The following is a 144,179-nucleotide window of genomic DNA, read 5'->3' on the forward strand; positions in this document are numbered from 1 at the left end:
ATAATTTGCTTCCACGTCTACTCTTCATTTTCTTAACACTTTTTTGCATTTTTATAATATTATGTTTTACAACTGTTTATCAAAATATCGCATCATCATATCGAGCTCTTCGATTCCACTAATTCACATGGATATAAATGAAGCATAATCCTTCAGAAATCAAATATTCGTACTTCCATATGCATATAATAATTATACAAGTGGCTTAAAAACAATATTTCATACTCATGTTATGATCCTCAACCATTAATTATTATTTCCTTCAATAATTCCCAATTATATTATAGTCATAAATATTATATGATAATTATCTAATCGGATCATTTTATATTTAAATTTGACTTCTTTTTTTATCTATCATATGCTTTTTATTATTTCTTTACTCACTGCATGTACCTTTTTTTAAGGCATGGACACTTCATTTTAAGAAAGTACGATTTGTTTTTGTAACTGCACAGATATAACCTCTTCTTGTTGTACGGTTTCTTACAAATAAAATTTATTATTTCATTTATGCATTGGATACAAAATAAGTGTTTGTGCATGTTGACTACAAAAGAAAACTATAATTAACCATCATATCCCAATTTTTTGTTTAATAGTAACTATTTTTAAAAATACATATAAATAATATAATTACTGGGTGTTACATTAACAGAATGAAGGGGACAAAATGAGACATTATTATACAATCTATTAAAAACCAAACAAATAATTCAAGGTAGATTTCATAATGTGAGAGATGCTTTTGGGTTGTTTTAAGCCACTCTTCCATTAACGTGGTCCTATGTAACACTGCAAAGTTGTCTTAAAAATTTCTCAATTTCTTTTCCAATCAACTTCAAGCAACTCATTTTAAATATATATATATATATATATATATATATATATATATATATATATATATATATATATATATATATGGGGTTTGCTAACGCGCGTACGTTTGTTTTTCAGTTGGTACATTTTAGCAATGTGTACCGGATTTTAGTAGACAAAAATACCCTTATATATCATAAATTCTAAGTTTTAAGGTTAAGGGTATTTTAATAATTTTCATTCTCAAAACTTAAAAAAAAAAAAAAGAAACCCCCCAAACCCTTACTCACCTCTCTCATTCCTCTCAATCCTTTCTCTTACATCTCTCCACTCCAACATTTTCTCTGTCATCCCTACTAAGAGTTGAGTCATTGACATATTCACCTTTAGGCAAATGTTCATTCAAGATCTCTTCAATTTTACCATCTTCAATAATCTCTCTAATTTCATCATCTGCATATGTTGAATCATCATCTCTAAAAAAACCATCCAGGCCAATTACCAATTCTTTCAGATGTCATTATGCTTGTGAAAATTAGATAAAATTATATACGACAAAAATTATAAAATGAAAACTCATTATAAAGTCATTTTTTTGTAAGAAATTGTTTAACAACGAGTGTTTCTGATTTTTTCCAGGACAATTACCAATTCTTTTGATGTCATTATGCTTGTGAAAATTAGATAAGACAAAAATTATAAAATAAAAACTCATTATAAAATCATTTTTTGTAAGAAATTGTTTAGGTCAATTACCAATTCTTTTATGCTTGTGAAAATTGGATAAAATTAGATAAGACAAAAATTATAAGATGAAAACTCATTATAAAATCATTCTTTTGTAAGATTGTTTAAAGGCAAGTGTTTCTGATTTTTTCAATTGGGGCTATAGTAGGGATGACAGAGAAAAGATTGGAGTGAGAAAGATGAAAGAGAAAGGGTTGAGAGGAATGAGAGAGGTGAGTAAGGGTTTGGGACTTTTTTTTTTAATTTTGAGAATGAAAATTATTAAAATACCCTTAACTTTAAAACTTATAATCCATGGTATATAAGGATATTTTTGTCTATTAAAATTCGGTACACATTACTAAAATATACCAACTGAAAAACAGATGTACGCGCGTTAGCAAACCCATATATATATATATATCATAATCATTGGAACAATAAATTTTATTATAATTAAGTCTGAATTAAAAATATAAAATTTCGAATTGTTTAAGAAATTTTAGAATTTCTTTTACTAGAGTAAAATTAGTGTAAAATATTTAATAACGATGTGACACTATAAAATTTTATATTACATGTATGAATTGCTTCTGTGGAAGATACCTAAAATGATTAAAAAACATATATTAAAAACTAAAAGTAATAGGAACATTGAAAATAACCTTGATCCTTTTTCTGTCTTTCTTTCTCAATATAAATGCATAACTCTTATTATTTATCTAATTATTAATTCTCCTAATAAGTGTAAAAGTTTTTTCTTCCTATGTGTGTGGGGCTACCTATGTTATTGCAATGATACGTCGTCATACGTGAGTAGAGCTTCGCTAATATAACTAAATTGTTGAGGCAACGTTTATCAATTGGATTAAAAAAAATTCGTCGGATATTAAAGGGTTGTTTATAATAAATATATGTTAATAGTAAGTATATATATTTTTTTATTCTTTATTCGTTAAGAAAACGGATACATATAGTTATTGTGTTATTGATTGTTATTAATTTTTATTTATTTATTTTTGAATAAATTTATTCAAATAAAGATATGGATGAAAATAATTTAACATTGAAACTTTTTTATTTTATGGATTTAGATTCTTGTTTGAACCTATGAAATCAAACTTATTTTATGACAAATTAACTTTATTTAGATTTATAGTGTATTGTACAAGTTATTAAGTTTGATTTTATGAAAACTAATTCCATAATATAATTTTATTTAAATTACACTTTAAGAATATTTTTTTATTTAGCGTCAAGGCTTCTTGTCATCTCTATTAATTATGCCATACAAACTCTACTTAAACCTAGGATTTGCTTGATTTAGAGAAAAGTAATACAAATAATAAAAAAATAGAAAAAATAAGAAATAAAATAAAATATTTAATTGTTTGATAAAATAAAATAGAAAAAAGATGAAGAGGTGTGATTTAATTGATTTCATAAAATTATAAAATAAATTTCAGCGATAAATTTTTTCCTTCTTTTCTAAATTAAATAATTAATTATCTTGCATCCTCTTTATCAAAGAGACTAAAGTCAACCTCATTCATCCACTTAAGATAATTGCGCATGAATTGCGGTACAGCTTCCCAAGTTCACCATTTCCAGCTTCATGTCGTGTTATAGATATTGTTTTGGATATGTATGCCTCAAATTATTTCTATTTCACCCGTTGTCCGTCGTTATCGAACTTTTCCATTAATTTTTACTCTCACGCATGAGATGTCTATACTTCGATGTGAAGAAATGTGTTGGAAGTCTCACATCGACTATAGAAAAGATCAATTTATAATATTTATAATATATATAAGTGATGTGCAAACCTCACCACACAAGTCGGTTTTGTGAAGTTGAATTAGGCTTAAAATCCACTTTTTAATATGGTATCAAAGCCATGGTTGGGGCCTATTTTAACAATATTTTTTTTTTGCCATTTCTATTTCACCCGTTGTCGGGCCATCATCGGACTACCTAATTTCTACAATCACGCTCGAGATGTATATACATGGGCTTGAAGGGGATGTGTTGGAAGTCCCACATCGACTAGAGATAAGGCCAAACTATAATATACAAGTGAGGTGCAAACCTCACCTTACAAGTTGGTTTTGTGGGTTGAGTTAGGCTTAAAACTCACTTTCTAATATGGTATCAAAATCATGGTTAAAGCCTATCATAACGAGTTCTATGTAAGCATTTCTGTTTCCACCATTATCGGGCCTCTATTGGATCATCCCATTAATTTCTACTATCACGCTCGATATGTCTATATCTCGACGTGAAGGGGGAGTGTGTTGAAAGTTCCACATAAGAGTTGAGTTAGGCTTTAAACCCACTTTTTAACATATGTATACCTCAAATTATTTTTATATTAATAAAATATTTATAATTATTAAAAATAATATATATAAAAGATATGTTAGTTTATGTAATCTCTTAAAATATAACCTATATATTCCAAACATAATCAATTACATCATAAACATTTTATTAATTCTAACAATGTAATTCATAAAGTCTTATGATATAACGGATCATCAATTTTTTCCATAAGTTTTCTCTTGTTTTGCATCAAAATTTAACACGATTTCATTTTTTTTCATGTTTATTAAATTTTTGTTCTTTGTTTTTTCATTTTTTTAATCTTTTTTGTTCTCAACTTTCAGCATCTTGAAAGAAAAAGGTGTAAAAGATTGTTTAGTAGGTACAAAAGTTAAACTTTTCAAAAGTATTATGTTCAGATGTTAAATTAATGTATACATTTGACATAAATTACAAAACTAACTTTAGGAATATTTGTAAATAAGGAATTTGATATTTTCTTGAAAGAGAAAGATTTGTACCTAAATGACACATTCATAACATGTTGATCACTTTGATGGAAGGAATTATTCTGATTTATTTACAATAATAAAATAAGTAAAATTGAAAAATTTATTGTTGAAAAGCTTCTAATCCTATGTTTTATAATTTCCAAATCAACCGTTTCCTACTTGAAACTGAATTGATAGAGGAATAGAGGATAAGTCTTGGATGAAAAAGATCATAGACGAAGCTAATCAAGACCCATCACATATATAGTACCACTTAATTAAAATCTTAATTCTTACTTGCTTTTCAAGTTAAATTATCACTTTATGTTGTTTAAAACATATATGCAATTATTTGTGGGTAAAAAAATTGAGTGAGAAACTAGTTTCTGTGGGTACGTGTTAGAATATAATCTGTGGGAGATGATTAAGCATTGAACTATCATTGTTGTCACATGATGATGATAACAAAGCTTTAATTTTGTTTTCCACCTTTGTTTTGGTAGACAGAATACTTTTTTTCTGTTTTAATGTTATTTTTATATCTTTGAAGGATTAAATCACTAAGATAATTAATTACCGAACAAATAAGCAGTAGTATGATGGCTAAAGCATGATTATATGAATGAGAAAAACAGAAAAATGGTGTATTTTTGTTGCATGGATAATGTTTTTTTATTAAAATTAATCACATTAAAGTGGGGTGATTAAGCATGGTGGTGTCTTTTTTGAAGTTGTTTCCGACAAACAATTAGACAAATTGAAATATTCATTATAAGATCCACGTATTAATTATTTTAATCAGGACTTTAAAGCTCCATCAGAATTGAAATATTTAAATCAACCAAATGAAAAGATGTTAGAAAAATAAAGTTTAAGAATAATTCTAAACCACTGTATAAGTTTCTGTTCTTATATAACGACTGAAAGGATTTTATAAGCACCACAGACAATAATTGATAGATTAAATATTAGGCGAATATGGCTACCAGTATTTCAATTTAACAGTCACGTGTGTTTTTTTTCTCTTTTTCTTTTTCCATGTTTGTCATTTCTCAAATGCTTTTTTGTTCTGTTCTTAAGCCAGATATTGACATTTATCAGTGTTTTTTTTTTCAGATTTCAAAAGTTCTGATATCGAGGAAACCCAGAAAGTCTTTCCAAGAGAAAAGAATTTCTCCCAGTTCAAACGGAATTACAAAATATAAATATTGTATTGTTAATAGATCTCATTTTTTAATTTTTAGTATTATATCAAATACTAATAAAATTGTGAACACATGATGTAAACAAAGTAACTAAATTTTCACATATGTTAAGACATAACATAGGAAATTCGACATCTTCTTTCTTATCAAAGTACATTGTTACTCATTTTATTACTTGCAAAATTAAAAGTGGATTTTAAGTCTAACTCAACCCCATAAAACCAACTTATAAGATGAGGTTTGCACCCACTTATAAACTAAGAATTAGCCTTATCTCTAGTCAATGTGACACTTCCAACACACCCCTTTCAGGCCGAAGTATAGACATCTCGTACGTGATAGTAGAAATTGGGTGGTCCGATAACGGTCCGATTGCAGGTAGAATAGAAGAATAGAATGTGATTACTAGAGATAAGACCAATTCATAGTTTATAATTTGGTGCAAACCTCACCCTACAAGCCGGTTTTATGGGTTGAGTTAGGCTTAAAACTCACCTTCTAACATGGAATCAGAGCCATATAGTCTATCCTAGCGAGTTCTAAGTGGGCATTCTACTTTTCTATTTCACCCGCTATCGGACTGTTATCGGACCACCCAATTTCTACTATCACGCACGAGATGTCTATACCTTAGCGTGAAGGGGGTGTGTTGGAAGTCCTACATCGACTAGAGATAATGCCAATTCTTAATTTATAAGTGGGTGCAAACCTCACCCTACAAGCCGGTTTTGTGGGGTTGAGTTAAGCTTAAAAATTCAGTATTCCAAAATCCTCCAGAGAAAAAGAGCAACAATATTAAACTTTGAGAACATTCTTCCCTCTCCTTATTTCCAACGAAGGTTACAAGATTCTTTTCCTTAACCCACATAAATGTTTCTTCCGAACCAGTGGTTGGAGATATTAAAACCCATTTAATATCAAAGATTGAAGCATGATCCACTTACCCTGTTTTCTAAAGTCTATGCAATTTAAAAAAGATTTGGTTTGTTGTCATGTCCATAACATAAATTACAAGTTGAGATGATGTTGATCGTGATGGTAGCTGGCAAATGGAGAATCACGTGGTTACGCTTTCTATTTTCTAATTAGGGACTATTTTATAAGGCACCAGCACCACGTGTATCATATAATTTTCTTTCATAGATTTTATATGATCAATTTTCTTCGTTTAGAAGAATGGATTACCAAATCAATTAACATAAAATAATGCACATGGAACCAAAACTATCACTTAAATCTTAAACTAAAGGATAACAATATTGGACAGTGAATAGTCATCGATGTTGACCCTTCCACATGTGGTCCTCCTAACTATTTATTAATGGAACTGTGGGGGCAGACCAACATGTTAAATTTTCCTTTTGATTTTCTAACACATGTAATTAACACCAGCATTGAACTCAAACATCAATAGTGTCCCTTAAGTCAAAAGATCCTTTTCATGCTTTATCGCACTCCTTTTATAAGGTAAAAGAGCTGTGTCCAACAAAACATAAACTTTTTCAAACCACAACACAATCTATTTGCATTCTCTAATGATGATTATGTCTCCTTAATGAAATCTAAGAACACCGTCTCTAGCTATGTCCATGGAATTGGCATCTACATATTAACCAAATCATGACTAATGCGTTTAATCACCGGAAGCAAATGTGAAAGAACTGTTCTTGTCATGCTATTACAATACCACTAACCCATCAACCGGTAACTTTCCCATATTTCAAAGTTTGATGGATTTTGACAAAATCTATCTGTTTCTTTTCAAGTTTGGACAATTAGTTTTGATAAACTTAATATAAAATTAGAATTTTTGTCTAAATTAATGTCAACAAAATATTTTATATCGAAACATGTGTACAAGAAGAATTGATTATTTGTGTAAAACAAGTTGGTCGTACATGTATCATTGCATCCTTTTCATAATTAAGTTCAGCCAAATTACTTAATATTTGAACTATCGATTTTTTTTTCCTGATAGCATCCCTGAAATGCATATCCAAATAGAAAATCCTCAGAAATAACTATTTTTGAAGGTACGGTTACCTGCATTTAGGGAATATAAATGAGAAAATAAGAATCAGGCTAGAAACACGACTCTGGTTTTCCGGAAAATAAACGCATATTTCTCTCAAATTTGATAGATTGTTTCATAAATTAAGGTTATAGACTACTGTTCAAGTAATTGGAAAAAGCTTTCTGATATAATTCTTATTATTTGTTTATTTGACAAGGAGACTGTCTTTAGAAAAATTAATTTATCTTTATTCTTCTAAAATTCTTTTGATAGGAGAGTTTATGAAAAAAAGTTTATCCGAACATGTATCAGTACTATTTTGTTAACTTCCACTTAGGTGATACCTGTTTCTTAGAAAAAATCAAATGAATCAAAATATGACAGCAATATCAACTGTTCGCACACGTTGGCTTTTGTTCATTTTCAAACCACAAAAAGAAAATAGTGTAAACACAGTAGCATAATGCATGTTAGTAGACTTCATTGGTTAATTGTCATCTCAAGCAATAATAAACAAAAACATCAACAAAACCTCGACGGTTTGGTAATACTAAAAATGCGCCGTTTTCAAAACTGACAGCATTCCTCTACAATAAATTTGAGCATTGCTTCTTAAACATCGTGTGGCTTTTGTTTATGAGAATGCATTTTCTTTAATTAATAGAAGAATGCATGTATACGGAGATGCACATTAAATTCGAACTCAACCAATAAAAGCCAAACAAACATAAATCAGAATATATCATTTTGGTTGCTATTAATTATTAGCTATCGGGTCATAATATGTAATTAGTCGTAGTCATTGAAAGATTGGAATAGCTTATACGAAAAACATATTCTTCAAAATTTAATTGTATTAAGCATGTATCTTCAATTTGTTTCTTTGAAAATTGCGTCCATAAAAATTTTACGAAAAGGATTTGGAAGAAAAAGGACTCAACTTAAATAAACAGTTAATTGCAGCATGTTTCTAACAATAAATATCTGGATTCAGAAGCAATGTTATCCTCTAAAACCTGTAATATTGCTCCAACCTTTGAAGTATCATTCTTTCACCAGCTTGATGCTTTTATTCTACCTCTGGGCCAACGACCTATTCTTCCATGATCTTCATTTCTGTGTCTTAAAATTTATTTCAGGAATCTTTATCCTCAATAAATAATATCTAGCTCTGTTCGTATACAGAAGACAAAGGGTATGGCTGAATTCCTCAAAACTGAAATTAAGATAATTGTGACATTTTGTTATACCTTTATCCTACCCTGTATACAATTCTGTCACTGGGAAAAGATATTTTTGCAGTTGACTTATCACAATGACTTTGTGGGTGAAGAGGTTCAAGGCCATGCATGACACAGTAATTAAATATATAAAAAGAAATTAAATCGTATACTAAAACGCCAACAATTACAATGTAAGTTTATTGTTTTCGTAAATATTGAAAAAAAAATGTTCATAAAATGTGAAAGAAATCGATAAACCCCTTAAGTTCAGACTTTTGTGAGCATGATAGCTGTTGCAATGTTGCCTGGCAGTAGGCATTTGCTTTGACTAAGATGTTTCAACATTTGTCACGTGTATCTTCATGGGTTGTCTTCAGTTTTAAACAACTCACTCATTATGATTACTCGATGAACTATTTTAATATTTAGTTAATATTTAAAATGTTTGTGCCAACATGCATGATCCAACCGTTGTCAACAGCACCGACGGTGCACGACCACCTTACATAACCCTTGTCTTTATTCCATTTTCACATAAAAATAGTCATACTTTAACCATCCACTTGTAGAAGACGGAATATGCATCTGTGTGAAGTTAATCATCATGAATTCAAGTTTTAGAATTAGTTTATGTATATTCTGAAGCTAAATTTAAGCTATAGTTTGAGATGTGTTAACCTGCTATTGTATTATATATTCTTTATAAATTCATTTTAAAATAATTACATACTAATAATATTTCTTAATCTAATTTATGTTTACATAATAAGATATTATAGTTAATATTATTTCTTTACAATATAATTTAATTTTAATTTAGATAGCTTAAATTATTTCATTTAGTTATATGCAATGCTATAAATAATATACTGGGACAACAAATTATATTAATTCGATCTTATGTTGCATATAATCGAAATTTTGATGAGATTATGTTCATGGATAAATAAATAAAAAATATTCTTAAAAAGTGCATTAAATAGGAATTGAGATGAATTCGTCCCAATCCATCAGCCCCGTGTGGGGAGTAACATCACACCATCGGTTCTGTTATAAAAAAATTAAGCCGAACACTAATGTTTTGTTTGCCTAATACCATTGTTACGAAGGTTTCTCTTTACACCTCCAATCATTTCTCCTTCCATCTCTAACTTTCTAAAATATTTATTAGTAATTTATAAAAAAAAATATAAACAAGGCTAAAAACTTCAAATAATTTCAAAACCTACTTAAAAACAAAAATAAAATTTCAAAATCCAAAAACAAATTTTGAAATCTAAAACAAATTTCAAAATTCATTTAATACCTCAACGTCACTAACTTGTCACGCAAGAACAAGAAACAATGGTGATGTGTGAGATGGAACAACCAAGAAACAACGTCCACATATATGAAACAACATCCACATATATGAGAGAGATGAAAATGAGTTCTGGAGAGATGCAAAATCAAGATGAGTGCAAAAGATTGAGAGAGATGGAGAGATGCAGGAGAGTTTGAGAGAGATGAAGGAAAGACAACAACACAAGAGAAGAGAAGAGATTAGGTGCAGGGTTAGGATTTTTAATTTGTGCAGAGAGAGAAAAAAGGTAAAAAAGTTGGAGGTGCAGGGAAAAATGATTGGAGATGCAAGAGAAATCTCCCATTGTTATTTCTGATTCAGGGCATAGTCCATAATAACGGCCCAAAAGCCCAAAATCCTCTGCAAAATAAAATACATCAGTTGTTGGTTTCTACCCCAACTACATTTCATCATTTGCTTTCTATACTAAATTTAATATTCTGTTAGAATATTACTGTTTTAGCCTTTAAGAAAAGTAAACTCTTTCCTCCACATTTGTCTGTTACTTCGGATTATATAGGTGTTAATGGAAATATCCAAATCCACACAACCTAATCGTTCTAGTAGTAGATTAGACAAACATTGTTCCGTTTTATCAACCAAGCAACACTATAACACAACTGTCCCTTGTACAAGTTAGAACTAAGCTTAAAAGCACAAACAGCAGGAACCCAGAAACTAATACATCTTTATAAGCATAACCAAGTTTTTTAAGGTGGGGGGATCCTAGATCAGTATCAACTATCAAACTTGTGAAATCAAATATAACAGTTACGAGGGCACAAAATCTATTCTATGTTACTCCTCTCCACGCATGTCAGTTGAACCATTAATCACCACCTACTTGCCTCTTCCAGGAGTCTTCCACGATCAGTTCATCAACTCCCCAATCCTCGTAGCTGCAGAAATTGTGAAAAACAATAATAGTAAGTATGGCATAAATGGGACTACCTAACTTGTATAATGGACAGTATCTACCTTCCATCAGGCAAGTAACGCCGGATTGTAAAGGGTATTTTTCGCTCACGGAGTTCCTTCATAGCAATCTAACATATTGGAGAACACGATGTTACATGTTATATAACAGAGCTTACAAACAAAACATGTATAGCGCATGAATCAAACATTTGGGATAATTGGCATGAAAAGAAAAAGCTCAATGTATATTGATGGTAAGTAAATTGCCCAATAAGTAATCAACTTATTTCTAGAATGGTGTGCACAGTGCACTCTTCACTATGTAAGACTGATTCAAAAAAAACTTGAGAATAAAAAACTTCACTGCCACAGTACACTATCGTCTAAAGGAGACTATGTAAAATCCTAAATGAACATATGACTGATTCAATATTGTAAGACTGAATCAGTTCGTATTACTAGTCAGTTTAGGTTAATAGTTTAGCGCCGGAAGTAGATATTGTGCAGGCAGAGACTTAATAAATACTTAAACTAAATAACCAAATACTAAAAAGGGTATGTTGTTGTCAAACTAAATAACAAACCAATCTCAGTTATGCCCAGCACCGATAACTTTTTCTTAAAGGGAGCTAGAGGCAAAGAAAGGCAAGCTATAATGGGGGAAAGTAATCAACAAGCAGATTAAAAAGTTATAACTATAATACTTCCCATGTAAATTGTTCTTCCCAGGTTAGGAATATCTATTAAATATAAATTAAAAAGAATATATTACAACTTCAAAGGGCATAATTTATTCTGTTATTCATGCAGCACATCTGTGCAACTGCAGGGTTCCGTATAAACCAAATTTCAAGAACACCATTCAATCAAGGATCCAGATATTTGGTAAGAAAATAAGGTCAAACTGACGTACATTTGAAAATTCAAAACTACAAGTTCAGCAATGAAATAATCAGTGAGCTGAAAAACAATAACTTAACCAAAACAAGTTATCAAATTGCAAAGGAAAAAAGAAGATACCTCAAGTGGATCAGTTTCCCCCTCCAATTCGACCATGACAGGTGCATTCATACTGTTCAGCCAGAAGAATTGTAACATGTTAGAAATAATTAATAAGCATAATCTTAAGCTAACAAAGTCCTGAACCAAACCTGATTTGAAGAGCTCGGGTGCCCAAAATCCTAGCACGCTCGTACTTAGTCATATATTTCGAGGTCTTTCGAGGGCGGTCCACTTGTTCCTCTTCCTTATCCTCAGTGTCAATAGGATCTCCAGTTAATTCGTCATTTTTGTTTTCCAAATCCTCCTCCGCACCTTCCTGCAAATCAATCATCCCACCAGTCAATAATTCCATTAATTCATCCCAGAGCATATATCAGTTGAATAATACAACAAGGACACAAGACAGAATTATTTACCTCAATCTCAGGCTCTGGTGGCTCATCCTCGTACCTGTATGAGCACACTTTAATCAATGAAAAATCATTCAATAGAAATATATAGATTACAAAACAAACTCTATGTCTGCAATCGAAGCACGAAACATAATTTCTTGGCAGAGTCTTGGAAGAAAAAGACAAATGTGATCATCAAACACCACAGATGAGCATTTGAAAAGCTTTTATGTCGCTTGAATATTAAAAAAAAAAAAAAACTACTACAGTTTACCATAAACCCTAATTTCAATACACAAATTGATTTGGTAAAACCCTAGTTAGTCCGTGAGTGCAGATGAGTGAGACAGTAAAGTAGAGAGAAAGAAAGAGAACCCCATGTCCATGTCATCATAGTCTTCGTCGGCCATGGTGGGCAGAGAATGAAAGATACCCTTTTCTCTAAGCTTAAACCTGTGTTTGTGCCTAAAACCCTCACAGGAAGTAACTGATGTACTAGAAATTTCAACTATCAGTCTCAATATGTAATAAAATAATTTACACGTATATTCCTATCTTACCCTTACGTTATAAAGATATAATTATTTTTTTGTTTTGGGCGTTTTGAATTTTAAGATCAATTCCATAATTCATGATAAATTTACTTTTTTGAAACTTTATTTTCACGAGTTACTTAAAGTTTGTTTTTATTTTCAATTTGAAATCCTTACATCTTTAAGTATACTTTTTTATAATATTATTTTTAATTTTTAATATTTCAATAATTATTATTCTGCATGTGTAATTTTTACCCTAGTGCCATTTTGTTCTTCAGATTGTAGTATTACTTTATACTTTATTAGAATTAATTATATTTATTATTACTGTTATCTTTATTTGTTTTGAAAAAATGTTATAAATATATGATGTATACATTTTATAGTAAATATTCATCAACATTTTATTAATATTGTAGTATTATCAGTATGACAATTAGTTCACATATTGTGAGACCCCTTAAAATTTACTCAAAACCTTATCTTAGTGGATTACATGTGTCAAGGCAAGAGATCCGAAAATCATATAATAAAAGACAGGTATGTGATGCAGATTGGACGTTCGGTTTTGACGGTAGAAGCAAAACTCAAAGTTTTCAAAAATGCAAGCCACTTCTGCATGCATCCTTCTTTCCCAAAAGTTCTGAACTTTCATTTTCTCTTCCTTCTCTCTAAAACCCCCCTACTTCTCTCTAAGAAATCTTAATCTTTTCTTCTTCTGATCACCACTCAGACATCGTCTGAACACTCTCAGCGTTGAGGGCGTTCGTTTGAACCGATCAGTTTCGGATTCTGGACTGGTAAGTTAATCTCTCTCAGCCGAGTGGTTTTTCTGTACATGCAAACTCAGTTTTCGGTTATATGAGTTCCTTAACCCATTTCTGAACGTTTTTCTGGTCTTTCATTTGGTTAGTTTCGTAAATCGTGATCGTAGTCTTTTAAGAAATTGGTGGTGAGCTACTCTGTTCAAATTGTGAACGTTCGGTCACGCTTAGAGGTAAGGGAAGCTTATATAATTTGATTTTATGTTCGTTTTGAATGGATACATGTTCGTTGATTTGCTGAATGAATATGAAATATGATTGTTGCTATGTTTTGACTGTATAAAGTATGAATATTTACTATGATATGGATGTATGAAATTATGAAGATAGATGTTGAGAAATGAATTGATATAAAGAATTCTAAGTATGTGATTCCATATGAAAATTGATGTTCGTCACTGAAGGTCTTTGACCGTTCGGTTTTCTTGTGGACTCGGTTGGAACTGGATTCTTTCATTTGATGGAATTCCAGTTGAGGACCGAGCGTTTTCGTTTAGTAATATTTGTATATAAGCGTTCAACCAAGGATATTCGTTCCTTGGTATTCTGTTATAAACTTAAGTATATCTATATGTATTTGTATATATATTGTTTGTCTTGAACACTACTTAAAAGATATCTTATATTTATCAAGCCTTTATTCTATAATACTAAGTAGTGCTCGGTCTTATACCAAGCGCTTGTACTAAGTAAGTATTAGGTCTTACACCAGGCACTCGTTCTCCTTTCCGTAATCTATCTTGATAATAAGAGCGTTCGTCCAAACTCAACAGTGTTCGCTCTCTACAGTGCTCGGTCTTCGACTAGCATTCGGTTTTCTTGATGTTTAACTCATTAAGAAGCTAAGTATTTATTAACGTTCGGTTTCTTCATATGATTCCGTCAAGTACTATTATTTGATGTCCTACAGTGTCTGTCTCCATTGGTTTCGGCCTAGAGTCTTAGTACTTGGCCTAGGCTTTACGGTGTTCGGTTTGGACTCTCAAGAGTCAGTTCATTAAATTGGCTCACTTGGTAAATAACGTTCGATTATATTAGTCTCTGAAAAGTATTATTGTATTCGGTTCCTTTCACAACCAGTGAGTAACTCTCTTGATTTGATTTGTTTTGAATCAGAGACATCTCGGTCTCACTCCAAGTGTTCGGTCTTGTTCTGGATTAAAAACTAACGTTCGGTATTTGGTATCCTAAGGGATCTTTATTCAAATTGGTTTAGTTGAGGTTTTAATAATGAAAGATGATGGAATATGATATGGATGAAATGACTTTGGTTATGAACGAGCATTCCGGGAAGGAATATCTCATGAATGTATATTTGAATTGGTAAAGTATGAATGTGGGCATGCTAAGCTAGCGGTTCATCCTGATATTCCGTGATTACTTGTTTCTCACGTAGAGAAGGGTAAGTCATGTGTGGGAATGGTAGGAGGTTCTAGTCCTTATGGTTAATTTGGACGAAACGGACTAACCTCGGGTGGCAGCTGTTGAGGGTATCCCAGTTACTACATCACCCGGGTGCACGAACGTCGTAGCTACACAGAATTCATACAGTCCGGACAGTCAGAGTCTAGTATTAGGCTTTGCATGAAAGAGTTAATGAGTTATCTTGTTTAAATTGATTGAGTGAGATATATGTTGATAATTAAATTAAATTACATAAGCTTACCATATTTACTGTCTTGTCCGTTTTGTACGTTCGGTGGTTGTCCTTCTGTTGCAATGATCATCCGTGTGGATGTGAGCAGAAGGAGAAGCTTTGCTGGAAGAGACGCTGGAAGAAGAAAGTTTGGTGGAGGTAGAAGTTAAGACCGAAAAGTAGAGTCGTTCGGTCAGAAGTTAGTTTTTTTTGTGTGATAACCATTCGGTCATATGTTGTTTTCTTTTTTTTTTGTATGACCGTTTGGTACATCTTCTGTAAACTGTTCGGTCTAGATTGCATATTTATACAGTTTTAATTTCCCCGTTATCTTGTAAGGTCGTTCAGCCATGAGCGTACGTCTCATCTTTTGTAAGACTGATCTGGAATATTATTAATATGTGATTATTCCCTTATATAGTTTTTATACTGTATTTTTGGCATTTTACACATACCTTTTAAACAAGTATTTGATGGATAACATGCAAGTAATGGATTAAATTTTTATTACAAATCAAATAATGAATAAACACTCATAGTTTCTAATCTAATCCATTGTCATCCTTATTCATTACCCCTCAAATAATCTTAAAAAAACAAAGTCTTTATGCTTTATTTGTTTCTAAGATATGCAAAGATAAAAGACTACAAAATACTATAAAATTGATAATTTTAAAGCTGAAAACACAAACGCGAATGTAATTCTTATTTAACTTTCACTGCAAAGATGCAAAGATTTGCGAAGAAAGTGTCAATCTTTAACCGTAACAAGTGATATAATAATTTTAATTGATTAAAACAATTAATACTAAAATATTATATATAATAAAATTAGTTTATTTTTATAAAAAAAGTTTTAATGTTCACATTTTAAAATTTTTTTTTATATATTTAATTTAATTTTAAACTTAGTTTATATTTAGTTTAATTTTTGTTATCATTTACAAACGCAGACCTTTTTCTTGTTTTCAACGTCTGTGACTCCCCTCTGAACCACCGTTTCACAACTCAGGTAAAACTGAGCCAGTCGTGTGATGCTTGGTACTAATGAGAGGATTGATACAAATTAAACTTATTAAGTCTTTGTTCTTTCGAGTGGATTTGAGGGAATTTGAGAGGATTTGAAGATAAATTTTTTTGTCGTTTATTTATGTGAATTTAAAGGTAAATAAGAGTGAATTTGAAAATAAAATTTGTAAGAATTAGTATAGAATTGTATTGACGTGACAAATTAAAAAAAATTATTTCTAAATTCACTCTCATTTACTTCCAAATTCACTAAAATAAACAATAAAAAATTTATCTTCAAATCCTTTTAAATTCACTCCCTCAAATTCACATGAGTCTAATTTTTCATAAATAATGCCATTGACGCGTTAGATATGAAACTCTTGAATTTAATTGGACTTCCATGAGATTCTGTGATTCCAGTGCCAGTACCAAAGCATCCATTTCCCTCTGTCTCAAAATGTCAGGTTTACTTTAATGACCAAAAAATATAATACCTTTTATTTTTTACTTTAATAAAATCTTATAAAATTTTTATTTTTTATTTTCACACCGATGTTACAATAAATATATAGATATAAAGTAATTAATTAAAAATTAGCACATGGTAAATGTTTTGGGTTTAAAATTAAAGTTAACTATTTGATTCTTGTTGTCTCATTTCAATTTTTTAACCGTTGAGAACTTTTTTATGTGTCTAAATTGTTTAGATGGTACTAAGATACATGCCAAAATAAGATTAATTAAAACAAATAACAATGTTATAATTAATATGTAATTTATATTCTTACCTCAAATATATATTTATAAATATTGTAGTTGATCTTTCATTAGGATAGCTAATTATGAGCCAATTATGAATATACGTTTTAATCGTTAACTGGTTTTATAGTTGATTCGATCGGTATTGTTCAAACCGATCGGTCTGTTGTATGATCTGTTAGGTGACCATTTAAACTCAACAACTTGTCATTTTAGGTGATTTGATTAAATTTAATTTATTGTAAGATCAGATGATATGTTAGGTGATTGTCCAAACTCAACGACTTGTCATTTGGATGGTTTGGTTGATCATTCAGTTTGATGTATCACCAAACGATTTGTTTAAGATCAACAACTTGTCATCCAAAAGGTGTAGTTGATCATCCAATCTCATGTATGACTGAATGATCTATTGGGTGATCATCTATATGTGATCATTGTCTAATTTATAATTGATTGATGATATAATAAATATATAATTAATAAAAAACAATTAATATCATTTTTAACTTAAAAAATTATATACTTTTTTAATAAACACAATATTTAAAAAGCAATCAAACAAAAGTGGGTGAACTAAATTTATATTTGTGGAGTAATAAATATTTCTCTTTAACATAATTTGGATTCATGTTTAACAAAATTATTGAAAGTAGTGAAACATTTTATTTCATAAGAGTTTGCATTAATAATTTTCATTTTCTTGTGTAATAAATGTATTTACATTTTCAGTTTGCATTTAAGATAGATGTTACACAATATTTTATTTATGCTAAAATAATTAGTTACATTCAATATATACAATTTTAATAAATAAAAACTTTCCAAACAAAAAATATATTACGCTTAAAGTTATAAAAATCTCATATTTTATAAACAAACATTTTTTTTACTAGAATAATCTAGATAATAAAATTTTTCCTAAGAATATTTTTTACTCAGTTATTAACCATTTACTTTACCAAACAAGAGTTATTAAATAAACGCTTTTCGGTAAATATTTTATTTACTATTATTTCAAATATCAATTGAAAAATATATATTAAATTTAATTTTAATTTCCTTTGAACTCTGATACGGTGATTCCGATCCTTATATTTTAATATTTGAAAATTCATTATTTTAATATACTATTGATTATGTTTTATTTTAGTTCAATTAACCATATAAATCTTATGTATACAGTTAAAGTATGAATAAACAAGTAGTTCGAAGTAAAAAATATTGCCAAAGTGTTCGTTAAAAAATATTTTGTAACATTTTACACGTGTATTTTTTACTATTTTATTATTTATTTATTATTGTATTGATGTATTATAAAAGAATAACATATATTCTGTGAATATTGTAAAAAGAAAAATCTGTGTATCATTACCCATTCAAAAATCTCTAAAAGTATTAGTGATTTCTTTTAGTATTTAACAAAATAATTTAATCAGTTAAAAGATGAAAATTGAAAAGTAAACTTTATAAAACTAAAAATTGGATCAAAATATAGATTTTCTTTTTTTCTTTTTGAGAGGTATATTGTGAATAAAAAAATTAAAAATTGTAGATTTTGAAAGAGTATATATTTTAGTCAAGAAGATATGAAAAAAACTCATAATAAATATTACTAATTATTCTTTATAAGGAGAAAATAATTTTAATAACTGAGGAGATGAGCTGACCTGAGTTGTCTGTCAGAAAGAAAGATACATACAAAGAGTGAATGAAATAGTTTTTAACTGTGCTTGCTTGCATATATAAATGCACATCATTACCATCTTCTCCATTACAAGAATCCAAATAGCGATGGCCAATACTGATTCTTCTTCCCCCACCATTTTCAACGTAAGAAAAACGCCAACCTTCATCCTCCTTCTTCTTCTCTGCATCGCCTCCTACTTCCTCGCCGCGTACCACCAAGGAGCGCCCCTCCTCACCACCGCCTCCCTCTACCTCTCCGCATCGTGCAACCACCTCACTGCCCAGACTTCTAGAACGTTCCCACGCTGCAGCGCCAACTTCAGTGAGTACACGCCCTGCCAGGATCCTCATCGGTCTCTAGGGTACAAGCGGCACAGAATGATATACCGAGAGAGGCACTGCCCCGAGGAGCCCTTGAAATGTAGGGTTCCTGCCCCTCATGGATATCGAAATCCCTTTCCCTGGCCCGCGAGTAGAGACCGTGCGTGGTTCGCTAACGTCCCCCACCGTGAGCTCACCGTGGAGAAGGCCGTGCAGAACTGGATCCGCTTCGAGGGCGAGCGCTTCGTTTTTCCCGGTGGCGGAACCACCTTCCCCAACGGCGCCGATGCCTACATTGAGGACATCGGAAAGTTGATTAATCTCAGAGACGGCTCCATTAGAACTGCTCTGGACACTGGTTGTGGGGTAATTAACCTTCTCTCACTGTTTTCTCCCTAAAATTATTTTCTTTCAATTTTAATAAATCAATTAAAACAAACCCTACTTATATTTTTCAAAGTAATTATTATACAAATGAATGACTATTAGCCATCTTTTTTTTTTGGACAATAGATTCATCAATATTGTAAAAAGTTACACATATTCACACAGGTTACATTTGTTAGTGGAAATCTGGCAATTCAGATCTTTAACACCTATTTTAAATTTGATTTATGTTCATGGTAGATACATTTCAACCTTTTTTTTATGCTGATTAAGGTTTACGTAATGAATAAATTAGTTAATGAATAGAATAATTCATTAGGATATTTTTATACTGTTGTTTATTTTATCCTTCATAATTATTGCATGTTTAAATAGATAATAATTATTTTTTTCTACAAAGACACTTAATAATAAATATTTCTATAAATATTTGATGAACTCATAATAATTTTTTTGTGTAATAGCTTTACAGTACGTGATGCATCATGTATTTAATAGTAAAAGGATTTATTTTGTGTGAGTATTTATTTAGAATAATATTAATATGGTTATCATTATTATACTAAAAAAGTAAAGGTTTAATCCTTTTCGACATGTACGAATTTTTCAGATGGGTCCTCGTTTTCTAAAGTGTATCAAAATGGTCCTTAATTTTCAAAATTGATATCAATTGAGTCCTTTCCGTTAAGTTGGCTAGACGGCGTTAAAAAAATTGATGAGTGGATGCTGAGATGACGAACGAACGCTCGTCCACAAGCGAACGAACGCTCGTCCACCAGCGAACGAACGCTCGTCCACCAGCGAACGAACGCTCGTCGACCCCCGAACGAACGGTTGTCCAGTGTGGAACGAACGGTCGTCCAGCAGTAAGAGGTCGACGAGCGTTCGTTCGCTGGTGGACGAGCGTCCGTTCGCTGGTGGACGAGCGTCCGTTCGCTGGTGGACGAGCGTTCGTTCGCTCGTTCGCTGGTGGACGAGCGTTCGTTGGTCATCTCAGCATCCACTCATAATTTTTTTAACGCCGTCCAGCCAACTTAACGGAAAGGACTCAATTGATATCAATTTTGAAAATTAAGGACCATTTTGATACACTTTAGAAAACGAGACCCATATCAAACATTCGTACATAAATAGTGATGTCGAAAAGGATTAAACCAAAAATAAATTAGAGATTGTTTGGAAAGTTAAAAAAGTTTAAGCGTGTACGTGAGTTGGTTCCGAAATAAGAAATAAGGAAGTGAGAAGGCATTTGCTTCCAATGTTTATATGCGGAGTACGCGTTGGATCACACGTCACGTTTTTATGATTTTCGACAAAGGAGTCAACTCAAACCAATTCTAACCGCTATTCTTTTACCTTAACTGTTTATATTTAATATTAAATTTCTGACCACACTTTCCATACTTGGGTTTTTTAAGCTGTATCAGTATGTTACAGCTCAAAATATTTATTTATTATGTATTGACCGTTTTATTTTTATGATTTGTTTATTTTAATATCAATAAAAACTTTATTTTAGAATTTCAAATTTTTAATACTTAATTAATAATAAATAGTTAATAAATAAACATTGACATTTTTAATTTATAACTAATACATTGTTTTCAACTTATAAAAGAGTTTCATTGTTATATTTTAAAAAATTGAAAGACTTAAAAGAGTCATCCTGTTGTGTTTTTAAATTAAATATTTTATTTAATTTTTTATTAAAAAATGTTGTTTGAATAAACCAAAGGTCTAAGAGAAGCAAAGTAATTAATCCTTTGTTTAAGTGTGTAAAAGACTTCACATTGACTGGTGAATACATTTTCATTATTGTTTTTCTTATCCATGAACTGAGAGAGTAGAAGACCGAAGCAATTGGATGTGTTGGATAATCGTTGTTTTCGCTTGGTGATTTTCTTAAAAGCATATAACAATGCGGCAAAAATGGCTTGGAGCCAATGGTTGCAGTTTACCTATTTTGGTTCTTTAAAAACATTTTAAAATGATAATTTAAATTCGGAAGTGTGTTACAGGATAGCTTAATAATGAATAGTGTATATGCAGGTGGCTAGTTGGGGAGCGTATCTTCTCTCGCGCAATATACTAACATTGTCAATGGCACCAAGGGACACCCACGAAGCACAGGTTCAATTTGCCCTTGAGCGTGGAGTTCCTGCACTCATTGGAATTCTTGCCTCTAAGAGGCTACCTTTCCCTTCAAGAGCTTTTGACATGTCCCATTGCTCTCGCTGCCTCATCCCATGGGCTGAATATGGTACTGTATTATGCTACATCATCAAACCACAAATTATATGATATATATTTCAGACCTTGGGTTAAGTCATGACTTGTTGAAATAGATGGAGTTTTTCTCAACGAAGTGGATCGAGTTCTACGCCCTGGTGGGTATTGGATTCTGTCTGGGCCACCAATCAACTGGAAGAAATACTGGAAAGGGTGGCAAAGAACGGAGAAGGATTTGAACGAAGAGCAGACCAAAATTGAGGAGGTAGCCAAAAGCCTTTGCTGGAACAAGCTAGTGGAGAAGGATGATATAGCTATCTGGCAAAAACCCAAAAATCATTTAGATTGTAAGCTCGCACAAAAGAGGTCTTTTTGCAGTGCACAAAATGACCCTGACAAAGCCTGGTTAGTCCAACCTCCTTGCATGTGTTCTGTTTACTGTTGACGTGTTCTTTTATAATTATTTTGGTGCTCTTCAGGTATACCGATATGCAGACATGTTTGACTCGTCTTCCTGAAGTTTCAAACAAAGAAGAAACTTCGGGTGGGGTGGTGGATGATTGGCCAAAGAGATTAAAATCCACCCCACCGAGAATTTATAGGGGTACCATAGAAGGGGTTACAGATGAAAGCTTTTCAAAAAATTATGAGCTGTGGAAGAAAAGGGTATCATATTACAAGACAGTAAACAAACTACTAGGAACCGGGAGATACCGTAATCTTTTGGATATGAATGCTTATTTGGGTGGATTTGCTGCTGCACTAATTGAGGACCCTGTTTGGGTTATGAATGTGGTTCCTGTTCAGGCTAAGGTTGACACACTTGGATCAATATATGAACGCGGGTTGATTGGAATATATCATGACTGGTAATTAGCAGAATAAAATATCTCGTCGCATGTTTCATGAATCTCTCTCCATATATAATATGTATGAATGAATCGTTTGGTTGTCATGCAGGTGTGAACCAATGTCTACTTATCCTAGAACTTATGATCTAATTCATGCTGATTCAGTGTTCAGTCTTTACAGTAACAGGTAATATGTTGGTTAAGAAGACATATTTCTTGGAGAGACCAGTTTTTTAAGTGTATATTCTGACAATGTAAAATGCAACTAACAAAATTGTGTGTTGTAGATGTGAGTTGGAAGACATTCTGTTAGAAATGGATAGGATTGTTCGACCCGAAGGATGTGTTATCATACGAGATGACGTTGATATGTTGGTCAGAGTAAAGAGCATTGTGAATGGATTGGAATGGGACAGTATAATTGTAGACCATGAAGATGGGCATCTTGAGAAGGAGAAAGTTCTATTTGCTGTGAAGAAGTATTGGACGGAAAATTAATTATTTGTTGTATTGATTTTTTGCTTTTAGTTTCCTTTTTTAACTTTTTTAAATTTTTTTTTTTTTTCCTTTTTACTTATAGTTTTTGGAAAGGTAGGGGTACATGCGAGCACTTTTTTTGCAATGCAAAATATAACTGTGAAAAGTGCAACTTCTAGGTATGGTTGTGTTATAATTGAAGCTCACTTTTATAAGATCTATAAATACTCCTTGATGGAAATTTAGAAAGGGTATAACTCTCAAATGAGTGATTTGATCATTGAAAACACTTAAGCATGTGAATCTAGTGTCTGTCATAGCGTCGGGTGCCACTAAATCACTACCTTAGCAAATAGCTCCAGGGCTATGGGCGTTGAGCATCACCCAATTACCGCTGGGCGCTCCTTTGACAAAGAGCTCCAAAAGGAGATTGCGTTGGACACTGACGAAGAGGCGCTGGGTGCACGAGAGGGACGTTAGGCGCTAGCTAGTCTTGGCGTTGAGAATTTATGAGAATTGGTGGATGCGAATGTTTGGTATGAGAGTCAAAGGAGTGGAAAGGTGGAAACTTCACATTATATTATTGTATTGTTATTTGAGATTTGGGCTTCTAATGAAGTGTCAATCTCGGTCAGATTTGCATGTATTATATGTGTTAGTGAGAAACTATCTTATATTCTATAATTAGAGTTTAGATCTTATGACAGGATAAGCATGAGATATTTTTTCTAGCTAAGTCATAAGTTAACTTATCCTAATCATGTTGGGGTTGAGACGATGTGGAGATTGAGATAGTGTAATTTAGTATGATGGGTCTTAGTACTTTGTTTCACTTTTGATGACACATGTAAGAGTTTCAATTTTAAACCAATCAACATCAAAGTTTACTTAATTGTAAGGAGACTTAGGTCCCAAACTTTTTTTCACACATTGTTCATTAAAATATTATAATATACTTTCAATTTTTTCAATATGATTATTCATAAAATTAATTTCTTAGAGATAAAACTCAAACCACTGTTGAATTTTAAACATAAAGAAAGATGATAATGTTTTTAATTATCTCAACTTCCTTTTAATTAAATTGTAAAATCTATCGTAAAAATATTCATCAATAAATTTGAGTGTAAAGAATTTAGTTATCTATTATTATTAATTTTAAATTAGTCATAATTTGAAAATAGAGACTTAGAATCAATAATGATAAATAGATAATGTTAGAAATCACTTTAAATTCTAATTCACAAATTGATTAAAATACTTTATTAAATAATAAATATTATTTTATATACTAATAATTTGTAATTTGTAAAATAGTGTTTAATTTAGACAAATTATGTCTAATTATATTTTGCCTATGAATTTAATTGTTATTGAACATATTTTTTTAATATATATTAAATTATTCTGACCATAATATGAAATTCAAACAAAGTTAACGAAATTAAATTATTTTATCACAATTTTTTCTTATTGTATTGAAAAGAAATATGTCAATACTTATAGTAATGAACCGAAAATCTAGTCAAAATATTATTTATACGTAAATTAACTAGATATCTCAATATTACTCTACTAAAATGACACAAATACATTAGTCAAGTATTAAGATACCTGGATCAAGTTAATTCATTCCCATTGATATATATAAAATCTCATTAAAATGTTACAAATGTGACACTATTTACAATATGTCTATTGTTAATTTAATATTGCGTTTATTACATTCTTTTATGTATCTTTGACTTAAGTGTTAGAACGGGGAAATGTTCATTTTAATTTTATAAAAATATCTCAACTTTATAGTACATTAACCCTTAATGAATTGCACCTAAAATTAACATCAATATATCAATTAAATATTAATCACAATCTCTAGTTTAAATTAATTAAATACATGAATTTTTTGACTTGACTAGATTTCGGTTGATATAGCGGAACATTTTGATTTCTTTTTAAAAATATAAAAGAAAAAAAAACAAATTAATTTAAATAAAGTTTAAAATTCAATACATATTTTAAATTTTAGATGTAATAATTTAATATATAAGTAAATAAAAGTTATAATACAAATATTTATTTTAAAACTAATATGCTTTTAATTTATTTAAAATATGATGATTATTTTATAAAACGTAATTTATATTTTTCTTTGAAGGCAAACAAGTTTATTCTAAAGGAATCCATTCAATTTAGGCTGTGATTCTTTTATCTTATTCATTTTATAGGCTTTTCTAAGAGTCTATAAGATCAAATAACAGTTTTAAAGACTATATAATAAATAATTTTGGTAGACTTATCCTTAAAAGATGTAATTCAATAATAACAAAAAAAATCTAATAAAAAAAAATAAAATATTTTTTTAGGAAAAATTAAAATTTTATTTTCATTTAATGAATAATTCATTGTTAAATTATTGTAAAGTAAGAATTAAAATAATTTTGTTGCATCGGTAACCTACATGAGAAAAAAAGATTAATCATAAGCAAAATTCACATATTAAAGAAAAATAAAAATATTATTTAACTAAGCATTTTAAAATTCATTAAAACTGTTAGACATGGCTATAACTCTTTCTTAAATTAGGAAAATAATGAATATAAACAAGTGTGATTACTTTAACTTTACTGATATTAAAATAATACTACATATATTTAAAAAAATATAAATACAAATTATTCAACAATAATAAATTTTATCAATATTTTAAACCATATATAAAATATTGTAACATCCCGATTATATAATAACCAATATTATATAATAAAGACGTTAACATCCAAATATAGAGAACAGTCGGAGTATGACGTGTAATTAAATATGAAATTACAGTCATTCACCAATAACAAAAAATATGAAAATTTAAACTTGAACAGTTGAAAGGATTAAACACTACAAGTGTTTAATCAGGAAACTATAAGAAGACTACTCCGCAACATCAGCAACCTCAAGCTCTTGCTTCAAGGGAAACTCCGCGACAACATCTGCTCCCATCCAAGTGGATGATCATCGCCAAAGAAACATACCCAAACAGCACATAACAAAAACAATGCAAAGGTGAGCTAGATATAAAAGCATGTTATACTTATAGTACAATTAATTCATGTTATCATACTTAGATTCGTATAAAAAAACAAGTAGAGCATATTCATTAAACCACAATTCCACCCATTCACACAACATGCAAAAGTCATCCAAACATGGTAAATTGACATCACAAGACTTGTTACTTTATACCCCGACTCGTCCGGACTAGAATGATTACCGAGCTATGGCGGGTCTTGCACTCGTGGTGGCTTTATGGAACTTGAGCACTACCGCTCTGGCACTACCGCCTGGTGGAACTTTGGGCACTACCGCCCGACCACAGTCACGAGGTTAATCCGTTATCACTCACCTTGGATCATATGGAAGCACCCAAGACTAGGACCTCCTGCTACTCCTCACCACATGGTTCAATCCTCTCTACATGAGAAGAAAGACCATTGGAGTTTCAGGATGACCCCCAAAACTGAGCTACCATGTAATCATTCTATACAACCCCAAAACACCACCATGTATCCTCTCCTTGAGGATCATGGAATTACGTTCAAGAATTATACCGTTACTTTGAAACTTAATCCCAGTCATGAATAACCAGATACCACCCTATTATTACAGTAAATCCAACATACCTCATTCATTCACATACTTCCCACATAAATCATATCATATCATGCATTCCAAACATTCCTCATACCTAACAATCTGTTAAGCAAACAACAATAATCAATCCAATACACCTTACCAGACAATAACAGTCCTAAAAGAACCACTAAACAACACAAAACCCCGTAACTCATACTTAGACAAAGCAAATGGCTTTGAAACCATCACCAACAGTTCCGGAAGGGTTCAAAACCTCCAAAACGACTTAAGAAACGTCCAAAACGGACATCCGAAACCCCATAAACTATCAAAAACAAAGACGAAACAATTTTCTGCGAACACCTCGCGCCCGGGCGCCATAAGAGGGGCGCCGGGCGCGACTTTCTGCGAGACTCTCGCGCCTGGGCGCCACCGGGGGCGCTGGGCGCGAACCAGAAGTCGTCCAGCCCCATACCAGTTGACAGCAACCATTTTTCACCTATTTTGATCAGTATGAAGACTCTAACAAGTTACAAATGACTTACCTATGATATCCCAACAGCCCAAATGTACTCAAAATCCTTACTTCTAAAAATCACTACCTCACTTCCTCTCAAAGTGACTCAAGAATCTATCAGCTTGTTCAAAACAGTGTATACTTTCCTTACCTTCCATTTGATCACCCCTCCAACAGAATACATACATCAACATACCAATCTCAAATATCATCTCAGCCCAACCACATACACAGTCACAAATTTCCAGCATACAGTTCATACAGAAATCAACACATGTATTGTTCATACAACCCATAGGAAAAGATCTAGCTCCCCTTATCTCTTGAAGACTTCCTTTGTGAATCTTTGAATCTATCTTCTCCAAGACTTGCAGCACCAAGGTTTCTTTTCCACTCCAGCAACTATGAACTTCACCTTCCTCACTAATTTGTAGCAAGAATTTCTCTTCCATTTCAGAACCCAGTAACTCATTTTATCTCTTACGCCTAATGCTTTTCTGAATGGTGCCAAAGTGAGAGCAAAAATCTGAACGTGTTGCTCCCCATCCTCCAAATAAAACAAACTCTTCCCCTTTCCAGGCAATTGGTGCTTCCCTCCTTGATTTCCTCTCCCAAATCCCTTTTAAAATAATTGAACTTCAATCATACAACAAATGGGTGTCCCCACCACTTAAAATAATTTTGAGGTCCTTACAAATATCATCAGATAATATAAAAAAAGTTAGTTTGTAAAATTTAGTATTACATAAATCAATTATACGATAACTCAATAACATTTTCTTATTTATATATAATACAGCATAAGATAAGAGGAGAGAAAAAAAAATCAAATTACATCTGTATAACTTTAATCAAAGCATGATTCGACACCTTTTCGATTGATTATGCTCTTTTACGTTTTGAAATTTCGTTTCAAATATTATACATACAAAAATTTATATTAATATAAAATTATTTAACACTTTACTCGTAAAGATTAAAATGTACGTAACTTAAAAAATGTATTAAAATATAAATGATTTCATAATTATACAATTTTTATTTAAGATTTAACAAAATAAAAAAGAATAAATTACAATGATATAAAATTGTAATTGAAATGTAGAATTAAAATAATCAGTTATTAACAACCTAACATATAATATTAATAAAATAAATTACAAATCTATAAAATTGATAAAATTTTATTTATTTTAACTATGTTTTTTATATACAAATTATTATCATTTTATTCCTAAGCAATTGTTCTTTTAAACTTAAGTAACCATTTATAATAAAAAAGAATCACTTACAAAATAAAATAATTGATCACAAAAAATTATAAGAATGATTTTTTGTTTATAATTTTAATAATTTTTTAAATAAATTTAATATGGATTTTATTACATCATATTTCCACCAGTTTTAAATAAAATTTATTCCGGTATAATTTGAATTTTTAATAAAAGGATACTATATTATTATATTTTCTCTTATATGAAAAATTTTATATTTAATTATTTAAAATGTGTATTTAATGTTTATATTATATATATATTTTTAAAAAAATTGTATATAAAACTTTGTCTTTCGATGCATTTTATATTATTCTAATATTTATATAAATAAACTAATCACGCATTAAATTTATATTATATATAAAATATAATCGTTATTATATCATATTTATTAAGCATTGTTTTTTAAACGAATTATGTAAAAGTCAATTCCTAAAATGTAAAAGTGATATAGCTTAAATGAAAAATATATTCCAAAAATTACAATGACAGTATATAAAATTTACATTTAATGTAAGAAGAGAGGAGACCAAGAATAATCTAATAAAAATCTTTTAGAGGAGGCAAAAGCAATTTACTGTAAAGAACATTACATGTTATGATTACTCTTAAAAAATTTAACTGTCACTTTGAGTTTTAACTGTAAATTTTGTATGAAGAGAATCAGAAGGGTTTCTCGTCTTCTCCAATCTTCATCTTGCTAGGGTTTGCAGAGTTGCCATTTCAGGTCTTTCTTCGAGCTCACCAACTCTCAGGGATGGAAGCACCTATAATTCACATATTTCTGCAATTATCTATATTTGAATGCTTCCTACGATTCAACACATAAAGTTCTCCGATTTGATTATATCCCAAAGGTCATGGACGGTGTTGGTATCTTGTTCCTTCCATGGATTACTTGCTCTGTCTCAAACCCTAATTGTGCTACATCGTCTTAGATTCCTCGGCTACTTTGTTCCTCTCTATAACTACCGGTAAGGTTGTTTGCACTGGAATAACAATAGCTGCATAATGTTTACTAGCACTGATTGATGATAAATTGTTATCCTCTAAAAAAATTACAGTACCACCTTTTGATCTTGATTCAGGATAAATTGCACATTGCGCAAATTGCAAAGTGAAACTAAGTGGATTTTGAAACAATTATTTGTTGATTTAGCATGAACTTAATTCTCAGCAATTGTTGGGTTTAATTTCTGATCCATATTTTTTTATGAGTTAAGCAAATTGAGTTAAAAATCAATTATATATGCATTTTTTACACTATCATTCAATCAGAATGAGTGAGTATGGTGAGTTAATAGACTTTTTTTATAAATGTTTATCATTAATTTGCTCGTCTCCCAATTGGGTGAAGGTTATCAATGGATGGGAATCGAAATGGGTTGGGTATTTTGCATGAAGGTAGTGTTGATGTTGGACCTGAGATGTCCAATAACTTGGACTTGAATGTGGAACAGAACTGTTGTAGTCCAAACATTGCTCATGCTAGTGACAATCAATCTTGTCCTCCATCAAAAAGTGTACACAGCACAAATACTGTTTTGGGAATTGGTGCAGAATTCGAGTCTGATGATCATGCATACCGATTCTATAATAAGTATGCGACTTTGGTGGGTTTCAATGTTAGAAAAGATTGGATAAATAGGAGTAAGGTGCATGGTCAGGTGGTGTCTAGAAAGTTTACCTGCTCCAAAGAGGGGTACCGCAGGAAAGACAAAAGAGATGTCAATGTGAAGAAGCATAGGAAGGAAACGAGAACTGGCTGCTTGGCACATATGATCGTCACTCGGCAGCCAAATGGAAAATACCAGGTCACCCATTTTGAAGCACAACATAATCATGACAATGTAAACCCTAACAATGCTAACGTGGTAAACTTGCTAAATGAATTTAGTGTTGCTCAAGCTATGGAAGCTGAATCAAACAATAGTTTGGGACCTAAATCAGAGTCAGCATTGGATATGTTGAATAAAAAAATAAGTGCACACGAATCTCTTGATATACTTTCAATGAATTATGACAACTATCTTCATTGTGCAAGGGAAAGAGATATGAGGGAAGGAGAAGCAGGGCGTTTGCTTTGTTACTTCCAAAGGCAGCACTTCGAAAATCCAGCATTTTTTTATGCCATACAGCTTGATGTTGATGACAAGGTTAGCAATATGTTTTGGTCTGACGACAGTATGGTCGTGGATTTTGATCACTTTGGAGATGTCATTTGTTTGGATACAATTTGCAGAACGAATGAAGATCTTCGGCCACTTGTACAGTTTTTAGGTGTTAACCATCACAGACAAGTTTTAATATTTGCTGCTGCTTTTTTGTATGATGATTCCATTGAATCATTTACTTGGTTATTTCGAACTTTCATTAATGCTATGTCCGGGAAAAAGCCAAAGGCCATTCTCACAGAACAAGAAGCTGTAATCATTGAAGCAGTCAATACAGTTTTACCTGACACAAATCATTGTACATGTGTATGGCAGTTGTATGAGAACACTTTGAAACACCTCAGTCATGTTGTAAAGGATGCGGAATCTCTTGCAAATGATCTGCGGAGCACTCTTTACGACCCCAAGGATGAGGAGGAATTTACTCATTCTTGGGAAACTGTGATAGAGAAGTATAATCTGCAGCAAAATGAATGGCTGAGATGGATGTATAGAGAAAGAGAGAAATGGGCTGTTGTCTTTGGTCGAAATACATTTTTTGTAGACATCAAAGGCTTTCATTTAGCTGAGATTTTGTCTCATAAGTTTAGAAGTTATCTAAATCCTGAAATTGATGTAGTTCAATTTTTTAAGCATTTTGAAAGGGTAGTAGGTGAACAGCGTTATAAAGAAATAGAAGCTAGTGATGAAATGAGCAGGTGTTTGCCAAGACTAATGGGTAATGTGGTTCTGTTGAAGCATGCAAGTAATATTTATACACCAAGAGCATTTGAAGTATTTCAGCGAGCATATGAGAAGTCTTTGAATGTTATTGTTAATCAATACAGTAGAAATGGATCATTGTTTCAGTACAAAGCAAATACATTTGGGCATAATAGACAATACAATGTCACCTTCAATTCCTCTGATGACACAGTTGTCTGCAGTTGTATGAAGTTTGACCGTGTTGGATTTCTGTGTGATCATGCGCTTAAAGTTCTTGATCAAAGAAACATAAAAGTAGTTCCACCTCAGTACATCTTGGAGAGATGGACTGAAGATGCGAGGATGAGAAATCTTAGAGAGATTAGGCAATGTAAGATGCAAGATAATCCTAAAAGGGTTGTTGCTAGCTGTTACAAAGACTTGTGCCACAAATTGCTCAAGTTGTCAACAATAGCGTCTGAATCCGAGGAAGCTTATCAATTTGCTATGAGGCAACTTGATGAAGTGATGGTAGGAGTGGAGAAAATCTTGACACCGAAAGCTGAAGGTGAAGTTGTCACCTCACGTAATTCTGATGTAGATGCTTCAGAAAGTGAGCCTGCAAAGATCTTTCCGAATGAGCATATAATTGAGGATCAGGATGAAATTAACAGCGCAAATGGTGGAAAAGACAGGAGAGCCACGTCAGACAGGGGGCACTTAATAACCATGACATGTAATGGAGCCGATTCTGACAGGATTTTGAATGTAGAAGAGTCACCGCAAAATACTGTTGTCTGTATTTCGAGCCCCCCCTCTACATATGTTTCATCTCAGCCTGCAGCACCGAATCCGATTGTGCAGGTCATCTTTTATCATTTATCAGATATGACAGTTTATACTGTGATCAATTATTTATTTACAATTATCAACATACTCAGTGCTCATAACTCAACTTTTTGAGATAATAAGTTCTATCTTTTTATATCTGTGTATATACATACACGCGCCAAAGAGACTGACATTTGTTGATTCTTTCATTTGTGATACAGGGTTTGTACAGTTTTGAAGCCAATCAAGTGGTTAACTGCATGTATGAGCAGACTAATCTTATGGTGGACAGTCAATCTAATTCTAGCATGATGCAACCGCAAAACATCTTTTCTAACCCACAGGATTCTCCTGGTCAATCTCAACTATTGCAGGTGTTCAATTTTCTAGTCATCTAGTGTTTTTATCATATGCGGAACATGAATGTGTATGTAATATAACACTTTAAGAAATTTTTACTCAGGAGCCTATAATCCAGAGCACTTACCTTGAGTCCATGCCAATCAATAATCAGATGCGGCAGGTAAACACCTCTTGGTCCAAAACACTCAGTATCACCCCAACCCTGAAAAAATAAAAAGATTTTTGGTGGAAGATTCATGTCGCTAACTTTTTAAATCTGCTCTGGGTATATTGGTTGCAGGGAATGGATCTTGACATTCAAAATCCTCATTCGTCGTCGTTCTTGCTGTATGACCATAGATACAGAAGTTCTGAGTCTGCATGAAGTACAACGGGATAAAATGGTTAAATCATTTTCTTGTAATCTCTTCTGATTGTTGTATCAGTATGTTTTGCTGTACAGTGCGGATTGATGTAGTCATTAGCTTTGAAACAGAATCATCCTTCCCTCTTTGTAAATAACCAAACATCCATCATACAATATTGTGTAGCTCATATGAACATTACATAATCGAATGCGATGGCTACACAAATTTTTTGAATGAAAGTTAACAAAAATCTACAAATACATCCATATTTTATGGTAGATAATACATTCCTTTTTATCCTCTTATTACTTGAAATGAATTACTTTTGTTCCGTTGCTTTTACAAGGAATACAATTCAAATATTTCCTTGCTAATCTGAACGAGAAAAACTTTTGGAGGCCCTAGACATTTTCTGCTTGATGATTCTGAAATTTCTTGATACATTTTTGTTTTAAGAAACTTCTGATAACTGTTAAGTTGATATATAGCGAGAGTAATTGTTATTTTCATAATGTGAGAACTACAAATTTAGACTATATAATTAATATAAAGATGGAAAATATTAAAAGTTGACTGTGGTCATATGATCATTTAAAATAGTTGCATGGCTTCATATTTGTTCATATTTATCTTGCTAATCCAGTGTTCTTAATTGGATAATTCTATACTTGGAAATTTTAGTAGCACGATATAGTTACATTACTTGTGGATCTGGATCCTCTCGCTCTCGCTTGTAATACGAGCACATGACCTTGTTATCTTAAGTGATTACAAATTCAAGGGTGGGACATTGTGCCGAAATTCGGGACCCTGTCCAAATATTGGTCATTTAGATCATGGACTTGTGTTGTGTCTCTAGTCTATTATATATCTTTCTGAAATAGGTAAGGAGATATTTCGTGATCGGGAACCACGAATTTTCAGATTATTTGCCCCCCTCCCCCTTCATCTTTTAAAACTTTGATGTTGGAGCAATGGCTCTCGGATCTCCATATTTTGAACATGATTCTTCGATAGATTTGTGTAGTAATATAAAGAATTTGTACCGATATTTAATTATAAATTGTCGTACGAAAAGTATATTAATTTTTATATTAATTATTTTTAAAGTTATAGTTAATTAGTTGATATTATATGATTTTATACTGATATGTACAGAAATGTCATTCTTTTTTTAATTATTTTACAGTGGTGTGAATTTTGATATCATTTTAACGAATGAATTTTCATGACCTTTCTGGTGTTGTGTTTTCCTGCTTCCACGCATGTGTTATTCTAATTTGACTACTTTGTAGCTCTATTGTACAGTACCTTATTTAATTTTGTTGACTTTCCAGATATAGAATCTTCCCATCGCCAAGTCACATTCATTGACTTGGCTGCTTATTGTGTGTTTTTTTATAGCGTTCGCATTTGCCGACTTTTCATTAATGTGCTTAACCAACGTCAGAACTAAACCGGTAAACTGGTATCTGCAAAATTCAACTTCCATATCAACCATATTAACCAAAATGTCTTGTTATTTTTCTGTCTAAAGTGATCACGGCTAAAAGGGCCACACGATCGCATGAATTTGCATTGCAAGGAATTTCTTTTCTTCCATAAAGAACTGAAAAAGATAAACAAAAACTAGGATAATTATTGGCCAATTTTAGAGAAGCAAGATGGTACTATGCTTCTCTCCTTGCTTGAACTGAAAGAATAATAATTATTGCCCAAAACATATGTTTAGGTGGTTTAAAATAGAAAATAAAATACAGAAGCAGCTTTATATTTATTATTCTGGTAGAAGGCAATACATGGACCTTTCCTATTTTGGTTAGATGATCTGTTTTAAATATTTTCTTTTTTTCAATCGATAGTTGTACAAATAAGTTTTAGGTGATATGTATTCAGAGTGAGCATAGACAATGATATTTCTAATCCACTTATCTTGTTCAAAACTTACAAGACATAAGAAAATATAAAATAACATTAGTTTTTTTTTTCTTCTTATTTTGAATATATTATAAAGTTTTATTAACATATAAAAGATTAGAATGGGTGAGATAAAAACGCGAGCATGACGGCACGGCCATGCTTAGACGTTAATGCATGTTGGTCGTTTGACAACCGGCCCAGCAGTTTTTCTCAAAGTACGACACATGTTTTATTTTATTTTAGTTTTTTGGCACTGCGAAATTCTGGACTATATAGCAACTATTTTCTATCCATTCGTTGGCAAAAGAAATGCAATTTTTTTTTTATAAAAAAATGTTATTATAACAGAATAGAAATATATTGAAAAACATTTTAAATTTGTAATGCTAAAAGAGTTTAGTCTCAACGGGTCAAATCCTTGATGTTCTTCCACGGTCATACCCAAAAGGTAGTTCGCCAGATTATTAGATATTAAATTCCACGCGTCTACTATGAATGGACAACTGAGTATACATAAATGTCTCACAGTGTTTATATACGATCCCATTCAATAAATACTTCTGTTAGGAATTAAAACCTTAACATTAGACGGTTAGATACATTTCACTCAACCAAGAAATTCATACTATTCATTCATTCATTCTTACATACAGTCACCCAAATAATTGTTTCCACCAGTCTATCAAATCAAATAATGGGTTAAACTATACTTTCATAGTTTATCTTTATTTTAAGTTTCAGTTATATACTGATTTTAATTTATATTTTACTATAATATTTTTTAACTACAATATTTTTAGCAAATTTTGTTATGATATTTTTTTACCGCTATCAAAACTATTAAGTTGGGAAAATAAAATACTAGAGACTGGTGCATTATATACATAATCAGTTTATTTTAAATAGAAAAATTCACTTTTTTTTATAAAAAATTATAATATGCAGTAAAAGTTAAATTGAGCTAACTTGATTCTTATATTTTATTTCTTTTTCTTTTATTAATAGAGTGTATAGGAAAAAAAGTTGTCTATAGTATAACAATTACATTCTATTTATATAATATAATTATTTTGTCAATAGTTGATTGAGTAGTTAACTTTTTTGTAATTTGAGTTAATTTTAGAAATCGGACTATTATCACTAAAAAGTTAATGATATATCATCAATAATTCTTACTGTAATTTATTTGAAAATTTATAAATACATATTTAAGGTAAAAAAAAGTGATCATATTTATTATACGATTAAAAATTTACTCAAATTACTAAAATATTTTACTTAAAACATGATAGTATCTCTTCCCGATAATCTACCATATATAAAATAATACTATAGTAAAAACTTAGATTACCAAACAATTTAAAAATTGTTAGGAGTTTGGTGTTGAGGAAAATTACTAGACATTTTATATCAATTCAGTACCCAAAGAAAGGTTTAGCAACTTACAAGAAAGAAAGGTAAAATAAATATAAATAAAATACAGTACCCAAAGAAAAGTTTAGCAACTTACAAAAAAGAAAAGTAAAATAAATATATTTACTTTTTATAAACTAATGTTGTTTTATTTGAAGACGTTACAAATAAATTAGTCCAAACAACCTACGTACGACATTTAAAAAGGAAACAATATAATATAAAGTTTAGTGATACAGAAAAATTCAGATGAGTTAAATTTGAGAGGATAGTCATACTGCACTAACAAAATTTTAATCTGAACCTATATCTAGAATTCAATTGTTACCAACTCCACTAACTTTATCTGCTGGTATATACTACATAATAGTATGCAATAAGGTTTGAGCGAAGAAAATAAAAAATGTATAAGACAATTGGTGACAGGAGGGTGGGTGAAAAAAACAAAACAGGGAATTGCGAGTGAAGAAGAAGGTGTTGCAAAGGCGCGTGGAGTTGAACGGGGAACAAAACGAGACGTCCAAATCTCCGACACTCTAACTACAAAATCCAAGTTTCCACTCTTCTTCAGCAACTTCCATTATCATTCCCTCTCTTTCTCTAACTAAACTCACTTCATTTCTCTCTCCACCATGACTTGACTTCACCAATGGGCTTTCTCCGTCGAATTTTCGGCGCCAAAAAACCCTCAGACTCCAAACACCCCAAGAAAAGATGGGCCTTCCTCAAGCCTACAGCCCGGAACAAGTCACTCCCACCGCCACTGCCCCCTTCTGCCTTCAACGCCCACTTTGATTCTTCCAATCCTTTGGACGCCAACAAGCATGCCATCGCCGTCGCCGCCGCTACCGCCGCCGTCGCCGAGGCCGCCCTAGCCGCTGCGCACGCCGCAGCAGAGGTTGTCAGACTCACGAGCGGCGCCACCGCCGCCACAAGTACCAGCAACAGCACAAGACCGGCCGCCGCGGCGCGTGTTAGCCAGCTGCGGTTGCCGGAGCAGACTGCCGCCGTTAAGATACAATCAGCGTTCCGTGGCTACCTGGTAAGTTAAAAACAAATACCAAGAATTAGAAAATTGTTTTTCTTCATGGTCATGTTTTTTTTCTTCCGAAGTTTATCTGTCTCGGTTTATATTTTGTGTGAAAAATATTCTTCCATGGTCATAACTGACTTAATTTATTTGACTATTTTTTTATTGAAATGGAATTTTTTCCACGGATTTCCTCGGGAACAAACGATGGTCAAAATTGCTTATTTTTGAATAATGAGACTTTTTTTTAATCTTTAAATAAATTTTTGCACTGAAAGCAACCTGTTCCGGGGACATAGGTATTGGTCCCCTTCCACCACCACACCCCACCTTTACTTCCTTCCAAAATCCTATATGAATTCATTGTTATATAATTAATTAAAGACTTCTTTTTATTTTTTTTATTTTATATAGTAAGATTCTGGAAAGTATTTGTTCTCTCTGTCCTCTCAGAGTTGGATACTGCTGCTGAGTGCTGACAATTTACTATATGTATATTATCTCATCATACTCAAATTGCAGATTCCTTTTATTTTTCTATTATAACCTTTTCGACACAGTTTACGTTTGACTAATCATAATTTATATACTTACATTTGATGAAGAAATTCATTTTTTCCTTTTCTGGTCGCATGACATGATCATTTCTTTTGAATTATAAAAAATATTATTACATCTTCTTATCACGTGCTGTGTACAACATTTGATTCGATTTATTGCTTTGAGTCATATCTTCAATGTGCGTTTGAGTGGCTTATCTCATGAACTTTGGCTCTACATTTGGAGAATGTGATGTTGCTCTCTATTGAATATATAGTTTGATTGACAAAAACGAACGACACTTTAGATAAAGTTAATGAAATTATAATTAGGAATAGCATAGGAAGGGAAATGGAGAGTGGGAAGTTGCCTGCCTACCCGTTTGAGATGGGTAAAGATTTGCAAGTGGGAAGCAAGGTTAAAGTTTTTTAAGAAAAAGTTCCGTTTTTGGAATTTGAGTGTGTGGGAATTGGAGGAGTGTGTGGGGGACTGAAAAGAGGAAAATGGGACGTGTGTGAATAGCATAAGAGTGGCCCACATAGTTGGTGAATGGTGAGTTATGATAGTTACCTTTGCAAGAGGCAAAGTAGAATGACCCTCTGCCCAAAAAACATCAAAGGTTAGTGGCCCTGTGCCAGCCCATCTTCAACCACATCTAAGCTCATGACCCTAACTACTCATTGGTGGGGATAGCCATTAATGTACTGTAATAGGAGAGAGAAGACCAAGTTGGTAACCACTAATCTTGTTTTTGCCCTTCTATGAGGGGAGAGTATTTCTGATCATGTCATTGTCTTGCCATATCAGAAGAGCAAGATACCACTCCTTCGTGACAAAAAAAGGGGGTTTTCACCTTGCTTTAAGATAAACTCATTCTAGCTTTAATCAGAAACAAGTAACTCTAGTTAAGGTCACTGACCGACCATAATCGTTCTTTTGTCTGAAAAGGTTAGGGAGAGAGAGAATGATGTTGCAATATTCATTGGGCTAATGAACTTAACTACTTTTACCTTATTGGCTTTTCTACTGCTGGCTATGCTAACCAAACCAAAAGGGAAATTTAGCATAGGATGATGCAACAAATTATTACAATAATTTTTACACAAGGATGGTTTTCAGAGGAAGGAAATGATCTACTAAAAATAAAAAACAGGCCTTTAGATTCAATTGAACCGTAAAACTTTGCTGGAAAAGAAAGGAACATGATTATAGGATGGGTTTTCACGGCGTGTGTTTGTTTAATAATGACTGTGCATGTGAGATTTCCTGGTTTAGAAGGTCCCAAACTAAACATGTAGCAAACATGTTTTATTGGATTTGGATTTTCTCCTTCATGGAAATTGATTTTGTTAGTGGTCCTCTCTAGTATGGATTGGGTGAATGTGGTAGTTATAGGATGGATGGTGTGTATAAGAATATGATGGAAAATACTTGAGAAAAAAATAATAATTTGTTTGGATGAAATTGGAAGGCAAGGAGGGCATTGAGAGCACTGAAAGCATTGGTGAAGCTGCAAGCATTGGTTAGGGGCCACATTGTGAGAAAGCAAAGTGCTGATATGCTGAGGCGCATGCAGACATTGGTGAGACTTCAGGCCCAGGCACGTGCAAGCCGTGCGCACTTGTCATATAATACGCCTTCTTTCAAGTCTTCCCTTTCTCACTACCCTGTAAGCAAACACTTTCTCTTTTTCCATTTCACAACTGTTTTTTATTGTCGTTTAACTACCAACTTCAATGCTACTATGTACTACGAAAGCTGAGCAACCCAAATTGTAAAATATGAAGCTGCTTAGTCTAGTATGCTGTTTTAGGTTGAACTAATGAGGATTATCTGTTTAAAAGATTGGGTTCTATTATTGCTCAGCAAAGAATGGCTCACAACCATTAACTTGTCTGATTGATTTTTATTATTATTATTATTATTATTATTATTATTATTATTATTATTATTTATACTTACTTGTAGGTCCCTGAACAACATGAACACCCACCTCGTGTCCTGAATACAAAATTTGATGGATCTTCTATCCTTAAGGTGCACGATTCTTTCCCCATTTAAGCACCACAGATAAATAATATCTTTACTTTTTATGAAAATACTATTTTCTTTTAAAAGGCCCCCCTATCTTATTATGATTATATTTCTTCTAATAAAAAGGGCTGCATGCATTGCTTCTTTTAGTCCCTTCAGTAATGTTATTTCTCTCTCCTTCACAGTATTAAATCAACACACAAATGTATTTATTCTCTTTCTTTTGTTATTTGTTAGGCACTAAGCTTGATCATGTTCCTTAGAATTGAAAAGAAATGTTAAATGAATTTAAAAGAAAATCATCATAAATTATGAACCACTTATAACAAGTTTGCTTTAAGCTTAGATTGACGCATTGGACCGGTGTTTGAATCAGTTAGGTGTTGACATAACTTGAAGAAAAGTGTTCCACTCTTAATTCTCTTTAACTTCAATAGCATTTTCTGTTTAAAACTTGCAGAGATGTAGTTCCAATGCCAACTTTAGGAACGTTGACTCAGAACGACCCCGGTTTGATTCGAATTGGTTAAACCGTTGGATGGAATTAGATAACAAGTGCAGGCAAACTGGAGATGCTTCATTGAAAACTGGACGCCCAGACGATGATAAAAGTGACAAGATTCTCGAAGTAGATACTTGGAGGCCACACTTCAAGTCTCACCACAGTAGCAGCTCCTTTCAGACAGCACATTATTATTTGAGTTCTGACTACAATAATGATAACTTTATGGCACATGAGTCTCCATCAAAACGTTCGGCAAAGACTGTAAACCAAAGTTTCTCATCAAGGGAGGTGTTGCAGCTGAACTCTCTGAAGTTTCAGAAGGGGAAAGAAGAAGCGACTTCAAGAACTGCTGACAATAGTCCACAAGCTTTTTCAGCCAATTCTAGAAATGGAAGTGGTGCAAGGAGGGGTCCCTTTACACCTACCGGGAGTGAGTACTCCTGGGGTTTCTTCAGTGGCTACTCGGGTCACCCCAATTACATGGCAAATACTGAATCTTTTCAAGCCAAGGTTAGATCACAAAGTGCACCAAGACAAAGGCTGGAGTTTGACAGACACAGTTCCACTAGGAGACCTGTTCATGTGGTGGGGCCTAATTCAGACCAGGATTCAGATTTAAGAAACAAAGTCTTACCTGCTTCTAACACTGTCAACAGAATTGGGAGTAGTAATTTAAGGTGACTTTGAGTGTTTTATAAGACAATCTTCACTTTCTTCCATAAAATGAAGAGACATATTTCCTCTTGTTTGAGTTTTTTGTGTGTGGCAGCAGTCGAGAATGTAATTATATATTTTACCTGTATTCATATAGTCCATACACCATTATTCTCTCGTTGTTGACGTCCAGTGTGTGGATGTGTAAATGATGACTTGCTTTGACTGTTTGCTTAGTGGAGTGCATGTTTTGAATCATAACTTACATGGAATTAACCACTTCATGTAATTAATGATGGATCCTCGCAATCATTTATCGTTAGGGACAAATGCTTGGCAGTTGGCACATCATTATGTGTACGACAAAGACTTCCGTTTTTTTAATTCAGAAAGGGAAAATGTTAAGTTTGATTTCTAATAACACTTTTTTATTAACTTTACTCTTTTTGTAATTAATGTACTATTTTGCGGTAAATGATTCAGAGTACATTTGTTTTGTCAAATTACTTTTGATATGATAGTAAGTAAACATAAAGAATGGTATTATATACTCACTTTTAACTGATTTATGTTTGCAAAATCAAAGTTGTTTCAAACTCTAAAACATATCTATTACGTAATGCATTAAGTGATCTTACCGCAGAAATTTTTGGAAAGATGTTGGCCTGTGGGGTATGCACTTTTTCCTTTGAACGCTAAAGCTGTTATCAAAATCCACTAATCTGGTTTTGCTTCTTTTGATGATTTCATCCCTCTATTCCAGAAAACGGGTCCAGGTACACATACCGTTTTTTCTATCAACTTGTAAAGGTCTTCATCTTTTTATAATATATATATATAACTTGCAATGTAATTTTGTCTTCCCTTCAAACGTGAGATGATGTATCATAATGGAACTAGCAATCATCTTATTTTCTCTATAATTTGCATGGATGCAAGTTTGACTCCGCATCCTTCTTCCTCTTAGTATCCCATTGTGCATCAAACAATAATTTTTACAAAACCTTGCCTGAGGGTTATTTAAAGAATAACTGTTGCTTTTATTTAGTATTCCCATTTTGATTTATTCACTGTGAACTCACGGAGATTAGATCTATGCTTTCTCAGTAGTTTGGTCTTTCGGTGGTCCATTTTGTCAGACAGGGACATGAAACAAAAGGACAAAATAATTCATATATGACAGCATTATTCACACCTTTGGATCTTTCCCTTATCTTGTTCTGTTCTAGTTTTTGTTTTTGATGAGACTACGAATTGGAACTGTGTCCTTGGATGCTCACCTTAGGCCATGCAGTTGAAATCAAGCGATTATATGTAGCTGTTTCTGAGAATAATTAATGTACAACTAATCTCACTTAGACACCCTACTCCTCCTTTTGTAAATGCTTTTATCAAATGCCTACTTATAATGCACACGCACTTTCCTTTTCCTGCTTTTATAAAGTGTGACCACCTTCATTATGCCAAAATCATTAGCTTTTCTCCACTGATGCAAAAGTTGTAAAGGAGTAACAACTTTGAATTGAATTGTACCTTTACAATAAAGAGGTCAGATTTACTGTTAGCGGATTTCTCCTGAATTAAAAGCAAGAGAGAGCTCGAGTTTTATGGTTGACATCGGTCGTTATGAATTAGTTGAACTGATCTCACTCAAACATAAAATACTAGAAAAATAGGTGCAATAAAACTTTGGAACGACCTTAATGGTGTGGGGACATAGCAATGTCACTAACATGGCTATGAACATCTGCCATGGTCACACCACATATATTCATATATTTTTAGTGACTATTAATGGTGGTAGATGAAGACCTTCTTCTATCTTATTTAAACATGAACTCTAAATGGATTATTATACGCCAAATATGGTATAAAAGTATAAACTATACTTATAAAGTTATAAAGTACAGTCTGCATTAGGATCAATATTGAATCCGAAAGAGATACCACATAAGCCTGGTAAGATACCAATGGCTGAGGCATTTGAACTGAAATTGTCAATGAGGTCCATTAAACACCTACAAACATATTGCCTATTATCAGCAGTGTTGGCAATATTGTTCACCCCAGACATAGCATCACAACAAGGGGACCCTGGAATGGGGTCTGGGGTGCCGTGGGTGATGAACAAGGAGCATGCTGAGAAAAGCTGAGTAATTATGGAGCATTCTATAAATGAAGATACAATTGGAGCCGAGGACAACAACATCGCCAACCCAATTATTCTTAAAGCCTTGTTGCATCCCACACAAAGTTCCATCACAATATGCTTCTAAGGAAGACTTTCTTTTCCCCCTATTGCCTCTCCTTAAAGAAACTAAGTTATATGATATATAAGAATAATATAATGGGTTGGTGTGCAATGTGAAGCATGTGGTTTTACATGAATTTTCTATGAGCTTTGAGACATGCATGACGTAACCATTTGAAAAGATATCATGGTCCTAGTTTTATTAATTTTTACAGAAGCAGTAAAAATGAAATGGTGTCGTGGTGTAGTTGGTTATCACGTCAGTCTAACACACTGAAGGTCTCCGGTTCGAGTCTGGGCGACGCCACTTTTACCTTAGTTTTTCAACTTTTTAATTATACTTCTGACTTCTGAAGAAAGTAGATGGGCTAAGTTATAAGTGTTTTTTTCAGAACCCCAATTGAACTTGTTAAGAAATCCCCGTTTGTACCAAAGTAATGGGTAAGCCCAACCAAGTGTACAGTAGAAGTAATGAACAGCCGGTAGTCTTTAAATACAAACACAAATTAGGTGAACCCAAAAGGGTATAGTTAAAGGAATGAGTGGTGATTCTGGTGAGACGTCAACCTATTTGTTCTCACCAATTGCTTTACTACCTAATTTGTCTTTTTCTTAACACATTATCTGTTTGACGGATATTTTTTCTGCTTATTGCTTCTTATAAAAAATTGAGCGTTGGCCATAGTTTAAATTCCACGATGCTTGTACCAAAATTGTCTTCCTTCCATATGAACAATGATAATTGCTTCAGAATTCTCGAATTTAAATTCCAAATCCATGATTACTTTATATTCATATACAAGATGGAAACTGGGTTCATATACAAGTTTCTTTGTATATCATATACTATATAACAAAGAAAGAAGTTAGCATATATCCATAAAGGCAAACCAATTATTTGAAGCAAAAAAGAAAAAGAAAGAAGGAAATGCACAAAACAACCAGGTTTCTGTGAGCTTTGGCTATACACGTAAAAGAACTTGCAAGTGAATATCATTTGCCCACTCTGACTTAACTGCCATTGCTGCATTCCCATTTAGAGGTCGGGACACATGTTAGGTACCGACACCAATGGCAGTGATCATACCCTTTCTCACCCCGGAATAGCATCACCAATGCAATTGCTAACCTGCCATTCAATAAAAAATCAGTGATTTTAGCATGTATTTGTTTAATACATTTTATGTATGAATTCATGAAACTATTTAATGACTTACAGGTTTTCTGGTGTCAACATAGATAAGATGTGAAAATTTATATTGATGTTTAACATGAACTTATTTAAAATTCACCTGATTATATCGACATGTAAAAAAGACAAGAAAATTGTCTAAGACCGTATACTATACTACATACCAAATTAAAACAATATATTAGTTCTATTCTATCAATTATAGCAAAATCCTTATCAAAATAACAACATTACTGTTGAGGGATATAAGGGAGGAACTAACCCTGCAGCCAACAGAACAAGAGACACTATCCATAAAACATATTGGTAAGCTTTGTACTTAGACTTCAAACGCACACCGGCAGGAAGTCGACGCTGCTCTAACCATCCAAACTGAGGACGAGGCAACAAAATAAAACCAAGGAGAAATCCCACCACGAATCCTCCAATGTGAGCAAAGTTATCCACGTGTGGCAAAATGCCAATGCCAAGGTTGATCACAATGATCACTAGAAGGGTGAGTAATGCCATTGCCTACAGAAAAAGGCACAAGAATGAGTCAAAAACAAAAATTGACATTTGCCATATTAATCTAATTTAAAGGAATGGTACTAATTGATGACAATGAGCCACAGTGTAAGAAGATTTTATGTGTCTCTCATGTTGAAGAAAACTGACAAACATACCGAAAACCATAAAGAATTAACTAGACTCACTTTGTTGGAATATATAGTCCAGTTTGTGATAAGTTCAGATAGCATTGCGCCAAGAAGTCCAAAAAGGGCACCAGAAGCACCCACCGAAGTGTGGTCTCTGATAAACAGACACGACAGAACACTTCCACCAAACCCAGACACCAGGTATATAACTCCAATCCTCACTGCCATGAATTTGACAAAGGAAGATGTTAGGTCCATGTACAACCTAAACATTGACCAAAAGAGAAACTAAACTAAGTTTCGTAGGAAGCAAATGATAAACTCAGAAGTTCTGTTTTACTGATTTTACGTGAGATTTTACTTTTCTGCAAGAAAAACATACCAAACCCGAATTGCTGTTCCAGACGAATCCCAATGAATACCAGACTCAACATGTTAGCAAGCAAATGAATAATCCCAGCGTGTAACCAAATGCAAGTGACAAGTCTCCATCCTTGATGCCCGTTCACAACATTATCCCACCGAAGGGCTCCCATCTTGGTCAATCTTCATACGTCAATGAAACATTTGAAATCAATAAATTTTCCCAAGAACAAAATAGGCTATCATTTGAACTGTTACAAGAACTGTGCATGCAAGTTACAATTACAAGATTGGAAAACCCACACCCTCATTGCTGGATAGATAAATACTTTGCTTTGGCCCTTTTGGTAGAAGTGTACAACCAAGTCAAGAACCCGAATGAAACAAGTCCGCTGCAACCATTTGTAGCTCAATATGTATCCAATAAAATTCAAATGTCGATGAATATAAAAACCCATTTCACATTTCTTAAGAATGACAACATGAAACCAGTCAACAAAACCAAACTGAGATACAAAAGGGAAAAAAAAGAAAGAAAAAAAAAAGGCGTTTCCTGGAGCATTCAACCTGAAACAAAGTACAGGTCCAAACACCAGTTTTCAAGAATCCTTGAACCTTACATTGTTTGGCCCTTATAAAGGGTGATGGAGAAAGCATTATAAAAAACTTATACTGCTCTATCATACAATAATAAAGAACGAAATTTAAAAGAATATAACTCCATAGCGTTGTGCGTTGTGGCTAATTTTTTAAGACATAAAAAATGACATAGTCCTAGCCAAGTCAAACGGTTGTTAATCACAAAATGCGCCCAACTTTCTCAGTTCAGTTGAGGAACTTGAGCACGCAAAGAACCTTTACGTTTCACCCTTCTCGGCTTTCTTTTCTTTCCTTCAAATGCACGAGTAATTATAAAATATCCAATGAAAGTGTTACTCTGTCCATAAAGGGTCTTATTAAGGATACGATGTTTTTAAAATCAAAACGATTCCCCAAAAGATTTTTTTTTTTTATCTCTTACTTTACTTTAAGTATGATTACATCTTATAATCGGCACTGAGATGAAAAAAATCAAGTGAGAAGTGTGGATATTCGTCGCAAAAGTAAGAAAAAGATGTTATCGAGTTCGCCAATCTCTACCAAGAGAACAGTTCAGAAAAGGCAATGAAGAGTGAGTCGTTTGAAATTTGAAATTCATCTCATAGAGTAAACACAAAAAATTACCATAAAGCACTCGCTTAGCATGCACAACATATTTAAGAACACACCCAATTCACTAAATTGAGCAAAATTTTCCAAAGAAGATAAAACCAATAACAACTGGGGGGAAAATCCCAAATTGGGTTCTATCCAAAATGAGACCCCAAATAAAAGCGTATCAAAATTCCCCAAGAGAAAGGAATAATAAAACCAGAAACGAAAACAATCAAATAAATAGCACATGGTATTAAATAAAAACAAGTCATTGAACTTACGTTGAAGAAGAAGGACCAAGCAACGGATTCTCCTGCATAGGTTCGAAGGAGAACCTTCCAAGGAACTTGGCCACGCAGCCACCTTGGAGACCGAGGTTATTCTTGGGACAATTGTTGATGTACATGGAAACAACAAAAACAGCAATATTAGCAACCACAAACATAGGAACCAGCCATGATGTCCAATGGGTATCAGCTTCGTAAAGATTAGAAGATTCATGTGCAGTGTAGTTTTCCTCTGTTCTGTTGTTCTTGGTTCTCCCACCGCCACTCTCAAGATCTCTTCTGGCCATAATCTCTGTCTCTCGATCAAACCCAATTTCCAAGTCTCAAACTTTATTCTGTAAGGATGCTTTATAGGAGAAAAGAAAGAAGTGGAGTTGGTGAATGGGTATAAATTGGGGAATGAGGGGGAAAAAAGTACAAGTTAGTGGGGTGAGCCATTTCACTCTGTCATTCGTTGCTAACCGCCACTGTAAGAACTTCGCATTACTCACATCAAACTATTTATTTGGGTTTCTGATCAGTCCCAAAATTTCGATATTTTAGTTAGATAATGATTCCACAAAATATATAAATATATAAAGATTAAAAAATATATTTATAATAGAATATTAACAGGTAATAATGAAGATTTTTTATAATATTGTCAAAAAAATAGTCCAACGAAAGTCATCCAAATTTACGCAATTTTGCACTAATTGGACTTGGGACGATGTGGCAGGTTTTGGTTGGTAGATAGGTTTAGATATTGTGGTGGTGGGAGCAGTGGATGAGTTTTGTGTTAAGCGCTGATGAGTTATGTTCATATAGACCGAAATAGAGCATGAACGGGTAAGTTGCAATTAGGAATGGCAACGGTTGCTGCGCTGGTTTGGTTCGTTATTTCATACTGATTATACTTTTCTTACCATTTTTATTAATTGATTATTTTTTATTAAAAATTGATATTAATAGTATTAAATATTCAATAGAAAAATTATATATTTTCGTATAATTAAGTATCATATATTAAAAAATAAATTATAATTAAATTTTAGATTAAAAAGTCAAATAATAATTGAATTAAAATAAATAAAGTATATAAAATATTTCACAATCAATTTTATGAATCTATCCAATTTGTAAAATTAATAAAATAAAATTGATTTACAAATTGATAAAGTTAAAAAATATTTTTAAAACATTACAAAAAAGAAAATAAATATTTAAATTTTAAAAATATTTCAAACGTTTTTTATTGATTTTTTTTCTTACATATAGATAAATAGTATATTAAATTAAATTCAAAAAGAGAAAAAAAATGATAATAATTCAATTTTAGATATAAATATTTTATCTTTTGAACTTGAATCTATTTTTAAAAATGTAGGAAGAATATTATTGGTTTGAGGGATGAATATGTCTTCTTATATATTTCATATTTCTTGATATTGATATGGTCAGGATAAAAGTTCAAACTATAAGAAGTCCGAATAGATCATAAAAAATTAATATTAAACCTTCAAAAAAATAAAGATTTTTAAATAATTATAAAAAATTTTAAGAACAAGTTTAATATGGTGAAGAATTTGATTATTGAATTTTGATTTTCTACTTCTGTTGCATTGGTTTACTTTTTTTATCCATATGTATTTCTTAATTTTTTTTCATCATGGATATTTTTTTTGCATGTGTTAGATATATTTTTATCATGGATTCGACAAGGTTCTCTCATGTTTTCGGTTCATTTTTTTTTCTTTTTTTTTCAATAAAATTTTCATTTTAAATAAAATATCAGAAAAATATTTTTCAATATAAAGTTAAATAAAAATAATAATTATAAATTAATATAAATAAATTTAATCTCTTTAAAAACTAAATTTAAATGAATTACTTTAAAATATAAATAAGAAAAAATAAAAATACTTAATTTTCATGAATATAAATGAAAAATACAAAATATATCAAATTAAATTTCAAATAATTATTTATGATATATATTTTTTAGTGAAATTTTTATTTAAATTAATTAATTTAAAAACATTCAAATAAATTTTACTAGTTGATAATTAAATATTTTTATATGTTATTCACATATAATTATTAAAGATATATAGTCAACATCTGTTAGAAAATTTATTTATAGATATTCATGTGTATTGATTATTTTATCATTCCTAATTCGAAACTATTTACATTACATATTTATAAACTTTTTTTAAAAAGTTCTTTGTGAGAATCCTAAATTTTTATGAAAATTTTATATTAAATATATTTTTGAAATTTATTAAATTAAGATTATATTTGTTAACCAAAACCATATAATAAATTTAAAATGGACTGTTATGCATTAAAAACAAATTTTAGGAGACATACATTAGAACATTATAACCAATGTCCTAAATACAATATGGAGAGAGAATTTTAGATTGCAGCATCGACATGATTTTTTTTGGAGCCTGTCCCAAAAATGTAGGCAATCCGTGCTTGAAAACAATCACAAGTATAATTCCACGGATTTATTGAGTCCTATTTCATTCTTCAAAGGCCGAACAGGGCACTGGATCTAACATTCTCTGACTCTGACTCCGGTGTTACTCCCTCCACCACTACCACTTCTCCCTCTAACTTCTCAATCTTCTACAAAAAAAATTTAATTATAAAAATAATCTTTTTTATTTTTAAACTTATTTATTTACTTTAAATTCAAATTCTATTTTTCTACCTATTTTTATTTTTCACTCAACCTTATCTCTCAACTCTCCTTCTCTCTTTTTTCAGATTCTCACCCTTCAACTCCACCGTATTCGTTTGTTTTAATTACAAAAATATTAATATAATAAAATTATATATTTCATATAATTAAACTAATAAATAATTTTTTATATAATTATAAAATTGTTAAAGAATACAAAAATCATATATAAAAAATATATATTATACAAAAACATTAAAAAAAACTAATTATATATAACTGCAAAATACAAAAAAATATAAATATAAACTAATAACAATAAAGATCTTCAAAAATACATTATTAAAATACATCAAAAATATATTAAAAAATAATACATCAAAACATATAAATTACATTATTAAAATATCTCCAAAATTAATATAAATAAATAAATAAAAATAAACTGAAAATAAACATGTAACTTTAAATGGATGTCAACATCCGTTTAAAGCAAAATGGATATCGACATCCGTTTTTCCTCAAACGGATGTTGACATCCGCTAAGAGATGCTCACATCTGTTTAAAGATTATACGTTTATTGTTTTAGGGTTTATTACGCACCTTCACGGCGAATCCTTCAAGCACCACCACACCACCACCACACACCGATCTTGGCATGGTTGATCAATTGCTTCCACCACCACTTGCAATTCTATCACAATTAAAAGAATGAGAGTAAGAAGTGGAACGTGAAAAAAAGGAAAAAGAGCACAATGAAACAATGAGGGAACGAACGATAAAGAGGAAGAAGAGTGTTCGCTGCATACATGTAGAGGATTGGAGTGGGTAGTGTGACACCCGGGCACGGAGACGAGGGCGGGGAGTGACGCCGGTGCAAGAAGCATGGTGCAGGGGGCACAGACAAGGAGCGGCTCCTGGCAGCTTCGGGTGGAAGGGGTACATGGATGAATCGAACATACACCGGAATGAGAGGGATCTGGAGACCGTGTAGGTATGGGACTATACAGTTGAAGGATAACTTAAAGGAATTGATTTGACTACTCATATCACCAAAATGCATTTATTTTTCGGTAGCCTAACTCATAAGAACTCCATGGTTAAGCGTGCTTAGCCTGGAGCAATTCTGGGATGGGTGACCTTCTGGGAAGTTTTCCCAGAAAGTGTGCGAGTGAGGACAAAGCACACTGGAAAGCCTGGTGGTGATCTGTGGGGGCAGTCGATGGTCCCTGCGAGTTGCCGGGGCGTTACAGGTAGAGGTTAAAAACTATTAACCCTAAAATTTTACTAAGGGTAAAATAGGAATGAAAAAATAAAGAAAGGAGTAAAACAGGAATGAAGTGGTGAAGGGAGCAACACCCCTGTGACTTCTATGTGCAAAGTTCAAGCCCACATCTTAATCGCAAATTTTTAATTATAAATACCACAACCTAACAAATGTATAAACAAACATTCCATAACCAAACAAAAGGCAACACTTAAATAACTAAAATTAATGAGTGATGAAGCAAACAAAGTAATGTTACGAAGGTTTGGCCTTGCATTCATAAATTCAATACTTGCCTTAATTTTATTCGTCTGCGTAAATGCCAAGTTTATAACTTCAATGCCACTACACATCTATAGACGCATAAGCTTTCACGAAAACGTGCTGGAAAATTTCCTTCTAACATTAAACCAATAACGAACCTTCAATAAGTGATTTCGGAACCATTATATATATATATATATATATATATATATATATATATATATATATATATATATATATATATATATATATATATATATATATGGGTTTGCTAACTTGCATATGTCGATTTTTCAGTAGGTACATTTTAGTAATGTATACTGAGTTTTAGTAGACAAAAATACCTCATATATTATGGATTTGAATAATTTTCATTCTCAAAAACTAAAAAAAGAAACAAGAAACCCCAAACCCTTACTCAGCTCCTTCATTCCTCTCAATCCTTTCTTTTTCATTTCTCTCACCCCAACATTTTCTCTGTCATCCTATGACAGCCCCAACTGAAAAAATTCAAAAATCAAAAACATTGACAGTTAAACAATCTTACAAAAAATGATTTTATAATGAGTTTTCATTTTATAATTTTTCTTATCTAATTTTCACAACCATAATGACATATGAAGGAATTGGTAATTGACCTGGAAAAAATCATAAATACTCGCGGTTAAACAATTTCTTACAAAAAATGATTTTATAATGAGTTTTCATTTTATAATTTTTGTCTTATATAATTTTATCTAACTTTCACAAGCATAATGACATCAAAGGAATTGGTAATTGGCATAGGAAAAAATCATAAACACTCGTTAAACAATTTCTTACAAAAAATGATTTTATAATGAGTTTTCATTTTATAACTTTTGTCTTATCTAATTTTATCTAATTTTCACAAGCATATTGACATCCGAAGGAATTGGTAATTGGTCTGGAGGTTTTTTTTTAGAGATGATGATTCAACATCTTTTGATGATGAAATTAGAGAGGTTAGTGAAGATGATGAAAATGAAGAGATGTTGAATAAACATTTGCATGAAGGTGAATATGTCAATGACTATTCTTTACAAAGGCAAATTGTTTAGCGACGAATGTTTCTGATTTTTTCACTTAAGGTTACCGTATGAATGAAAGACAAAATGTTAGATAGTGAAAGAGATGAAAGAGAAAGGGTTGAGAGAAATAAGGGAGGTGAGTAAGGGTTTGGGGTTTCTTGTTTTCTTTTTGTTTTGAGAATAAAATTATTCAAATATCATTTACCTTAAAACTTAGAATCCATAATATATGAGAGGATTTTTGTCAAATATTGTCTATTTTAGAATCTAAATTTTAAGTTTTAATTTTAGAAGATAAATTAAGAAACAACAGACGTACACAAATTAGCAAACCATATATATATATATATATATATATATATATATATATATATATATATATATATATATATATATATATATATATGAAATATTGTTATTTTAGAATGAAAATTTAAAGTTTTACATAAATTAAGAAACAGAAAAAAAAAATTAAACTCCATTTAACTTTGACTCTAAACTACTAAACATATAAGAATAATTAAAAGAGAAAAATATTCGTTTATCTTTATTTCTTTTTCTTTTTAATTAGTTATTTTCATTGCAAAAGGATTAATTGGAGAGTACATTCTGAATACATTTTGTATTTAGAGTTGTGGGGGTTATGATTAATAAATGAGAAGTTTAAATGTTGTTTTAAAAAAGTGAAGTCCTCTTTTTGAGATATAATGTTTTTCGGGGGTTGAGAAGTCAAAATAATGTTTAAGAAGTTATTCTGTAGGCAGAAGCAACCCTCGTCTGATATTGCCTGAAAAGAAAGAAAGACACAAAAATTGAATATGTTAGTGGAACCTTAAATGTAACCAAAAGAGTGATGAAACAAAAAACTCACGTGCCCAAAAGAGATGGTCTTCAACAAAAACTTATAAAACAATGAATGTAGAAACTCAAAAGTCATTGTAAACCCATAATAACAATCATCATTTTTGGTTGGTGTCTTCTCAATTCTCATCATCCTTCAATCACAGATAAGGTACACACTTTACTTTTACTTTTACGTACTTCCACCCATACTTTCCTGCTTTCCAAAACTCTTTTATTTCCTTTGCGTTTCCACAATTACTTATTTTCAATGCCGTAAACAATTATCACTCTCTTAATAACTATTTTTACCAAATTTTCTTTCTTTTTTTTCTTTCCAAGTACTCTTTATCAAACTTAGATGGCTTATATAACGTAAATAACAAAAACAGTATTTTTTACAACTTCATCTCTTTACATTCTGAAACGTATTATCTTAATTTTAGGAACGCGTTTTTTATTTTCTTAACATTTGAGTAGAGATGTAAAAATGGGTTATAATCTGCGGGCCAATCCGACCCACCACGGATTTGAGTCAGGTTAAGTTGAAAAAAATTGTATTTTTTTTATGTGGGTTAGATTTCAACCCGGTTCATGGAGGTTGAATCCGTGGTGGGCCGGGTTGGCCCACCAACCCACCTACCTAACTTTATTTTATTAAAATTTAATTTTATAAAAAAATATTTATTATTTTGTTTTTGTTTGAAAAAATTATTTAAGTTCTTTATTTTCAAAATTAATTAAACACTCATGTTGGGAGTGAAATTTGTTTATATTTGAATTATAGAAAGTTGAATTATAGAAAGTTTGTAATTTTTTTTTTAAAAAAATTGTAATTAAATGAGCGAGTGAGCCAACCCGTTTACTCACCAACCCGTGGTGGATCGGCGTGGGTTCGAATTTTTCTGGCTCGCTAATAAATGAGCCGAGTTGAGTTGGCTCACTAAGTAACCAACCTGTGATGGGTCGGGCCAAGTGATCCGTTTTGACAGCTCTACATTTGAGAAAAAATGCATTTTTTTTTTCATTTTTACATTCACAAAATATGTATATGAAAAGTCAAAAAGAAAAATGTTCCCGAAAGTACAATTTAAAATGTAAATAAAGATAAGAGAGCCTAACGAACGAATAACTTTTGGAATTTGAACCACTTTTTTCATTTTTCATGTTTTCTAACGTTCTCCACTCCTAAGTGCAAATTACTTTCCAAAATGTTAAAAAAATAAAATGTATTTCAAATAGTGGCTTTTTGAAATGTTGAAAATAAAAAAGTATTCTCGATAATACATTTCAAAATATAAAGAAAGTGTTTCGAAAATTTGAACAGGAGGTCGTGAAGTAGGGTGTTGCTCCACCACCACCCCAAAACTCCCTACATCTCTCCATTATTTTTTTAAATCCAAAAATACCTTACACCTTTCCGGCAATGTCAAACCTTTGATACAAAAATGTGAGACATGTGATTCTCACCTACTAACATTAATTCTCATTTATCATAATGGTTGGATACGGGAAACAATGGTTGCTGGCTCACCTAACAGGTGCATGTCACTAACAGGTGCATGCCACTAACAGGTGCATGCCACTTTTTATGCTTGTGTCTGTTTATGAAGGGTATCTTTTTGTGTTTGTGTCTGTCAAGAACTCCATCATCGTCGACTTATCCTATAGCATATGGGTAAAGTCCTACAGATATATATCTATTTGTAGTAAGTTTTTATTAGTAATTATTTTGGCTAAGTGTAGCAGTTTGATATATAATGCAGATATATATACATTCGTTTGTCCTTTAAACGGATGTCGATATCCGTGTATAGATGTTGACATCTATTAAATATTAATGAAAGGTAAAAAAGGAACAGGGAGTACAGGCAGCAGTGCGTGATGGTGGAGGGAGTAACATCCCGTGAAGTATATCACTCAAAGCCCAAATCTGAGCAGGCCCAAAATCAATAAGGCTAAACTCACAGCTGAAGGTGCCTTTCGATTCTTCCTAAAAGTATTTGCTGTCTACATAATACAGATAGTTTTAATCGCAGATAATCTTTAAATCACCTAATTATTTGACGATTTCATTTATAAGCTTCTCAAAGGATACGAAATGGAAGTGTTGTGTGCATCAACATATGGACCATTTTATTACAAATCACTTATCTAATAAAGTAACATAAAAACACTTAAAGAGAACAAAAAAATACTACATAAATAAATGCATGATTTAAACATATATAGTTTACTGCAAAACTGTAATAATCAGTATATTCTTTTTAAAGAGTGTTTTGAAAAATAATTTGAAATAAATTGACAGCGAAATTGACAATGAATAAGGAAAACAAATATTTTAGAAAACTTAAATCTTGATCATTCTTAACAATTGGTGAAAGTCAGTTTTCTAATTGAAGAAAAATGCAGAACAGACGTGAAGGAGGACAGAATACCAACATAATTTTGTTCCATTAAAATATTATAATTATAAAGTGATTTCAGGTGTTAAAATTTTGTTTAGTATATGTCATAACTTTTGAATGAACTATTGTCACAAATTAAAAAATAAATTTGATGTCATATTCAGTTTAACAATTAAAACTTTGATGAGATAATTGAATATTAAATGATGTATCGTCTTAAATACAATATAATTGTAATTAATAAAGGCAAAGGTTTTTATCAATAACTATACTTTTAAATTAAGGAGACTTAATATATATATATATATATATATATATATATATATATATATATATATATATATATATAATTTAAATTTATTCTAATTTAGATGCACAATCTTCACATCAATAAAGTATGAATATGGCTATCGAGTTATATTAAATTTTTAATATACGTGAATATGATAAATATGATATGTTTGTCTCGTCTCATTTTTATACTCATCTTTTTGTTCTTATCCTTGTATTTGATGTCGTTTTATATTATTAAAATATATTTAATTTATTAATTAATATTAAAAAATTTATATAAATTTTTTCTTCGATATGTACTTTCATAATTTATTTTTAAAATATACATTTGATCACTTTGTTTTTTTTTTCTATCTTTATTTAACCTTATTGTTTGATTTTTTTATTTGATGTTTATATCATTTTATATATATATATATATATATATATATATATATATATATATGATATTAGATAGAAAAAATGTGTATATTTTGACTTTGATATTTAATAATACGATTTTATTTAGTGCGATTATTTAAAAAAAAACATTTAATTAATATTTGTAAAAGTGGAAGGATGAATATAGGTATGAGTTTACCCATCTCCCGATGATAAAACGAAAATTATGTATATTAAAATTTGAAAATATAGAATTAAATTATGTAAATTTTAAAATTAATAATTAAATATTTTTATGTTCGACCACCTTTGAGGTTTAATGAATTTTGTCCCTCCTCGTTAGGCGACAGGATATATTTCCTATTTTCTAAACATGAAAAGTCAAGAAAATAAATAAATAAATATATATATATATATATATATATATATATATATATATATATATAAATTAGTCATAAAAAATTGAAACAAGACAAGATTTTTTAAGCATGTAATTTTAAGATCATTTACATTTTATCTTCATGACTATTTCTCTAAGGACCATTAAATTCAACACTGAGTGGAAGTCAGGTGTAGGTGTAAGGATTTAGAAATTTAGAAAGTAGAAGCTAGGTGTGTGTAGCTGAGTGGTCGATCGATTTTGACAGTAGTATATAAGGAAACTTTTCAAAATTTCGTGCCACTTTATTTTGCATGCACTTCTTCTCTCTAAGTTTCTGAATTCATATTTTCCTCCTTCTCTCTACAATTCTCTTCCTTCTTTTTACAAATTCTCACTTTCTTTTTATTCCGATCATCAATCAGGTAACGCCTGAGTCTTCCTGGTGTCAAGGGCTTCACTTTGCACCGATCAAGTTGTTGTTTTGAGTTGGTAAGTTCATCCTCTTCTTAGAACGTTTGTTTTCCGGCACATGCAAACCAAGTTTCTGGTTGCATGAGTTTATTACCTCTTTCTATTAAATTCTGATCACATTTCTGGTCTTGTGGTTAGTCTATTTTCACAAATCAGTGAACCTTAGGTTTCTAAGACTTTTGGTGGTGAGCAAGTTTCTGCACTGAAAGTTCTCTGTCCAGTTAAGAGGTAAGGGAAGCTAGTAATTTAATTATGTTTTTCTGTGGTTGTGTTTGGAATCTCTGTTTGAACGTTTGCATGTATGAACAATTGTATGTTTGATTGAATTGTATGCAATATTTTGTGTTTGGACGAAATCTGTGAAGTAGTTGAGAAGTTTCTGCAAGTTTTGTAGAAAATCGAACGATCGGTATAGAACGCTCGGTCTGGTCATGTAATCGGGCTTAGCGGTATTAGGTTCCATAGTGATAATCTGGTTAAGTGTTGTTCGATTTAATGTTGACGTTCAGTTTTAAAAGTATTCATTTTTTATCTCGACAGTCTTAGGGTGGGTATTATCGTTTGTTATTAGTCGTAATAGGTTTAGCGTTCGGTATTAATAGTACTCGGTTTGTATTGGTGCTCAGTCTTAACTGAGTTCTACTTTTGTGGATTCTTAGTTAATGACTGATCGATCTTGTATTGATATTCAGGTAAATATAGCAGTCGGTCTAGACATGACATTTGAGTGTAAACATCGTTCGATCTATGATAGGTTTTAATTGTTATTGACTGCTCGATCATGTACTGTCTTGGTAGTGCTCGGTATTGTACTAGCGCTCGTTCTTGGTAAGTGCTCGGTCTTGGACCAGCGCTCGTTCGATATAGTGTTCGTTTTTGTACTAGCATTTATGATAGTGTTAGCGATCGGTATTATTGGGTTGTGTGGTCTCTTATGAGTGCTCGTTCTTATACCAGTGCTCAATATCGTATTTGTTCTAAGTTAATAATGTTCGGCCTAAGCCAATAGGGTTCGGTCTAAGCCAATATTGTTTGACTCCTGTTTGGGTCTTACTATTTAAATGATCGTTCGGTCATGTTCTCATATGGGAATTGTTTTACCGTCCGGTCTTGTCCATAAGATTTGTTGATCTTTCCGTTTGGTCGTACTCGGAGTTTGTGTTGTTGACGTTCGATTTTTCTGCTATGAATGAATATTTGGTCTTTAAATGCTATTATCACTGTGACACCCGGGCACTGATAAGAGGGCGGGGAGTGACGCCGGTGCAGGGAGCATGGTGCAGGGGGCACAGACAAGGAGCAGCTCCTGGCAAGGCTTCCGGTGGAAGGGACACATGGATGAATCGAACATACACCGGAATGAGAGGGATCTGGAGACTGTATAGGTATGGGACTATACAGTTGAAGGATAGCTTAAAAGGAATTGATTTGACTACTCATATCACCAAATGCATTTGCTTTTTGGTAGCCTGACTCATAAGAACTTCATGGTTAAACGTGCTTGGCCTGGAGTAATTATGGGATGGGTGACCTTCTGGGAAGTTTTCCTAGAAAGTGTGCGAGTGAGGACAAAGCACACTGGAAAGCCTGGTGGTGATCTGTGGGGGCAGTCGATGGTCCCTATGAGTTGCCGGGACGTTACAATCACTGTTTGAATTTGATGGGTTGAGATAGTCGTATTGATCTACTGAGTATGGTAAATTGTATTGATATTTCAAACAAGGAACATGTTTCAAGTAATGTGGAAGAGAATTCCAAGGAGGAATGTCTCAGTGAAAAGTGTATTGAAGTGCTAAATGTCTCAAGTGAAAAGTGTATCAAAGTGGTGTTATAGTATGAATATGGATAGTGAGACTAACTTCGGGTGGCAGCTGATGGTTTTCCAGTTACTACACCACCCGAGTGCATGAACGACCTCAAGCTACATATTCATACAATCCGGATGGTCAAGTCAGGTGTACGATTTATGCATGAAGTATAGTGTTCATTTGTATATGCATATATGTATTTGTTTTGGTATGTTGGAGTATTCGGTTATGCATTGGTTGTACTTGTACGAATTGTATGTATGTTTGCATAACTAAATTACATTATCTTACCCTTATTTCCTATTTTGCCCATGTTCCCGTTCGGTTTTTCTCTTGCGATGATCACCTTTTGGGTGTGAGCAGAGGATGTGGAGTGTACGCTGGAGCAGGAGTTGGAGAGCGAGAATCCTGCCGTTTAAAATATGATCGTTCGGTCATATTACTGTTTTTAGTTTTTGGGTTGAACCGTTCGGTTAAATTTTGTAATTACCAATCGGTAAAGCTTTAAATTTTATGGTTATTTTAGAATAACTGTAATCTTATTATAACATCTTTAACTGTCTTACAATATTATTATATGATAACTCATTTATATGGTTTATACTATATATTTTTGGGATGTTATAATTTATAGATTCATTCTTTCTTTAAGTATTAACTATTTTTTCTTTAAAAGAAAAGTATTTTTAAGTTGTCAAATGTATATATTCCCTTAGATTGTTTAAGAAAATACTCTTTCTAACACGATCTTAGATAGGTAGAGGTTGTGTTTATTCTGGTATTGCTATCATTCCAGCACCAATATTCTTAAGAAACTATTATATTAATTATATTTCATTGTTTTTTATAATAATATCTGAAAATGGACGTTTATAATGTATATAATAATAATTTATTTCTAATGTTAGTCATAAAATGTTTTAAAAAAGTCAATTAATGTATGAATAAAAATAATTAATGTATATGTTTGTAGTTGGATTGTGCAAATAAAGTCTTGTGGAGTCATGAACTACATTATATAGTGTAGTACTTTCTTAATAATATCTCACCTGTGAAATCAAAGCTATTTAACCATCATATATCTATCATTTAACCCCATTAATTAATCATCAAAAACTCCATGATGCATCCTTTTCTTCAAACATTAATTCTTTATTGTCTCACTTGTGTAAAATCTGGAAAGTGACAATATTTTTCTACTTATTCAATCTACTTGTGAAACCTCTCTTTAAAAAATGCAATATAGTGCAATAATAATTAACTAACTAAAAATTCTCATTCTTTTGTTAACTTTTTAATTATCAACTAGTTCATACTCATTACTTTGAAAATATGTTTGGAAAGTAAAAAGAGAAAAAAAAAAAAACAGAAAGGTGATGAGCATGTTGTTTATGGAATATTTTTTTATCACATGAGATGTTTGTTCTTAAAGTTAAATAATTCGAAGATATTATTGGAATAAAATAAAAATTTAAGTTAAAATGGAAGTGTCTGTGTAAATAGATAAAAAAAGAAAACTGGTTAAATACATACTTAATGAAAAGATGCAGATTTTGGTTGATTATATATATATATATATATATATATATATATATATATATATATATATATATATATATATATATTTATTTATATTTATATTTATTATGGAGATTGTGTTTTTTTTTATTTGGCCAGAAAACACCTTAATTCACGTGAAAATGAAAATGAAATTAAATGATTTTCGTGATGCTCTAGGATGACTCTTTTCCCACATTTTTTTAAAGGAAAATTAATTTTTGCAAAAAGTTGTAAAAATGTTTTCTAGTTATCAGGAAGTAAATAATAATTTAAAACATGTTTATAATTGTTTATTAAAAATAAAACATATTTTTTCTCTCAAAGTAATTACTTAATTATATTGAAGGAAAATAATTTACTTAATTCAGGTTAAATTCAGGTTGAATTTGATTTATTTTACTTTGAATTCATTTAATTTAGAAATAGACCTAAATAAAATCATGTAAGAAGAAAAAAGGAAAGTGTTATAAAGTTTTGGTCATCAAAATATCAAAGTATGTTGCATGTAAATAAGAGATAGGAGATTCAGTTTCACTTACATGTATGACTGAAATCTAGATAAAATATAAAATATCTGTTAAATATTTAAGGATTTTATTATTTTTTTAATTAGTATTAATTATTAATTTAAAACAATTTGAATCTACTTTTCAACAATGAGCTACCGTAGTTATGTCCGAGAGTTATTTTTTTAAAATTTAAGCAATAACTTTGTATTTTTATTATGTTTATAGTTTATTTTAATTTTATATTTTTTATTTAATTGAATTTTAATATTTATTAAATAGAATTATTTGATTAATTTATTAAATTGATATTAATAATGTTTGTAATATGTTATATATTACAATATAAAAAATGTCATGTGTCAAATCTAACAATCTAAATATGACTCTTTCAAAGGGGATAAATTTAATTTTAAAAAATTTAATTATATTTAAAATGTATTGAAATTTAATTCAGTAAGGACTAAACTACAAGTTACTTAATGTATTGAGTCCACTTTTATCTCTGTGTTTCTTTATTATCTAATTATCTTTCTAATTACATTATTTTGATATATTAAAAATATATTTAATATATTTTAAAATATAAAAAATTAATATAGATCAGTGCATTTTAAAGACACGCACACAGATGACAGCAAACAAAATTTAACAAAGAATCTAAATTCTTAAAATTTAAAGACATAGCAGACTGGAAAAAGAATAAGTAATGAGATGTTCAAATGTTTTATGTAACTGGTAAATTATATTATTACTGAATAATTTTTTTTAATAAATCTTTACAAACAATGAGTATAAATATCTTAATTATTAATTTTTTTAATAAGATGAATATGAATATGGGTATTATTGTATTTACCACCTATTTAGTCACTTTTATTTGTCTATTATTTTAATTTAAATTTATTCGTAAGGAAAATATAAAAAGTTGTCTTTTTTTATAATTTAATTTTATATATTTATATTTTATAATTAATTTATTTAAAAAATAATTTATTCAAGGTAGGATAACTTGTTTGGAAAACTCTTTATATTTATAAGAATATGTTTTGATGCACTAATTGACAATTTAAGATTTTTGTTTTTTATTTGAGTCTATATTTAAATAGTGATGTTTCATAGTTTTCTTTTAAAATCACAATGAAAAAGTGTCAAAGATATATCACCATAACTAATGTGTGTATATATATATCTTTGAAACTGATAAGTAATCAATGATGAAAGATAATAAAATAATTTATTGTAAACAATAACTAATAGTTATTGTAAGTAACCCTTCAGACTTGTTATCATCTCCATATGTGTTGTTACAAATATGGTATACTTTTAAGAAGAAATCTTTCTATAATATTTATACTAATTATTTACTTAATTATTTTTGTCTTGATACGTTTATTTTTTTAACTCTGTGAAGATACATTGTAACGGTCAGATACAAAATTAATAAATATCAAATATTAAAGTCACTATTAATTTTAGAGTCAAAATTTATTTAAATCATAAGACATACATATCACCTATATTATTAACTATAACATAATTACATAAAAAGTTTCCAGGCAGGGTAAATAGAGTCTGTGAGACTTTATTAAAATTATATATATATATATATATATATATATATATATATATATATATATATATACTATATTTTTCAATTAGTGAAATGAAATAGCAAAGAAATGGTATTTTTATATTTACTTAAAAGACATGGTCCGTGAAGGGACGCAGTGGGGTAAATAAAAAAAAAATACAGTTTTCATTCTCAAGTATTGAATTTTGTTAATGCCTGATTGTCTAAAATTATATTTGACGCAACGACAACAATAAGTTAACACATAGCCTCATTCTCTTTTTCACCCTTCATTTTATTTATTTATATTTATACAAATCATACGAAATATTTTTAAATAAAAAAGTGTTTACATATATAACTACTACATACTGAATTTTCAAAATCAATATTATTAATTCAATTCAATTATTTCCATTTTTTAAATTATGAAGTATGGAACACAAGATTTGTTAGATTTGTTGTGATACACGGGATTCAAATCCCTTCCATCCTTCGGTCACGCATCTCATTTTCTAGGAAATTAAGAAAACAAAAAGCCTCATTTACTAATATAGCACCTCATATAGCATCAAAACTATTAAAAGAAGATAATACGGATCTAATAATTCAAAACATCATGCATTAAGAGATCCTATATTTCTAAACTAGTGTATAGACATATGCTTCATCATTAAAAAAAAATTGTGATCATCAAAAGAATAATACTAGAAAACCGGATAAACTAATTTATAAAAAAAATATAATTCGAGTTATAAAATTTTACAAGTACATAAGATTCACAGTATAATATTATAAAATATTTAAATATTTAGATTCAAATATTGATATTGACTCTCGAGAGGATTTAATACTTGTGATGATGTAAAATAAAAATAATAAAGTAGAATAGAAGAATAATAATAGTAATATTAATGTGAAAAGCTCAATGTAAAAAACATGGAAAGACAAATACCAGTACTTTTTCTTTTTAAAGAAATGTTCTTGTATAATCTAATCATTATAGAAAATTATTTTTCAATTGTTACTAAGGGTTGGAAAATGTAACTTTTTTAATTGGAGAATATGAGTATAATTATATTACTTTTACTTGTTTTCCTCTTTCTTTTAAAGAATTTTTTTTTACTAGACATAATGAAATTAAATATGCTTTGCTTATTTATAAGTGATAAAATAATTAGAATTAATTGTTTTTTAATTATAATTAATTATTTTGTCAACTTCTTCTTAGTTTTTGAATATTTTATCCTTCATTTTTTAGCAAATAGTATGCAAGAGCAGGTCAACATTCAAGTTAAGTTGTCCGTATGGTAAAAATTGTTATTAATGATAACTACACCTTTTTAACCCTTTAGGAAAAAAACAAGGGTTAAACATGCTTCAAAAACATCTTCAATTTATATTTATATCTTTATCAACCAGTTTGTTGATCTTCTAAAGGTGTTAACAGTTTTTTTTTCATATTCCAACTTTTGATTACTCCGATGTTGATAACTTTATGACAACATGACCTCTATTAGAGTATTTTCTTCTAAATTATATATTCAGAATTTGCAAGTAACTCTTATACATTAACATAAATTGATAAATATTTGAACAAACTTCAATAAAAAAATTGATAATTTCTATAGTCATTATGTAATATAAAAATTCCTCATCTTTATGAATAATTTTCATTGAGTTGCTTTGATTTACAATTTGAATTTTGTAATTAATAATCTTCTAACATTGACTCCCAATGAGAATACTACCATGCATTTAGCTCAAACATTTTTCAATCATAAATATTTTTCCTTTATTTGAGTTACACAAATTAAAAGTCTGCCTAACAAGATAACTTAAGATAACACTTTTGAAAATTAATATAGCAAATTCCCTTTTTTATGATCTAAAATAGTCACTATGGGAAATAAAATAAAAAAAGTAGTAACGTCAATAATTTTAAAATATAAGCAAAAATTAATTATGATATTTAATTTAGTAAAAACAATGAAAATGAGAATGCAAATAGTCTCTATTTTGATCTCTCAAATTACCAATTATCTACCGGTTTTCATAATTTGTAGTGAAAATATACTTTTTCTTTATTTTAAAGAAGATTCTTAACCTATATATGAAATAAAATAATTCCCTTATTTACAGAAGATGAAGTTTTTTTTATTAAGAGAGATATTCTTATTTATAGAATAAATATATATAACTTCTCACAAATATTCATTACTTTTTCATGAGAAACGAAGGAAGTCTAAGTCATTCATAGTCTTGGATCCAGAAACAGCCTTAGTATCAATGAAATGGCATTATAGTCCTTAACCCTTGACATTCTTATTGGCTGTTTCGGGTCTTATGGTGGACTGGCACACATCGGAAAAAAAACCATTCAAAAGGACAACGCGAGTAGATTGTAGTTGACAACAGTAATAGCGGAAGCAGGTGCGTGTGCACGCGCTCCATGTTGAGTTGTGATTGGTGGCGGACATCACGAACCCCTCTTTCTAGCATGGACCCCACACTCGTATGCTATACATTGAAGATAGAAAAATAATAAGTGTGTGCAGAGAGTAACCAGAGAGAAAGATCTGGTTGAAGAAGCAGCTATGTTATTAACAGGAACAGGTACAAAGGGGTTTGGAATCTAACTTGGATTCGATTTCAAAGAAAAAGCCGAAAGGGTTTGTTTCATTTAGGAAAAACACAATTATCTTAGTGCAGAAAACCATTGACTTTCTCATTACCCCCATAGTCACTGTAAGTCAGCTCCATCTTCTTTTTTTAATTCTTAATCAATCAGCATTTTATATAATTATAAACCATTTTATTTTATTTTATTTATCTGTCCCTTTCTCTTCCACTAATCTCAATAGACGCAGCATGTTTCAATCTTTAAGAAAAAAAAAAAAAACTGTAAGAGAAAGAGATTTTTACCTTTTAAGATTTAATGTTTTGGCTGTCAAATTTATCAACCACGAATTGGATTATTTAATTTAAAAGAGAAATCATAACTTTCTAGGCTGTGGAACCCAGCGGCTCTGTTTGTTTTTTTGGCTCTTTTACTTTGCACACTGTCAAATTAAAAGGTATCGTTTTCGCCGTACCATGGTTGGTTTGTATACCATCTAACTTTCTCCATTTCTCAGTTTCTCACTTATATCAACAGTGCCGGGGTGGAGAGAGAAGAGAGAGAATGACGGGGGTGGTGTCAACCGGTTTTTTTAGCTTAGATTTGGTGTGATGCATTTGAAAAGTCAGGGTGGTGTGTGAATATGACCGAGATAAGATACTTATGAGAGAAGTTTTTGTATTTGTTGTTGTCCTTTTTTATATTTGTGTGAAAAGATTCTCCATCTTTGTTTTTTATTCTTTTTTTCCCGAGGGACGTTTTGGCTTAGACTTCTTTGGATTTTCTTCTTGCTGGGGTCTTTTTCAAAATTCTCTGTACTGACAAAGAATCGGTCAAGTGTGAAATATAGAAAAACAAGAGTTCTTCTTCTCATGTCACTGTTTTGTGTTATTTCTGCTGTTGGGGTTGCAGACATGATATGCAGGTGTGAACCTTGGATCAGAAAGGAAGGGGATTTTTCTTTGTCTTCTTGCTCTTTCCATCTGTTTTAGGATAGCCTTTTGGCTTTCTGCTGGAGAGAGAAAGGGGTGTCGACAAGGAAACAACTTTTTGGCCTTGTCTACTTTTTCACAAAAAAAAAATTTCAATCTTGTCAGTGCTTAGCTCAATCTGGTTTAAAGGTCAAAAAGTTAAGCGTAATAAGGAGTCAAAAAACTGAAAAAGCTTCTTGACAAAAGTGATAGTGACAATTTCGGGTATAAAATAGAAACAAAAGGAGAGAAGAACATGAGAGTCAGCGTGGGAGGGATAGAAGCACAGAATTTTTTGGGAGATAAAAGGTAGAGGGTCAGTCCAATTTTTTAAAACCTTTTGTGGGGATTGAGCCTTGAGGGTTAGCAGTTGGGGTGCAAGAGTTGTTGTGACTGATAATTATTTCTCAATCCATTTCCTCTTCAATGCAAAATTCATCTTCCTTCTCCTACTCAAATGTATGGTTTCGGTCTCCATCTCCAGACCTCTTATTTTTTGTTTATTTCTCTCTGTTGGCATTGAATTTCATTTATGCATCTTATTGTTCATCCCCCTTCTCGTTGCTGATGAAGCTATTATTATGTTCTACAGCAAAGGAAAATGGAGGGCCCCAGTGAGATGGGTCTCATTGGGGAAAATTTTGATGCTGGTTTGATGGGGAGGATGAGGGATGATGAGTATGAAAGCCGCTCTGGAAGTGATAACTTCGATGGTGTATCTGGTGATGATCAGGACGGTGGTGATGATCAGCCACAGAGGAAGAAAAGATACCACAGACATACTCCTCACCAAATTCAAGAGCTTGAGTCGTATGACTTAATAAAACTTAGTCGCTTTTTAATTATTTACTTTTTTTCTAATTTTCTTCTGTAATTGAGTTACGTGGTAAGATTGGTTTGTGGTTTTTGGGTTTTTGATTTTATTGGTTTTTAGTTTCTTCAAGGAGTGTCCTCATCCTGATGAGAAGCAAAGGTTGGATCTCAGTAAGAGGCTTGGGTTGGAGAATAAGCAAGTCAAGTTCTGGTTTCAGAACCGACGAACCCAAATGAAGGTGAATTTAAGGACAGTAATGTAGAATTATTGCACTTGAATGCAGTTTGGCGATTCAATTTAGATATTGTGCTAATTGAAGTGATTTTCCTTGAATCAGACCCAACTGGAACGCCATGAGAACATAATGCTTAGACAGGAGAATGATAAGCTCAGAGCTGAGAACAGTCTGATGAAGGAAGCAATGTCAAATCCAGTGTGTAACAGCTGTGGTGGGCCAGCGATTCCTGGTCAAATTTCATTTGAGGAGCACCAGATTAGAATTGAGAATGCTCGACTAAAAGATGAGTTGAACCGTATATGTGCCTTAGCAAACAAGTTCCTTGGCAAGCCAATCTCATCAATGACCGGTCCCATGGCTCTACCAACCTCAAATTCTGGTCTGGAACTTGGTATTGGAAGGAGTGGGCTTGGTGGTTCAAGCACTCTCGGCACTCCCTTACCAATGGGACTTGACTTGGGAGATGGAGTATTGGGCACTCAAACTGGAATGCCTGGGATTAGACCATCATTGGGGTTGATGGGAAACGAAGTTCAGCTAGAGAGATCTATGCTTATAGATCTTGCGTTGGCTGCTATGGAGGAATTGCTAAAGATGACTCAGGCAGAGAGCCCTCTTTGGATTAAGAGTTTGGATGGTGAGAAGGAAGTGTTTAATCATGAGGAGTATGCAAGGTTGTTTTCTCCTTGTATTGGTCCAAAACCCACTGGTTATGTAACCGAAGCTACAAGAGAAACTGGGATAGTAATCATCAACAGTTTAGCCCTTGTGGAAACTTTGATGGACGCGGTATGTCTATGATGATTAACTTCCTAGCTTGGCTTCAGTGAAGTTAAACCAATTTTAGTTTTCTGTAGTGAGTGAATTGCCCATGATGCAGGGATCAGAGCAACGTAGTACTTGTTAGGATAACACTTTGATTTGGTGCTTTTGATAATGGACCTTTGATATCCTCCTGTTTAATATGTTTAATATCTTATTTTAATTGGTTATTTCTTTGAATAGAATCGATGGGCAGAGATGTTTCCTTCTATGATTGCTAGAGCTATCAACCTCGATGTTATATCCAATGGCATGGGTGGAACAAGAAATGGTGCTCTACAAGTGGTGGGTTTCTTTGCTGTATATATGCTTGACTTTGTCTTAATAGTTGCTGGAACTGATGACCAGGATTATTCATTTCAGATGCATGCTGAGGTACAATTGCTTTCACCACTAGTCCCAGTTCGCCAAGTGAGATTCATCCGGTTCTGTAAGCAACATGCAGAAGGTGTATGGGCTGTGGTTGATGTTTCTATTGATGTTGGTCACGATGCTGCTAATGCACAGCCATTCATGAGCTGTAGGAGGCTTCCTTCTGGCTGTATTGTGCAGGATATGCCCAATGGTTACTCCAAGGTAAGTGCTGATCTAAGTTCTTTTTAAGACCATTTTCTTTTCTCTTTAATCTTTGCTTCAATCTGTTTATTGCTTTTTTTATAGCATTCGTAGTTTTAAAAAAAGGTTTATGATATCTTCGTTCCCTTTTTTTTTTAATGAACGGGTGTTTTGATATATCTGATGTAATACTTTTGCAAGAAGTTTCACTTGACTTCTTTGTCAAGTGAACTTTGTTTTGACTGATATAAATAGAATAAGGTTGAACTTTGCCTGCGAAATCAGTCACGTTGAGTAGTTTTTTTAATTTGGGAGATGCTTCCTTTGTTAAATTGTATATAATCTTGAAACTTCAGTGAAAGGGTTTCCTGTTGTCTGTATTTAATTTGTCCAGTGCTACTCCTAGAGAATAGTGAATCAAGGCTTATATTGTTTAGCAATATCTTGAAACTTCGTTTCTGTTTCGCATCTTTTACCATCTATAAGTGTATGAAAATTTTAAATCTTGGATTCTTCAGTCTTTGTCGTATAAAAAAGTACACTTGATGCTTCTATTCCTATCTCCTTTGATATAGAAAGAACTATTTTTTTACTGCATACGAGACATTGATGATCTGGATCCAGTCGTATATTATAATGTTGACAGGTGATGTGTTAATCCGTGCCCTTTAATATATTCATATCGGTTTTATAATATTAAAAAAAATTCCATGATCTGCTAACTTTGTTGGGATTCTCCTATGGCGTTGACATCTGCTCCGATTTTTATATTTTACATAATCCTCTACATATACTTCTTAGCCGAGGTATTAATTTATAATTAGGCTAGGGTTTTATGTCAAACGTTTTTTATTTATGTGGAGTTTTACGTAAATTCAATAATAACCCAACCTTCTAATTTTATCCGTGACCACGGATAAAAGTTAGAAAGGTATTTTGTATGAATTGCAATGCACATCTGAATTCTAAAACACAAAAATAAAGGAAGGAAAAATTGTTATTTTTTTATTTTGTGCTCCTCAACTGGCATGCAAACATTTACTACATTGCCTTGGGAATCTTTATATGACAGAACCTCTGCTAGTTTTAAAAAAAAAATATTTTTTTTGGGTTTGATAGAAGATAAGTTGCACTGTTTGTAGGTTACTTGGCTTGAGCATTGGGAGTATGATGAGAGTGGTGTTCACCAACTTTATCGCCCATTGCTTAGTTCTGGTGTTGGATTTGGTGCTCATAGATGGATCGCCACTCTCCAGAGGCAGTGTGAATGCTTGGCTATCCTCATGTCGTCTTCCATTTCAAGTGATGATCACACAGGTGCACATGCATGCCACATTTTGTTTACCCTTTTATCTCATGTACTGTAATGTAATGTAATGATGTCACAGTATCATTGTGTAAACTTTGGCACTATGGTTTTGCAGCATTGAGCCAAGCTGGTCGGAGGAGCATGTTGAAATTGGCACAACGCATGACTAGTAACTTCTGTTCGGGGGTTTGTGCTTCGTCTGCTCGCAAGTGGGACATGCTTCACATTGGGACTCTCGGTGATGACATGAAGGTGATGACTAGGAAAAACGTGGATGACCCTGGTGAGCCTCCGGGGATCGTACTCAGTGCTGCAACTTCTGTTTGGATGCCAGTGTCACGGCAAAGGGTGTTTGATTTTCTGCGTGATGAACGGCTGAGAAGTGAGTGGGACATCTTGTCCAATGGTGGACCGATGCAGGAGATGGTACATATTGCCAAAGGACAAGGACATGGAAACTGTGTTTCTCTTCTCCGTGCCAACGTAAGTTGTTTTGTCAGGCACAAACGTTGGTTTTTTGTTGTTGATATAACTGGATGGTGTCTCATTTGCAGGCTGTTAATGCGAACGATAGCAGCATGCTGATTCTGCAAGAGACATGGATGGACGCGTCGTGCTCGGTGGTGGTATATGCGCCAGTTGACGTGCAATCACTGAACGTGGTAATGAGTGGGGGAGATTCTGCATACGTTGCACTCTTGCCTTCAGGCTTCGCCATTGTCCCCGATGGTCACTGCAACAACAGCACTTGCAATGGGACAATGCAGAAGGGTGGAGGAGGAGAAGACAGCGGCGGAAGCCTTCTGACGGTGGGGTTTCAAATTCTGGTGAACAGTCTGCCAACAGCAAAGCTGACAGTAGAGTCAGTGGACACAGTGAATAACCTGATTTCGTGCACCATTCAGAAGATCAAAGGTGCTCTGAGAGTTGCATAAAGATGAGAAGAGAAGCATTTTGCGAATGGAAGTTAAGTTACCTTACCTTATTATTTTTTTGTTCTGAGGAGAGGGAGGGGTTATATTATTTATATTTGGTTGGGTGTATAGGATTTAAATTATATAGAGTAGTGGAAGAGGCTGAGGCAGAAAGGGTCGCGCAAGGAAGGTTTCGAGTCAAGAACGAACCGCGATGGAGGAACTTCATTCTGCTGCTTTTGCATGCACTGCACTAACCGCTGTGCGTTTTCTGCTCATAGTGGTTCGGGTATTGACTCGTTGACCTGCGAGTTAGTCTCACCATCTTCTTTCCATAAAAAAAAATATGTGCGTGTTTCTATTTTATTATTACCAGTGTCCTCCCATATACACTTGCAAATTGCTGAACTAGTCTATTTTACTTCGGAATGCATTTTCACATTTCCATATTTTGGCTCCTCATTTCCTTTTCGTCTAATTAATTTGGGTCAATCGGCTGCTGTTTTCATTCTCATCTAGTAAAAATTGATAAACTTACTATACGACATTATTTCTGATTGAATTATTATAAGTAGAAAATGAACTGAACACCAACAGACTTTTATGTTACTTAAATATTAAGGCATGGTTTTGACGGTCGTATGTTTTCAAATAAGTATGAAAAGTCTATGATTTTACATATTAACATTAAAAAAAAATATTTTATGTAATAGATAATTGATCTCGTCAAAACGTATGTTCTCGACTTTTATGAACATTTCAAACACATGTGCTTCTTGAAGTAAAAGGCAAAACTTGGAAAACAGCATTTGGGTAAATGCAATTATTTGGTCTTGAGAATTATTGGGAGATAGTCAATGTTATACTTTCTCAAACAATTAGAATCTGCACACATATATATCTTAGCATATTCAGTTAGCAGTTAATTGTTTCACATAAGCTTTGTAATGCCATTATTAAATATAGAGGATGAGTAAAATTTGTTTTACTTGGTATATCTTCTCTAGGAGGTTTTAGTTATTTTTCTTTTATGAGATTTTAATTCTTTTCTTGCCTTTTATGGGTTTTGAAAATTTCATTATGGTAGGAAAACTCTTTAATTTACGCTACACTATTCTATCTATCTTTTTCTTTCATTTTTATGTTTTTTCCTAATCTTGTTTAACTTTCTCTATTAGTTTCACAATAAATGAATTCCTTATCTAAGATCAAACATTTAATAAACATAGCTCACACTATTTTATGTTGGAAAAAATTCTAATGTTGTTCTTGATTCAATAAATTACAATTCATGAGATTGGTATATGCTTACGACACTCATTGCAACTCTCATCCTATATAACCAATGATTTTTTCATGCAGTTCAACAAGACAATTTGTTACAATATCGTCCTATAACCAATGTTTAATGCTTTTAATTTTCTAAAAAATTATCTATCAGAAGTTTGATCATAGAAAATACAGGGAAAGATTACACTCAAAATTACAGGTGTTCATATTCATTCAACCTACTTTTTACTTTGATCTTTGCCAAGTAATATTTATAGGTTTCAGGTTTGAACAAACAAAAATCATGAGATGCATCATTTAAAATTGGAATACCTTTGTATTAATTTTCAAAACAAAAAATGCCATATTTTAAAACAATTAAAATCATCCAAATTAATAGTAGTCTTTTACAACATTTTATTTGGGCCAAGTATTTGCTCTTACTCCTTGACAAGGGCCTCCAAATATATACACATAAAGCTCAAGCCCATGATGTATATTTATAAATGCACCACCAAAATTCATATAATTTAATAATTGCACATATATTTGTGCTTATTTACCCAAACCCCCTTCTATGTGATTATTCCTGCAGAGCGTAAACAGCGACCAAGTTTAGCAGCAAATCCAAAGTACATATCTTTTTTCCACATGGTTCCAATGTCATAAATGTTTCTATGGATGAAATTTTGTAGATGCATCTACACAATATACTTTCTTTTTCGGGTAGAGGTCACGATTACTGGGCAAAAAGGAATGGTAATTAATTTCAATGCTCAAAACCATGATTTTGTTTCATGCAGTCATATGCAATGTGCAAACAGTAAGGCATAGAAAGAAGTAGCTGTCTGGTTTTTTTCTTCAGTGCAGCTGTTATAATTGACTTGTCAATGCTCTCTCGTTATTGTATAATCTTAACACAACACATCTGTATGCTTAATATTTGAACTCTGGTACCGTGTTCAATTTCATACAAGAAAAAAAAAATACTATTGTCTGAAATATGTTGGGTGGAAATTCTGTACCACAACCAACCCTCCTAGTCATAACTGAATCAATTTTAAATACAGGCTTTTTTGGTCAAGAAAAACCAGGGTTTATTCCACTAGGTCATGTCAAAAGTATCTTTTTCTTGTTTAAATTGATCGATCTTCCAGATAGGTTGACATATTTATTTCAGTCGACACAAACTGATGCTGCTTTTGCCAGCCCAGACAGTAAAATTGATTCAACAAGTATATAAAGCTAGCTGTCATCTGATGAACTCACTAGTAGCAGACTGATACACTCTTGAATGATATTGGTTGAGTTCGGTATATGCCAAAAATATGAGAGGTGGAAAATGGAAATGATATGAATAATATGATCGTATATTCCCTTGAAAATTAAAATAAATTTCCTTTTAGCATCAGCCTATTTTAATTCCTACCGAACACACCAACAGTGCTTGTGATGTACAACTCGATATATTAAGAGATATATACAATCACAAAAAGATGCAGACATGCATATTTGACATTGATGATGTCCCATTCAAAACTACAGGCAAACAAAGTACAAGTAACTCCTATGGTTGATGTTAAAATATTTTGAAGGTTGGAGAATTAGCAGCGTCAGGAAACTTATTTAACTGTTTGTGACATTGAAGTCCCCATAAAGGCACTGTACATGAATAAAATGATTAAATTTTAGTGTAACTTGGCAAAACAAAAACATAATCAAGACTTATTTAGCTTTTGTTATTTTGGGTTAGATAGAGTAACAGAAGGCTTTATGAGTTTTCCATTTAAATGAGAAGCTTTTGGCTTAGTACAGTCTTAAGTTGGGACTTGTTTGGAGTGATGGCATAGCAATGACGACGTCAGAAATTGAAGTGTGGAAGATTTGATTATGGGTAGATGGCTTCACAGGTAGAGAAAATAAAAATGTGTCCCATTAGACAGAGATGAAAGAGTGAACTGTTTGAAACGATCACTATTCACTACCCTTGCTGAATAATTTTTCCCATTTGAGATAAGAGTATTAATGGTTTTCCCACAGTGTGACTGACATGTTGTTGGAAGTCAATGGTAACCCATGGAAGGGGCATCAAGTTTCCATCTGCAACAAATAATGTGTTTGAGTGGTTGATTGGGCTTTGAAAAGTCTCGTGTCATGTCTTTTATGTGGACCATATAATCTGCAACAAGTTGAAGGTTAGCATTCAAAGGATGGAACCATAGCTTTATTTGTTGGGGCGCTGAGATATTATGATCCTTAAATGCACTTACCTGTCATCTTAAACCCAGCTACCCCGTGTGCTTTGTGTTTTCAATTCATTGCAAGACTTTTACGCTTCATCATCATCATCATCATCATCATCATCTTCCATTGCCTACTCTCAGTGTCAGGTAATATTCCATTGCGCCTAAACATTACTCCTATGATATCATCATAATGTTAATTTCGATATTCTACTGTATCGGATTACATAAAGTCGATCTTAATCTTGATTAGTGTTCTGTTCTGATACATTTGTCCATGATATCTTTTCGTACCATCAAACTTGGTAGAACAATCTTTTTGTCTGCATAAAAAGTTTACATTCATGATTTATTACTGATTTAAGGGTGCAAACTCTTCACAGGAGAAAGGACATCACGTTGATAACAGTCAAGTATTTGCGGGATTCTTACAAGTACAAAATTTTAGTGAAAAATAAAACTATATGACAATGCAGATTGCATTATATGCATCCTGAATATATACCCCACAAAACTACTCGGACTGGGCTTATAGTTGTGGCCTGCTTTGGCATCTGATACATCTTACTGTTATAATTTTTTCTATATACACTACCCACTCCCATCTACGTCTTTTTTCTCAGAGTCCATTTTATGATGCTATTTATTGTTTCAACTGTATATTTTTATATGGTATCAATTAAATATGTGGTTATTTTTAATTTCAAATGTAAGCCACTGTATGAAGAATGCGTGAAATGTATAGCGGAGTTCAATGCTCTTTAAACTCGAATTAAACCGACATAAATCATGTCTTAGAATACAGTTTAAAATTACTTTTTTGGTAAGTCAGGATAAAATATAAGCTTTTAGAATTTAAGTAGTGTATTCTTCAACACCCATTTGCTGAGCACTATGTAGTCGTTGAGATAGCAGAAAAATATGCATTCCCTTTTCTCATAGAATCATGCAGGAGAAAAAAACTTCCTAGTAGGCAAACGCAACTACATGATTTCGTTGATGAAACGTTGTTCATAGGATCTTTGAATGCAAAAGTAGGTTGGGAAATATTAACGTTTCCGTGATTGTTACTCCCTCATACCAACTACTGAGTTCGTACGAAAAGACTCGTTGAAGAACTTATTCACACGGACATCACAATTGTGTTCATACGAAGTGAAGATGCGTGTGAACGATTAACTTGAATATAGTTCACACTTGTGTTTTTCAAAAGTCTTGTTCCAACTATACTCATAACATTCTTAAATTAATAAAATCATCTTTTCAGTTATATCATCTAATTACTAATTTAAAACCTTGGATGTTACGAAACTCTATTTGAACTAATTTTGAGGTAATAGCTTGATGACATGCATCTCAGGGTAAAATCCTTGAGATAAGGTTCGATTTTATCGTACTTATTCAACCCAAATATCATCAGGTTTAAGGTTATAATACTCATAAATCCTCAAAATATATTTCTTCTACGGGTTTCATTCATTTAATTAAAATCTTGACTGTATAGAATCAAATTGAACCATTTCAAAATATTTTTATAGTGCTTCAACTATTATTAATAAACATGTTATTTTAAAGTATAATTTTCAATTTCATAAGTTATAGCTTACAAATTTATTTTTATGAATAATCTTATTTTAAAAAATTAAACTAAAAAATAATTTATTCAAATTAACTTTCTAAAATAATTCATATCTTATCATTTATTTTTTTTAAATAGTTTCAAGTCAGCAATTCAATTTAAAGGTCACTCATTTAAACTAAAATTAAAATGCGATAGGACCTTTTTTGCCCATTTGTTGCCGTTTTAAAAAAATTAGAGATTCCCTTGTGTTTACTTGTGGATTTAAAAAAAATCACGAATAAAAGGAAGCTATTTTAAATAGTTCATCAAACAACATAATTTTTGTAAAATGTCGCTGTAATTATTATGTAGTTTTATTATTATAAAACGTAAAAGCCACTCTTAATAATAGCTCTAAATCATTGTTTAACATCGAAATTAGTTTGTAAGACGTAATAAGGGTGCCGTTAATTAGGAGGGAATAGTCTTTTTTACTAATCCAACAACTATCGTGATTTAACCAAACTCTAATAACATCGGAACATGTGGATTTGTTTGGTTACGTAAGCCACAAAACAGCAATCACCTTCTTCTTTTTTTGCCATTATGAGTTAAATAAGAAGAGATTACATACGTGATTGGTGTGTATGTGTGGAGTGACATGTTTGTTCATTGATGGGAAACAACTAATATTCGAATGTTTTTTCATAAGAAGACGCCATATTTTCTTTCAAGAATCTTCTTTTGGAGAATTGGTGAGGTCACCAAACCTAACAAGAACACCAAAATCAGCCATTGCTAAAATATCTTCTATTTCTTTAATGCTTAATTAATTATATATTAACTAACATGATTAGGCATGACTAAATATTTAGGCCATATCATGGTTAGGTTTTTTAGGTATGACTCACGCCTTTGAAGAGAAGTTCTTTGGTGGGAAAAATATAATACAAAAGCTATAAAATGGAGTAATACTTACTGTGGAACAAAAATAATAGAATTGAATTAAAAATGTTTGAGACCTTTAGTGGGTTAAGTTTGAACTTAAAATCAAATTGAATTAAAAATGTTCACATTCGTTTTGCCATAGTATTGAAAGTCTTGTGTTTACATTTTATTTGGCAAATTCCAAACTATTTTATTACCATCACTTATATCAATCATGTTAGCATTTAAAATGCTGAAAAATATTTATTGTTATGTTTGTGGTTGATTTTTTTTTAACAGGCTCCACTTAAATTAATATTGCATTAAAAAGCAAAGCAGATAAGGAATTTTCAACACCTCAACTTTCTAAGTCAACATAGCCCCACATGTCACCGGCACGTGTTCCGTGGGATCCAAAGACCATGCTTCTTGTGTGGTCCTTGGAGTACCAGATCTCATCTTCTTTTATCAGATACACTTACAAGATATCCCCACACGCGCTTAAGAAATTCTATATAAAATATAGTTATAAATGAAACACGTGTTTTCATCTTTTATGATAATAAAAAAATATCATAATATTTATTAAAATAAATAGTATTATTAAAATTATAAAAATATGTTCATAAAAATTATTATAAAAAAATAATTTTATTATAAGTAATTTTTCTTTTTATAGTTAAGTTTAAAAAAATAGTTATAATAATAAATAACGAAAGTGTAGGAATTTTTATAAAAAAATAATTATGAATCAAATTCTTCCTATTAATAATATAGAAAATGATAATGTGATAACGATGATAAACATAAATAAATATTAAAATTTAAAATATGTATTAACTTTTTGTGTTTAATGAAAGGAACCATCGAGTGGTTGTATTTCAAAAAGGTATTGAAAAAATTAGTTTGTATGAATTGGAAGAGAAACATATAGACAAATATCTTTAGAATATTGGCTAAATAACAGGATTTTATTACACGTTTCAAGTAACAGTTATTCATTAATTCTTTTTGAAATAGTAGTTTACTATTTTCTCAAAATGAATCTAATTTAGATACTGTAATAGAGTGTAGAATTCTAACATTTAACTAAAAGTCGTACGGGAGTGACTTTTTTCTTATTACATTCCTTTATATGGTCGTTTGTATATTATAGAACTTTATTCGTAGAGTTTGTGGGATAAAGATGAACTTTGTTAGTCCATAAAGATGATAATACATTTAGATTGTCCATAAGAGTATTTCATGTATATGATAGGGTATTAAAATTTGGGAGCTTAAGCTAGACAAAGTTGTAAAAGTGAAGTTTTATTTATGATAACACTTTAGGACAAAACATCTGAATTTTCTAAATATAATTTGATAACAATAATATATTTTAAGTAGAGATGTTATTTTTTATGATAATAGTTGAACTTGTATGTTTTAGAAGTGCGTAGATATGTGATTGTGATACTTTTGATATATTAATTATGATTTTGATATAGTAGATTATTCAAAAATATTGATTTGTGTTGCTCTTCAAGTAATATTTATATTGTTAAAAAAAGAAATAGGAGTAGAATTGCTCTCCGGACTATTTTTGTTCAAGGAAAATTGTGTTGCTCACATCAAATTTAAAATGGAAATTTCCGTTGGTCTTGGGACAATTTTTGTTCCAATAAAGAAAAAAAAGAAGCTTATTTAGTTTTAAATTGTGTATTTATTTATCTGAATGAGTATGAAGGTTGTGTGTATGTATAGATAATGTAGTTGAAAATCATAAATATGTCTTCTACTTTATTTAAATTATTTTTTATATGAATATATTATAATTACTTATAAAGAGATAAATTTATTGAAAAAAGTAAAAAATGTAATATATATATTATGATTATAGTGATAATACCTCTTAATATGATGTTTCCATACCATAAAATAAAATGATACTATGAAATAAAAGTTGTTTCTAAATTAGGTGAGGTTATGTAAATTTGATATACTGTGAGAAATTTAAATTTAACAGTTTAATTATGTATTTTAGAAATCTGTTTGGAAATGGAAATCTATGGAATATTTATTAGAAGATGGGGAATTGGTCCGAATGTCATATATTATGGACAAATCAGATCGTGTATTGTTATTTCAAATTATTAAAGCGTGTGAAGTTTTAGCAGCTTTCATACCATCTTTCTTTAAGAGACACTTTCCTTTTTACTTATAGCTTCTGAAACAAATAAAATACATGCAAGACAAGAAATCTTTCTGGCAAAGCCTGTGTTTTCTCTGCTCACTTTTTGCCTAATGCTATCAATTCTTAAAAAACAAAAAGAAAAAGAAAGTGGCATAATTGAATAATAAATATCTGGGTTAGGTTCAAATATTTAGAAATCGGACAGAACATTCAAATGTGATTAAGCATTTGAAACCCTTTCTAACAAAAAAACTTTGGAATTACACAACTTTCTAATTGCTTGGCATAAGTAGTTCTTAGATAATAATAGTAATAGTTAAGCTTGTGAACGAAGACGATAGATGTTAATTTCACACTATTCAAATGACACAAATCCTTATACCTTTAAATGACCCACCCATTTAAGCCGGGAAGATAATTCTTTTGGAAAATGAAAGCAATGAGAATAAAGAAAAAAAAATTTATTGAGCACAGAAAAGGGTCATATATTATGATTTATGAGTGTGATGGGCTACCCACTTTAAGACCCCAGAAACTATAACTCTCTAACAAATACAATTAAAAAAAACTTTGATTTTATTGTTTGCGGAGAAACAATATCAGTAAACTTTGTTTACTCTGATCAAACTAATTAACCATTTGGTGATAGATTTCAATTTTCTAATTGAGGAAGTGTCCATTTATATTAATTTGGATATAGAAAAAATGGAAAAGAAAAAGGTGGTTGTGGATCCAACAATGTAAGAGAAAAGCAGAGAGGAAGAGAAGGTAAAGTTTAGTGGCAAGCGTATTGATTGCAAACTATAAGGTTAATTTATTTATTTTTTGCTGATATGTGTTTTGAGACAAAACAAAAGCAAGAACAAGAAAGAAGCACCAACACAACAGCGACCACAACACAACCCAAGTTGGTTGAACCTTACACGTCAGCATACTGAAACGTTGCGTGTTGGTTGAGAGATGGGAAATTCCTTCGGGTGTTCGGCCTCCGGCGAGAGGCTGGTGTCGGCGGCGAGGGACGGCGACTTGGTGGAGGCGAAGATGCTTTTGAACTGCAACCCCTGTCTCGCCAAGTATTCAACATTCGGTGGCCTCAATTCCCCTCTTCATTTTGCAGCAGCCAAAGGCCACAACGAGGTCTCTTAGCTTCACTATCCACAAACATATCCAATCTAACGTAACCCTTTTAATTTTATTTATTTATTTATTGAATTTTGTTTTCTCTTTATTTATTTGTTTATTTTTCTCTGTTGGGGTACCGTTAGATTGTGGCATTGCTGCTGGAGAATGGAGCTGATGTGAATTCCAGAAATTATTGTGGCCAGGTGAGATTTTCTTAATTTTATGAATATCGGGTTTTATTTGCGAACAAACAATAAATAAAAACACATCATGTGATTACAGATTGGTGAGATGGTTATACTTAGTTTAGAGTTGAATTTTCGATATTGGAGTATTCCATTTTTTCATTTCGCGTAGGATTCTGTTCAGTGAGGCGAGTTGCTGTCTGTAAGGAAGCATATTTAGAGTGTTCATTGTAATAAGCAATTACATCGATTGATCTGGTGTCAATGCAATAGAAGAATGAGAACTTTAAGCTGTTTAACAAAATTTCTTTGGATATGTTCACCCTCCCTATATGTGCGTACATGTATATCTTTACTAATTTGATAGTATGTTTTACCTTGGTTCTTGATTTGAAGACCGCCTTGATGCAAGCTTGTAGATATGGGCACTGGGAAGTTGTACAGACACTTCTACTCTTCAGATGCAATGTGAGTCCGATTTTATTTTATTTTCCCCGTTTGAACTTTCTAGGTTTCACCATATGTTTCGTATTTATGTGATAGCTAGGCATTGGGGTTTTTTAAGATACTACCTGCTAAGTGGGGCTTGATTGCTTTGTTTGTTTGTATTTACCTCTTTTTACATGGTAAACGTTGATTTCAAAATCATTGGGTTGTTGTCTATTAAATAACAGGTTTTGAGGGCTGATTATCTTAGTGGGAGGACAGCTCTTCACTTTGCAGCTGTGCATGGGCATGTAAGATGTATTAGACTTGTTGTGGCTGACTTTGTACCAAGTGCACCTTATCAAGCTATACATGCTTGCACAAATATTGACAAGGATGGTGGATCAAATGTGAAAGGAAAACACGAGCATAGGTACTGTTTCCTTTTCATTATTATTTATTTCCCATAACAATATGTCATTGTAGTGAATTTTGTATGTTATAATTTCCATTTGACTAATAGGGTTTAATGACTGGTATGTTTTGACAGTATGTAATATGCTTTTATTTAAATTTTCTTTGCATATTTCATTTTTTTAGTTACTTTGATTTTTCTCTCAAGTGTCTTTCTTATGCAAGTACATGATTAGTTCCACATGAATAAAAATATCTTAGACAAAAAATTAGTTGTAAAAACTATGCATAATTTTATTGGGGGAATGATGAAAATGATATTTTGTTTGGTGCTTGCTGTTATGAGTGATTTAAGGCCTTACTTTACGAGAGTTTTCTTTTAGGTTTGTTATATTCTTGCAATTTATTTACTTTATTCCAGTGCAGTGCCCTGTCCAAGTTTGTAAATAAGACTGCTGATGGTGGTATAACTGCCCTTCACATGGCCGCGTTAAATGGATACTTTGATTGTGTACAACTTCTGCTTGATCTTAACGCCAATGTGTCTGCTGTGACATTTCATTACGGAACATCAATGGATTTAATCGGTATGTCTTTTATATAATGTGCTTAATATCTCTTATGGTCGTTCTCCCCCCCCCCCCCCCCCCCCCCCCCCCCCCACCCCCCACCCCTCCCTTTCAACATAACTAACGTGATTTGATCCAGGGGCTGGAAGTTCTCCTTTGCATTATGCTGCTTGTGGAGGCAATTTAAAATGCTGTCAGGCAAGATTTGATTTAGCTTTGATTTCAATATTCCCAGTGCCTTTTCCTTTGAAACTGGAACTGATGTTATTCTTTTCAGATCCTTGTTGCACGAGGTGCAAGTCGGATGACTTTAAATTGCAATGGGTAAGATATATAAATGTTTATTCAGTGCAAACTTTCACTTGCTTGATATCATACTGATACAAATTTGGACCTTTTCCCCCTAGGTGGCTTCCTCTTGATATTGCTAGGATGTGGGGCCGTCATTGGCTTGAACAATTACTGGCACCCAGTTCTGATACCACAGTACCTACATTCTCTCATTCAAACTACTTGTCCTTGCCTCTCATGAGTGTGCTCAACATAGCTAGGTATTTTGCAATCCTCTGTTTCTGTTTCTCCAACCAACTGTGTTTCTGTGTAGATCTTTTGCAGATTATTTGGGACCATAATTCCATTGAAAAAAAAAGTAAAGTAATTTAGGTAAGGCATGCAAGTAGGCTCGTATATCTTTGATCATCCCTCATTTAGATAAGAAAAGGAGAACTTGTGACCCATCAGTTTGGACCCTTAATTTACACATAATTAAAAAATCAATTATATATTACAAGACAACCTTCGTTAAACTTTGGTTCACTTTGTAAGATTAAATAAAGAGAAACCATGCCTTTTTAATTTCCTCGACCATTTGAAATTATGAATGGACATCTATATTTGCCCTTCGATCGGTTTCTCCGTCCAATGTTAATTTTGAACTCTGTAAATACCCAAGAAACTTTAGATTCTCGTATTATCATTAAAAATAATAAACGAATGAAGTCAGGGGTAATAAATGTTGAAGGGAAAGGATTTAGATTCTAAAAATTGCACGGAGAAAATAACTCTATAGATTTCTATGTGGTTAGCATAGGGATTTCTATTGAAATGGAAATTGAAGGTTTCCATGGAAGTATTTGGAAATAAAAGAATGTTGGAATGGCTATATAATGTAAATGACAAGGGAATTTGGTTAAGTAATCTAAATAGTTCATTCGGGTGAATTTTGAACAGTAATGCAATGCAAATGAGCGTAATTATGGGAAGTTGAATATTACATCAGAACTGTGTAGACTGCTATTGTTGGCATTTGATGCACCTTCTAGTTTGATTGATAATATAAAAATATGCAAGTGTAATGAAAATTTGAAATGTCTATTGACATGAACCAATATTTTGAAAGTAAATTTTATGTTGCCTTTACAGCAAAATTTATTTATGAAATATGCTGCAACTAAATCTAAATTGTTGTCTAACCTAGAATGACAGATTAGTTAATTTATATGTTAGCTCAACGATATTTTTGTAGTTAAATACTAACAGTAGGGGAAGACTGGATCCTATAATGAAAAATGGCTAAGATTGATTTAAAATAACTGCAGAGAGTATGGATTACAATCATCTACAACCTCCTCTGACGAGATTGACTTTTGTGCTGTATGTCTGGAGAGACCTTGTTCCGTGGCTGCTGAAGGTACTACATTCTTTATCTTTTGAGTATATGTTGCATGCCTTCTGTTTGTAAACATCTAATGAACTGTATCAGTTAAAAGTGGACCTAGTTCCTAATTCCTAAGACATTGGTTATGCGAGGAAGTAAGGACTACTTTCCAGAACCCAAAAAATACAGTCAGAAATATCATTCAGAGTATAATAAGCTGCCATACCTGTGTGTATAGCAGATTCTCATCCTCTGACACCATATTTTCTTCCTTTTTCCGTGACAAATTTTCAAGATTCTGGTATTAGATTCACTTTTGAACAACAGCTTAAGTGATACCATTAGATCATACTTGCAGGATGTGGGCATGAGCTTTGTGTAAGATGTGCGCTTTATCTTTGTTCAACAAACAATGTTTCTTCTGAAATGGTTGGCCCTCCGGGCTCTATCCCCTGCCCTCTTTGTAGACATGCAGTTGTCTCTTTTGTCAAGTTACCAGGTTCCCAAGCAAAAGAAAATAAGTTACACGTGTCTTTGGGCCTGTGTACCTCTTGCATGCTACATCCACGTGACCTAGATCAGCCATCCATCTCTCATACACCTGAGATTGGAAGAAATCGTGTAGCTTCTGTTCCATCAGAAATACTCTGCCCCGTCACTTGTAGTCCATTCCCATCTATGGCAATTCCCCTATGTACCTGCAATGATGGTCCATGTCCATCATTTGAACCCCGAGAAGTAGAAACACGAGATGAATCACCTCATCACTCTCAAGCATCAACAGTGGATCAGGATAAAATTGAAGGGCCAAGATTGGATAAAACAACTTGCTCTAGCATGTTTTGGGGTAGAAGAAGTTGCAGCAGGGAGCACCAATGCAATTCAGAGATAAATGCTTGACTCGTATGGTGTTTGTATGACCCACTCTTGTGTTGTGGATTGATGGTATGGTACACTTAGATCAACACAGCAATCCACAGTTGCCTCAGTAACCAACATCCAAAGGTGGAACTCGGGATATCTCTAGGAGAAAAAAACTGCTCTGCAGATCTGCTTGGCTGCATAGGCTCTATGCTATAGGTGATAGATACAGTTCTGGTGTTTCAGCAACACAGCCACCCTCTGGATATGTTCTTTTCTGATATTTAGAGAGTATGTGTAATTACTTTCGGTTTCGTAAGATTGTTATTGTGATTTATTGTAATTGGATTTCATCTTACCGAAAAAGAAATAGTTTCTATTAAGGGGGAAAGGAATACCGTATGCTTTTTATAGCATGTATCACGTTTGGAGCATCTGTATATTATGTTTGAGACGAATTTCATAGGTTTACAGACACCGAAGTTGGGGACTGAAACCTGCTGATACAGTTATGAAAACCTGTTTCTGTGGAGTTGATATGGAGCTTCTGAAATAGTGATTAAAGCATGCCATATTGGCTTCTGTAAAGGGCATTTTAATAGAGTGGTGCAAGTTTTTTATGGGATCGTCTTATTTGAGTCAAACTATAACTATTAACAGTATTGTCTACTTGTGACTTGCCCCTAAGTTTGGCTATGTTATGATCTTAGTTGGTCCATTTTTTAAGAATTTGTTCGTAGTTGCTTCTTGTTAAGATATCATGGTTCCACAAATCTGGTGTTGTATAATGACACATAATACACCATGCAACGCTTATTAGTTAATGTTCTAATGCCTAAATACGTATAGTGCTAGAAAAGGAGACCGGTTTTTAACTAAGGAAATTTTGTTTGTGTTGCACCTCCCTCCAAACGCATTTCCTCATTTTACTTTACACATTATGCTTTTATGCTTTTCTAATCGTCAATAATAATAAATATAAACCCTTAAAATAATATTATTTCAATAAAAGAAAATGAGAAAGATATAAATGGAAATAGATATTATTTTGTAGGCAACGACTTTCGTTCCCATGAGAACATCACATATTTACTTCTTTCTCACGACAAGTAAAGAATTTAAAATATAAAGAGATTAATTCCCTTAACAATGATGAAATACCTTATTTTAAAATACATAAGAAACAGAAATATTTATTTTCCTCTTCTCATTAACAAAAATAACTTCAAACAAGTAATAAAAGCGTAATCAACAATGTAGTGAGAAAACAAAAATTTTCTACATACAAACAAAAAAAACATGATGATTGATTATGGCTATTGCTTCCTGCATCCTGTCATATTTCTTTCAGCATCAAAAATATATTGGAATACTATAAACAATTCTGCACGCGAAATATATTTTTCGGAATACTATATACACAATTCTGATATTTTTTCGAAAAGTAATCACCCCTTCCAATCACGAAAGAAATTTTTTAAAGTTTTTCTTATTGCATCAAGAAAGAAATTTGATGGGATGTAGAAAATAACGGTCTGTATTCTGAACTGCAAGATATTATGACAATTTTGAAACTTAAGAATTGTCAGGTCCAAATAAAAAATCAAAATCTCGACCCTTTGCACTTTTTTCTTCTTTTTGTGAATTTTGCTTTTCCTTTACCCTTTCACTCTTTCATTTGGTTTTTATTAAAGCTAATAATTATTTTATTATTAATTAAAAAAATGCAAAGTTATGAGAGCTGATCATTGAATAGAAATAAAATTTTAAAGAAATTATAATGTTTAATAATTATTAGTAAAAAATTAATAATATATAAGAGAATGTGCTAATAATATTTCTCTTTCCTAAAACCTGCCTAGCAGTCCACTTCCTCATCTCCCACCTTTATCCCCGTTGCTGTCAATATCCACAAGTTTTCCATTCTCACCTTCTCCTAATTATTTTGAATTTTTGTATAAATATTAGAGTTTAATTCTCTATTTGTTTTTCGCCGTTTCTCTGTTATACTTTCAAGTTACACTGTTTTTAATATATTTTAAAATATCATAATTAGTGTAACATAGAATACGATAGAAAAAAAAAACAGTAAAAATAAAACCAGTAAAATTTGAAAAGAAGAGAGAAAAAAAAATTAAATGTCTTTATCCAAAATATGATAATAATTTTGTTGTTCCTAAAAGGTAGTGTTGCAGTAGATATTAGAAGGTTTGAAGATGATTGTTAAGTAACCATGCTTCTCTATTAAATAATCGAGTCTAGTAATTGTTAGGTAATTATTAACACTTCACTCGCATCACATATTTCTATGAGCAGTCAACTTTTTCTTTGAAACTTTTGTTGATGGTCAAATCTCACATTCACTCCTTTTTGCTTTTCCTCTTCTCTACATCACAAATGTCAAACTCTTCTTATTTAAAAATTCATTTCTTTCTTTCTTTTTGACCACCACATGTTTCCGTTTTCTCTTTATTTCTTATTTTCAACTATCTACATCAAAAATAGTTAAACAGTTTATTTCATTTTACATTTTTTATACAAGAAAAATAATTAAGAACAGAAAATAGCATTCTTATAGTTCATATTTAAGAAAACGAAAAGCTAAAAATATTTTTTTAAACTAAATAATTTGTATTTCTTTTTTCATTGATGAAAAATGTACTATATCATATTATTCATTTTTATTTTTGTCGTTTTACCTGTCATACGTCTGTTATAATCATGAATGTATTGTACAATATTATATTGATATTATTACCTCGATGGTTGTGTTTTATTTTGTTTCAGTTTGTCCTATTTCTGTCATGTTACAATTTTTTATTTAGGAAACGAAGAAAATACTAATTAGTTTAGAAACATTCTTATTTATATTTGATCAGAAAATTTAAATGATCAACAATATTTTTAGCTATCCTAATAAGAAAAGTCTTATCAAGGAAAAGATATTTATCACACCAATTTATTTTTTAAAGTATAAACTATGTAGAAAGAAGTAGTTGTTTTATATGTTTTATGGATATCATTCAATTTCGGATGATTTTTTGTGAAGTGTATTAATGAAATAGAGGGTCATTATTTATGTAAATGAATATATTAATTGATTTATTCATCTTACACGTTACACTCATGGGCGAGTAAAATGAAACAAGAAGTGTCATAAATATCATCCTCACTTAACTTATTAGATTATACAATTTTTTGAGCATAACTATTAATTCTATAATATTGATGATTAGATTAATCAATGTGGCTAGATTCCTAAATTTAAAAAGTACAAGAAAAAATGATGGAAGAAGGTTGATTTAGTGGTGAGTAAAATGAAGAATAATAATGAGTGGTGAGTAAAAATGATGAAATGATGATTGCATCGTATGATGTAGGTTGGTGATTAATGAAAAAGATAGGGAAAATAATGAAATGGTAGGAAGCGGTGCATATAGTAATAGCGGTGGTACGGTTACAATTTACAATTACTTGATGACAAAACAAAATAATAAGTGCGGTGCCATCGACTTTCCGACAGCAGTGCGGCGTAGCTTCTACTTCTTAGGGTGGCTCTAAAAGTGTTGTGCTCCAAACTCCCATTATTCTTTTTTTAATTAGAAAACAATAATGGAAGTCGAAGACAAATAATTTTGAAAATATTATATTATTTTTCACTTTTACTCGTGTTTCTAATTTGAAACCTTCATTTCTTAATTTATTTTATTGAATTTACTTATTTTTATTTTACCTATTTCTTTTTATACCAAACATATTGATAGATATTTAATAGATTGTTAGAGTTTTTAATATTTCTATTAGTTTTTTTATATTAATTACGGATAATGATAATTTCATAACATTTTTCTGACAATATTTTAACATCATCTATATGTCATTATGTGATTGGTCCAAAATTACTTCACAATCAATAATAAGAATCATAAACATCAATATGAACCAATCACAAAATGACACGTAAATAATATTAAAATATTGTCAAAAAAATATTGTCAAAGTATTATTATCCATTAATTATTCATCCTAATTTTGGAGTTTGGATCTAAATCTAATATTGGTGAAAGAATTTACTCCTACTTTCATAATGTAGCCATCCAGACAAAATTTTAAATGACATATTTCATAAACAGATGAAACTGATCACATGCACTTGTATTTTATATATTGAAATATATACATTTCCAAATTATTTTTGTTCAAGCTCGTGTTTTCATATTTTAATTTTAGTGTATGTTAAAATGCATGTAATCTTTTTATTTTCATTTTGCCACTCAATATGGGATACCATATTTGTCTCAATACATAAGAGAATTGACGCATACTCAAACTAATAAATATGTTTCATAAATATTTTTGTTTTTGTTTTAACATTGTTTTGATAACAACATAATTTAAAAAAGTTTCAGGAAAAATCAAATTCAATGAGTAATAAGCGTTTTACATAAAAAAAATAAAAAAATAAAACCCCACTCATAATCTAAAATATCAAGACAATAAATAAATATATGAATCTCTTTTATTATATATGCTGTTCAGCTTCATTCCTACTTAATACTAAACTCACACTAAAGATTAACAATAATATTTTCACTATTTAATAAAAATAAAACAACATTTTAACTATTATTATATAATTGCGACCTGTATCACGAAAGTAGCGTGCCTCCAACTATTAAACAATTATAATTTTTGTCTTCTTCATACGAGTATGCCGTACACGGGTTTATTATGTTTTTTTCATCATACTAACATAATTTTTTAAGAATTTATTATAATATACAACTTAAAAAAATATTGATATAAATAAATCATCTCATTTTGATATAATTTTTATTTTAAAAACATCTTGAACTAAAATTGATAACTTTTTGGCAAGTATATCAAATCGTTTAAAGTAATATAGTGAATAAGTAAAAGAGTATGGTTCTCCTAAGGGAATTTGAGTTACGTTATTCAATTAAAATTATTTATCAAAATCAATTACTGATGATAATATTTGTAATTTCAATTTGGAATTAAACATGAAATTAATAACGTAAAAAAAAATTAAGATTGAAAAATGCGATAAAAGATCACTGAAATTGGTCTTTGACTAACATTACAGTCAAATCCTGGACAACATATATTCTCTGTTCAAGCATTCACATGAGAGTATCTTGGTTTAATTCCTTAAAACAAGTTCTAAAATTATCTATTGAATTATTAATTCCTTAATTAATTCATAAGATAATTTTGCATTAACTTCAGATGTTAATAATGACCAAAAGCACATAAACTATTCCTAGCGTAGTTACTTTTAGTTTCTTTTCTTACATTCCTGGTTCTAAAAATACTTTTCAGTACAATATAACTTTTAAAGAGATTAATACTTCCGTATAATCAAAAGCAAGTCAAGAAAAAAACAAGAACAAAAACATATATTGCACAGGAAATTTACATTAATGTTTCGTCATACAACCAATTCCAATGAACAGAAAATTTAGCCTATCCTAAACATCTCAAACGTACTTTTTTCAGCAATTCCTTGCAGAAAGTGAAGTCTTGATGTCTTGAAAGGTCTCCTGATCGTCTCTTGAGTTCTCCATTATTTTTCTGGCTTTTTCGTGTCAGAAGATAGTTTCTGCCTCACGTCTTTTAAAGCCACTTAACTTCCTTAATTCGCTCAGCGCACAGGTGTGTGCTATGCGAATTTCGTGTAACTGCTGCCTCTCAACTGATGTTATTCGCACAGCGCACAAGTATTGGTGCGTTATGCGAATTTCCGTTTCCTGGCAGTGCAAATTTTGGCTTGCGCTATACGAGAATTGGCTGACATGAATAATTCGAAAATTGAGATCATTTATAAATGTAAAAACAACTATTTTTCACACTTATCAAAAATCATGTTAGTTTAAAATGTAGTGAGTTAAAATCTTATTATTTTGACATAATTTCAACTTTAAAATGTTATATATTAAATTCATATGATTTTTTCACAAAGTAGTACGACTTAACGTAATTTTTAAAAAATTGTCCATTTGATGATGAGTAGATATATATAAGTTGGATACACACTGCATTTTCAATTGCTGAGCCTATTTTCATTTTCAAGATACAATTCCCAACGAAAAGCAAACAAAATTCATAAATTAATTATTGAAAATGAGGTCTTATTTTGGAAGATAAAGACAACCGTGTACTTCATCATCGAAACAGTGATGTAGAAAGCACGCAAATATCAGGTGCGAGAATGAAGGCTTTTTAGCTAGGATCGTGAAAAAAAAAGGATATGAATGGTAATGTATAAAATATAATTCAAAATTCTATTTTATTTAAGAAACCATTTACCTAATAAAATAATTTCTCAACAAACATAAACAATGCAAACAAACAAACTTTATTAATTAGGAGAAGTAAAAGAAATTGCAGTATAAGAAAGTATACACATTGATTATGTTTTACAGTGAAGAGGTGAGAAGTTTGCATTGTTAGCTAGCGATTGATGATATCCGAATGTACGCATAAAGTGTCAGAAAAATGGCAGTGTGAATTGATTTGGGATTCCAGAAAATGGTAGCAATTGATTTGGGATTATAAGAGATAGTTTTGAGTACAAAAACGATAAAGATTCCAATTCAACTGCAAAGGGCCCCAACACATTACTGCGCAGTGGCACCACTGCATGATCATATTTACAACCACGTACTTTGATCCAACCTTTTTCAGTACACTGCTTCAACCAATTTCTCATCCTTCCCACTTCAGTCCTCACATTATTATCAATGCTCACTTCTCAAGAGATTCAAGTGAGGACCCTCAAAACCCTTCACTTCAGGACAAGAATACAAGATCAAAGCAAAAAAAAAAAGTGATTGTGATATTCAAAACCCGTGCCTCGAGGAATTGATTCATATTTTGGGTACAAGAAATACCCATCAATCAAGTGTGAAGAAAAGAAAAAAATGGAAGGAGAATCTCGCTTTCTTTCTCACTCTGTTGGCATTAAAGCAGATAGAGAAGCAGTCAAAATCAGAGACTTAATTTGGCCTCGCGTAATTGGCTTTGGTCACGCAATGTCATATCACAATCTTTCTCAATTTTCCAGTTTTGGGACAATTTCTTTATGCAGTTGAAAAATCAGCAGTGACCAATCTGAGGAAATTTTTTCAAAGTTTTGAGACACTTTTAGCGTACACGCTTCCATGAATACCATGAGTCTCTCGATCAATCCCATGGGATCGTAATTATAACGCAACACCAAACTCACACTACCAACCCCTTTTTTGACAGTGCCTTTATTTTGGTTTCTTTGGTGCTTTAGCTGACGAATGCAAATACAATCACTGTGTGTGCACAGGACACAGTCACATAGCAGTGAAAATGTGAGTTGTAAGTGGTTGGAGCTTATGTGTTTTGGCCTTTGGGGGCCCCTGCATGCACCTGCATGCCTTTTTCTTCTATTTTCCCACTTTTCATCACTCGTTCTTTCCTTTCCCCAGAAAATTACCCACTAATTTCAATTCACTTTTCAGCATGCACCAAGGGTAATTAAGCATGTGTATTCCAAATTCTAATCTAAACAACATCCACGGAAAGTACTCCTGAAACTTCCAACCATTGTTCGCTCATCTTCAGTCCTCTTCTTCTATCATCATCTACATACATATATCACTCAATTATGAGTTAGTGTGGGGTACTTCATGGACCAGTTGCTTTCAAACAAATGTATATAATATTATATATATATATATATATATATATATATATATCCCCTATGCCGTGTCTCTTCAAGTTGTAAAATTATGAAAAAGTGACTAAGGTTCAACCTATAGGTAGATCATAATGAAAACAATGCTTTGCACAGCAAAACAGGGGGATAAATTGGAAAAAAAGGAAAAAACCATTGAAGTTTAACTGAAGGAAACGCACAAATTCACTACTTTATAATTCAATCGAGCTAAAGTTGTTTAAATCTCAAATCAAATCCCATAGCCGAAAAATGTTGAAATATTAATGAACTTATTACGATTTTTATTGGCGGCTTCTTCTTTCTTTGTTAATTGTTGAGCTTAAAATTCTTTTTTTAATATATTTGTTATTTATTAAGTGTATTGTTTTACCCAATATTAAATCACTCGTATATATATCTTAAATTGTGTGATTTTATAAAATTAAATTAGGTTTAAAGTTCATTTTTTAATATCAAAGTTTAACAAATTTTTTAAATCAAAACATTCACGTTCATGATTATATTATACATGACATGAATATACTTAACTTTATTTTTATCGTCTAATCTTATATTTAATATATATATATATATATATATATATATATATATATTTTGACGTGAGAAAGATGTGTTTAATAAAAATGTTATGTTTTGTTTTTGTTTTTATTTAAATTTTGTAATGATTTAAGTTTATAAAAGGAGAAGCAGTAATAAACAGTGCTCGACTTTTCTGTTTTAAGGATACTTTCAAATTTAATTTATTTTTAATTTGTTATGTAATTTACTTTTGCATTACTTGACTTTATGTGGATTGTTACCAAACATTGCATTGACAAAAGACTTAATTTAATGTAATTTGAACAACAAGGTCTTGATGGTAATTTGACCTACTCTCGTCCTTACACGGCCTGATATCATTATTATAACGTAACGATAAAAAACATCTTAATTTCGTACCATCAGCTGAGCTGGACAAAAATTGTTCCGATTTCAGATTCTCATATTATCCGCTGCAACTTCCTTTAACAGATTTGTACCAAATATTAACAGCTCCAATACAATGATTTCATAAGTGGAAAAAAATTGTAAAATTGATGAAAATCAAGTTAGGTTCTTATTACTTAATTCATTAAAAAAAAAAAGTTTCAATGAGGTCGGCTTGCATAAAATATTAAAGATTTGTAGAACATAATAAATAAATTTATAATTATTGTTAAATAATAATGCAATTATAACAAGAATGAAGTATATAAAGAAAGTATATGTTCGTTCTGGATTAGCTCGCTGAAAATAAAATTAAAAAAGCACTTTAGTTGCAAAATTTTATTTTGTTACTAAGTAAATTAGTATTTAAGTTAATTTTTTTTTATTAAATGTTATGTCTGATTCAACTTCTATAAATGGAATTATAGAATAAAACATACGATTTATTTATATATCATTAGTCTCGTATTTCTTATATATGGAATCAAATTAGTCTCGCATTTTTTAGATCTTAAATTACTCACACTCGAGGTTTTCTAAAATTCTAAGCTTTAACAGCATTAAAAATACATTTTTTAACAAGTGAAGTCACAGTGGTTAAAAAAAGTATAAATATGACTTGAGAATATATTAGGAAATTTTGTAATTTCCTATCTAGGAAAGTATGAAAGTTTAACACATTTTGTATGGGTGTTGCGAGGAAATGTTCCCAAGCTTGTGTGAATTCCTAACTTGGGGGCAGTAGTTATATTTATTATTAATAAGCATATTTTAGTATTTTATATTTAATAAAAATGACAATTTCAAATATCAGTGAGATGCTGAAGGTGAGAAAAAGATAACAGCAGGAACTGATGATTAGAAAACAGTAAAATTGATTATGAGAATAGTACAATACCTGATAGTTGGCTTATCAGTGTGTTAAAACATGGAGAAAGAATCAAAGTTTAACAAAAAGAAAGCACAATTCTTTACAATGCAAGGGGCATTACAAACAAGTGTGATCAATGTGTGATGTCAGTAAGTCGCAGAAACGGGTAGCTCCCTATCAAAACCCATTCAATGCACTCACATTCACAACCATATGTCAAATGATGTTATTCATTCTACATACTTACATACACACTGTGTTTTTTTATTTATTATTAATCTTGATATTTGAATATTTTTGGTCTCTATATCTAGAATTCAAGATTAATATATATGTCTGGAACTTGGATATACTTGTCAGTAAAACTAACATATTTATAATTTATTAGTTCATTTATCGGTGAGCTTAAACCTTCTGGATTTATGACAATGTCGTATATACATAGAAAAGAGCAATGCGGTGCAGAATGGTTATAAAGATGAAGGGAAGGTTTACCTCAAAAAAAAAATGAATTGAGATGGCGATGGATGAATGAAGGCAGGTGGGGAGGATTTTTGCATAGATGATAGGAATGTTGCAAGTCGATTAGTACGAGAAACTATTTTGGATCTGATTATATTGGATTGAAAGTGATAGTTTTTGTAAATGTTTCTGCCTAGTCTGAGTTGCAACGATGAGGACCACCTGCAACTGAAGTTGCGCTGCTCCGAACAAAGGACTGTGATTTTTGAAAATATCTGGTAATTAGGTGAATAATGATTCAAATACAGAAGATTTTGATGAGTTGGGAAAATGATGAAAGCTTAATTGGAAGTTATGGAAATGAATGGTGAATATGCAAAGTAGGTAGCATGGTAAGTGTATAGAGGATTGAGTGGAGTCACAGGCAAAGAGTGAAGGAGGAAAAAGGGTTGGAGCAAGATTGCTTTATGCAGAGAGAACTTTTTTTGTTAGAGGGACCACAGAGGTATGAGATGGGGCTGCACATGATATTCTTGATATGGTACGGTCTAACAATGAGTAAAGGGTAGATTTGGTGTTGAACCCTAACAACCTTTTTTCTGTATTCCCTGCATCTCTCAGACCTTCTCAACACGGGAGGTTATTAGTGAGTGTATGATACAATATGCATCCAGGAGGAGAGTGGATCAACTGCTAGGCCCAAGAGAAATACTAGGAGACCCATAGATTGGGATGAATACGTGCACTGAGAGAGAGAGTATTATGTTTGTTTTGTGCGAATCTTTTCTGTTAGAACCTTTTCTTACTGTATTTACATGGTTACCGTGATATACGGATAAACCGTTAGTGATGCAGAGAATATAAATATGATAATAAAACTTGGAAAAGGGGAATATCATTTTACCAAATTTCTATCTTCTTTGCTTGGAGGCCTGGTACCTCGAATACCAGAATTGTTCACTCTATTTCCTATCATTTGGTGCTTTCAATGACGACCTCTCAACCGTCTGCAATAGACCTTCTCATTGAGCAAGTGTCACGACTCACAGCTCGCATCGATGATCTTTCTTCAGAGGTTGCTTCCATCAAACAGAAACCCTTAACGCAATCATCTTTTCCGAAGCAAACTCCCAAGATTCGGTTGGATTGTCCTCGTTTTGATGGGTCCAACACGTTAGACTGGATTTTTGTCGTTACTCGTTTTTTCGACTATCACCAAACCCCAGAAGTCGATCGTCTTCAGATCATTTCCTTTTATATGGATGGACCCGCCCTTAGTTGGTTTCAGTGGATGGAGAGAAATCACTTCCTTCGTTCTTGGAAGGATTTCTTACACTCGTTGGAAACACGCTTTGCTCCATCTCGTTTTCAGAATGTGAAGGGACGACTCTGCAAGCTTTACCAGACTGGGTCTGTTTTGCAATATCTCAATGATTTTGAAGGCCTTGCAAATCGGGTCACCGACGTTCCTCCTTCTTTTTTGCTCGAATGTTTCATATCTGGTCTTCGTCCAGACATTCAGCGTGAGGTGCTCGCCTTCCAGCCGGTGTCGTTTTCGGAAGCGGCGGAGTTGGCCAAGCTTCAAGAGGACAAATTTAACTCTATCGCCCAGCCTCAACGGAGTTCCACTGTACCAGTTGCACGATCTCTACCATCGACACCACGCCAAGCTCTCCTCCCCACACCACTTACGCCAACTGTTCCATTTAAGCGTTTGTCAGCTTCGGAAATGCAAAATCGTCGTGAACGTGGGTTATGTTACAACTGTGATGAGAAATATAATCCTGGGCATCGTTGCAAGTCTCGTTTCTTTCTTCTCGTGCATGACGATGAGGAGACTATATCTTCCGATCTTCCTCCAGACGATTCTACTGCTTCCACTATCCCTGACTCTGCGCAGTTGAGTTTAAATGCATTATCAGGACATTTTAATTCCAAAATGTTTTGCGTCACCGGACAAATATTGGAGCATTCCGTTCGCATTCTCATTGATAGCGGAAGTTCTCATAATTTTCTTCAATCTAAGCGAGCCCATGAATTGGGTTTACCTTTTCAGCCTACGAAACCACTATCGGTGATGGTTGGCAATGGACATGCCTTGACTTGCTCTCAGGTTTGCACTCAGGTCCCTCTCTTAATCCAGAATCAAGCTTTTATGGTGGATTTTCATTTAATTGATCTTTGCGGGCCCGAGGCCGTGTTGGGAGTGCAATGGCTTCAGAGTTTGGGACCTGTTTTAACCGACTATGAACACCTTACCATGCAATTTACTTGGTCAGGCCAAATGGCCAAATTGGTAGGTGACGTTAATAATGATTCTTTGCCACTGTCGGTTCATCATTTACGTAAATTGTCCAAGTGGGGCCATATTGCTGAATGTTTTCATCTTACTGTGTTGTCGCCGCCTGTGTCAAAATCTGCCGCATACTTTTGTGTGATTCCAACCGATAATCATGAACTTTCCACTTTATTGAATCGGTTCCAATCCTTATTTGAGGAGCCTTCTTCCTTACCCCCTGAACGACCCACTGACCATGCTATTACTTTATTACCCAACTCTGCTCCTGTTAAGGTTCGCCCATATCGTTATCCTTATTCTCAAAAACAAGAAATTGAAGCTCAAGTGGCCCGAATGCTTGTTTCAGGAGAGATTCAGCCTAGTACCAGTGCATTTTCATCTCCGGTCCTCTTGGTTAAGAAGAAAGATAACACTTGGCGCTTTTGTGTTGATTACAGGGCTTTGAATGCCATCACTGTTCCAGATAGTTTTCCCATACCCACCATTGATGAATTATTGGATGAATTGGGGTCTGCCATTTGGTTTTCCAAATTGGATTTACTACAAGGATATCATCAGATTCGCATGAAGCCGGACGACATTCATAAAACCGCCTTTCGTACCCACGATGGGCATTTTGAGTTTCGGGTTCTCCCATTCGGACTTTCGAATGCGCCTGCAACTTTTCAAGCCACCATGAACGCCCTCTTTCGACCGCATCTACGTAAATTTATCATCGTTTTTTTTGATGACATATTGATCTATAGCACTACATGGGAGGATCATTTATTACACTTACAAATCACTTTTGAATTGTTACATGCCAACCATTTTTATTTGAAACAATCCAAATGTTCATTTGCTTTACAACAAGTTGAGTACTTGGGCCATGTGGTAAGTGCGGGATCGGTAGGACCAGATTCATCAAAAATTGAGGCAATGTTACAGTGGCCATCACCTACCTCCGTGAAAGCTTTGAAAGGATTCTTAGGACTAACGGGGTTTTATCGCAAATTCATTAAAGGCTACGCTGCTTTAGCCTCTCCTCTCACAGACTTACTTCGTAAAGATGCATTTCAGTGGTCTCTCGAAGCTCAGATAGCTTTCGATAAACTGAAGCATGTGATGTCCACAGCCCCAGTCTTAGCTTTACCAGATTTCTCGAAGCCTTTTGTTATTCAATCAGATGCTTCTGGCATAGCTATGGGTGCGGTTCTCTCTCAAGATCAACGACCAATTGCTTTCTTTAGTAAAAAGTTTTGTTCTCGGATGATGCAGGCCTCTACATATTTACGGGAGTTGCATGCCATAACTGCAGCCATTAAAAAGTGGCGTCAATATTTGTTGGGGCACTTTTTTATCATTCAGACTGATCACAAACCTCTAAAGGATTTATTGACTCAAACTGTGCAGACTCCAGAGCAACAATTCTACGTGAGTAAACTCATTGGATATAATTATACGATTCAATATCGTGCTGGTAGTTCCAATGTGGCGGCCGATGCTCTTTCTCGAATTACTGCAGAAGAGAATCTGGGTCTTTCTTATGTGATCACTATTCCTCACTTTCAGTTTTTGGAGGAATTAAGGGCTAATTTACAAGGTGATGTCAGTTTTGTCCAACTTTTACATGATATAAATCAGGACCCTGCTGCATTTTCAGATTATAAATTGAAAGATGGGTTGATTTTTTATAAAAGTAGAATTTGGTTGCCTGCAACGTCTCCCTTTCGTGAGACCCTTATGAGAGAATTTCATGCAACCCCTTTAGGGGGACACGTGGGTCTTGTTAAGACACTTCATCGATTGCAAGAGAATTTTTTTTGGCCCTCTATGCTTAAGGATGTGAAGACTTTCATTCGAAACTGTGTGGTGTGCCAGCAAATTAAATATGTTCCTCAAAAACTTGCTGGTTTGCTTCAACCTCTTCCATTGCCAAATCGCGTTTGGGAAGACTTGGCCATGGATTTTATTACTGGCCTTCCATCTTCCCGTGGGCACACTTCCATTTTGGTGGTTGTTGATCGTTTCTCCAAAGCAGCCCATTTTGCCACTCTTCCTACACAGTTTTCAGCATATCAAGTGGCTACACTTTTCATTGATGTCGTGGGCAAATTACATGGCATGCCAAAGAGTATTGTTTCTGATCGCGACCCTATATTCCTCAGTAAGTTTTGGCAAGAATTATTCAAAGCTAGTGGGACACAATTGCGGATGTCTTCTGCTTATCACCCTGAGACTGATGGACAATCTGAAGTTCTAAATAGAACTCTTGAGCAATATCTGCGTGCTTTTTGTAATGCACAACCAGTCAAATGGAGTCAATTCATTCCTTGGGCAGAATGGTGTTATAACACTGCTATTCACTCGGCAACTGGATACACCCCTTTTGAAATTGTCTATGGCCGATCTCCTCCTTCTTTGCCGGGTTATATATTGGGTCAATCACAAGTGGAGGCTGTGGATCAATTACTTAGTTCACGGAATGACATTTTATCCACTTTACGTCGAAATTTACAAAAGGCTCAGGATCGCATGAAAGCAATGGCTGATTCTCATCGCCGTGATGTTCAGTATGAGGTGGGAGCTTGGGTTTATGTTAAACTCAGGCCATATCGCCAAACTTCTCTTGCCGGTAAGACTCCACAGAAATTGGCGAAACGTTATTTTGGACCATTTCAAATCCTTAATCGGATTGGGCCGGTGGCCTATCATTTGGCTCTTCCTGAGACTTCAAAAATCCATCCAGTATTTCACTGTTCTGTTTTGAAACCACATCATGGGCCTCCACCTTCAGTAGCTGGAACGCTTCCGTCAAGTAATTATAATAATGGACCTTTACTTAGTCCATTAGTCATATTAGGAACCCGTGAGAATACTTCTGGTGAGTCTCCACACCTGGAAGTTCTGGTGCAATGGCAAGGTCTTTCTCCAGAAGAAGCTACTTGGGAGCCTTGGAAAGATATTCAACGTACTTTCAACCTTGAGGACAAGGTTCTTCTGCAAGACGCGAGGAATGATACAATATGCATCCAGGAGGAGAGTGGATCAACTGCTAGGCCCAAGAGAAATACTAGGAGACCCATAGATTGGGATGAATACGTGCACTGAGAGAGAGAGTATTATGTTTGTTTTGTGCGAATCTTTTCTGTTAGAACCTTTTCTTACTGTATTTACATGGTTACCGTGATATACGGATAAACCGTTAGTGATGCAGAGAATATAAATATGATAATAAAACTTGGAAAAGGGGAATATCATTTTACCACCTTTTTTCTGTATTCCCTGCATCTCTCAGACCTTCTCAACACGGGAGGTTATTAGTGAGTGTACCCTCAGTAACACACCCAATTGCTGCAAGTTTTTAAAGCAGAAACATTTTAAATAAATTCAACTCGCCTTTCTAGCAGCCTTTGGCTTCCTCATTTCATTCAATTTCAACTTTTTTTGTTTTCTCTTTTGTACAAAAGTTCCCTTCTAAACACCAATTCGGATTCAAACACATAGGCCGTGTCTCACCATAATTTCTTACTCACTTTTTCATTTGGATTCTCAACTTCAAAATAAACAATATGTAAACACCACATTTCTCAACGTGAAGAGTGTAGAAAATAATTGAATATTAACATATTTGGTGCTATGAATTTATCGTTCACAATAACTCTTCAAAGTGTCTCTTCATTAACTGGACAATACCGCAGCTATTGCTTTTATAAACACCCATATACGATCGAATAATGATGTGTAAAAATTGTGACGATGAAGAGCTTGTTAGTGGATATGAGTGTTATATTGTATGTGTTTAGAGCAATTTTATGGATTTCGTAGATAGATTTTATGTGGTGTTTTTATCGGTGTAAGCAGACATTAAAGGTTATATTATCTTAATCAAAGTTCTTAATGGACTAATCTTGTATAATAGAGTGAAACTTATCTTGGTTAAAGCTGTTAATGGATTAATCTTGTATAATAGAGTGAAACTTATTGTCAATGACTCTACATAACACTAGAGGTTATCATAACTGCAATGCTCCTCGAGATTTCGCATTAATGTTTTATTTGAATAATTGAATATAGAATGAATCTTCACATGTGATATGATTACTTTTATGAATGAATGATGTATGATAATATATATAAGTTTGTTTTTATGAAAACTTTTTTTTACAAATTTATAATTTAAGACTATTTTTTTTTTGTTTTATCAATCTATCTTGTTTTATAACAAATCTTGTTTTATAATTGTGTTAATACTGTATTTAAATATAAATTTTATTGTGAATTTGACTTGGTTTCTCATTTTTTGTATTTTTCTTTTAATAAATTTTACTTTCTATAATAAAATTTCAAGTAATAACAAATAATAAATTAGTTTTGGGTAACTGAAATATCAAAATTTATATTAATACTTAAAATATCCTTTTTTAAAAATTAATATAAATATGTTAATTTCAAGAAATAGTGATGTTATTATAACAAAAATTACATTGAATTCAAACTCGATTTTTAATCTTTAAAATAATGGTTGAATATAGTTGTTATAATTAAAAAACTATTACCGATACTTAAAGTATAATTTTTTTATTTCAAAATGTATTCGGTCAAACTAATTTATCTAATTTCTATCATGAAAAATTGATCAAAATAATCTTTTCAACAAAATACAATGTGACTTCATAAATTTAAATCAGTAAATTTAGGAGTAGTGTTTGAAATAAGGTGAAAGGAGAAAGTAAGGTTAAAAAAAGAGAACATTACATATAACATCCTCTCTTTTTTTTAATTCTGTTCTCTTATTATATGCAGTGTATTGAAAATAAAATCTGATATTAAATTGAAAAAAATATGTAGAAGAGAAAAATTTGTAGTTTTAAAAAAAGGGCAAAAATGGAATGAAAAGAGAGTGAAAATAGAAGTTGCAGGGTTTGAAAATATTGGAAAAGTGGACATGCTTCCCGGGAAGAGACATGTGAGAGTGAGAGAGACAGTGTTTGGTTTGAAGCCACCATTGGTCTGATTTCATCAGTCACTCACCAATGTCCCTTCAAATCACTTACCCCACAACACATTTCTCCATTGCTTCCTAATGACCAAAATAACCTCACTTTCACACTCATGCCCAAATCCCAACCTCACTTCCAAAGTAAAATAATATGCAGGTATTTTATTTATTCTTCAAAAATTATTTTATATATTTTTTAAAGAAACATAACATTAGAAGAAAACATTGAAATATTAATACTTAGTTGTACTACTTTATAGAAAAAATAATAATAAGAAAAGCGAGCAAAAGAGAAAAAATAAATATTAAACTTGGTGACATGACATGTACTGGTGGAAACAAACAAAAAGAGTGCATATTGCATAAACCTTTGATTCGAAAGCAATGAAGATAAAAGAAAGTGTGTTATAGTTTAATCTAAAGAAAAGTTAGAATCTTTTTGGACTTTGTATTAGGAATGTAAGTATAGCCGTGCAATGTGCAAATCCCACAAGCTTGCCCAATCCTATAACTATTTTAAATCTCTCTATAAATTTGTTAATGTGGAAAGAAAGTGAGCAGCATAAGAAACCCAAGTGATAAGAGGAGACAAACTTCCCTAATTCAATGGAAAAAATATGGACAAAACCCCTCTTTTCTGAAGACCTTAGCCAATAGCTTAGCTATGTCCAAAATTACCATTATCTTATAAAGGAAGCTGCAGTTGTTAACTGTTTGAGGAGTTTTGAGGAACAATGATTAAGTCTTAAGAATGATACAAAACCATATTAAAAACAAATATGCCGATTCAGCTTGATATTTTCACTGTTTAAGATTATAATACAAACATCATGAATGGTTCTTCCATGAAAGATCCATTTTGAACTTCCTTTAATAAATGGAAAGCAGTACTAAAGTAACAGTCAAGTGGTTGATCGCAAATAGTTTTAACTTTTACAAATTTAAATTTCTTACTGTTCGACTTGTTTAAAATACATATTTTAATTGAAAAGTCTGTTTCTTTGTATGGAAAACTGTAAATATTAATCTTATATATTTAAAATTCATAAAAAACTGTCAAAAAATATTTAAAATAAATATGAATTAAATATTTATTGATAGAATATAATTTACTCTTTAAACACGTTAATAAATCATAAAACGATAATCATGCCTTACTCTACCATGCATATTTTTAGCTTTGCCAGTAGGTGACAATTGTCATCGTTTTAAAATTTATAGATAAACATGCATTAAACCTTTGTCGATAAATTTTCATTTATTTAAAGAATTAATAAAATCATAAAAGAATAATCTTTCTATAGAAGTTTATTTTATGCATTAAAGGATTAATTTTCAATAATGTATGTCTAATGTTTCTTTTCAATTACTATATACCATGTTTACCGTCTTTTATTTTTTAAAATACTTATAAAACTTATCTCTTCCTATCTTTGAACTCACATTCATTATTTTTGTGGTTTTCTTTCCATCGTTTTGCTCTTGACAATTAAAACAACGTGCAAGAGTATATTTTAAAATATATTTAATCTTACAGTTTACTTCAATAGTCAATAATTCTGACTAAATGTGTATAAAATTATAAACAAAAACTAAATTTTCTCCAATATGTGTGGGTGAAAAAGATGAGGGGGTTGGGGGAGTTCAGTTTTGAAGGCAAAGTAATATTTGGGGTTAGGGAAGGTAGAAGTCACGTGCTATGCGTGGTGCACTCTGACAAATAACCTCTTTTGGCATTGCCACTGTAGCTCTTCTCTCCTCAAACCAACTCCTTCATTTCATGGCAATGCCTAGCTTTCGTGATGCTTCTACTACTACCCATTATCTTCCACTTTCTCCAACGCCGTTTGCATGCTCCATATTCCTCTAAACAAACCAAACCCTTCTCTCATTCTTCCCTCTGCCACTCTCTTCATGGCTCTTCCCTTCAACCTCGTACACTCCTACCTCGTCCCGCTCTTCTTCTTGTGTTTTCTGCATGTCACCGCAGAACAAAACAACGACAAGCTTTACCTTCTTTCCTTCAAAGAGGGTCTCCAAAACCCTCACCTTCTCCCTTCGTGGAACCCCGCCACCCCGCACTGCCACTGGGTCGGCGTCACGTGCCAACTCGGACGAGTCACTTCGCTCTCTCTTCCCAACCGCAACCTCAGAGGAACACTCTCTTCCTCGCTCTTCTCTCTCTCTTCACTCTCTCTCCTCAACCTACGTGACAACCAGCTCGCGGGGGAGATCCCCGGCGAGCTCGGCGGGTTGCTTCAGCTGGAAACTCTCCGACTCGGCTCCAACTCCCTCGCCGGGAATATCCCGCCGGAGGTGGGGCTCTTGACGAAGCTATGCACACTCGACCTCTCCGGGAACTCGCTCGTTGGAGAAGTGCCGGAGAGCGTCGGGAATTTGACCCGGCTTGAATTTCTCGACCTCAGCAACAACTTTTTATCCGGTTCTCTTCCGGTGAGTCTCTTTACCGGAGCGAGGTCTTTGATTTCCGTTGATATCTCGAACAACTCGTTTTCCGGCGTAATCCCGCCGGAAATCGGGAACTGGCGGAACATCAGTGCCCTTTACGTGGGGATTAACAAGTTGTCTGGGACTTTGCCGAGGGAGATTGGGTTGCTTTCAAAACTTGAAATTTTCTACTCTCCTTCCTGTTCCATCGAAGGTCCTTTGCCTGAGGAAATGGCGAAGCTGAAAGCGTTGACCAAGCTTGACCTTTCTTACAACCCCTTGAGGTGTTCGATTCCCCGGTTCATTGGGGAGCTGGAGAGCTTGAAAATTTTGGACCTTGTGTTTGCCCAGCTTAATGGGTCGGTGCCAGCCGAGCTTGGGAAGTGTAAGAATTTGAGGTCTGTGATGCTTTCTTTCAATTCACTCTCTGGGTCTCTGCCTGAGGAGCTTTCTGAGCTTCCCATGTTAACCTTTTCTGCTGAGAAAAATCAGCTTCATGGGCCTTTGCCTTCTTGGCTGGGGAAGTGGAGCAATATCGATTCTCTTTTGCTCTCTGCTAACCGTTTTTCTGGGGTTATTCCTCCTGAACTTGGGAATTGTTCTGTGATGGAGCACCTCAGTTTAAGCAGTAATTTGCTGACAGGTCCTATTCCTGAGGAGCTTTGCAATGCTGCCTCACTTTTGGAGGTTGATCTTGATGACAACTTTCTCTCTGGTACTCTTGAGAAAGTGTTCGTCAAGTGTAAGAACCTTACACAGTTGGTTTTGATGAATAATAGGATTGTTGGTTCTATACCCGAGTATCTTTCTGAGTTACCCTTGATGGTGCTGGACCTTGATTCTAACAATTTTAGTGGGAAAATACCTTCTGGGCTGTGGAAATCATTGGCTCTGATGGAATTCTCCGCTGCTAATAACCGTTTGGAGGGTTCTCTTCCTGTGGAGATTGGGAATGCAGTTATTCTGGAGAGGCTTGTTCTTAGCAATAATCGTCTGACAGGTACTATTCCTAAGGAAATTGGGAGACTCTCAAATCTTTCAGTTCTTAATTTGAACGCGAATATGCTTGAAGGGAGTATCCCAACTGAGCTTGGTGGCTGCACTTCCCTCACCACACTGGACCTTGGAAATAATAAGCTGAACGGATCTATTCCTGAGAAACTGGTTGAACTGAGCCAATTGCAGTGTCTGGTTCTTTCTCACAATAATCTATCTGGGTCCATTCCTGCCAAAAAATCTTCATATTTTCGACAGCGTAGCATCCCTGATCTGAGCTTTGTCCAGCACCTTGGCGTGTTTGATCTCTCTCACAACAGATTGTCTGGCCCCATACCCGATGAAATTGGGAGTTGTGCAGTGGTTGTGAATCTCTTAGTTAGCAACAACATGCTCTCTGGTAGCATTCCTAAATCACTTTCACTGTTGACGAATCTTACAACTTTGGATCTGTCTGACAACTTGTTGTCGGGTTCCATTCCACTGGAGCTTGGAGGTGTGCTCAAGCTCCAGGGTTTGTATTTGGGACGTAATCAGCTGTCAGGTACCATCCCTCAAAGCTTTGGAAAGTTGACTAATTTGGTGAAGCTGAATTTGACAGGAAATAAGTTGTCTGGTTCAATTCCGGTGAGTTTTGAGAACATGAAAGGGTTGACTCACTTGGATTTGAGCTATAATGAGCTGAGCGGCGAGCTTCCTTCTTCTCTTTCAGGAGTGCAAAGCCTTGTTGGGATTTATGTGCAAAATAACAGGCTTTCAGGCCAACTAGGGGAGCTCTTCTCAAACTCCATGACATGGAGGATTGAGACAGTGAATTTAAGTGACAATTGCTTCAATGGGAACTTGCCGCGGTCTTTGGGAAATCTTTCTTACCTGACAAATTTGGATCTTCATGGAAATATGTTGACTGGAGACATTCCTTTAGACCTTGGGGATCTTATGCAAATGGAATATTTTGATGTTTCAGGTAATAAACTATCTGGAAGGATTCCAGACAAGTTATGCGGCCTAGATAATCTGGTTTACCTAGATGTGTCACGAAACAGGTTGGAAGGGCCGATACCAAGTAATGGTATTTGCCAGAACCTACCCAGATTTAGACTTGCAGGGAACAGAAACCTTTGTGGCCAGATGTTGGGTATAATTTGTCAGGATAAAAGCATTGGAAGATCAGTATTGTATAATGCATGGCGGCTTGCTGCAATTGCGGTTACACTTTTACTGCTAACTCTAAGCATTGCTTTTGTTCTGCATAAATGGATTACCAGGAGGCAAGCTAATCCTGAGGAGCTTGTGGAGCGCAAACTAAACAGTTATGTTGATCACAATCTTTATTTCTTGAGCAGTAGCAGATCAAAGGAGCCATTGAGTATCAATGTTGCAATGTTTGAGCAGCCTCTTCTGAAATTAACTTTGGTGGACATCCTTGAAGCAACTGACAACTTCAGCAAGACAAATATAATTGGAGATGGAGGTTTTGGAACTGTGTACAAGGCCACTTTACCTAATGGAAAAACGGTTGCAGTGAAGAAGCTTAGTGAGGCAAAAACGCAAGGTCATCGTGAGTTCATGGCTGAAATGGAAACCTTGGGCAAGGTGAAGCATCAAAATCTCGTTGAATTACTTGGATATTGCTCAATCGGCGAGGAGAAACTGCTCGTTTATGAATATATGGTAAATGGGAGCTTAGATCTTTGGTTGAGAAATAAGACCGGGGCACTTGAAATCCTGAGCTGGAACAAACGTTACAAAATTGCAACTGACGCAGCTCGAGGATTAGCTTTCCTTCATCATGGTTTTATACCTCACATCATTCACAGGGATGTTAAAGCTAGCAACATCTTGCTGAATGAAAATTTTGAGCCAAAGGTTGCAGACTTTGGACTGGCAAGACTGATCAGTGCCTGTGAGACTCATATCACCACTGATATTGCTGGAACATTTGGTTACATTCCACCAGAGTATGGACAGAGTGGGAGATCCACAACAAGAGGAGATGTTTACAGTTTTGGGGTCATTTTGCTTGAACTTGTGACTGGTAAAGAGCCAACAGGACCAGATTTTAAAGAGATTGAAGGTGGTAACTTGGTTGGATGGGTTACTCAGAAGATCAAGAAGGGACAGGCTGCTGATGTTCTTGATCCATCAGTTCTTGATGCCGACTCAAAGCAGATGATGCTTCAAATGCTGCAAATTGCTTGTGTTTGCATATCTGACAATCCTGCAAACAGGCCTACCATGCTTCAAGTGCACAAATTCTTGAAGGGGATGAAGGGGGAGTAATTCACTAGTATTTACATCAACAATTAACTGAACTTTTCTAACACAAGCTCTAGACTAGTAATCTAATGTTATGTATGTAGATTATGGTTTATCAATCTATATATGTATAAAAGCTCTTTCTTATCCATCTGATTTCATGGCTTCACAAGTTGACAGAGATGCTGATTGATTGAACTCCTGCATAGTTCAGATATGCTTGTAATGTGACCATGACATTGCTTGATCATGCATTTTTTGTGTTTTTTTTTATCATATTCATTCATAACCATAAATAAAACAAAGCTAAAACCGCCAATTACACCTCAAACTATTAATTGGAGTAATCATTCTATCATATGTTTAAGATTTGAATTTTATATAATTATTATAAATGCATACAATTTAAATCACTAAATTGGAAAACAAAAAAAAAATATTAGTATCCTGAAATATATTTTTAATAATTAATTAAATAAAATATTAATTAGATTATAGATTTTTTTAAAACTTTTACATTGAAATAAAAATTGTAAATAAACGTAAAACTGTGACACCCGGTCACTGACGAGGGCGGGGAGTGATCGTCAGTGCAAGAGGCACGAAGTACAAGGGGCACTGACAAGGAGCAGCTCCTGGCAGGCTTCCAGTGGAAGAGACACATAAATGAATTGAACATACATCGGAATGAGAGGGATCTAGAGACTGTATAGGTATGGGACTATACAGTTGAAAGATAGCTTAAAGAGATTGATTTGTCTACTCATATCACCAAAATGCATTTGTTTTTCGGTAGCCTAACCTATAAGAACTCCATGATTAAGCGTGCTTAGTCTGGAGTAATTCGCCGAGACGTTACAAAAACTAATAAAAATGCAAAAATGGGATAACTTGAAACTGGAATTCCATGTGAGCTTTAACATATGGAAAAGAACAAGGTATGATTGAATGATCTGTATTTTGAAGTTTTCACTTTTATTCTTTATTTAATTATCCAATTGAATGTAATAATTTGATTTTTTAATCAACATTATGTATTAAAATATATTTACAAAATTACTCTTTATATGAAAATTTAACTTTTTTTTTACAATTTTCAAAATTAAAAAACCAATTAGCCGTGCTTATAGTTTTATTACTTATTATATAACTATGATTTTAATACATTTTTTTAATTTTACTTATATTTATGCAGTTAATGTTTTCTGAGTATCACAAAATAGATTGATATGTCAACAGGGATTTGAAAAAAACTAATTTCATAACGTCTCAGAATAAGTTCGAATTTAGTCAAAAGACATGTAGAGTGTTTCTCAGGCAAAAATATGCCCAACGAAAAATATTTATATGCGTTTTATTGACTTTGTAAACATATAAATAAAATTTATTTAAAATTATTAATAAAATTAAAAGTATTTACTATTTATTTTTTGGATGTATAAATCTCTTTTAATAAATACAGATTTAAAATTAGTATTATTTTAAGGTTTAATTGCTTCCTTTGTCCCCAGTTTGGTTGAATTGTGTCAAATTCATCCTTAATTTTAAAAAAGTTTCATTGTCGTCCTCACGTGGTGGTGTAAAAGTGTCAATTGAATTCAAACATAGAAAAAATTTGTGTCAAAGTAGTCATCTCCGTTAAATACACAGTAACGGTGTTAAGTGGCTGATTATTTGGCACTGACGTGGCATACGGCCAACGACCATCATCAATCTTCACCCCTTCGGGCACTGACCCCTCTGCTCATCACCCTCATCTTCTTCCTTACCTCATGGGCCTTCATCTCCAACAGGGGCCTTCATCTCCAACATCCGTGATCAGCCCCTCTCGGATTTCCACCCTTTCCGTTCTAGAATTCGTCAAATTCATCCCCATTTTTCTCACTGGATCATCCATCAACCATTCCAAGAACCAAATCCCAAACCAGCCAGTAAATAAAAAGGATAGAAAAGAGAGGGAGAGGCGCCATCGGTGGCGTCGATGACGAAACGAACTCCGGCGAGAACGATGGTGACTAGCTTCGTCGACGGTAGGGTTTCGCTCGTTGCCTCAGAGATGGTGTTCGGGGTTCAGTAACTGGCGGCGACCTTGGCCGCGTTTCGTGTCGCACTGAAGCCTTTTTTATTTTGGTCACTTTCCCCCACCATTTTCATTTTCCTTTATTTTTGTCTCTGTTCTGAAAAGGGTTTGATTCCCTTTTAAGAACGACCTCGGATTCTCGTGGAAGTTTTTGTCTTGTTCTTTAGTGTGTTTTCAGTTTTGAAGTTTTGAAGTTTTGAAGTTTGATCGAAAACGGATTGAGTGCTTCAACTGCAATCGCATTGGACATTTCTCTTCAGAATGTACTGCAGAACCGAGGCACTCAGATAATAAGGGAAAGCATAGAAATCATCAGGCACATATGGTCAAAGAAGAATTTGAAGAAAACTCTGATGAAGAACCAGTAATTTTGATGATACTGGCTTATTTTAAGGATAGCTGGTATACTGATTCAGGATGTTCCAATCACATGACTGGACATCATGAGTGGCTAGTTAATTTCACTGATAGAAAGAAGAGTACCATTTGTTTTTGTTGATGATAGAGTCATCCAAGCTGAAGGAACTGGAAACATAACTTTGAGAAGATCAGATGGAAAACAGATAGTAATTACTGATGCACTTTATGTACCGAAGATGAAAAGCAACCTGATAAGCATGGAGCAATTACTGCTGCAGAAAGGGTTTTCCATGAAGATGGTTGATAATTTCCTTGAGATTTATGATTCCAGACAGCAATTGGCAATAAAAGTATCTCTGGGTTAAAATAGAACTTTTAAGGTCTATCTGAGCACAATTGAAACCCAATGTTTCTCTGCAGCTGTGCTGGATGAGTCCTGAATTTGGCACTTAAGGATGGGACACTTGAATTTTAGAGACTTAAACTTACTGAAATCACGAGGCATGGTTACTGGTTTGCATTGCATAAGTTATTTGATTAATAGTGCTGAATGTGAACACCTGGGATAAGGCTCAGTGGAATTTATATTTGACAGACACCTTGGAAACATGAATTTGGGTGGACAGCTGGGCAGCAATTTGAATTTCCCATCCATTTTAGAATTGTAAGTAGTGCCTTTTGAGATAATTGTACCCGTGCTGATTGATCATGCAAACATTTGTTGCTTTTCAGAGTTACTCGATTCAGCAGTATTTATATCATATAAATACGTGTGTCCACTGTGAATACTGCCCAGTGCTCATATATACTGAAATATGCACATATATAATCCTCTCTCCTGCCCCCTTTCCACGCGATAGAGGATAAACTCTTTCAGTCCGACACCGGTCTCCGCTTGGGCACGTCCAGCCACCGGAGGCAGCGTTCAGGCCCTTCTCACCCTCCGATTCGGCGCGAGTTCTCTTCCTTCTCCATCGAACACCGCCAGTGCCACGAAACGCGGCCAAGGTCGCCGCCAGTTGGAGATGAAGGCCCATGAGGTAAGGAAGAAGATGAGGGTGATGAGCAGAGGGGTCAGTGCCACGAAGGGGTGAAGATTGATGATGGTCGTTGGCCGTATGCCACGTCAGTGCCAAATAATCAGCCACTTAACACCGTTACTGTGTATTTAACGGAGATGACTACTTTGACACAAATTTTTTCTATGTTTTGATTCAATTGACACTTTTACACCACGTGAGGACGACAATGAAACTTTTTTAAAAATGAGGATGAATTTGACACAATTCAACCAAACTGGGGACAAAGGAAGCAATTAAACCTTATTTTAAAAGAGGAAACGAATTGGGCCTGAAAGGTCGTTAAACCAATCCAAAATTGTTTTGACAAAGACGGCCCAAATCCCCACTAATCAACATCGGAATGTGATGTTCTCATCTCTCATTCTCTTGCAGTGTCAAGGCATGCTTTCAACCACACCACAATATAAAATGTCATAGTAAACCGTTTATGATCTATATAAAATAATATTTTTATTGAAAATAAACTACTAGTTGCTAAGCAATTTCTAGTACAGATGCACTCTAACTAATTATTAAACATGCCACATAGTTTGATTATAATTAATTGTCGAGACTTCAACATCGACGATAAATAAGATCAATTTTTAATATATAAGTGAGATAAAAATCTCACTTTACAAGCCGATTTTATGAGATTGAGTTAGACTTCTGATTTTATGAAATTGAATTAAACTTCCGATTTTGTGAGGTTTAGTTAGACTTAAAAATCCACCTTCTAACATTAATGATGAGGATATAAATATCACTTTTTTTATAAACTTAAGAATTAAATTATAATAAATGATATTTTTCATTATGTGTGAAAGTCTCATTTTTTAAATTTATTTTCCACATATTATAATAATATAAAAAGGGATAGAAAACAAATAAATGGATATGTTTTGGATGAATTATTAGGATGTCTCTGATATGGGAATTATATTTATGATCATAAATTTAAGAGCTGATTCTTATAAAACTCCTCTATTATACTGTTGCTATAACAAAAAACTTTAAGAAATTAGGGTTTAAAAGTCAATTTTTTTTTATCTTAGAAACAACTCTTCTCGATAAGTTTATAGGAAAATAACATTAAAGTGGGATGTTAAAAAAAAATATATTTAAATGTGAAATCTTAAAAATAAATTTATATCCTATATAACGACTCTTGCGACGAAAATGACCTTAATTAAATTATTATATTAAAATAATCCTAATGTCAGAAAAACTTTGAAGTTGATTGTTGTTAAGGTACGTTTAGATGAATTTTTTATAGAATAATTCATTTTTATAAAAAATTGAAATGTTTTATGACAAAAATATATTATTTAAATATATTTTTTAAAGAAAATAAAATTCTATTATTTTATCTATGTAATTGAATTACTTAAAATTAAAGAATTTTATATTCTATTTAAATAAAAGTTTAAAGGTATTTATATTCTTTCTCTAAGAGCGTCAAGGTGAGTATTTGACACATGGACCAGTTTGACCCACATCTAACCCATCAGTCCATTTTTTTTAAAGTAAAAATTGAGGCAAAAAAAACAGTATAGGTATTATGTTATTCTAATAATGTAGGTATACAATAATACGAAAACTTAAATAATTAACATTTGCAAATTAAATTCTTATTATTAATTATAATAAATAATTTAACATTTAAAAATAATAATTGATTATTTTAATTTATAAGATATTAACTAATCAATTAAAAACTTAAAAAATATGTATTTAATTAAACGTGGTATAAATATAACAAATTTTTAAAATATAAAATTAAAAATCAAATTTAAAGATAAAGTTGGGGAGTCGGTGACTAATTTACAAAAAAAATGCAATTTAGTATAGTTATTACTAAAATTGGCAGAATTAAAGAGAGCAAAGTGTGGACAAGTTATGCTTAAAATTATTACTTAACAATGAATAATTTCACTCGGGATTTTAGTTTCAAAAATTATTATTTTTGTCTTATTTAAAGTCGTACCATCAAACGTGTATTCCAGTTTTGTTTTGTTTTTTTTATAATGTATGACTTCTTCATTTTAAAAAGTAAAATCGTGATTCTGAACACGACTTATCTACACTCGTAATTGCTTTTTTCAATTCTGATAAATAACCATACAAAATTGCACCATTTTTGTAAATTAACCTCAATCGCCTATCCCGTCGTCTTATCTTTTGTAGGACATCTCAACATTATTCGTCTGGGTTTAGTTAGAACATCTACCTAAGTGAGACTGAAACAATATTGTCTTGGTCATAAATTGAGTGTCATAATCACACAATAACTATTTTTAAGTTAAAGTTTTTCAGCCGTACTAAAATTAATTGTTATTTTATCCATATTCATTAGAATTTATTTACCAAAGTCATCAGGAAGAATTTTTCAGCCAACGACAACAAAATACCCTCACCCAATTTCGTTGTAGAAATAATTTGATCAATGTCATCATATGTAAAAGTATGTGTTTAACATTGTCAAGAAGTAATAAACGTGTTCAACGTTGACAAAAAAAAATCCTCTTACGTCAATAAAAAACCTTGATGTGTGGTGAAAAAATCTTAAGAAATTTTAACAGTAAAATAATATTAATAAAGATTAAATAAAGCAAATTATTATAACATTGATAATTTTTTTATTTATAATTTGAAATATTTTATCAAAAAGAAAAGGTTAAAATTTAATAAATTTATATTATTGTATTTACATAAAATAATTTGAACTAAGATTAAATTAAATTTAAAGAAATAGTTTAGAAGCATGAAAACGCAAGGATAAGGTGAAAAGTATGAGAGCACGTTGGTGGTAGAGAGAAACCTCTGAACTTGAATGAAAAATGTCTTCTACTTAGCCTAAAAAAAGGTCTTCCACCCAATAGAAATTTCAATGAACAAGATCCAACATGTGGGGTTTATAGTATAATAGTCTTCAATTAAAGCTTCATTCAAACAAGAAACTTCACCTACTTCTACCATGCTTCTATCAATATCAAATGAGAAAAATCAATTCTACGTTTTTCTTTCTGTTGGAAAAACTCTGAACTTTGTTTTTCAGTAGAATCTTGTCTGTTCTCTCTTCAAATCATGATTTTAGACGTTTCAGCTGCTACCAGTCATGGATTTCCTTCCAGTTAAGGTTTTTTTTCTTCCTTTTCTCTTTATTAATATGGATTACAAATTTAGAGTAAAGAAAAAACCATATAAAAATATCTCCATTCATACTTTTATGGAGAAAAGAAAGTTATTTATGTAAAATTTTAATTCATTAACTAGATTATTTCTAAAATATTTTTATTTCCCGGTTAACGTTAACACTGTAAAGCCAAATATTTTATTTATATGTTGTTTATTTTTCTTATTTGAACCAAAGGTTGTTTGCATTACTTAAAAGTACATCTTCGTTCGTAAAAATCGTATCAACCTTTAGTACAGGTTGCAATGATAATTTGATTTTGTTAACCTTAATTTTCAATTTAAATGACTGGAAAATATATATTGTAATGAAAAAACGAAATAAGGAACTCTAACAGAAAAATAACTTAAGTATTATCCTAAAACTAACTACAGATATTGTTAAACAATTATATAGAATTGATTAATGAGAAAATGAAGTCCCAAAATTACTTGACCGTCACATTTGAAATTGATTATTCCAATACATTTTAAAATTAATAAGTTACACCATATTACAAAGAAATATAAATACCTTGCCCCTCGTATTGCCTAAACAATTATATATTTCTTATATAGCTAAAAACAAAATATTAAAGATAATCTATTATCATTAATTAGTATATTTCCCTTGCAGTCAAATCCACACTCAAAGTCCAAAGAATATAATAAAAAGAAACAGATGGAAATTGACAACAAAGTATCGATTTCTTCTGAGAAACTTCTGCGAGAAAAGTCCATCGGTTACACACGTGCATTTGACACGTGCGTCTCCGTTCTTAGTGACTCCGATTCTCTACGACGCCCCCTAACTTAACCTAAAATGTTACCTAGCTTTTACAACGTCGTGTATCAATTACACACTCTCTCTCATTCGCTGTACGACAGTGATTTAGCCACGAAGTACTTCTGTTTTCTCCATGTCTTTCGAAATCTAACGGTTCAGATTTCACGTCCGCGTGGAACGGATGAAGACTCAAAACCGTATCATACTCCGCTCCACGTCCTTCCTCTCTCGCTCGCTTCGTACCAATCGCCACCCCAAACAGCTTCGGATTCATCTTCTCCGCCGCGTTCTCACCAGAGCACCGCTTCGACGGCATCAAACCAAGCGTCTTTACCGCATCGGTACCACCGTCCGCTTTAGAGGTTGCGTAATTCGACATGAGATTGAGTATGTTGTTGCAGAGCGATCTCATCTCTTCCAATTCCTTCATCAAAAGAATGTTCTCCTTTCTCAGCCGCTCGTTCTCGTCCAACAGCTCTGCCGGAACTCTCGACGGCGAAGAGTTCGACGAGATCACCTGTTCCTCCGTTGAGTTCGACGGCGACACGATGGGCTTCACTGTTGGAATCGCGGAGAGCGCCAGTGGCGACGGAACCGCCACGCTAGCCGTTGCTCCGACTGGAGGCGACGAGGAGAGGATCTTCCTCCGCTGAATTTCGCAGAGAAGTTGCTTCTGGCCTCTTCGGAAACACTCGTTGGAAAATTCCCACCGATCAGGTACAACTTTTCTGAATCCCTAAAAGTCAAGCAAGATTAACACAAATACAAAAGTAGGAAAGGAAGAGGAACGAAATTGATAGAGAAAAAATAATTACATAGGTGTTGAGCTGGCGAACGAAGCTGGAGAAGTTGTTGTGCTTGAAATATTTAGGAAGCAAATCCCTGGCAAAAACGGTGGTGTTCCAAACGATGAAGGATGATCCAGAATCGTTCCAGGAAATGACATCATCGATGGTGTGATCGTCGACGAGCTGGTAGGTTTTGGTGAGAAACGGTGTGGGTAGGGATCTCTGAGACTCAGCGCTGGTGGAGTCGCTGTTGTGTTCCAGCCGCGGAGTCATGGAATGGAAATGACGATGAACGGGTTTTCTGTGTGGTGATGGTTCTAGAAGGTTCACGTAGAATGTGGATATATAAGAGAAGGGAATGAGAATGAATGGAGAAAGAGAGAGATAGAAAAGGAATTGAAAGAAAGAAGAAGCTCTTCTACGTTACCTTTTTTTTTTTTTCTCTCGCGAAACTTCCTTACCATGTGGGTAGGTTGGTAACTTGAGTTAATCAATCAAGAAACTTCTACATTAATCTCTTTATTTAGAAAACATTTAAAATAAAAGTGGGAAATGATTAAAATTTGTCTTCATCTATGTTTGGCAGAACCCATGGAAATGAAAAATATCTCTTTTCTAATATGAAAAGATTTCCAGACAAAATACACAGCATTGAATAGAGTTCTTTTTTTATTTGTGGCCAGGGGTTATTGAAATGTGATCCTAACCATTCCAACAATCTGCTAGAAGCTTCATAGAAGGAGGAAGTTTCATCTTATCACCAAGCGACCAAATAGGCATTACTTCATTGTTAAAGCCAAGGAGATGCAAACGTTTGGTTTAATGATGTATTTATGTATTTATTTTTAATATGAAAATTTGAAATAAAATTTCCTATATATAAGATGACTCATTTGAAACTCTTGGTTATAATGAGAAAGAAAGTTATAAATTTAGATCATATATATAATGGTTAATATTATCAGTTAATTAATGAGTTAAAAATCAAAACAATTTTTAAATTTAAATTGTCATCGGTTTCCAATCCCACTTAACTTGAAACTCTTACAAATGTTTAACTTTTGTAAGCAACACTATCAATGAATAAAAGTCAATGAATAAAAGTTATCGTTAGAGTGTAGTTTTAAAGTTGTTGTCATAAAAAAAACGTTTATGTAATTTAAACAACCTAATATTCTCAAAATTATTCACAGATTGTTTAGTCTTCTTAAATTAAACATAAACACTTTCAGTTCAAGAGAGACAAACATAGACAATAGAATCCTATACCAAATTGATGGTTTCACTACGTTGGATGAGAGCACAAGTATCGCTGTTGTTTCGTGCGAAGCAGTCGGTTTTTTTTTTCAAAAAATATCTCGAAAAATATATGGAGGAGAAAATCTTTATATAATTTCAATATCTCTTGAACTTCTTGCGTCGATGACGTAAGAGATTTATCATTGAACGTAAGTATCTTATTTTTTCGATCAGATGAACAGAGTTTCACATGCTACGCAAGTATAAGATGACAACCAACTCACATGCCAACTCTTGTCTCAAGCAAATTGGGAAGCAAAATAACTTTACTATCTTTTTTCCCTAAACTTATTTAGATTCTTTTTGTAGTTTCTAATATTAAGTTTACGGTATGAAAGTGTATACTTTTTTCTCTGTTAATAACATTGTTAACTATGTATATATATGGACAACGCTGATCAACTCTAGCGGCGTTAGTAGTCGTCACATTTTATAAAAGAGATTGATAGAATAACGATATATAACTTTTTAAATTGTACTCCAACCTTTATTGAACTATAATATGAAAATTTTTAAGTTTGACATGATTTTATCATTATTAATAATCAATGTTATTAAATAAATTATCTACATTTAATTTAGAAACAAAGATAACAGAGAATAGATTGAAAGGGATATAAAATTAAGAATATGAAATAGGTAAAAAGAAAGTTAATATCTCTTATTTCCAACCATCAATCTGTGGTAACTTTGTAGTTGAGGTCACTGAGATGGTCCAATATGTTTTTACTATGAAAGCTCCATTACTTTTATTGGGCTAAAGTGTTAAACAACCCTAAATGCGAGACTCAAAAGTTTAATGTATCAATTAAGAAAATAATAACAAAACACTATTTTGGGTGCTAAAATGTAGATTACAACCAATAACTTGTAAATAAATATATTTTCTAAATTAATTATAGTAATGATTTTTTTCATGTGTTATTAAACATAAAAGAAAACTTCTCTCTTATAATAAAGAATATTTTCTTTTTACTTATTTAGTGTGTCAATTTTTGTGAGGCTCCTAAGAAGTTTTTTTTTGTTGTTGATAAAATTTGTAACAAGTTTTCTTTTTGAAAATTTAGTGATTGTTGACTTCTTGTCTCATCACTTATAGGTTTATAAATGGTTTATTAAGCTTTTTACTGGGGTAGAACAATTAATTCAAAAATTTGTTTAGATTAAAATACACAAAAGGGGAATACTAATTACTAAATAGTTTATTTTGTGTGGTTTTTAGGTGAGTGGAGATTTGCAATTTACTAATATTTAGGTAAAAAATAAAGTCTATATGTTACTTTAGGACCAAATTTATTCTATTACATAAGTCTAAATATAAGAAATGTATCATTTTTAACTCGTCGTCAATTTGGCATGATATTAAGGATGCATATGATATTGTTCTTAAAAATACTTTTTTTGACAATAGGTAAAAGTGATGATGTATCAATATTTGGAACGATTAGTAGTGTTCTTATATTGTATATCTAAATTAGCTTAAAGTTCTTATTTTGATATAATAAGGTAATACTTTGTTTCTTAACTCTACTAGAACTTATACTCACTGGAATTTGAGGGAGTCTTCCTGCACCTCACTTGTTTCGTCCTGCATCTTCAATTTTTATTTAACTTCCATCTTTGTCCTTGTCACACTTCCAACGCCAGCTGAATGTGAGCGCATTTCGAGTTATGCTGTTAGTTCCCTCTATTGAGATTCTGATATAATAATATAAAGCAATGTTTTAGGTGAAGGTGCGAGACCAAAAATGTATATGTATAAAGTAGAATTATGTTGCCTACTATTGAAACTTGAATTATTTTTCTACACTCAATTTGCATTAAAACAGAGATTTAAAGTTATCCGCCTAAGTTTATGACGTTGGACAACTTAATAAAAAATGTTGTTCAAGAGCAAGGCTCACCAAGCTCTGGAGGTGCAGCAGTCTGTTATCCCTCCACTATCAAGAACCGGAGGTTGTCGCTGTTATGTGAAACTACCCTCACGCGGTGCCCTTATGTCTAGGAACCAAGAAACACATGCCTTCGCAAAGGACCCATGGCTCAACTCTCGGCTTGGAGTGGGCAAGTCAGCAAGTTGCAACTTCCAACTTCCAAGTGAGGCAGACACTCAACCACAATTCCAAGTGCGGCAATCTACCACGCTTCCAACGCCGACAACCACTCAACCACCATTCCAAAGCTCTCCGTCGCGCTTCCGACAGCCACTCTGAACAGTGAGAAACATTCAACCAAAGCACATTACAGATCCAACCACACAATGATACCATTTTCATACACAATACTGTGGAGGGAGAAGAAGAAAACTGAGAATGAAGTACGTCAAAAAACTCTGAATGGCAATGAGAGAGGAGCAAAGGAAGTGTAAGGTTTTTGGGTCTTTTAATGGATGCACGCAGTCAAAAATTCTTGTGTACTTTGAACTTTTGATAAGGGCAAACATGAAAATTTCAAAAAAAGCTGGAGGTGCAGAAAGATAGAGGTGAGGTGCAGGGAGAAGCACTCCTGGAATTTTTGTTCTTTTGTTGTCAATTTATGTGGTTTTTCTCATTTGATGGTTAATGAGAATGAGAGTGTGTCTAATCATATTCTAGATGATACTAGTGTGCTTTCTCAAAAAGTTGTTAAAAAATTCTACTCTTCTTATATGAATTGTGTGAATTAGGAGAATTTGATTTAATTTGATTGGATGTTGTATCACCACCTAAAACTTTGAAAATATTGTATCGTCATTTGCCTATTGATTGATTTGGAGATTCAAAAGAGAAATGTAATTTTATGCTTTAAGTATTCTCTGTGTATGAATAATATTAAATTTTTCTAACATTTATGTTGTTTTATTATTATGCGATTATGAGAATGATTAAAGGGAGATTTTCAAGATTTGTAGTTGTTCTCTTTGAATTTAGTTGTTCAATTGATAAAGTTTCTTATTTGTTTATTGTTATGCAATTATCTAAATGATATGAAAGATAAAAAATCATAATTAATTTCAGGTTCTAATTGATTTTATTTTTATTGTTTTTTAAATTAAAAAATTAATGTGTATGACTATGAATAAATCTAATATGCATACAAAAAGCATTGCCTCATTTTTTTGTGTTAAAAATTTAAATATTCAAACAAGAGAGGATATAATGATTTCTTAAGGACGTTATATGACTAGTATATTATGCAAATTAGTCCATTCTGACTCACTTTTAAAATTGAGCATCGATTAGAGTATTAAAATTCTCATTCCCCATATACAACTTTATATTTCATACTATAAAGGTTGATTATATAAATGCCACCCTATTTCTAAATTTTATAAAAAAAAATTGAAAAATAATTTTATCATTTCCCCTTTACTATTTCAATTTTTGCAAAATATCCATGACAAACATAAAATATAAAATAAAACTGTAAAAATAATAATAATAATAAAATTAAAAATATATATATATATCTCAAGAGATCAGAAACCATTGCGTGATCGTGTATAAAGTTGTATTTTATTGTTTTGCATTAAAATCAAATTTTCTACTGACTTCATATTTTATTTCAAGTAACAAAAACAAAACAACATTTTTTACATTCCTAGAATCTCACAAATTGCAACACAAATTGACCACAAAAAGTACACCTCAAACCAACTTTTAACTAGGATCAAATTTACAAAACCAATACTAAATCTCCAAGTGTTAATCCAAACAACTTTGAAACTTTTTTCTGTGCACTGTAAGCAGCTCTCACACACATAATGCAATGGTTAATCATCGATCAAGGAATTCTATGTTTATTGGAATATTTACCTACCAATCAGTAAAAGTCTCTGTTTGATATTAAACTATTATCAGATTTTATACTCCTATAGGCATGTGCAGGTATCAGGTCCGTGATTTCGGAAAATGGTACAAAAGCGCATGCTAATATAATTTAAAGTTAAAACACACAAATCTAATCAAGGAAGATATACATAATTGGACAAGAAAAGAAAAAAAAAAGTATTTTGACACCCTCTTTTAAGAAAACAATCACATTACAAAAGTTCCATTCTCAACATAAGGGTGCTTCCTGTTCTTGAAAACAAATATATATAAACGGATATAGTTCTGTTTACATGTTATAACAACATGGTTAGCTAATTTTTTGGCTAAACACTTCATGGATGGTAAAGATTAGTAATTCTTATTTCTCATGTTGTCACCTAAAATTGCTCCATGTCTCACCCCATTTTGTATATACTCCAATACTATAACAGGTGAAGACAGCCTCAACCATCATTTTAAATAATTAGGCAATTTCGTTGTATCCAATACACGAGACACAGAACTGCATAATTTATGATGTGCACATATACACTCCCTAAAACTATGTCATAATAGCAATGTCCAGCTAAGTTGTATTTCTACTCAAAGAAAAAATCATTTATTAACAGATGGAAGCATATTGCAAAGACCTCAAAATGTTTAAATTTATAGTCTCTGTTTACAAATGGACATTCTAATAGCAGAGAATGATGGGTAATAAGTTTCAATCAAGGCATAAATGTGATTTATTTTTTCGTTTATTTAACACATCACGTAAGTACCAAAACTAAATATAGTGTCATATACACTTTACATGTTCATAATTATGCATAGATGCACCACAATTACACCACAGTAAAAGAACTGCAGTAGGTACAGATCTTGAAAGACTGAGGAGTGTTTGAAATTGTTATAGCAAACAATGTTTGTACTTTGTTTCACGTTCATACACTATTATTATAGAGGGAGAGAATGAAAGGGTGTATATCTTAAAATGATATGATTAGGCATAATAAACAACTGAAACAAGTATTTATAAATGTTTCCAAGAGAAGTATGAAGCACAGGCCACAAAAAGTGTCATACAACCAAAGGATGATGAACAAGCACGATAACATTTACTTCTAGGAAAAATACATGAATGTCTAATCCAGTGCTAAACTTTCGCACTTATCGAAATAAAATCATGACAAGTGCCTTCAGCCTGTATACACATACACCTCTAAATACAAACTATGACACATGTAAGTCTGCATGATATTTGAAGGGAGTGTATACTTTGATATAAACTTTGGCCTTTCTATAGTCAGTTTATTGTGTATGATTCTAATGCCCAATACCTTCAACAGTAACAACATACAACAAACAACTTGAAACCTCATATCTGCTAAAGAATGATACCGTGTCAACTAACCTGCAAAACTTCAGTTACAAGTCCAGCAATCTTCTCAAAATGAAAGTATTTATAAAAGGCTCACCGAAAGGCCCAATAAATCGCACTCATAAAAACTAAAGCTCGATCAAGAAACATATAAAACACAGTGGCGATGTAGCATAAGGATCGCCGAGGAGAACAGTGCCCAGAGGAAGGTTACCCACCAAGCCAAAAACAAAGTCACTTCCCTGATGAAAGCAAACCTGGGCAGTAAATCACTCAACATCGTAAGATTTCCAAAAGAACCACCATCAATATGTGACAAGCCAAGAAAGATAAGAACCAGCACAGGAGGGGCAAGGAACTGCAAAACCACAAGGCACAAGTAGTGATTATGAAGAAACATCTTTGCCCTACTATAATCCAAGTCAGGAACCTTGCTAGCATGAAGCCTTTGGTACCAAGATAACAAAGCTTCATTCAGATACATCTGCAGGTTAGGCCTCAAAGCCACAATCTGCAACAAACTAGAACCCAACAAGCACCACTTCCTAAAGCTACCAAAATCAGAAGGCAAGAACCCCATTTTCCCCACCAATTTCTCCGCATTACCAAATCCACTCTTTGCCGCACCATCTCCACTATTCACAAAAATCTCAGCCAAGGGGCTTATCCACAACAGAGCTACAAATATAACTAACACCTGATTTGCATAAAGGATCGCACGAGTAAACCACCCACAAGTTATCATCGACAAATTGCAACCTATCTGATCAGTCCCAAGCCAAAAACAACGAGCACTTCTAGAAGCCGGAATGAACAAACACCCCGCAAGGAACCCCATCAATGCAGCAACGAAAACCCTCAAAAACCCATCGATAGGAGCCTCAAAATGGAACTCCAAAACCGAAGACACGCCCTCAGGAAGAAACAAAAGCCCAAAGCAAAGCCCCAAAACCCCAAAAAAAATGCTCAATTGCTTGTCGGACCTCCTGGACGCGGATCTCTCGAACGTGACCTTAATGAGCAACGTCCCCCACATGTAAAGACTCAAAATTGATAAAAGAATGGGAACGAAAGCCCCGTTGGCGAAGAACCCATTATTCGGGGGCGATTGGAGGAAGTGGTGGAGCAAGAGGGAGAAAAGGGCAGCGAAGGAGAGAGTGAAAGCGACGCAGTACTGATCGACGAAGAGTCGGGACTGGAGATGTGCATGGTCGAGCGTGAGTCTGAAGATCTGGGCATTGTTTTCGTCAAAATCGGGCTTGTCCTTGTTGGACTTGTTCCTCTTCTTGAGTTCGGCGGCGGTTTTGGAGGAGAGGGGCTGGTAGCCGTCGATGCCGGGGCGACGGATGGCGGCTCTGAGGCCATTGGATTGGGGTTGGGAATCGGGGTGGATGTAGGTCTGGAGAGCATGAAGGAAAAGGAGGGGAATTTTGAAGAAGGCGAAGGTGAAGACGAGGATCAGGGAGAGTGATGCGTGGAGCAATGGGTTCTTGTACAACAACACCAACTCCACCATCCTTGTTCTTTGCTTCCTCTTTCTTCTTCTCCAACTCTCAAATATGTGTCTTCCTACAAAATCATTGAATGAAACATTATGGACTTCACTCCAGAGTTAAGATCGTTTCTTTAATGTTTCTATGTTTTATATGTTTTATGTTTTTTTTATAATTAAAAAATAAATTTAATAAATAAATAAAGGAAGTATTTTATAATTTCCTTATTAATTCCTTTTATGTTATTAATAAATAAGTAATTAATTAACAAAGTTAAAAATATATTGAAAACATGAAATAACGCTTATTTTAATATTTGTTTTTTCTTATTATACAATAATTATGAAACCAGAGCAATGAAAAAATATTTATTAAAATTATATTTTCTTAAACTTAATGTCAAGATAGAAAAGAGTTATTGAAAATAAAATATCAATTCAGCTACTGTCATTTAAGAAAAAATTTCTTTAAATAAAATATAATTGGTTAAAATTTACTTACATTTGAAACTTTTATGCAACTGTTTCTCTTTTATATTTAAAGACAAGAGAAATTAAATGGAATAAAAGGACACTTTGAACATTTTCATATTTTTAAATAAATAAATAATAAACTAAATTATGAGGAAAAATGTAAGAAGTATTAACATAGACACATCCACTTTTGCATCTTTTCGCATTTCTTTTATACAAAAGATATACATACATATATATATATATATATATATATATATATATATATATATATATATATTATAAAAGAAATTATATAACTACTTTTAAATAGATATTTGCATTTTATTAGATATATATACTCTTTTAATTAAATTAAATAATTTTTTTGATTAAAAATGTCACAAAAAAATTTACTAAAAAGTTTATAATTTGTATATTGGTATAAAAGTGTGTATTCTAAATGCTCTTATCTTTTTCATATCATATTATTAAACAACCTAATAATTTAAACTCACATCAATACTTTATACAATATATAATTAAGACAATGTTCAACACATTTAACATACAATTAAATTAAGAATATCATCGTACAGATATAATTGGAACAATATATATTTAACAATACATATTCTATATCACGATTAAAATACACAATTGTAATTATTTTTACAATAAACCATTTCAAAGATGAAAATACAAAAAAACTAACTTTATCCAATTAATTACAAAAAAACTATGCTAACTTTATCCACTTAAAACATTAATGCATAAAAAATATCTCTCAAATGTCCAAAACAATTTCAACTATTGTTTAAAACATTTATTTTAATACCTCCAAATTTATTTTAATTTTTTGGTAAAGTAAAATAATATTATTTAATATCTCAAATAATATATATACATATATTTATATAGGTTCTAATTAAATAAAAACAATCAATCTCATTCGTGTCATCTGGTACTATATATTAATAATAAAATAAATCATGTAATTATGTTATAATCACTCAGGTTAATTTTTAGCTTAACAAACATTAGTAATCACCCAATTAATTGTAACCATCCATATTCGTTCAAATTACATTATTTAAAATTTAAAATTTTATATGAATATAATTATATCTGCATTAATGCTAATAAAAACTAAAATCTACAAAAAAAAATTCAACACACTATAATTCAATGAACCTAAAGATCTAGATATCATCATCAAATATTAATTGTCAAACTACAATATTTTTAACACAAATAAAATATTCAAAAGCGTAACTGTTTATACACAAAAATATATATTATACTAATGTTAAATCATATATATATATATATATATATATATATATATATATATATATATATATATATATATATATATATATAATAAGAAAACAACATATTAAAAAAACAAAGGTTGAGTTAAAAAAAAGTGTCATTGTATCATAACACTTTTCACATAAACATGGAGATTGTTTTTCCTTTCCTCCATGAAACCATAGTATGTGATAATTTGGAGACAAAATAGTAGGATTTTCAAATTTCTAATGTATTTATTTATTTATTGCTGCTCTCTGTGTTAAAACTATAAAGAGGCCTCACGAGTGCTGAAGTCCATATTGGCAAATTCAGAGAATTATAATACAAAAGAGTATAACATCAACGGAGGTTACTCCCAACACCATCTTATATTTTTTTTCATCACCATATTTTTCAAAAATTTTAAAATTATTCTTTATATTTTAAAAAATTTTACATTCTCATTTTTCTTCTTCAACGGAACGGATGTCGATACGTTAAATTTTTATATTACAGATATGTTACATCCATTCAAAATTTATGTTCTTTTTAATTTTTTTCATTTTTAGTTTATTAATTTATTATATTTTAAATTAATATATAGATTTATTTAAATCTTTTTAAATTTATTACGTAATTATATATAAATTAATTCTATTTTATTTAATAAATAATAATTATTAATTTAATTTAATTATATTATTTTTTAATTAATTATAATAGACAAATATGTCACGTTTTTTTAGTTTTTAATTTATTAAAATATTATATTTTAAATTAATTTATAAGTTACTTAATTTTTTTTATAATATATTACACAAATTAATTTTATTTTATTTAATGAAATAATTATTATTAATTTAATTAAATTGATTTTTATTTTATTTAATCAATTTAAAGTAAAAATTAAAAACCAAAAGTATAAAGTTTGAATGGATGTGACAATATCCATTTATTATAATTAATTAAAAAAAATAATAATTTAATAAAATTAATAATGATTATTTTATTAAATAAAATAAAATTATTTCACATATAATTATTATAACAAATTTAAATTTTTTTAAAATAATATCTATATATTAATTTAAAATATAATAAATTAAAAACTAAAAAAATTTTAAAAAAGTATAAATTTTGAACCGATGTGGCATATTTATTGAAGAATTTTTTCTTCAACAAATATCGACATCGATGAAGAAAAGAAATGAAAGTGTATGATTTTTTAAAACATAAAGAGTTTTAAATTTTTTTTAAAATATGGTGTTGCAGAAAGCAATTGGGGTGGTGTAGGAAGTAACCAAACAGTCCTTATCACCAAAAAGTATAACATCAACAGTACTTACCTCCAAAAGTTGGACGTTTCTGTCTGCACCTTCCGTTTTTCTTCCAGCACTTCCATTTTTTTTTCTCCATTTTATCCTCTTACTAATAAGAAATTGGATAATATAATCTATAAGAGAACTAACTGCATCAAAAAATTAAGAAAATGTGATATGAATTGGAACAAGAAATCTAATTAATTCTTGTGATGGTTGTAATTGCTGGATTTCATAATTTAATATAAAGCTCCAGAAAAATAAAAAAAACATACCAAATTCTTAATCCCAATTCACATTCACCAGGTTCCTAACTCAATATAATTTTCAAAACGATGAACAACTTACAAAAATTTGAATTTTCCTATCTGATGCTCACAACCGGATTCACTGGATATCAACTAAATCAGATTTCCAAATCCATTCAAAAACCACCACACGCTCGAATTCCATACCTAAATTGATTTCAAAATCCGGTTCGAAATCGGATTTTTGTCACTTAACCGAATTTAACAACCTCTTATACTTTTGCTCATGTATTGGGACGCGTTATATTGTCTCTCCCTCGTAATAATTCTCAAACCGCGCCGAGAATTTAAAGAAAAGTTATTCACATATTTATTAAACTATTTTAATAATATATATTAAACAATTTTTTAATATATAAATTTGACAAATTTATTAATGAATATTAGATAAATTTTTTCATTTACTGTTTAGATGAATCTTGTAATACATATTAAACAATCTATTAATAAATTGATTAGATGAATATAGACAAAACATTACACAGGTCTAACAATACACATTAGACAAGTTTATTCATATACTGATTGGATGAGTATAACAAAAAATATTAGACGAGTCATTTCATTTTATACATTGATTATATGAGTCTAAGAATACACATTAAACGAATATATCCATACATTGATCAAACAAGTCTTGTAAAACACATCAGACGAGTTTGTTCATACACTGATTATATTATATGATTCTAAGTTAGACAAGTTTATTCATACATATATTAGATTAATCTATTAATACACATTAGACAACTATTTCTATTTTATGATTAGACGAGTCTTGTAATATAGATTACACAAGTTTGTCCATATACTAATTAGACAAATCTAACCATAAACATTAGATAAATGTGTTTATATGCTGATTAGACAAATCTAACAACACATATTGAACGAATTTGTCAATACATTGATTAAACAAATATAACTATTCACATTACATCAATCTATTTATATACTAATTAATATTTTTAACGAATCAACTCTACATATTTTTTCATATCCTATATACTTTTAGAAATTCTACTATATTTTTGCATACATTTTATCTTTTATATTTTTACACAGTCTACTATTTATATTTTTATAGATATACAAACTTTCTATTGAATTAGTTTTAAGATTGATTATATTGGAAACTTAATTATAAAATTTAAAATATTTATTATTTTTTTGTTGATCTTTATTTATTTTTTAATAAACATACAAATCAACATTAACTCATACGTAAACACATATTTAAAACTAGTTAAACATATAACATTTTGACAAATACATGATGAAATTCAACTTTAAAAAAATTATGTAATGAAATTAGACTATCACTGGTTTATATAACCTTCACAATTAAACATACCACGATGAAATAGGTTAATAAACAGTACTAATTTCCAAATCATTCATAATAAAATTACATAATGATAAACAAACCAATGAAGTTTTCTAAATATAATTATTTATACTTCTCAAATTAAAAGAGATACTATTTAGAAAAAAAAAGTAAGTAATTTATTAGAAAACTTATTTTTTAATTTTTTTTTAAATATCATTACTCAATTTATAATTTTTCCAAATATTTTTTTTATATGAATATAAATTAACCTTTTGAAATTATAAAAATTCAGAGGAGCCCACCTTTGAATCTAGTTCCGTCTTTGACATGTTATATATTCCGCCCGCTTAAACTTCCAATTTCCAAAAAGTATTAATTCAGAAATTCCACGTAATTAACATAATAGACAGATTTAAAGCAGATTATCGCATCCCTAAGAAAATTACATAAAAAACTTGTTTTAAAATTTAAATTAAAATATATAATGTATTGTAAGTAAGTTATTTGTTTATTATTTAATACGCAGTATATTATAAATAAGCTAGATTAATGATTAAACAGTAAAAAATGGAAAAATAAACCGAGATCAAACTTATTAACGTTGTATTGATATTGTTTTATGTTTTCAAACAATACTAATCAGGAACATTGATGTTGTTTTAGTTTTGCTATGTAATTTTAAGCCTTTTCTATTTAATTCAAATTAGACAAACTTTTTTTGAAGGGTAAAACGTGCCTAATAATTGTAATGCAATTAAAAGAAATATTGATACGGTCCTATCCATAAAAGAATATAATATTTTCTGAATTTGAATCTTCAAGAGACATAATAAAAAAAAAATTAAAGAAGAATACAGGATAGGACAGATATGAAGACGTCACAATCTAGCAGATTGATAAGTAAAAAAAGATTCACTATAAAGATGTTAATCTTTGATAAAAATCATAATTCTAAATCAAGAACAAAGAGAATCCTCTCACAAAAGTAAATACATATATTATGATTCAAAAGTGTCTACGTATATATTTTGTGCTCCTATATACAAATACAAATGTTTAAGGCACCTAAAAGACCCTAAACAAAGCCCAAAGACATTAGGTTCAAAAATAGAAGCAAATTGTTTGCAACTAAAAAAAAATACAATTTATTTAATTTCCTAAACTATTCTGTCCATGATCTTCGCGTTCTTTAAATTTCTCTTTTCATGAAAGATTATAAGATTCAATATTCAAGGAGACGTGTTATGATCTTTGATCTTGTTATAGATATTTTGAATTGTAAATGTTTTTCTTCAAGTTTTTCTCAAAGAAATAATCCTCCATCATACCTTCCTTCTTGAGGAGAATTTGTCCTAAAATTCGTATAGTTAAAGATTCTTTATCAAATATTAGAGCTGTCAAAACGGGTAATTTGACTCAACCCGACCCAACTCACCACAAGTTGATGGGTTAAACGTATTGACTCACTGGTTCATTTAATTATAAGTTTTTCTAAAATAAAAAAATTATAATTTTTTTAATTCAAATCTAAATAAACGTCACACTAAAATGATGTTAAACTCTAAACATAATTTAAAAAAAAAATATCATACAATCCAAGTATAATCGGAAAACATATACAAAAGACGAACAAATAAGTTTTTAATATTGATAATTTTTGTATCACTTGTCCATATATAATATTAGACTCTTGAATAGATAAACTTACAATATTTTTCTCTTTGAAACATCTTCTTCTTTGTTACCATCTACAATATAATAAAAAAATGTTAATTAATAATATTAAAACACAAAATAATAAATAATTAAATTAAATTAGATCGGTTATTGGCTCACCACATATTCAACCGGATGAGTCGGATTGAAAACTAGCCCGCATAAAAATATTAATTTTTTTTCAAACCCAAGGGGTTAGATCCTACGTAATATCTGTGAATTTTGCAACAGCCACATAGGCTAAATGGACGGAACTAATCCTCTTCTTCGTAGGTATATAAGTTTATTTTACGTTTGGAGGAGAAAATTTAACAATCCTAAAATAATTGAAATATTTCATATTTAAATTAGTAATTTTAAAATCCAAATACTGTAGGTTTATCCTAAAATAAAATCCACCTAAAGTAAAAAAAAAAAAGTTTGAGTTAGAAGAAGGAATGATGAAAGGTTGGTGTGGGTGGAGTCATTGAATATCCAAATAAAGAAAACAGAAGACAGCGTGTTCTGCCAAACTTGGATTTGAAAGGATTACCCCACCAACCACCCCTATCGTAGGCCAATTTTTCAAAACCCCTCTCTTTCTATTTAATCCTATTCCTCCTATAAACCTAATATGTATTCGTTATATACTTTCTTTTTCGTACCAACGTCATATCATCATCCGCAACCATCAAAATATCGCAAATCTTACTTTATATAATCTTATTCTATTCTTCTATAATATCTATGTCACCATTCTAATGATATCAACTTCCATAAATTATCTTCCTTTAAATCTCTGATTACAAAACCTACGCGCCACTGTTAGTCTTTCACGTCAAATAAAATAATGAACCAAATACAGCTAGCTAGGTTGATGCATAAGGGACTTTTATGTATTTAATATCCTCTTATCACAATAATATCTTTTTAATATAATCCTTAGAAATAAAAATACACTATAACTTGAATAGAAGTTAAAACAAGAGAAAAATTAGAAAGCAGAGTGAGAGAAAAAATATATAATATAAAGAAAAAAGAAAATCCATGAATCTTTGTGTGCTGTGAGATTAGGTACCCCTAAACATTATTTATTGGTTTTGCATCATCCTCTCCTACAACGACGGGACCACCACTTTCTCTTCCATTTTCTAGTTCTGCTACGGCCTGTGGGGACATAAACCAAATCACTCGTTACTCACTCTATATGTTCATTATCGGAAACAATGTAGGGTTATTACCAAATTTATGCACCTTTTAAATGCCTTGTATAAATAGATTCGCTGGTTTTATAAATTGGAGTCGTTGAATAAGAATATCAACAACAAAAAATACATGTCAATGCAATCGGTTGACATTAATGTAAAAAAAATAAATGAAATTAAATACCATATGGTATGATGTAGTACACTTTGATTCAAAGCTGTCTGGTAAAAACGAAGAAATGAGCTGTCTGGTTTTTATGGAAGGACATGATTCCAGTACTGCAGGGGTTGTATTAATTTTTGGGCGTACCAAATTACAGAAAACATGTCATATAGGGCAAAAAGAAACGTTTTTTTTATCATGGAATAGATATTCCTTCCCAAACACGCGAGGAATTGAAAAGACAAAAGCACCCACAAAAATATCAGACTCGTTAAAAAAATAGTAAATAAAGAGAAGGGTGATTTGGTGGAGAAGATAAGAGACGAAAATTAGAAAATAGAAAAAGGAGTCCGAAAATAAAAGAACCGATTGTGTTATATTTGTGAATTAAATTTGACATTAAAATAATTTGATAATAGAATAGTTTTAGTGAAGAAATAAATAGATGCATGGTATAATATAAATATTTGGTTTGAATTTGTTTTGTATAAATGAAAAGAACAAGAAGGGTGAGAAGAATGAAAAGGTGCATCAGGGCCCCCACATAAGAATGGAAGAAAATGGCAAGAAAGAGATGCAAGGGCTTGTTCAGAAACTCACCTGCTCCACCAAGGATCTGTGTAGGTGAGGGTGGGAATGAGACGATCTCCTCTTCGATCTTCTGCCCCTGGGAGTAGGACCCATTGAATCTGTCACAAGAAATATGATTGAGAATAATTAATTAATTAATTAATTAATTAATTAAACCAGATAAGGTGGGGGGGAGATATTTGTGACGAGGAATATAAAAAAGAAAGAAAGAGAGGCACGCAAGAAAGGATGGAGTGGGAATAAAGAAAAAAGAAATTCTACTTTGTGTACAAATATCTCAGGTATATTCCATATTTCATTTTATTCAGTTACGTGTTCTTGGGTTAAACAGCAGGTTTCTGAAGGTGAAGAAAGAGTAAGAAAAGGAAATGAAGTGCATGGGGGAACCTGGGGGTGCAGAAGCATGTTTCTTGGGCCTCCGATTGGGCTTGGAATCCAAGGTGGATTCGGAGGTGTCGGGGAGGTAGCGGTCGAGGCGGAGAGGAGAGTGGGAGGAAAGGACGGCGTAGTGGTGGAGCATTGTGCGGACGAAGGAGGCTTCCATGGTGTTGAGGAAGTGAAGGTGCTTCTCGTCCGTCCAAACCGACGTCGTTTGGGTGTGCGTGGATTCCATTGTGTTGCGTAGGTGGTGGATGAAGAGAGCAGAGAGAAGAGAGCAGAGAAGGTTGGGTTGGGTGAAGAGAAAGAAGTGAAGAGGAAGAGAGGAATGGGATGGGAATACTGATACGGTGGCTTTATTAGCTGGCCACCTTATTTCTTTATTTAAAACCAAAAAAATATCTTCATTATCATACTTTCTTAAACTACTAACTAATGCTCTATCCATCAATGCCCTTGTACAAAAGTTAAACACATAAATATGGAAGAAATTAAATTAGATATCAAATTTGTATTTTATTCGGATCTATTTTTTAACTAAAATTCAATCCAATCCACACCCAAACACTCATAATTAAACTCCTTTTCATAAATAAAACAAAAAAGACCCTACATATATAAATAGTTATGTATGATAATCATATTAATTTACACTAATATTAATATACTCGAATACCTTCTAGCAAAATTTTAATATAAATTGTTATTCGTTTTTTTTACCTACATTTTCTCAATTCAAACAGTCTTATCTTTCCCTTTCTTTTCCCTTTTATTTCTTTTTCACTTTTTCCTTGACCGTACCTATACATCACTACCGCAAAGAGAGTTTTCCCAAACAAATCACTTTTTCGTCAATGTAGATGCAAATTAAATTCTAATAATTGAATTACAGGTTTTCTGTACCCAAAGAAAATAAGATAAGACACGGTTTCATGTGTTTTTGTATGAAATCAACTTCTTTTTTGTTTTCTTATGCATAACTTTTTTTTAATTTGATGTACAAATAACATATTTTCATTTTCTTTAAACAGTTTAATTAATATCATATAAAATATCTCTAAAATAAAATTTACTATTTAAATTAATTATTAGATTGAAATGCTCACAATTTTCATTTTATGATTAGTTATTTAAAAAAAAATTATGTTAATTATATAATAATAAAATATGTTTTTATCCCTTGGAAATTTTTATTTTTAGTTTTTAATTAAATATTTAAACATTATAACATTTTTTTAATATGTTTAATTATTGTCATTATGAATTAAGATTAAGTAATAGCATGGAAGTCACACTATTCATCGTGTTAATACGAGTCAATCATAATAGTCATATGTAAAATTCTTCAGAGTTATATTTTAATGTCTTTTGACTGTGTCATCATTCTTTATTATTTTGTGACAGATTACCTCTTTAATCAAACTAGTTTTCATTGATAAAAGGACAATGATTTGGTCATAGAAACAATATTTCACTACTTTAAACACCCCAATAAAATTATATTTTTTACCACGCGACTGTTTACTATGAGATGATTAATTAAAATGAACACAATTTATCCTTGACAAATATGGTAACCAAACTCTTAGCACAACAAAAGCTAATTTTCAGATGGATTGTACGAATGTTTAAACAGTTATATCTCCGTACAGTTTTTCGCTTGGCACCACACATGGCATGATCGAGCCGCTCATATAACTTTTTCATTCAAGGTTAGTGTGGCGAGATCGAACGGCGTCAGGGGTCTCACCCAAGGCCTCACCCAACTTGTAAACAACCATCTCAAACAGAACAAACAGTGCCCCTTCGTATACACTTCCCATTGGAAGCAACGGTCGAGATTTCGCATCCTCTGCAACGTCCGCATCATCGGCCATGGTCTGCGCTGCCACGTAAGCCACAACGTTAGCGTGTTTCACGCACGATCCGGTCTCGGGCTGGGCAGTGAGGAGCAGCACCCTTCCGCCGTGGCAGCGCGCCACGGCGCAGAGGGCGTCGACGGTGGAGAAACCGCCGGGGCCAGCGGAAGCGATGAGGAGATCGGCAGCGGCGATGGGGGGAGTGGTCATATCGAAGATGAAGTGAGCCGAGAGGCCTAGGTGGAAGAGGCGCATGCAGAGGGCCTTGAGCATGAGGCCCTCGCGGCCCACCCCGTAAAGAAAAACGCGGCCGTTTTGAGAGGCAACGGAGGCGAGCTCGGTGACCAGAAGGTCCAGTGGGGGCGGGTATGGATGCGTGGGCTTTGAAAATATGGAGGCTATCTGGGAGCAGATTTCTGTGGCCATCGAAGCCCCTTGGGAGATAGAACCAGAATTAGAAGCCATCACCCTTCTTCGCGCTCATTGGACTTATGCCCTTTTTATATATGGGTGTGATTTTGTTTGATTGTGTGAATCCATCCACTCTATATCCTAATCCGAGGCCAAAAAATAAATTGAATATGCTTCATTCTACAATTTATCCTTTGAGTTAAAAAAAAAAGAAAAAAAAAATCATCACTGAGGTGTTGCAGAGCTAAAATTCCTTAATTAAAAATCAATACAATTTGATCCGTCTAAGCATGCAACCTTAGCTGCTTAAATATTGGAGTGCTTACATCAATGCAATCTAAGCATGATATTTGGAATGTTTACAGTCAGGAAGTTTGTTGCTAGCCAAAAGGAAATCTAATTTGGCATATTACAAGAGAGTCTACAACCTAAATGGAGCATGCAAGATCAAATGGACATAACAGGTGAAAAAAGAAAAGATATTTTACACACACAAGACACAATAATACAGCTAATCCCCGTCATACACACAGGCTAATGAAAGGTTTTTATTTGCTGGAGTGGGCATTGATGAAACATTTTCTCCCTCGATGTCGCCCTCCTTCAGGGAGGGCTCGTTGAAGAAGTTGAGCCATTTTCCCCCTCCCTCTTGGTATGCTCAGCGCCGTTATCCTCGTCACTTGCATCCTCTAGGATAGAAGCATTCTGTTGCAGTTCTTTGACTTTGAGGAATTCATCATAGTGGGCCTTTCTGTGTTCCTTAAAACTCAGACTTTTATCTGTTTAAGAATAAAATAGACTGGGTCAGATTAGAATAGCTAATCTACCAATACAAAAAAATTACTCCAGCCTCTTGGTCCCAGGGTGCAGTATGAAAAAACTGCCCCGAGTTCTCGGTGAGGACTGAAGCTGTACGAAGTCCTGACTTGGACAGACAGAATCAACTTGTTTAGTATTCACTAAACTCACTGTACTGCACACAGGCCTTTCCTGTAGCTGTCTTACACAAATTTAAATGAATTCCCCCTTTTAACACTGGAATCTCAGATTAAATATCATGTCAAAATTAAAAAGGTTAACTTCTCTCCAGCTTTTCTTTCCATGTCATCACAAAGCTTATTTCACCAGGTAAGGTCGGTCAGCTACATGAATTATACAACACCATCACCTTGGTTAAGAACCAAATTTCGAGGGATGTTATTTACTTCTCTCAAAAAATATAAATTATGGGTATTAGGACTTGATCACCGACACAAATTTCTCATGAATAAGCGCGAGATCTGCAGTAATGATCAATGTTATAAACACCGAATGACTATCTATCATTACCTTCCTCGTCTTCAGTTTCTTGCACCTCATCCTCAGATGATGTCCAGCCATCAGATTGTTTAGTTCCTGTTCTGCTAGAAGAGAGCGCATTATTGAAAGCATTTCCTTCAGAATTGGCAGAGTCATCTTGATCTTCAATTTCAATACATTCGTCAAAGCCTCCTCGAACAGGGGATGGAGAACCTAAAAGATTATTCATATGAGAAGTAGCTCCACATAAAGTGACTTAAAATATAGAGTACAAACAAGGATCTTCAACAAACTCCATAGCAAGATTGCATTAAGCCCTTAGTGTTAACATTTTAAAAAACCAAATAAAGTGGAAGACAAACTAAAGATTAGAATTTAATACTGACTTGCCAGAAGACTAAAAGCACTAGAGTTCAGTTGAAAATAATAAAGTATCTCCTATTTCCTGCTAATATTATTTCTATGAGAAATGCTAGCAACACATTTTCTAAAACAATTCTTTGAATACATTCTTTGTTACTGGTAGAAAAATGTTGTAAATCACAACATTGAGTCACACTTCTTGTTTAAGACAATTGTAAGAAATTTTAACTGTAAGTAGGAGCTAGCACTCTGTTTCTATAGTTTACATACTTTCATCATCAATCGTAGGATGATACGGAGTCTTAGGTTCAGTAATTTTTTGCCTCACGGGTTTATTTGCTTCAATTTCTCCAATATTAGCCTCATTCCATCTTACATGTCCCCTGCAATGTGAAAACAAAGGGAAGACACGTAATATTAATTTTCTATTCCGAAATCAAATAAGCACAACAAAACAAACCAGACTGCTAGTATTACTTCATTTTGGCAGATGGAAGAGCCCTTCGAACGTCAAAGGTATGAAAAAACTATCCTCAGGCGTGGCTTGGTTAACTGGTCAAAGAAACAAGTTTATGTGGTAAGTCCTTGAGCTTTCAAAACAAAATAAAGAAAGAAACAATCACGAACGATTAAGGAAAGAGAGCCAAATCTTTGACGAAACAACATTCAAAACAAGTAAAATAATGCCCATTGCAATTATAATTATATACAACATTTGAGTATTTCATAAAGAAGCAAATGAAACACACAAAAACCAAGCATTCAAATAAAAATAACCGGACCATATCAACTAATAATTATAGAATTTCTGTTGGGTGCATATATACTAACATGGACAATCACTTAAATATTAGCCAGCACAATGCCTATGAAGAGAGACAAGACAAAGTTCATCAAATACATTATAAATAAGAAAAAAAAACAAAGGAAATTAAACTAACAAATTATTTCACAGGAAGAATTAGTAAATAATGCAACCATGTCTTCAAGAAATAAGGTTCTCTTTGCAGCCATATTAATTAAAAAATGTACTAAGTTTGAATTGATTGAAAAGGATGAAAGCGACTTAGTTTTCAATTCCATTCAATCACCTCCCTCCGCCCCTAAACTTTGGGACATAGGATGGAATAGGATGAAACCAACCTATTATTCCCTAATATCCCTCCTAATGAAAAGAAGACATTTAGAGTTCACTTGTTAAAAAAGTTGAATGGAAAGTAACCCATGTTAATCTAAATCCAACACTCTTGTTCCCCTCAATCTGGTTCCTGAGAAGGAAGTGCAAACTGATGCCTTTTAGACTTTGAAACCGTAAGCTATACACAATGTTAACCATTCGAGGGTAATGTTATTTCCTTCCATCTCATCATCGCTTTCACTCCATTCATCCATCATTAGGTATAATCATTTGCATGAACTTAAAACTCGGCCGTAATCAATGTACTACACGATTCTGAAACTCCAAATTAAATTACCATCAATTGGTGGTATGTTGCAACTACAAAAAGAATATCCATAAACTTTGATCTCTTACAAAGTTTTCCAAATCTGTGGTACAAAGTCGATAATCTTTCAAAAGTAACAGATTCAACCAACATAAATGGAAGATATCAGGCATCATATTCCATGCTTAAGAGAGACAAAGGGATGGCTATCAGAAAGAAAGGGCAACTTCATTACACGATTAGAAATGAAAAAGAAAAAAAAAACTAAATCGAACATTAGAATTAGGTTCCAATCTGGGAGAAGAATGAACAACTATAGGCGTTGACGCATGAAACAATCCAATTTCCATTTACTAAATCCAAAGGCATGATTGTAGAGAGCTTCATAAACAAACAGAAAAAATAAGATTTCCTTGTAGAGAGTATGTTATTCACCAGCAATGAGCGCATTTGATAGTTGACTGAGTCCTCATTGAGGAGAAAGGGAGGAATACATAGATCAAATAAAAAAAATGAAGATTCATGGCGATAAGAAAACCTTTGATAAATTTGAAGTTTAGCACTCCCACCGTCAAAATTGAGAGAGCCAAAAAATAAAAAAGCAATGTTCCGTCTTTCTCGCTACGGGAATTGAAAATCTAAGATGGAAGTGAAAAAACCAAAGAGAGAGAGAGAGAGAGAGACCTGTGTACCTTGAAATGGATTGCCGTGTTTGGTCTTAGGGATAAGTTACAAGTGCTAATTAAAGAATGAGACTGTTTTACAAAATAAAATAATAAAAATAGACTCCCTTTTTCTTGTGTTTACCCGAAAAATATAAAACAATTAAAAAATAATAAAAACCTGTGAAAACATATTCACTGTGATTATTTTTTAAAAATAATAAAGATATTAAAATTATTATTATTATTATTATTATTATAATTATAAATTTAAATATAAATATTTTGTATAATTTTATTGTAAAATTATTTTATTTATTTTGTAGATAGTTTTATAATTAAAAAATGATTAAGTTTAAAAAAAATATCAAATTAAAAAAACGATTAAATATAAACAAAAATTGCTTAAAGTGTCAAATTAATAAAATGAAAATCTTAATTTTAAAAAAAAAACTTATTTAAAGGGTAAAATTGGAAAATAAATTAAAAAAAAAGAGAAAATTCCTTTATCAATATTTACAGAAATGCTTATAAATAAATTCTTTTTAAATTACAATAATCTATAATTTCTCCTTTAGTTTATACAAATTATTTATATATTGTTAATGTCATTTTCAAATTACAATATAAACTTTACAAAAGTACTAACTAAAAAAATAGTAAATTATAGTGAAAATCAAGTAACTCATTCATAAATTGTTTCCCCATTTTATCTTTGATGATAATTTTAAATTACAATGTATAATTACAAAAAATTAAAAAAAATTATAGTGAATAAAATAAAAGGGTGATTAATTTTATATATATATGCCTGTTTTTCAGTTTGTACATTTTAGCAATGTGTACCGGATTTTAGTAGACAAAAATATTCTTGTATACCATAGATTCTAAGTTTTGAGGTTAAGGATATTTTAATAATTTTCATTCTCAAAACTAAAAAAAAAGCCCCAAACCTTTACTCACATCTCTCATTGCTCTCAACCATTTCTCTTTCATCTTTCTCACTTCAATCTTTTCTTTGTCATCCCTACTGTAGCCCCAAAACAATCTTACAAAAAAATGATTTTATAATGAGTTTTCATCTTATAATTTTTGTCTTATTTAATTTTATCCAATTTTCACAAACATAAAGGAATTGGTAATTGACCTGGAAAAAAATCAGAAATACTTGTTGTTAAACAATTTCTTACAAAAAATGATTTTATAATGAGCTTTTATTTTATAATTTTTGTCTTATCTAATTTTATCTAATTTTCACAAGCATAATGACATCAAAAGAATTGGTAATTGTCCTGGAAAAAATCAGAAACACTCGTTGTTAAACAATTTCTTACAAAAAAAATAACTTTATAATTTCTTACAAAAAATGATTTTATAATGAGTTTTTATTTTATAATTTTTGTCTTATCTAATTTTATCTAATTTTCACAAGCATAATGACATCAAAGGAATTGGTAATTGTCCTGGAAAAAATCAGAAACACTCGTTGTTAAACAATTTCTTACAAAAAAATGACTTTATAATGAGTTTTCATTTTATAATTTTTGTCATATATAATTTTATCTAATTTTCACAAGGATAATGACATCTGAAAGAATTGGTAATTGGCCTGGAGGGTTATTTTAAAGATGATGATTCAACATATGCAGATGATGAAATTATAGAGATTAGTGAAGATGGTGAAATTGAAGAGATCTTGAATGAACCTTTGCCTGAAGGTGAATATGTCAATGACTCAACTCTTAGTATGGATGACAGAGAAAAGATTGGAGTGAGAGAGATGAAAGAGAAATGATTAAGAGGAATGAGAGAGGTGAGTAAGGGTTTAGGGGTTTTTTTTTTTTTTTAAGTTTTGAGAATGAAAATTATTCAAATATCCTTAACCTTAAAACTTAGAATCGATGATATATAAGAGTATTTTTGTCTACTAAAATTCGGTACCCATTGCTAAAATGTACCATAAAACTTAGAATCGATGATATATAAGAGTATTTTTGTCTACTAAAATTCGGTACCCATTGCTAAAATGTACCAACTGAAAACAGACGTGCTTTAGCAAACCCATATATATATATATATATATATATATATATATATATATATATATATATATATATATATATATATATATATATATATAATAGTATAATAAATAATACTGCCAAACACATTGACAATTGTCTCTTTATTTTATTTTTTCCTCTAATTTTCTTTTTCTGTCTCTTCTTTTCTTGTTATTCATTGTTGATTTCTCTTTTGGTATATATTTTTTTCGTTTGGCTTCCTAGAAAAAAAAAATTCAAGTTGGATAATATTTCACGTCATAAACCTTTTGACTTAAGTCTATATCAATAACCATGATATTAAAAATGATTCCACTTATTATCAATGAATAATAGTATGAAAGTCTACACATATTTTAGTTATAATATTATTTGAAAATATAATTTATTACAAATTTTAATTGCATGAAGGAAAACAAAAGAACAAAACTTCTGTGACTGTTATTGAGACAGATACTTTCTCAGAATCAATTATCGTGCTTTCAATTTCAATAAGTGAGTTTGATTTTTTAATTTTTCTATGTAAGTCTTTTAAAATACGTTTTACTCGTAATTTCTTTCCACGTTATATATCTTTATCTTTTTAAATACGTTTTTTAATTTATTTTTTTTAACCATTTCAAAATATTTGAACGATGCTTTAAGTCAGACCATACTAGACAAACCAAGTGTTCTACATAATAATCAAACTTAAGAGATTGTTTCATTATTGTTTGTAAAATCTGTTTGGTTGTAGATAAGTTTTTGTTATAAAAGTTTATTCTTATGGTATTATTGATCGTTTCAAAACCCATATTAGGGCATAAAGTTACACACATTTTTTAGTTGGATTGTTGTGATATTTTTTTCGGTGACAAAGATGAATTTTATTCATTTATTTACATCATAATTGCTCGTCAACAATGACATATTTATCAATTGAATGTCAAAAATGTATTTTTAATAGAGAACTTGATTTGAAAATTTTAACAGTGATATTTAACAATTTGGTACGAAGCAATATGAAACAATAATTTAGTTTTTTTTTATAATTACTCGAAAGTTGAATGTGTTTATTTGATAACATATGTTGATAAGGTATTTTTCTCTATTTGATATATAGTTTCTAATTATATTACATTCTTTTCTGTTTTATTTAATGAATACATAGTTAGAATTTAATTTCATTTTAGTTTAAAAAGTTTTTTAGTGTACAATACCACCTAAACACGATGAACAATGGTATTTTGTATATTATTTTTCTTAACATTTCACCTTCTTTAAGTGACAGGGTATATATTATTTGATACTAATTTTAACATAATTAAGAAGCATATATAAGTAAGTAAATTTGGTGATATATAAAATAACATATACGAATGATAATGTGTGGTTAGCCACAGGGGTCGATCTGATAACTAGTAAGAGAAAAAGTGAGACACAAGTTTTATTGCTGATAACATAAGAATGCAATTAAAACATATATGATGAGTACTTGAAATACATGTGATCTAGAGTGATGTATATAAATAATTTCAATGGTGAAGAGGGTTGGGACCAGTAGGAACTTCGATATCAATGTAAAATTTGGGAGTCTTGTTGGGGTTTCTTGTGTTGAAAGAGGAAGGAATAGGATGATACCTCTCAAAAAACTTGGAAAAAACCTTTCTTTCTAATGATTTCCTTCCCAGTTTTACATGCATATCCAAACCAGAGGTTGAATACGAATCTACTGCTGAGAACAACAAAATTATCAGAAATAGAACAACTGTTGAGAATTTTGGAGCACTCATGATTGTAACAATGATTGTAACAATGATATGTCGGAGTAGAAATCTACATCAACCTATTTATAATTCAAAAATAACTCTTAAAAATAATTAATTCACTAAATATTTTTGAAAATTTGTTTTGTCAGTAACAACTACAAATAATTTTGACTGTGAATATAATAATGTTATTATTATGATGTTGACCAGAAATATATTTCTTAATTTATTATTATTAAATAAATTATTATTCTAGTTATTTACTTTACAGTAAGTTATGGAAAAAATTATCTGTGGTAGGTTGACCGAGTAATTGCAGTTATTTAAAGAAATGAAACGAATGATAAAGAAATAATTGTGATATTATATAATGTTTTCTATAATTATCTGAATTATCTGATTTTTTCTATTATTAGTATATATGTCTTCATTTTTTTTCTTTTTTTATGATAATTTATTTTCTTTAATAAATTTTTAATTATTTTGTCTGTGAATATAATAATATTATTATTATGAGAAATATCTGTTTTGATTTATTATTCTTAATTGAACTAGTGCAAATACTGTTGACTTTTTTAGGTATTTTTTAAATATTTACAAATTATTTATGTTTTAAAAGTAGTAATTAAAAGGATAAAATTGAAAAAAAAAAGATTTATATAGTTATAGATATATAACTATTATAAATAATATAAATTTTAGTTATTAAAAGAAAAATATTATAAGTAATATTGTGTAAATAAATATATATTTTATTATGAGTTACTATTTAAATTTAAAATAATTACTAAAACGATAAAAAAGAAAATAAATTTTTTATAATGAATAATTATTTGAATTAAAAAAAATATTTACTAATCTCTCAAAGTGAAAAATAATTTTTTTATTATAAATAATTATTTAAATTTAAAAATAATACATAAGAAGATAAATTTTGAAAAATAAAATTTATGTATTTTTAAAAAATATAGTATAGATGATGTATTCTATCATTTCATTTACGTTAAGTTATTATAATAATTATTTGTGGTACGTTGACTGCTGTAATGGTAATTTGCTGTAATGGTAATTATTTAAAAAAATGTAACGAATGTTAAAGAAATAATTGTAACATTACCATGTATAAAGTTTTATAGGTCAAAAGAGATATGATTTGACATTTCAGACATGATACATCCGAATCAGAATTAAGTATTTATCTGAAATTTTACATTACTATAACTGTCTCCACTTTTTTCCTTTTTATGATAATTTATTTTCTTTAAGATATTTTTAAGTATTTGTCTATGAATATAGTAATATTATTATTATGATAATAATGAGAAACATGTATTTTAATCTATTATTAAGCGTTTGTGTGTATGCGTTTTTCAAATCTATAAATTATTTATTTTATAAAAATAGTAATTAAAAGAATAAAATTTTAAAAAAATGTATTTATAATTTTAGATATATAACTATATATAAAATAAATTTTATTTATTGAAATATAAAATATTATAAGTAATATTATATAAATGACTGTTCTGTTATCAGTATTTATTGAAATTGGTAACAGTTACAAAAATGTAAAAGAGTAAATACTTTTTTATGATTAGCAATTATTTGAATTAAAAAAATAGCAACTAAACTAATAAAGCTGAAAATTAATTTTTTATTGTAAATAATTATTGAAATTTAAAAGGAATAATTAAGAAGGTAAAATTAGAAAAACAAAAAAATTTAAAAAAAGTGTATCCTTTTTATTAATAATTATAACTTATGTATTCCAATTATTTAATTTACAGGAAGTTATTAAAAAAAGAAATTACTTTTGGTATGTTGACTACTGTAATTATAATTATTTAAAAAAATTGAACAAATGTTAAACAAATCATTGTGACATTACAATATATAAAGTTATATAATGGAAAAGAAATATAATTTGACATCCGAGACATGCTCTTATATGAGTCAGAATTAAGTGTTTATATGATTTTTCATCATTATATATATTGTTTTCACTTTTCACTTTTTTTATGATAATTTATTTGTTTAATACATTTTTAGTTATTTGTCCGTGAATATAGTAATATTATTGTTATGATGAGAAATATGTGTATCAATTTATAATCATTAATTAAACAAAAAGACATTTCATTTAAATAACATAAGGAAATATCACGTATTCAGTGGAACTATAACCGTTAAGTCAAAAGTATATAAAATGTCTAGATAGATTAAT

General features: G+C 31.8%; 14 protein-coding genes and 1 non-coding gene across 20 annotated transcripts; 7 read left to right on the top strand and 8 right to left on the bottom strand.

Annotated features, from left to right (window-relative positions):
* Positions 1-10,683: 10,683 nt before the first annotated feature.
* Positions 10,684-12,962, bottom strand: LOC108326641 (DNA-directed RNA polymerases II, IV and V subunit 6A). Its single transcript, XM_017560245.2, has 6 exons — positions 12,830-12,962; positions 12,479-12,512; positions 12,212-12,378; positions 12,081-12,132; positions 11,121-11,188; positions 10,684-11,041 (listed from the first exon to the last, which is right to left on the bottom strand). The coding sequence occupies exons 1-6, from the start codon at positions 12,862-12,864 to the stop codon at positions 10,972-10,974; spliced, it is 426 nt and encodes a 141-aa protein (XP_017415734.1). The 5' UTR covers positions 12,865-12,962; the 3' UTR covers positions 10,684-10,971.
* Positions 12,963-18,905: 5,943 nt separating this feature from the next.
* Positions 18,906-23,846, top strand: LOC108326640 (probable methyltransferase PMT16). Its single transcript, XM_017560244.2, has 6 exons — positions 18,906-19,596; positions 21,667-21,877; positions 21,963-22,251; positions 22,326-22,715; positions 22,807-22,884; positions 22,985-23,846. Exons 1-6 carry the CDS (start codon positions 18,970-18,972, stop codon positions 23,193-23,195), a joined length of 1,806 nt encoding a protein of 601 aa, XP_017415733.1. The 5' UTR covers positions 18,906-18,969; the 3' UTR covers positions 23,196-23,846.
* A 5,350-nt stretch (positions 23,847-29,196) lies between these two features.
* LOC108324075 (protein FAR1-RELATED SEQUENCE 5) lies at positions 29,197-33,233 on the top strand. The gene is made up of 5 exons (XM_017556879.2): positions 29,197-29,569; positions 29,953-32,317; positions 32,506-32,658; positions 32,748-32,807; positions 32,928-33,233. Exons 1-5 carry the CDS (start codon positions 29,400-29,402, stop codon positions 33,009-33,011), a joined length of 2,832 nt encoding a protein of 943 aa, XP_017412368.2. The 5' UTR covers positions 29,197-29,399; the 3' UTR covers positions 33,012-33,233.
* A 3,578-nt stretch (positions 33,234-36,811) lies between these two features.
* Positions 36,812-41,351, top strand: LOC108326501 (protein IQ-DOMAIN 23). 2 transcript variants are annotated; one of them, XM_017560036.2, is made up of 4 exons: positions 36,814-37,369; positions 39,369-39,566; positions 39,866-39,934; positions 40,392-41,351. In XM_017560036.2, the coding sequence occupies exons 1-4, from the start codon at positions 36,977-36,979 to the stop codon at positions 41,115-41,117; spliced, it is 1,386 nt and encodes a 461-aa protein (XP_017415525.1). In that variant the 5' UTR covers positions 36,814-36,976; the 3' UTR covers positions 41,118-41,351. The 2 variants fall into 2 exon arrangements, with proteins under 2 accessions (XP_017415526.1, XP_017415525.1); XM_017560037.2 differs by lacking the exon at positions 39,866-39,934 and having other exon boundaries at positions 36,812-37,369.
* A 1,606-nt stretch (positions 41,352-42,957) lies between these two features.
* On the bottom strand, positions 42,958-43,978 carry LOC108324753 (putative non-specific lipid-transfer protein 14). The gene has a single exon (XM_017557683.2). It carries the CDS (start codon positions 43,348-43,350, stop codon positions 42,988-42,990), a length of 363 nt encoding a protein of 120 aa, XP_017413172.1. The 5' UTR covers positions 43,351-43,978; the 3' UTR covers positions 42,958-42,987.
* TRNAV-AAC (transfer RNA valine (anticodon AAC)) lies at positions 43,575-43,648 on the top strand. Its single transcript has one exon. It is a non-coding gene; the product is annotated as a tRNA-Val (tRNA).
* A 95-nt stretch (positions 43,979-44,073) lies between the features above and the next one.
* Positions 44,074-47,546, bottom strand: LOC108324218 (RHOMBOID-like protein 2). The gene is made up of 5 exons (XM_017557084.2): positions 47,010-47,546; positions 45,554-45,717; positions 45,229-45,392; positions 44,796-45,046; positions 44,074-44,470 (listed from the first exon to the last, which is right to left on the bottom strand). Exons 1-5 carry the CDS (start codon positions 47,300-47,302, stop codon positions 44,353-44,355), a joined length of 990 nt encoding a protein of 329 aa, XP_017412573.1. The 5' UTR covers positions 47,303-47,546; the 3' UTR covers positions 44,074-44,352.
* Positions 47,547-65,074: 17,528 nt separating this feature from the next.
* LOC108326462 (homeobox-leucine zipper protein ANTHOCYANINLESS 2) lies at positions 65,075-71,193 on the top strand. Of its 3 annotated transcripts, none has more exons than XM_017559978.2 (9): positions 65,075-65,238; positions 66,674-66,891; positions 67,016-67,133; positions 67,233-67,922; positions 68,139-68,240; positions 68,319-68,531; positions 69,653-69,827; positions 69,935-70,302; positions 70,374-71,193. In XM_017559978.2, the coding sequence occupies exons 2-9, from the start codon at positions 66,683-66,685 to the stop codon at positions 70,752-70,754; spliced, it is 2,256 nt and encodes a 751-aa protein (XP_017415467.1). In that variant the 5' UTR covers positions 65,075-65,238; positions 66,674-66,682; the 3' UTR covers positions 70,755-71,193. The 3 variants fall into 3 exon arrangements, with proteins under 3 accessions (XP_017415467.1, XP_017415468.1, XP_017415466.1); XM_017559979.2 differs by lacking the exon at positions 65,075-65,238 and adding an exon at positions 65,489-65,567; XM_017559977.2 differs by lacking the exon at positions 65,075-65,238 and adding an exon at positions 65,588-66,540.
* Positions 71,194-79,604: 8,411 nt separating this feature from the next.
* LOC108324010 (E3 ubiquitin-protein ligase XBAT33-like) lies at positions 79,605-84,849 on the top strand. Of its 2 annotated transcripts, none has more exons than XM_052875156.1 (10): positions 79,605-80,043; positions 80,172-80,231; positions 80,610-80,681; positions 80,888-81,072; positions 81,480-81,640; positions 81,762-81,820; positions 81,900-81,946; positions 82,030-82,173; positions 83,221-83,312; positions 83,638-84,849. In XM_052875156.1, the coding sequence occupies exons 1-10, from the start codon at positions 79,867-79,869 to the stop codon at positions 84,177-84,179; spliced, it is 1,539 nt and encodes a 512-aa protein (XP_052731116.1). In that variant the 5' UTR covers positions 79,605-79,866; the 3' UTR covers positions 84,180-84,849. The 2 variants fall into 2 exon arrangements, with proteins under 2 accessions (XP_052731116.1, XP_052731117.1); XM_052875157.1 differs by having other exon boundaries at positions 79,952-80,083.
* Positions 84,850-103,230: 18,381 nt separating this feature from the next.
* Positions 103,231-107,303, top strand: LOC108324064 (leucine-rich repeat receptor protein kinase EMS1). Its single transcript, XM_017556862.2, has one exon. It carries the CDS (start codon positions 103,303-103,305, stop codon positions 107,176-107,178), a length of 3,876 nt encoding a protein of 1,291 aa, XP_017412351.1. The 5' UTR covers positions 103,231-103,302; the 3' UTR covers positions 107,179-107,303.
* Positions 107,304-114,518: 7,215 nt separating this feature from the next.
* LOC108325053 (heat stress transcription factor B-2b) lies at positions 114,519-116,215 on the bottom strand. 2 transcript variants are annotated; one of them, XM_017558044.2, is made up of 2 exons: positions 115,432-116,215; positions 114,519-115,352 (listed from the first exon to the last, which is right to left on the bottom strand). In XM_017558044.2, the coding sequence occupies exons 1-2, from the start codon at positions 115,675-115,677 to the stop codon at positions 114,660-114,662; spliced, it is 939 nt and encodes a 312-aa protein (XP_017413533.1). In that variant the 5' UTR covers positions 115,678-116,215; the 3' UTR covers positions 114,519-114,659. The 2 variants fall into 2 exon arrangements, with proteins under 2 accessions (XP_017413533.1, XP_052731119.1); XM_052875159.1 differs by having other exon boundaries at positions 114,519-115,344; positions 115,432-115,785.
* Positions 116,216-121,554: 5,339 nt separating this feature from the next.
* Positions 121,555-123,483, bottom strand: LOC108324933 (uncharacterized). Its single transcript, XM_017557886.2, has one exon. It carries the CDS (start codon positions 123,389-123,391, stop codon positions 122,015-122,017), a length of 1,377 nt encoding a protein of 458 aa, XP_017413375.1. The 5' UTR covers positions 123,392-123,483; the 3' UTR covers positions 121,555-122,014.
* A 7,159-nt stretch (positions 123,484-130,642) lies between these two features.
* On the bottom strand, positions 130,643-132,464 carry LOC108325306 (uncharacterized). Its single transcript, XM_017558360.2, has 3 exons — positions 132,115-132,464; positions 131,737-131,825; positions 130,643-130,935 (listed from the first exon to the last, which is right to left on the bottom strand). The coding sequence occupies exons 1-3, from the start codon at positions 132,338-132,340 to the stop codon at positions 130,849-130,851; spliced, it is 402 nt and encodes a 133-aa protein (XP_017413849.1). The 5' UTR covers positions 132,341-132,464; the 3' UTR covers positions 130,643-130,848.
* Positions 132,465-133,666: 1,202 nt separating this feature from the next.
* LOC108326551 (uncharacterized) lies at positions 133,667-134,444 on the bottom strand. Its single transcript, XM_017560114.2, has one exon. The coding sequence runs from the start codon at positions 134,427-134,429 to the stop codon at positions 133,809-133,811; it is 621 nt and encodes a 206-aa protein (XP_017415603.1). The 5' UTR covers positions 134,430-134,444; the 3' UTR covers positions 133,667-133,808.
* Positions 134,445-134,604: 160 nt separating this feature from the next.
* Positions 134,605-138,177, bottom strand: LOC108326552 (protein phosphatase inhibitor 2). Its single transcript, XM_052874299.1, is given in 6 exon segments — positions 134,605-134,987; positions 134,990-135,154; positions 135,705-135,887; positions 136,308-136,420; positions 136,515-136,589; positions 137,918-138,177. Coding segments are annotated over 5 exon segments (567 nt in total). The 5' UTR covers positions 136,520-136,589; positions 137,918-138,177; the 3' UTR covers positions 134,605-134,886.
* Between the last annotated feature and the right edge of the window lie 6,002 nt (positions 138,178-144,179).

This window comes from Vigna angularis, chromosome 3, assembly GCF_016808095.1.
Source record: "Vigna angularis cultivar LongXiaoDou No.4 chromosome 3, ASM1680809v1, whole genome shotgun sequence".
Taxonomy (NCBI): Eukaryota; Viridiplantae; Streptophyta; class Magnoliopsida; order Fabales; family Fabaceae; genus Vigna; species Vigna angularis.

Excerpts from the sequence above, each read along its gene's own strand:
- LOC108325306 (XM_017558360.2), bottom strand. The coding sequence starts at position 132,340 with ATGGAATCCACGCACACCCAAACGACGTCGGTTTGGACGGACGAGAAG. Across the intron at positions 131,826-132,114 it reads ACATGCTTCTGCACCCCCAG|ATTCAATGGGTCCTACTCCC; the intron begins GTTCCCCCATGC and ends TTCTTGTGACAG. Across the intron at positions 130,936-131,736 it reads ACAGATCCTTGGTGGAGCAG|GCCGTAGCAGAACTAGAAAA; the intron begins GTGAGTTTCTGA and ends ATGTCCCCACAG.
- LOC108326551 (XM_017560114.2), bottom strand. The coding sequence starts at position 134,429 with ATGGCTTCTAATTCTGGTTCTATCTCCCAAGGGGCTTCGATGGCCACA.
- LOC108326501 (XM_017560036.2), top strand. The coding sequence starts at position 36,977 with ATGGGCTTTCTCCGTCGAATTTTCGGCGCCAAAAAACCCTCAGACTCC. Across the intron at positions 39,567-39,865 it reads CTTCCCTTTCTCACTACCCT|GTCCCTGAACAACATGAACA; the intron begins GTAAGCAAACAC and ends ACTTACTTGTAG. Across the intron at positions 39,935-40,391 it reads ATGGATCTTCTATCCTTAAG|AGATGTAGTTCCAATGCCAA; the intron begins GTGCACGATTCT and ends TAAAACTTGCAG.
- LOC108324218 (XM_017557084.2), bottom strand. The coding sequence starts at position 47,302 with ATGGCCAGAAGAGATCTTGAGAGTGGCGGTGGGAGAACCAAGAACAAC. Across the intron at positions 45,718-47,009 it reads CTTGGTCCTTCTTCTTCAAC|ATTGACCAAGATGGGAGCCC; the intron begins GTAAGTTCAATG and ends TGACGTATGAAG. Across the intron at positions 45,393-45,553 it reads GGAACAGCAATTCGGGTTTG|TGAGGATTGGAGTTATATAC; the intron begins GTATGTTTTTCT and ends AATTCATGGCAG.
- LOC108325053 (XM_017558044.2), bottom strand. The coding sequence starts at position 115,677 with ATGACTCCGCGGCTGGAACACAACAGCGACTCCACCAGCGCTGAGTCT. Across the intron at positions 115,353-115,431 it reads TTCGCCAGCTCAACACCTAT|GGATTCAGAAAAGTTGTACC; the intron begins GTAATTATTTTT and ends CTTGACTTTTAG.
- LOC108324075 (XM_017556879.2), top strand. The coding sequence starts at position 29,400 with ATGCTTCCTACGATTCAACACATAAAGTTCTCCGATTTGATTATATCC. Across the intron at positions 29,570-29,952 it reads GTTCCTCTCTATAACTACCG|GTTATCAATGGATGGGAATC; the intron begins GTAAGGTTGTTT and ends AATTGGGTGAAG. Across the intron at positions 32,808-32,927 it reads TCAATAATCAGATGCGGCAG|GGAATGGATCTTGACATTCA; the intron begins GTAAACACCTCT and ends TATTGGTTGCAG.
- LOC108324010 (XM_052875156.1), top strand. The coding sequence starts at position 79,867 with ATGGGAAATTCCTTCGGGTGTTCGGCCTCCGGCGAGAGGCTGGTGTCG. Across the intron at positions 80,682-80,887 it reads TTCTACTCTTCAGATGCAAT|GTTTTGAGGGCTGATTATCT; the intron begins GTGAGTCCGATT and ends ATTAAATAACAG. Across the intron at positions 81,641-81,761 it reads AACATCAATGGATTTAATCG|GGGCTGGAAGTTCTCCTTTG; the intron begins GTATGTCTTTTA and ends GATTTGATCCAG.
- LOC108324933 (XM_017557886.2), bottom strand. The coding sequence starts at position 123,391 with ATGGTGGAGTTGGTGTTGTTGTACAAGAACCCATTGCTCCACGCATCA.
- LOC108326641 (XM_017560245.2), bottom strand. The coding sequence starts at position 12,864 with ATGGCCGACGAAGACTATGATGACATGGACATGGG. Across the intron at positions 12,379-12,478 it reads CACCAGAGCCTGAGATTGAG|GAAGGTGCGGAGGAGGATTT; the intron begins GTAAATAATTCT and ends ATTGATTTGCAG. Across the intron at positions 12,133-12,211 it reads ACCCGAGCTCTTCAAATCAG|TATGAATGCACCTGTCATGG; the intron begins GTTTGGTTCAGG and ends CTGGCTGAACAG.
- LOC108324064 (XM_017556862.2), top strand. The coding sequence starts at position 103,303 with ATGCTCCATATTCCTCTAAACAAACCAAACCCTTCTCTCATTCTTCCC.
- LOC108324753 (XM_017557683.2), bottom strand. The coding sequence starts at position 43,350 with ATGGAACTTTGTGTGGGATGCAACAAGGCTTTAAGAATAATTGGGTTG.
- LOC108326462 (XM_017559977.2), top strand. The coding sequence starts at position 66,508 with ATGCAAAATTCATCTTCCTTCTCCTACTCAAAT. Across the intron at positions 66,892-67,015 it reads CAAATTCAAGAGCTTGAGTC|TTTCTTCAAGGAGTGTCCTC; the intron begins GTATGACTTAAT and ends ATTGGTTTTTAG. Across the intron at positions 67,923-68,138 it reads TGGAAACTTTGATGGACGCG|AATCGATGGGCAGAGATGTT; the intron begins GTATGTCTATGA and ends TTCTTTGAATAG.
- LOC108326640 (XM_017560244.2), top strand. The coding sequence starts at position 18,970 with ATGCACATCATTACCATCTTCTCCATTACAAGAATCCAAATAGCGATG. Across the intron at positions 22,716-22,806 it reads ATTGGAATATATCATGACTG|GTGTGAACCAATGTCTACTT; the intron begins GTAATTAGCAGA and ends GTTGTCATGCAG. Across the intron at positions 22,885-22,984 it reads TTCAGTCTTTACAGTAACAG|ATGTGAGTTGGAAGACATTC; the intron begins GTAATATGTTGG and ends TGTGTGTTGTAG.